At 55.8% G+C, this 138,349-nt stretch overlaps 24 non-coding genes across 24 annotated transcripts; all 24 read right to left on the bottom strand.

The window, feature by feature from the left end:
* Positions 1 to 4,317: 4,317 nt before the first annotated feature.
* On the bottom strand, positions 4,318 to 4,436 carry LOC148757454 (5S ribosomal RNA). The gene has a single exon (XR_016022282.1). It is a non-coding gene; the product is annotated as a 5S ribosomal RNA (ribosomal RNA).
* A 5,638-nt stretch (positions 4,437 to 10,074) lies between these two features.
* On the bottom strand, positions 10,075 to 10,193 carry LOC148757453 (5S ribosomal RNA). Its single transcript, XR_016022281.1, has one exon. It is a non-coding gene; the product is annotated as a 5S ribosomal RNA (ribosomal RNA).
* A 5,644-nt stretch (positions 10,194 to 15,837) lies between these two features.
* LOC148757452 (5S ribosomal RNA) lies at positions 15,838 to 15,956 on the bottom strand. The gene has a single exon (XR_016022280.1). It is a non-coding gene; the product is annotated as a 5S ribosomal RNA (ribosomal RNA).
* Positions 15,957 to 21,594: 5,638 nt separating this feature from the next.
* LOC148757451 (5S ribosomal RNA) lies at positions 21,595 to 21,713 on the bottom strand. Its single transcript, XR_016022279.1, has one exon. It is a non-coding gene; the product is annotated as a 5S ribosomal RNA (ribosomal RNA).
* Positions 21,714 to 27,353: 5,640 nt separating this feature from the next.
* LOC148757450 (5S ribosomal RNA) lies at positions 27,354 to 27,472 on the bottom strand. Its single transcript, XR_016022278.1, has one exon. It is a non-coding gene; the product is annotated as a 5S ribosomal RNA (ribosomal RNA).
* Positions 27,473 to 33,112: 5,640 nt separating this feature from the next.
* LOC148757449 (5S ribosomal RNA) lies at positions 33,113 to 33,231 on the bottom strand. Its single transcript, XR_016022294.1, has one exon. It is a non-coding gene; the product is annotated as a 5S ribosomal RNA (ribosomal RNA).
* Positions 33,232 to 38,875: 5,644 nt separating this feature from the next.
* On the bottom strand, positions 38,876 to 38,994 carry LOC148757448 (5S ribosomal RNA). The gene has a single exon (XR_016022277.1). It is a non-coding gene; the product is annotated as a 5S ribosomal RNA (ribosomal RNA).
* Positions 38,995 to 44,646: 5,652 nt separating this feature from the next.
* LOC148757447 (5S ribosomal RNA) lies at positions 44,647 to 44,765 on the bottom strand. Its single transcript, XR_016022276.1, has one exon. It is a non-coding gene; the product is annotated as a 5S ribosomal RNA (ribosomal RNA).
* Positions 44,766 to 50,419: 5,654 nt separating this feature from the next.
* Positions 50,420 to 50,538, bottom strand: LOC148757446 (5S ribosomal RNA). Its single transcript, XR_016022275.1, has one exon. It is a non-coding gene; the product is annotated as a 5S ribosomal RNA (ribosomal RNA).
* A 5,652-nt stretch (positions 50,539 to 56,190) lies between these two features.
* On the bottom strand, positions 56,191 to 56,309 carry LOC148757445 (5S ribosomal RNA). The gene has a single exon (XR_016022274.1). It is a non-coding gene; the product is annotated as a 5S ribosomal RNA (ribosomal RNA).
* A 5,654-nt stretch (positions 56,310 to 61,963) lies between these two features.
* LOC148757444 (5S ribosomal RNA) lies at positions 61,964 to 62,082 on the bottom strand. The gene has a single exon (XR_016022273.1). It is a non-coding gene; the product is annotated as a 5S ribosomal RNA (ribosomal RNA).
* Positions 62,083 to 67,717: 5,635 nt separating this feature from the next.
* LOC148757443 (5S ribosomal RNA) lies at positions 67,718 to 67,836 on the bottom strand. The gene has a single exon (XR_016022272.1). It is a non-coding gene; the product is annotated as a 5S ribosomal RNA (ribosomal RNA).
* Positions 67,837 to 73,479: 5,643 nt separating this feature from the next.
* On the bottom strand, positions 73,480 to 73,598 carry LOC148757442 (5S ribosomal RNA). The gene has a single exon (XR_016022271.1). It is a non-coding gene; the product is annotated as a 5S ribosomal RNA (ribosomal RNA).
* Positions 73,599 to 79,249: 5,651 nt separating this feature from the next.
* Positions 79,250 to 79,368, bottom strand: LOC148757441 (5S ribosomal RNA). Its single transcript, XR_016022270.1, has one exon. It is a non-coding gene; the product is annotated as a 5S ribosomal RNA (ribosomal RNA).
* A 5,642-nt stretch (positions 79,369 to 85,010) lies between these two features.
* LOC148757440 (5S ribosomal RNA) lies at positions 85,011 to 85,129 on the bottom strand. The gene has a single exon (XR_016022269.1). It is a non-coding gene; the product is annotated as a 5S ribosomal RNA (ribosomal RNA).
* A 5,660-nt stretch (positions 85,130 to 90,789) lies between these two features.
* On the bottom strand, positions 90,790 to 90,908 carry LOC148757439 (5S ribosomal RNA). Its single transcript, XR_016022268.1, has one exon. It is a non-coding gene; the product is annotated as a 5S ribosomal RNA (ribosomal RNA).
* Positions 90,909 to 96,565: 5,657 nt separating this feature from the next.
* Positions 96,566 to 96,684, bottom strand: LOC148757438 (5S ribosomal RNA). Its single transcript, XR_016022267.1, has one exon. It is a non-coding gene; the product is annotated as a 5S ribosomal RNA (ribosomal RNA).
* Positions 96,685 to 102,345: 5,661 nt separating this feature from the next.
* Positions 102,346 to 102,464, bottom strand: LOC148757437 (5S ribosomal RNA). Its single transcript, XR_016022266.1, has one exon. It is a non-coding gene; the product is annotated as a 5S ribosomal RNA (ribosomal RNA).
* Positions 102,465 to 108,119: 5,655 nt separating this feature from the next.
* On the bottom strand, positions 108,120 to 108,238 carry LOC148757436 (5S ribosomal RNA). The gene has a single exon (XR_016022265.1). It is a non-coding gene; the product is annotated as a 5S ribosomal RNA (ribosomal RNA).
* A 5,656-nt stretch (positions 108,239 to 113,894) lies between these two features.
* Positions 113,895 to 114,013, bottom strand: LOC148757435 (5S ribosomal RNA). The gene has a single exon (XR_016022264.1). It is a non-coding gene; the product is annotated as a 5S ribosomal RNA (ribosomal RNA).
* Positions 114,014 to 119,671: 5,658 nt separating this feature from the next.
* LOC148757434 (5S ribosomal RNA) lies at positions 119,672 to 119,790 on the bottom strand. Its single transcript, XR_016022263.1, has one exon. It is a non-coding gene; the product is annotated as a 5S ribosomal RNA (ribosomal RNA).
* A 5,651-nt stretch (positions 119,791 to 125,441) lies between these two features.
* Positions 125,442 to 125,560, bottom strand: LOC148757433 (5S ribosomal RNA). The gene has a single exon (XR_016022262.1). It is a non-coding gene; the product is annotated as a 5S ribosomal RNA (ribosomal RNA).
* A 5,654-nt stretch (positions 125,561 to 131,214) lies between these two features.
* On the bottom strand, positions 131,215 to 131,333 carry LOC148757432 (5S ribosomal RNA). The gene has a single exon (XR_016022261.1). It is a non-coding gene; the product is annotated as a 5S ribosomal RNA (ribosomal RNA).
* Positions 131,334 to 136,969: 5,636 nt separating this feature from the next.
* LOC148757431 (5S ribosomal RNA) lies at positions 136,970 to 137,088 on the bottom strand. The gene has a single exon (XR_016022260.1). It is a non-coding gene; the product is annotated as a 5S ribosomal RNA (ribosomal RNA).
* Between the last annotated feature and the right edge of the window lie 1,261 nt (positions 137,089 to 138,349).

The following is a 138,349-nucleotide window of genomic DNA, read 5'->3' as shown; positions in this document are numbered from 1 at the left end:
GCATGTCGCAGAGCCAGACGGACAGGGGGTGGAGGTTGAGGGTGGGGGGGACGCACAGGCTGGGACACGGACTGGGACGGACGCACTGAGGCTGTGTTGCGGTGGCAGCTTCTCCACCGGTGTGTGGTGGAGCCCGGGGCTGGGCTCCGCTAAGGAGGCAGTGCCCGGGCTTTGGCAGTCACCCTCAAAGCCCCCGGGGCGGGCCGCCAGGGTCTCCGGAGTGCCGGTGGGCTCCGAGCCCCGCCCAGGGTCCCGCCCGCGGGCGGAGAGTGGCAGCCCCAGGCACCCTCGTTGTGAGGGTTGTGTGCCTGCGTGCCTGCTCTTCCCCTTGTGGTGGTGTGGGGAGCTGGAGCATCAAGGGTTAAGAAAATGTAACTACAAGCAGAGGTTGGGAGGATGGCTGAGGGGAACTCCGATAAGCATAAAGAACAAACAGAAACAGACACCTGCTGTTCTGGGAATGGGACAATCTCAAAAGGTCTAAAGACAGTCAGGGCCAAACTTTGGAGAAACATAACTAATCTGTACTTGCTGCCTCAGCCGCTTTATGTAACCTTCTTGTTTCTGTCTGTATAAAAGAATGCTGAAAAATCAAGCAGGCGCAGCAGTCCAGTCAGAACTGCTCGCCCTCCCGATCCCATCTTTGTCTCTTGTCCAATTTTTTCTCTCAATCCTCACTCCCCACTTCAGGAACCGTTCGTCTCGTCGGCAGGCTCCGACAAGTGGCGCCCGAACAGGGACCTGACTACTGGGGAATCAGTGAAGGACTCCGCTTGCAAACGAGACGCGTCGAATAAGGTTAGTGAAAGCGGTGAGATACCATAGTCGGGAGTAAAATAAAATGGGACAGGGTAACAGTAAAAGGCTGTTTACTCACATGTTAAGGAGCATGCTAAAAGCTAGAGGAGTTAAAACCAGTGAAGCACAGTTGCTTCGATTTTTAGAATTTGTAGTACAAATATGTCCCTGGTTCCCCGAAGAAGGGACTTTAAACTTAGAAACTTGGGAAAAGGTGAGAGAGCGTTTACAGGGATATTATGATGCTCGTGGACCCTCTGAAGTACCAGTAGATACTTTTTCCTTATGGAATTTGGTTAGGGATGTGATCGATCCTAGACACGAGGGAATCAGATACTCTGAGAATGATCAACCCAAACTGGATCCCCCTGGGAAGCAGAGGTGCAAAGATTACAAGCTGCACTCACTTCCCTCTCTGTTCAAATGCAATTAGTCCAGGCTCAACAGACTGGGCCTTTATTAGAATCTCAATCAGAATAGAAGCCTGGGTTACAATGAAGCTCTCCTCCAAGTGTAGTTGCAGGGCTAGATCCACTGCCCGAGGCCCCTATCAACCGAAAAAGATTCAAGCCGCCAAGCTGCTAGTACAGGAGCAACTTAAAAAGGGACACATTGCCCCCTCCAATTCTCCCGGGAATTCTCCCATTTTTGTTATTAAAAAAAAAAAAATAAAAAAAAAATCTGGTAGATAGAGATTATGACAAGATTTAGAAAAAGTTAATAAAACCATGAAATGAAGGGGAGCCTTACAGACAGGCTTGCCCTGTCCTGCAGCCACACCAAAACACACATGTAAAATTGTTTTGGACTTCAAAGATTGTTTTTATACTATACCTTTAAATCCTGATGACTGCCCTGGATTTGCTTTCAGTGTTCCTTCCGTTAATTTACAAGAACCTTTTAAGAGCTATCATTGGCTAGTGCTACCTCAGGGAATGGCTAGTAGCCCTACATTATGTCAAAAACTTGTATCAGCTGCAATAAAACCTACCCGAAGGACATTTCCAGATATTTACATCATCCACTACACGGATGACATACTTCTTGCCCACTCTTGTGAACCAAAGTTGCTTGCTGCTTTTGCTCATTTACAAGAAAAGCTCCACAATTATGGGCTAGTTATAGCCCCAGAAAAAATTCAGCAAGTGCCTCCTTACTCTTATCTGGGATATTGTTTAATGCCTCAGGCCATTGTGCCTCAAAAAAATACAAATCCGGCGAGATTGTTTAAAAACGTTAAATGATTTCCAAAAGCTACTGGGAGGCATTAACTGGATTAGACCTCAGTTGCGGTTGACAACCGGTGAATTACAACCTTTGTTTAAAATATTACGTGGGGAAGCTGATCCTACTTCTCCCCGCGAGATAACACGGGGAAGAGGCTTTGCTTGTATTTCTCCAGGTCCGGAAGAAAAACCTTTGTGAATTCCTGGTCGGTGTTAAACCATACCATGAGCGACAGCCCACAGAAGAGAAGACATCTGTAGATACCCATCCACGCCCCCTACTGTTCCATTCTTGTGTTTACACCTTATGTCTCTCTGTCTGGTCCCCCAAAGATGGTTTGCAGCCAAAGACGGGTAAGATATCTCACGGGAGATACAACCTAAGCCGGGCGGAACCGAGTGGGGACCCCCAATGAGCTGCCTTAGAAGATCCAAAAAGGAGCCTTTCCTCCCCTTCCCCCTGCCTGGCAAAAGCCATTGCTGTCTCTGGCTTTCCTCTCTCACCTGATTGTGAGAGAAGTCATGAGGGCAATGAAGATCAGTTCTCTCCACTTATCTCAACAGAACTGTTACAATATGGGTGACTTGACCCTGAGAAGGTAAGACATCATGGGACTTTATGCTTCGGCTGTTAACAGACAAAGGGTGATTGGAATAAACATTTTTCTGCTATGAGGTACGAGTCTCACAGACCGTGTAAGAAAAAAATGTTACTCTTGATCTTATCCAGTTTCATAAAGAGGTCTTGACACTGCAAGAGACCTCTCCTTTAAACACCGATATAGCTGATACTCTCAACAAACTTGTCTCTAGTTTTCACAATGTATTGCCATCATACTCTTCAATGCTTCAAATTATGCCCCCCTCCCCTTGTAATTCCGCCTGTTGTGATCCTCCTGATACTATGTTTCCTCCCCTGCATCACAGAAGCTGTGATGGGGATAGTCACAGATATTTATGGAGAAATTCACAAAATAAGGCTCCACATGGCTAATAAACCAAAAGCCACTGCCCCTGTCTAACCCCGAAGGAGATCGGTAGCCAATGACGGGTAATGATCAGTGGATGTCTTACAACCTAAGACAGGAGTCGATCGCTTTGATGAAGGATATCCAATGACGGGTAAGTGAGAATGTCTGTACTGACCACCTAAGCCAGGCACGATCTCAAAAAATAAAAAAGGGGGAATTGCGGGGAGCTGGAGCATCAAGCGTTAAGAAAATGTAACTACAAGCAGAGGTTGGGAGGATGGCTGAGGGGAACTCCGATAAGCATAAAGAACAAACAGAAACAGACACCTGCTGTTCTGGGAATGGGACAATCTCAAAAGGTCTAAAGACAGTCAGGGCCAAACTTTGGAAAAACATAACTAATCTGTACTTGCTGCCTCAGCCGCTTTATGTAACCTTCCTGTTTCTGTCTGTATAAAAGAATGCTGAAAAATCAAGCAGGCGCAGCAGTCTAGTCAGAACTGCTCGCCCTCCCGATCCCATCTTTGTCTCTTGTCTATTTTCTTCTCAATCCTCACTCCCCACTTCAGGAACCGTTCGTCTCGTCGGCAGGCTCCGACATGGTGGTCTCTCCTGGAGCCCGAGGGCGTGCGGGGTGTTGGGGTGCTGCTCTCTCCGTCCCCTGGTTTGTCCCGGCTCTTTTTCCCCTGTGTGTCGGGGCCACTGCGGCCGGCGGGAACCGAGGGCTCCTGGCTCTTGTGGGAGACGGGAGGGGGCGCGCGCGCGCGCGCGCGCGCGGGGGTGTGGGGCGAGGTGCCTGCCAGCAGAGACAGAGGCCCCCGGTGGGGCGGGGCGGGTGGGCATCCCGTTTGCCGGAGGACACGCCTATCCTGTGTCTCGGGGCCCAGGTGCAGGCACAGGGATGGTCGTCCCCTGGGCTCGGGCCGAGGTGCAAAGGACCGGCACGTCCTGGGATGGAGAAAGCCTGGTGGAGGCCTGCGCCGGCAGGCAGCCCTGGGCTTGGGCTTTGGGGGCGGCGGGGGCGGGGAGCGGGAGGGAGCGCGGCGATGGCAGCGGCGGCGACGGCGGCGACCGCGGCTCGGCGAAGGGCTGCGGGCTGTCGGCCTGCGGGAGCGAAGAGGACTGAGAAGAGGGTGTGGGGGGGAGCCGGGGCCGACGGGCCTGGCGTGCGGCCCGGGCTGCGAGCTTGTAGTGCCGGGCGGCTGACCCGCCGCTGGCCAGGGGTACCTTCGGCTGGCTGGGCGGCAGAAGAGGGGCAAGGGGCGCCAGGGGTTCGGAGGGAGCCACGCCGGGGCGGCGGCGCAAAAGGAGAGGCGAGCAAAAGCCTACAGCACCCGGTATTCCCAGGCGGTCTCCCATCCAAGTACTAACCAGGCCCGACCCTGCTTAGCTTCCGAGATCAGACGAGATCGGGCGCGTTCAGGGTGGTATGGCCGTAGACGCTGGGACCCGGCTGCCGGCGCCCCAAGAGCCTGCTCCCGGCCTGCCTCGTGAGCGTGCGCCGTGCTGCTGGGCCGCTCGGGTGGCGAGCATCTCCTCGCGGGCCGGCTCCGCCGGCGCCGCGCCTCCCGCCTGCTCCCCGCCTCCCCCGGACGCCGCCGGCGTGGGCGGCGGGCTACTCTTGGCCCGCAGCGAGGCCCCTCCGCGCCACCCGTGGCTCCACGGGCCTCTGTCACTTCCCTGACGGTGACAGAAGTCTCGGCGCCCTGGCATCCTGGGACTCCCCGGGCCCCGTACGGCTTACACCCCGCCCCCCCCAACCCCGCTCACCCCCACCCCCAGCCCCACCACCCCAGACCCGCCTGGCTGCTCTGCGGTCCCCCGCTCGTGGCAAGCGAGGGGGTCGCAGGGTCCTCTCAGGCCCCTCCGGCCCTAGGCACGCGCGGCCCTGGCCCTGGCACTGGCCGGCCCCACCGACTGGCCCAAAGCCACGGGGAGCCACCCGTGCCACCAGGGTGCAGCGGCTCCAGTCTGCCGTCACCCTTCGTCACACAGCCTTCCGTCCGGGCCCTCGCCCCTCCTCAGCGACCAGCGTCCCGCCCGATCTCCGGTCCCTTCACTGGCTACACGTCACCTCTCCTGACCCAGGGAGGTGAGAGAGAGGATGAGAGAAGGCCAGAGACGGAGCAAGAGAGAGGCGGAGAGAGACAGGCGGGGACTGTGGCGACAGAGTCCCAGAGAGCCGTTTCCAGGCTCTGGGCCTCGCGTGGAGGGGTGCTGCCTCGGGTGGTGCACGGTCATCAGCTGTGACCGCTTGGCCGTCAGCTGTTGCCAGTTGGCCATAGGCCACCGGTACAGCTGCGGTGGCCAAGCTAGGAAGCGCGGATGGTGGACTGCAAATTGCAGAGGGGCGCGGATTGCAGTTGGCCGGCTTGGCGTGTCGGTCGGTTGGTGGGTCGGTTGGTTGGCAGAGAAGCGGCCGGCAGGTTGGGGATCGTGCGGCTCCGGCTTGCTGTGTCTCCGAGCCAGCCGCCCGTGAGAAATGGTGCTATGAGACCCCTATCCATGGCTCCGTTGGTGTTCCTTCTTGGCCTCGCCATATCCTGCGTTCTTGTGCGGGCAGAGGGACTAGAGTCCCCGCAGGACAGGGACCGACAGACAGAACGGGGGGGGGGGAGGAGGAGGAGGAGGAGGGAGCGAGATGGAAATATACACGTATATGTGCATGTATGTATCTAGACGTACAGAGAGACATGGACAGAGACAGAGAAAGAGGGGGCTGGCACGCGGGGAGAGAGCTCCTGAGCGAGAGCCACAGCCCAACAGGCATGTCGCAGAGCCAGACGGACAGGGGGTGGAGGTTGAGGGTGGGGGGGACGCACAGGCTGGGACACGGACTGGGACGGACGCACTGAGGCTGTGTTGCGGTGGCAGCTTCTCCACCGGTGTGTGGTGGAGCCCGGGGCTGGGCTCCGCTAAGGAGGCAGTGCCCGGGCTTTGGCAGTCACCCTCAAAGCCCCCGGGGCGGGCCGCCAGGGTCTCCGGAGTGCCGGTGGGCTCCGAGCCCCGCCCAGGGTCCCGCCCGCGGGCGGAGAGTGGCAGCCCCAGGCACCCTCGTTGTGAGGGTTGTGTGCCTGCGTGCCTGCTCTTCCCCTTGTGGTGGTGTGGGGAGCTGGAGCATCAAGGGTTAAGAAAATGTAACTACAAGCAGAGGTTGGGAGGATGGCTGAGGGGAACTCCGATAAGCATAAAGAACAAACAGAAACAGACACCTGCTGTTCTGGGAATGGGACAATCTCAAAAGGTCTAAAGACAGTCAGGGCCAAACTTTGGAGAAACATAACTAATCTGTACTTGCTGCCTCAGCCGCTTTATGTAACCTTCTTGTTTCTGTCTGTATAAAAGAATGCTGAAAAATCAAGCAGGCGCAGCAGTCCAGTCAGAACTGCTCGCCCTCCCGATCCCATCTTTGTCTCTTGTCCAATTTTTTCTCTCAATCCTCACTCCCCACTTCAGGAACCGTTCGTCTCGTCGGCAGGCTCCGACAAGTGGCGCCCGAACAGGGACCTGACTACTGGGGAATCAGTGAAGGACTCCGCTTGCAAACGAGACGCGTCGAATAAGGTTAGTGAAAGCGGTGAGATACCATAGTCGGGAGTAAAATAAAATGGGACAGGGTAACAGTAAAAGGCTGTTTACTCACATGTTAAGGAGCATGCTAAAAGCTAGAGGAGTTAAAACCAGTGAAGCACAGTTGCTTCGATTTTTAGAATTTGTAGTACAAATATGTCCCTGGTTCCCCGAAGAAGGGACTTTAAACTTAGAAACTTGGGAAAAGGTGAGAGAGCGTTTACAGGGATATTATGATGCTCGTGGACCCTCTGAAGTACCAGTAGATACTTTTTCCTTATGGAATTTGGTTAGGGATGTGATCGATCCTAGACACGAGGGAATCAGATACTCTGAGAATGATCAACCCAAACTGGATCCCCCTGGGAAGCAGAGGTGCAAAGATTACAAGCTGCACTCACTTCCCTCTCTGTTCAAATGCAATTAGTCCAGGCTCAACAGACTGGGCCTTTATTAGAATCTCAATCAGAATAGAAGCCTGGGTTACAATGAAGCTCTCCTCCAAGTGTAGTTGCAGGGCTAGATCCACTGCCCGAGGCCCCTATCAACCGAAAAAGATTCAAGCCGCCAAGCTGCTAGTACAGGAGCAACTTAAAAAGGGACACATTGCCCCCTCCAATTCTCCCGGGAATTCTCCCATTTTTGTTATTAAAAAAAAAAAAATAAAAAAAAAATCTGGTAGATAGAGATTATGACAAGAGTTAGAAAAAGTTAATAAAACCATGAAATGAAGGGGAGCCTTACAGACAGGCTTGCCCTGTCCTGCAGCCACACCAAAACACACATGTAAAATTGTTTTGGACTTCAAAGATTGTTTTTATACTATACCTTTAAATCCTGATGACTGCCCTGGATTTGCTTTCAGTGTTCCTTCCGTTAATTTACAAGAACCTTTTAAGAGCTATCATTGGCTAGTGCTACCTCAGGGAATGGCTAGTAGCCCTACATTATGTCAAAAACTTGTATCAGCTGCAATAAAACCTACCCGAAGGACATTTCCAGATATTTACATCATCCACTACACGGATGACATACTTCTTGCCCACTCTTGTGAACCAAAGTTGCTTGCTGCTTTTGCTCATTTACAAGAAAAGCTCCACAATTATGGGCTAGTTATAGCCCCAGAAAAAATTCAGCAAGTGCCTCCTTACTCTTATCTGGGATATTGTTTAATGCCTCAGGCCATTGTGCCTCAAAAAAATACAAATCCGGCGAGATTGTTTAAAAACGTTAAATGATTTCCAAAAGCTACTGGGAGGCATTAACTGGATTAGACCTCAGTTGCGGTTGACAACCGGTGAATTACAACCTTTGTTTAAAATATTACGTGGGGAAGCTGATCCTACTTCTCCCCGCGAGATAACACGGGGAAGAGGCTTTGCTTGTATTTCTCCAGGTCCGGAAGAAAAACCTTTGTGAATTCCTGGTCGGTGTTAAACCATACCATGAGCGACAGCCCACAGAAGAGAAGACATCTGTAGATACCCATCCACGCCCCCTACTGTTCCATTCTTGTGTTTACACCTTATGTCTCTCTGTCTGGTCCCCCAAAGATGGTTTGCAGCCAAAGACGGGTAAGATATCTCACGGGAGATACAACCTAAGCCGGGCGGAACCGAGTGGGGACCCCCAATGAGCTGCCTTAGAAGATCCAAAAAGGAGCCTTTCCTCCCCTTCCCCCTGCCTGGCAAAAGCCATTGCTGTCTCTGGCTTTCCTCTCTCACCTGATTGTGAGAGAAGTCATGAGGGCAATGAAGATCAGTTCTCTCCACTTATCTCAACAGAACTGTTACAATATGGGTGACTTGACCCTGAGAAGGTAAGACATCATGGGACTTTATGCTTCGGCTGTTAACAGACAAAGGGTGATTGGAATAAACATTTTTCTGCTATGAGGTACGAGTCTCACAGACCGTGTAAGAAAAAAATGTTACTCTTGATCTTATCCAGTTTCATAAAGAGGTCTTGACACTGCAAGAGACCTCTCCTTTAAACACCGATATAGCTGATACTCTCAACAAACTTGTCTCTAGTTTTCACAATGTATTGCCATCATACTCTTCAATGCTTCAAATTATGCCCCCCTCCCCTTGTAATTCCGCCTGTTGTGATCCTCCTGATACTATGTTTCCTCCCCTGCATCACAGAAGCTGTGATGGGGATAGTCACAGATATTTATGGAGAAATTCACAAAATAAGGCTCCACATGGCTAATAAACCAAAAGCCACTGCCCCTGTCTAACCCCGAAGGAGATCGGTAGCCAATGACGGGTAATGATCAGTGGATGTCTTACAACCTAAGACAGGAGTCGATCGCTTTGATGAAGGATATCCAATGACGGGTAAGTGAGAATGTCTGTACTGACCACCTAAGCCAGGCACGATCTCAAAAAATAAAAAAGGGGGAATTGCGGGGAGCTGGAGCATCAAGCGTTAAGAAAATGTAACTACAAGCAGAGGTTGGGAGGATGGCTGAGGGGAACTCCGATAAGCATAAAGAACAAACAGAAACAGACACCTGCTGTTCTGGGAATGGGACAATCTCAAAAGGTCTAAAGACAGTCAGGGCCAAACTTTGGAAAAACATAACTAATCTGTACTTGCTGCCTCAGCCGCTTTATGTAACCTTCCTGTTTCTGTCTGTATAAAAGAATGCTGAAAAATCAAGCAGGCGCAGCAGTCTAGTCAGAACTGCTCGCCCTCCCGATCCCATCTTTGTCTCTTGTCTATTTTCTTCTCAATCCTCACTCCCCACTTCAGGAACCGTTCGTCTCGTCGGCAGGCTCCGACATGGTGGTCTCTCCTGGAGCCCGAGGGCGTGCGGGGTGTTGGGGTGCTGCTCTCTCCGTCCCCTGGTTTGTCCCGGCTCTTTTTCCCCTGTGTGTCGGGGCCACTGCGGCCGGCGGGAACCGAGGGCTCCTGGCTCTTGTGGGAGACGGGAGGGCGCGCGCGCGCGCGCGCGCAGGGGTGTGGGGCGAGGTGCCTGCCAGCAGAGACAGAGGCCCCCGGTGGGGCGGGGCGGGTGGGCATCCCGTTTGCCGGAGGACACGCCTATCCTGTGTCTCGGGGCCCAGGTGCAGGCACAGGGATGGTCGTCCCCTGGGCTCGGGCTGAGGTGCAAAGGACCGGCACGTCCTGGGATGGAGAAAGCCTGGTGGAGGCCTGCGCCGGCAGGCAGCCCTGGGCTTGGGCTTTGGGGGCGGCGGGGGCGGGGAGCGGGAGGGAGCGCGGCGATGGCAGCGGCGGCGACGGCGGCGACCGCGGCTCGGCGAAGGGCTGCGGGCTGTCGGCCTGCGGGAGCGAAGAGGACTGAGAAGAGGGTGTGGGGGGGAGCCGGGGCCGACGGGCCTGGCGTGCGGCCCGGGCTGCGAGCTTGTAGTGCCGGGCGGCTGACCCGCCGCTGGCCAGGGGTACCTTCGGCTGGCTGGGCGGCAGAAGAGGGGCAAGGGGCGCCAGGGGTTCGGAGGGAGCCACGCCGGGGCGGCGGCGCAAAAGGAGAGGCGAGCAAAAGCCTACAGCACCCGGTATTCCCAGGCGGTCTCCCATCCAAGTACTAACCAGGCCCGACCCTGCTTAGCTTCCGAGATCAGACGAGATCGGGCGCGTTCAGGGTGGTATGGCCGTAGACGCTGGGACCCGGCTGCCGGCGCCCCAAGAGCCTGCTCCCGGCCTGCCTCGTGAGCGTGCGCCGTGCTGCTGGGCCGCTCGGGTGGCGAGCATCTCCTCGCGGGCCGGCTCCGCCGGCGCCGCGCCTCCCGCCTGCTCCCCGCCTCCCCCGGACGCCGCCGGCGTGGGCGGCGGGCTACTCTTGGCCCGCAGCGAGGCCCCTCCGCGCCACCCGTGGCTCCACGGGCCTCTGTCACTTCCCTGACGGTGACAGAAGTCTCGGCGCCCTGGCATCCTGGGACTCCCCGGGCCCCGTACGGCTTACACCCCGCCCCCCCCAACCCCGCTCACCCCCACCCCCAGCCCCACCACCCCAGACCCGCCTGGCTGCTCTGCGGTCCCCCGCTCGTGGCAAGCGAGGGGGTCGCAGGGTCCTCTCAGGCCCCTCCGGCCCTAGGCACGCGCGGCCCTGGCCCTGGCACTGGCCGGCCCCACCGACTGGCCCAAAGCCACGGGGAGCCACCCGTGCCACCAGGGTGCAGCGGCTCCAGTCTGCCGTCACCCTTCGTCACACAGCCTTCCGTCCGGGCCCTCGCCCCTCCTCAGCGACCAGCGTCCCGCCCGATCTCCGGTCCCTTCACTGGCTACACGTCACCTCTCCTGACCCAGGGAGGTGAGAGAGAGGATGAGAGAAGGCCAGAGACGGAGCAAGAGAGAGGCGGAGAGAGACAGGCGGGGACTGTGGCGACAGAGTCCCAGAGAGCCGTTTCCAGGCTCTGGGCCTCGCGTGGAGGGGTGCTGCCTCGGGTGGTGCACGGTCATCAGCTGTGACCGCTTGGCCGTCAGCTGTTGCCAGTTGGCCATAGGCCACCGGTACAGCTGCGGTGGCCAAGCTAGGAAGCGCGGATGGTGGACTGCAAATTGCAGAGGGGCGCGGATTGCAGTTGGCCGGCTTGGCGTGTCGGTCGGTTGGTGGGTCGGTTGGTTGGCAGAGAAGCGGCCGGCAGGTTGGGGATCGTGCGGCTCCGGCTTGCTGTGTCTCCGAGCCAGCCGCCCGTGAGAAATGGTGCTATGAGACCCCTATCCATGGCTCCGTTGGTGTTCCTTCTTGGCCTCGCCATATCCTGCGTTCTTGTGCGGGCAGAGGGACTAGAGTCCCCGCAGGACAGGGACCGACAGACAGAACGGGGGGGGGGGGGAGGAGGAGGAGGAGGAGGGAGCGAGATGGAAATATACACGTATATGTGCATGTATGTATCTAGACGTACAGAGAGACATGGACAGAGACAGAGAAAGAGGGGGCTGGCACGCGGGGAGAGAGCTCCTGAGCGAGAGCCACAGCCCAACAGGCATGTCGCAGAGCCAGACGGACAGGGGGTGGAGGTTGAGGGTGGGGGGGACGCACAGGCTGGGACACGGACTGGGACGGACGCACTGAGGCTGTGTTGCGGTGGCAGCTTCTCCACCGGTGTGTGGTGGAGCCCGGGGCTGGGCTCCGCTAAGGAGGCAGTGCCCGGGCTTTGGCAGTCACCCTCAAAGCCCCCGGGGCGGGCCGCCAGGGTCTCCGGAGTGCCGGTGGGCTCCGAGCCCCGCCCAGGGTCCCGCCCGCGGGCGGAGAGTGGCAGCCCCAGGCACCCTCGTTGTGAGGGTTGTGTGCCTGCGTGCCTGCTCTTCCCCTTGTGGTGGTGTGGGGAGCTGGAGCATCAAGGGTTAAGAAAATGTAACTACAAGCAGAGGTTGGGAGGATGGCTGAGGGGAACTCCGATAAGCATAAAGAACAAACAGAAACAGACACCTGCTGTTCTGGGAATGGGACAATCTCAAAAGGTCTAAAGACAGTCAGGGCCAAACTTTGGAGAAACATAACTAATCTGTACTTGCTGCCTCAGCCGCTTTATGTAACCTTCTTGTTTCTGTCTGTATAAAAGAATGCTGAAAAATCAAGCAGGCGCAGCAGTCCAGTCAGAACTGCTCGCCCTCCCGATCCCATCTTTGTCTCTTGTCCAATTTTTTCTCTCAATCCTCACTCCCCACTTCAGGAACCGTTCGTCTCGTCGGCAGGCTCCGACAAGTGGCGCCCGAACAGGGACCTGACTACTGGGGAATCAGTGAAGGACTCCGCTTGCAAACGAGACGCGTCGAATAAGGTTAGTGAAAGCGGTGAGATACCATAGTCGGGAGTAAAATAAAATGGGACAGGGTAACAGTAAAAGGCTGTTTACTCACATGTTAAGGAGCATGCTAAAAGCTAGAGGAGTTAAAACCAGTGAAGCACAGTTGCTTCGATTTTTAGAATTTGTAGTACAAATATGTCCCTGGTTCCCCGAAGAAGGGACTTTAAACTTAGAAACTTGGGAAAAGGTGAGAGAGCGTTTACAGGGATATTATGATGCTCGTGGACCCTCTGAAGTACCAGTAGATACTTTTTCCTTATGGAATTTGGTTAGGGATGTGATCGATCCTAGACACGAGGGAATCAGATACTCTGAGAATGATCAACCCAAACTGGATCCCCCTGGGAAGCAGAGGTGCAAAGATTACAAGCTGCACTCACTTCCCTCTCTGTTCAAATGCAATTAGTCCAGGCTCAACAGACTGGGCCTTTATTAGAATCTCAATCAGAATAGAAGCCTGGGTTACAATGAAGCTCTCCTCCAAGTGTAGTTGCAGGGCTAGATCCACTGCCCGAGGCCCCTATCAACCGAAAAAGATTCAAGCCGCCAAGCTGCTAGTACAGGAGCAACTTAAAAAGGGACACATTGCCCCCTCCAATTCTCCCGGGAATTCTCCCATTTTTGTTATTAAAAAAAAAAAAATAAAAAAAAAATCTGGTAGATAGAGATTATGACAAGATTTAGAAAAAGTTAATAAAACCATGAAATGAAGGGGAGCCTTACAGACAGGCTTGCCCTGTCCTGCAGCCACACCAAAACACACATGTAAAATTGTTTTGGACTTCAAAGATTGTTTTTATACTATACCTTTAAATCCTGATGACTGCCCTGGATTTGCTTTCAGTGTTCCTTCCGTTAATTTACAAGAACCTTTTAAGAGCTATCATTGGCTAGTGCTACCTCAGGGAATGGCTAGTAGCCCTACATTATGTCAAAAACTTGTATCAGCTGCAATAAAACCTACCCGAAGGACATTTCCAGATATTTACATCATCCACTACACGGATGACATACTTCTTGCCCACTCTTGTGAACCAAAGTTGCTTGCTGCTTTTGCTCATTTACAAGAAAAGCTCCACAATTATGGGCTAGTTATAGCCCCAGAAAAAATTCAGCAAGTGCCTCCTTACTCTTATCTGGGATATTGTTTAATGCCTCAGGCCATTGTGCCTCAAAAAAATACAAATCCGGCGAGATTGTTTAAAAACGTTAAATGATTTCCAAAAGCTACTGGGAGGCATTAACTGGATTAGACCTCAGTTGCGGTTGACAACCGGTGAATTACAACCTTTGTTTAAAATATTACGTGGGGAAGCTGATCCTACTTCTCCCCGCGAGATAACACGGGGAAGAGGCTTTGCTTGTATTTCTCCAGGTCCGGAAGAAAAACCTTTGTGAATTCCTGGTCGGTGTTAAACCATACCATGAGCGACAGCCCACAGAAGAGAAGACATCTGTAGATACCCATCCACGCCCCCTACTGTTCCATTCTTGTGTTTACACCTTATGTCTCTCTGTCTGGTCCCCCAAAGATGGTTTGCAGCCAAAGACGGGTAAGATATCTCACGGGAGATACAACCTAAGCCGGGCGGAACCGAGTGGGGACCCCCAATGAGCTGCCTTAGAAGATCCAAAAAGGAGCCTTTCCTCCCCTTCCCCCTGCCTGGCAAAAGCCATTGCTGTCTCTGGCTTTCCTCTCTCACCTGATTGTGAGAGAAGTCATGAGGGCAATGAAGATCAGTTCTCTCCACTTATCTCAACAGAACTGTTACAATATGGGTGACTTGACCCTGAGAAGGTAAGACATCATGGGACTTTATGCTTCGGCTGTTAACAGACAAAGGGTGATTGGAATAAACATTTTTCTGCTATGAGGTACGAGTCTCACAGACCGTGTAAGAAAAAAATGTTACTCTTGATCTTATCCAGTTTCATAAAGAGGTCTTGACACTGCAAGAGACCTCTCCTTTAAACACCGATATAGCTGATACTCTCAACAAACTTGTCTCTAGTTTTCACAATGTATTGCCATCATACTCTTCAATGCTTCAAATTATGCCCCCCTCCCCTTGTAATTCCGCCTGTTGTGATCCTCCTGATACTATGTTTCCTCCCCTGCATCACAGAAGCTGTGATGGGGATAGTCACAGATATTTATGGAGAAATTCACAAAATAAGGCTCCACATGGCTAATAAACCAAAAGCCACTGCCCCTGTCTAACCCCGAAGGAGATCGGTAGCCAATGACGGGTAATGATCAGTGGATGTCTTACAACCTAAGACAGGAGTCGATCGCTTTGATGAAGGATATCCAATGACGGGTAAGTGAGAATGTCTGTACTGACCACCTAAGCCAGGCACGATCTCAAAAAATAAAAAAGGGGGAATTGCGGGGAGCTGGAGCATCAAGCGTTAAGAAAATGTAACTACAAGCAGAGGTTGGGAGGATGGCTGAGGGGAACTCCGATAAGCATAAAGAACAAACAGAAACAGACACCTGCTGTTCTGGGAATGGGACAATCTCAAAAGGTCTAAAGACAGTCAGGGCCAAACTTTGGAAAAACATAACTAATCTGTACTTGCTGCCTCAGCCGCTTTATGTAACCTTCCTGTTTCTGTCTGTATAAAAGAATGCTGAAAAATCAAGCAGGCGCAGCAGTCTAGTCAGAACTGCTCGCCCTCCCGATCCCATCTTTGTCTCTTGTCTATTTTCTTCTCAATCCTCACTCCCCACTTCAGGAACCGTTCGTCTCGTCGGCAGGCTCCGACATGGTGGTCTCTCCTGGAGCCCGAGGGCGTGCGGGGTGTTGGGGTGCTGCTCTCTCCGTCCCCTGGTTTGTCCCGGCTCTTTTTCCCCTGTGTGTCGGGGCCACTGCGGCCGGCGGGAACCGAGGGCTCCTGGCTCTTGTGGGAGACGGGAGGGGGCGCGCGCGCGCGCGCGCGCGCGGGGGTGTGGGGCGAGGTGCCTGCCAGCAGAGACAGAGGCCCCCGGTGGGGCGGGGCGGGTGGGCATCCCGTTTGCCGGAGGACACGCCTATCCTGTGTCTCGGGGCCCAGGTGCAGGCACAGGGATGGTCGTCCCCTGGGCTCGGGCCGAGGTGCAAAGGACCGGCACGTCCTGGGATGGAGAAAGCCTGGTGGAGGCCTGCGCCGGCAGGCAGCCCTGGGCTTGGGCTTTGGGGGCGGCGGGGGCGGGGAGCGGGAGGGAGCGCGGCGATGGCAGCGGCGGCGACGGCGGCGACCGCGGCTCGGCGAAGGGCTGCGGGCTGTCGGCCTGCGGGAGCGAAGAGGACTGAGAAGAGGGTGTGGGGGGGAGCCGGGGCCGACGGGCCTGGCGTGCGGCCCGGGCTGCGAGCTTGTAGTGCCGGGCGGCTGACCCGCCGCTGGCCAGGGGTACCTTCGGCTGGCTGGGCGGCAGAAGAGGGGCAAGGGGCGCCAGGGGTTCGGAGGGAGCCACGCCGGGGCGGCGGCGCAAAAGGAGAGGCGAGCAAAAGCCTACAGCACCCGGTATTCCCAGGCGGTCTCCCATCCAAGTACTAACCAGGCCCGACCCTGCTTAGCTTCCGAGATCAGACGAGATCGGGCGCGTTCAGGGTGGTATGGCCGTAGACGCTGGGACCCGGCTGCCGGCGCCCCAAGAGCCTGCTCCCGGCCTGCCTCGTGAGCGTGCGCCGTGCTGCTGGGCCGCTCGGGTGGCGAGCATCTCCTCGCGGGCCGGCTCCGCCGGCGCCGCGCCTCCCGCCTGCTCCCCGCCTCCCCCGGACGCCGCCGGCGTGGGCGGCGGGCTACTCTTGGCCCGCAGCGAGGCCCCTCCGCGCCACCCGTGGCTCCACGGGCCTCTGTCACTTCCCTGACGGTGACAGAAGTCTCGGCGCCCTGGCATCCTGGGACTCCCCGGGCCCCGTACGGCTTACACCCCGCCCCCCCCAACCCCGCTCACCCCCACCCCCAGCCCCACCACCCCAGACCCGCCTGGCTGCTCTGCGGTCCCCCGCTCGTGGCAAGCGAGGGGGTCGCAGGGTCCTCTCAGGCCCCTCCGGCCCTAGGCACGCGCGGCCCTGGCCCTGGCACTGGCCGGCCCCACCGACTGGCCCAAAGCCACGGGGAGCCACCCGTGCCACCAGGGTGCAGCGGCTCCAGTCTGCCGTCACCCTTCGTCACACAGCCTTCCGTCCGGGCCCTCGCCCCTCCTCAGCGACCAGCGTCCCGCCCGATCTCCGGTCCCTTCACTGGCTACACGTCACCTCTCCTGACCCAGGGAGGTGAGAGAGAGGATGAGAGAAGGCCAGAGACGGAGCAAGAGAGAGGCGGAGAGAGACAGGCGGGGACTGTGGCGACAGAGTCCCAGAGAGCCGTTTCCAGGCTCTGGGCCTCGCGTGGAGGGGTGCTGCCTCGGGTGGTGCACGGTCATCAGCTGTGACCGCTTGGCCGTCAGCTGTTGCCAGTTGGCCATAGGCCACCGGTACAGCTGCGGTGGCCAAGCTAGGAAGCGCGGATGGTGGACTGCAAATTGCAGAGGGGCGCGGATTGCAGTTGGCCGGCTTGGCGTGTCGGTCGGTTGGTGGGTCGGTTGGTTGGCAGAGAAGCGGCCGGCAGGTTGGGGATCGTGCGGCTCCGGCTTGCTGTGTCTCCGAGCCAGCCGCCCGTGAGAAATGGTGCTATGAGACCCCTATCCATGGCTCCGTTGGTGTTCCTTCTTGGCCTCGCCATATCCTGCGTTCTTGTGCGGGCAGAGGGACTAGAGTCCCCGCAGGACAGGGACCGACAGACAGAACGGGGGGGGGGGGGAGGAGGAGGAGGAGGAGGGAGCGAGATGGAAATATACACGTATATGTGCATGTATGTATCTAGACGTACAGAGAGACATGGACAGAGACAGAGAAAGAGGGGGCTGGCACGCGGGGAGAGAGCTCCTGAGCGAGAGCCACAGCCCAACAGGCATGTCGCAGAGCCAGACGGACAGGGGGTGGAGGTTGAGGGTGGGGGGGACGCACAGGCTGGGACACGGACTGGGACGGACGCACTGAGGCTGTGTTGCGGTGGCAGCTTCTCCACCGGTGTGTGGTGGAGCCCGGGGCTGGGCTCCGCTAAGGAGGCAGTGCCCGGGCTTTGGCAGTCACCCTCAAAGCCCCCGGGGCGGGCCGCCAGGGTCTCCGGAGTGCCGGTGGGCTCCGAGCCCCGCCCAGGGTCCCGCCCGCGGGCGGAGAGTGGCAGCCCCAGGCACCCTCGTTGTGAGGGTTGTGTGCCTGCGTGCCTGCTCTTCCCCTTGTGGTGGTGTGGGGAGCTGGAGCATCAAGGGTTAAGAAAATGTAACTACAAGCAGAGGTTGGGAGGATGGCTGAGGGGAACTCCGATAAGCATAAAGAACAAACAGAAACAGACACCTGCTGTTCTGGGAATGGGACAATCTCAAAAGGTCTAAAGACAGTCAGGGCCAAACTTTGGAGAAACATAACTAATCTGTACTTGCTGCCTCAGCCGCTTTATGTAACCTTCTTGTTTCTGTCTGTATAAAAGAATGCTGAAAAATCAAGCAGGCGCAGCAGTCCAGTCAGAACTGCTCGCCCTCCCGATCCCATCTTTGTCTCTTGTCCAATTTTTTCTCTCAATCCTCACTCCCCACTTCAGGAACCGTTCGTCTCGTCGGCAGGCTCCGACAAGTGGCGCCCGAACAGGGACCTGACTACTGGGGAATCAGTGAAGGACTCCGCTTGCAAACGAGACGCGTCGAATAAGGTTAGTGAAAGCGGTGAGATACCATAGTCGGGAGTAAAATAAAATGGGACAGGGTAACAGTAAAAGGCTGTTTACTCACATGTTAAGGAGCATGCTAAAAGCTAGAGGAGTTAAAACCAGTGAAGCACAGTTGCTTCGATTTTTAGAATTTGTAGTACAAATATGTCCCTGGTTCCCCGAAGAAGGGACTTTAAACTTAGAAACTTGGGAAAAGGTGAGAGAGCGTTTACAGGGATATTATGATGCTCGTGGACCCTCTGAAGTACCAGTAGATACTTTTTCCTTATGGAATTTGGTTAGGGATGTGATCGATCCTAGACACGAGGGAATCAGATACTCTGAGAATGATCAACCCAAACTGGATCCCCCTGGGAAGCAGAGGTGCAAAGATTACAAGCTGCACTCACTTCCCTCTCTGTTCAAATGCAATTAGTCCAGGCTCAACAGACTGGGCCTTTATTAGAATCTCAATCAGAATAGAAGCCTGGGTTACAATGAAGCTCTCCTCCAAGTGTAGTTGCAGGGCTAGATCCACTGCCCGAGGCCCCTATCAACCGAAAAAGATTCAAGCCGCCAAGCTGCTAGTACAGGAGCAACTTAAAAAGGGACACATTGCCCCCTCCAATTCTCCCGGGAATTCTCCCATTTTTGTTATTAAAAAAAAAAAAATAAAAAAAAAATCTGGTAGATAGAGATTATGACAAGAGTTAGAAAAAGTTAATAAAACCATGAAATGAAGGGGAGCCTTACAGACAGGCTTGCCCTGTCCTGCAGCCACACCAAAACACACATGTAAAATTGTTTTGGACTTCAAAGATTGTTTTTATACTATACCTTTAAATCCTGATGACTGCCCTGGATTTGCTTTCAGTGTTCCTTCCGTTAATTTACAAGAACCTTTTAAGAGCTATCATTGGCTAGTGCTACCTCAGGGAATGGCTAGTAGCCCTACATTATGTCAAAAACTTGTATCAGCTGCAATAAAACCTACCCGAAGGACATTTCCAGATATTTACATCATCCACTACACGGATGACATACTTCTTGCCCACTCTTGTGAACCAAAGTTGCTTGCTGCTTTTGCTCATTTACAAGAAAAGCTCCACAATTATGGGCTAGTTATAGCCCCAGAAAAAATTCAGCAAGTGCCTCCTTACTCTTATCTGGGATATTGTTTAATGCCTCAGGCCATTGTGCCTCAAAAAAATACAAATCCGGCGAGATTGTTTAAAAACGTTAAATGATTTCCAAAAGCTACTGGGAGGCATTAACTGGATTAGACCTCAGTTGCGGTTGACAACCGGTGAATTACAACCTTTGTTTAAAATATTACGTGGGGAAGCTGATCCTACTTCTCCCCGCGAGATAACACGGGGAAGAGGCTTTGCTTGTATTTCTCCAGGTCCGGAAGAAAAACCTTTGTGAATTCCTGGTCGGTGTTAAACCATACCATGAGCGACAGCCCACAGAAGAGAAGACATCTGTAGATACCCATCCACGCCCCCTACTGTTCCATTCTTGTGTTTACACCTTATGTCTCTCTGTCTGGTCCCCCAAAGATGGTTTGCAGCCAAAGACGGGTAAGATATCTCACGGGAGATACAACCTAAGCCGGGCGGAACCGAGTGGGGACCCCCAATGAGCTGCCTTAGAAGATCCAAAAAGGAGCCTTTCCTCCCCTTCCCCCTGCCTGGCAAAAGCCATTGCTGTCTCTGGCTTTCCTCTCTCACCTGATTGTGAGAGAAGTCATGAGGGCAATGAAGATCAGTTCTCTCCACTTATCTCAACAGAACTGTTACAATATGGGTGACTTGACCCTGAGAAGGTAAGACATCATGGGACTTTATGCTTCGGCTGTTAACAGACAAAGGGTGATTGGAATAAACATTTTTCTGCTATGAGGTACGAGTCTCACAGACCGTGTAAGAAAAAAATGTTACTCTTGATCTTATCCAGTTTCATAAAGAGGTCTTGACACTGCAAGAGACCTCTCCTTTAAACACCGATATAGCTGATACTCTCAACAAACTTGTCTCTAGTTTTCACAATGTATTGCCATCATACTCTTCAATGCTTCAAATTATGCCCCCCTCCCCTTGTAATTCCGCCTGTTGTGATCCTCCTGATACTATGTTTCCTCCCCTGCATCACAGAAGCTGTGATGGGGATAGTCACAGATATTTATGGAGAAATTCACAAAATAAGGCTCCACATGGCTAATAAACCAAAAGCCACTGCCCCTGTCTAACCCCGAAGGAGATCGGTAGCCAATGACGGGTAATGATCAGTGGATGTCTTACAACCTAAGACAGGAGTCGATCGCTTTGATGAAGGATATCCAATGACGGGTAAGTGAGAATGTCTGTACTGACCACCTAAGCCAGGCACGATCTCAAAAAATAAAAAAGGGGGAATTGCGGGGAGCTGGAGCATCAAGCGTTAAGAAAATGTAACTACAAGCAGAGGTTGGGAGGATGGCTGAGGGGAACTCCGATAAGCATAAAGAACAAACAGAAACAGACACCTGCTGTTCTGGGAATGGGACAATCTCAAAAGGTCTAAAGACAGTCAGGGCCAAACTTTGGAAAAACATAACTAATCTGTACTTGCTGCCTCAGCCGCTTTATGTAACCTTCCTGTTTCTGTCTGTATAAAAGAATGCTGAAAAATCAAGCAGGCGCAGCAGTCTAGTCAGAACTGCTCGCCCTCCCGATCCCATCTTTGTCTCTTGTCTATTTTCTTCTCAATCCTCACTCCCCACTTCAGGAACCGTTCGTCTCGTCGGCAGGCTCCGACATGGTGGTCTCTCCTGGAGCCCGAGGGCGTGCGGGGTGTTGGGGTGCTGCTCTCTCCGTCCCCTGGTTTGTCCCGGCTCTTTTTCCCCTGTGTGTCGGGGCCACTGCGGCCGGCGGGAACCGAGGGCTCCTGGCTCTTGTGGGAGACGGGAGGGGGCGCGCGCGCGCGCGCGGGGGTGTGGGGCGAGGTGCCTGCCAGCAGAGACAGAGGCCCCCGGTGGGGCGGGGCGGGTGGGCATCCCGTTTGCCGGAGGACACGCCTATCCTGTGTCTCGGGGCCCAGGTGCAGGCACAGGGATGGTCGTCCCCTGGGCTCGGGCCGAGGTGCAAAGGACCGGCACGTCCTGGGATGGAGAAAGCCTGGTGGAGGCCTGCGCCGGCAGGCAGCCCTGGGCTTGGGCTTTGGGGGCGGCGGGGGCGGGGAGCGGGAGGGAGCGCGGCGATGGCAGCGGCGGCGACGGCGGCGACCGCGGCTCGGCGAAGGGCTGCGGGCTGTCGGCCTGCGGGAGCGAAGAGGACTGAGAAGAGGGTGTGGGGGGGAGCCGGGGCCGACGGGCCTGGCGTGCGGCCCGGGCTGCGAGCTTGTAGTGCCGGGCGGCTGACCCGCCGCTGGCCAGGGGTACCTTCGGCTGGCTGGGCGGCAGAAGAGGGGCAAGGGGCGCCAGGGGTTCGGAGGGAGCCACGCCGGGGCGGCGGCGCAAAAGGAGAGGCGAGCAAAAGCCTACAGCACCCGGTATTCCCAGGCGGTCTCCCATCCAAGTACTAACCAGGCCCGACCCTGCTTAGCTTCCGAGATCAGACGAGATCGGGCGCGTTCAGGGTGGTATGGCCGTAGACGCTGGGACCCGGCTGCCGGCGCCCCAAGAGCCTGCTCCCGGCCTGCCTCGTGAGCGTGCGCCGTGCTGCTGGGCCGCTCGGGTGGCGAGCATCTCCTCGCGGGCCGGCTCCGCCGGCGCCGCGCCTCCCGCCTGCTCCCCGCCTCCCCCGGACGCCGCCGGCGTGGGCGGCGGGCTACTCTTGGCCCGCAGCGAGGCCCCTCCGCGCCACCCGTGGCTCCACGGGCCTCTGTCACTTCCCTGACGGTGACAGAAGTCTCGGCGCCCTGGCATCCTGGGACTCCCCGGGCCCCGTATGGCTTACACCCCGCCCCCCCCAACCCCGCTCACCCCCACCCCCAGCCCCACCACCCCAGACCCGCCTGGCTGCTCTGCGGTCCCCCGCTCGTGGCAAGCGAGGGGGTCGCAGGGTCCTCTCAGGCCCCTCCGGCCCTAGGCACGCGCGGCCCTGGCCCTGGCACTGGCCGGCCCCACCGACTGGCCCAAAGCCACGGGGAGCCACCCGTGCCACCAGGGTGCAGCGGCTCCAGTCTGCCGTCACCCTTCGTCACACAGCCTTCCGTCCGGGCCCTCGCCCCTCCTCAGCGACCAGCGTCCCGCCCGATCTCCGGTCCCTTCACTGGCTACACGTCACCTCTCCTGACCCAGGGAGGTGAGAGAGAGGATGAGAGAAGGCCAGAGACGGAGCAAGAGAGAGGCGGAGAGAGACAGGCGGGGACTGTGGCGACAGAGTCCCAGAGAGCCGTTTCCAGGCTCTGGGCCTCGCGTGGAGGGGTGCTGCCTCGGGTGGTGCACGGTCATCAGCTGTGACCGCTTGGCCGTCAGCTGTTGCCAGTTGGCCATAGGCCACCGGTACAGCTGCGGTGGCCAAGCTAGGAAGCGCGGATGGTGGACTGCAAATTGCAGAGGGGCGCGGATTGCAGTTGGCCGGCTTGGCGTGTCGGTCGGTTGGTGGGTCGGTTGGTTGGCAGAGAAGCGGCCGGCAGGTTGGGGATCGTGCGGCTCCGGCTTGCTGTGTCTCCGAGCCAGCCGCCCGTGAGAAATGGTGCTATGAGACCCCTATCCATGGCTCCGTTGGTGTTCCTTCTTGGCCTCGCCATATCCTGCGTTCTTGTGCGGGCAGAGGGACTAGAGTCCCCGCAGGACAGGGACCGACAGACAGAACGGGGGGGGGGGAGGAGGAGGAGGAGGAGGGAGCGAGATGGAAATATACACGTATATGTGCATGTATGTATCTAGACGTACAGAGAGACATGGACAGAGACAGAGAAAGAGGGGGCTGGCACGCGGGGAGAGAGCTCCTGAGCGAGAGCCACAGCCCAACAGGCATGTCGCAGAGCCAGACGGACAGGGGGTGGAGGTTGAGGGTGGGGGGGACGCACAGGCTGGGACACGGACTGGGACGGACGCACTGAGGCTGTGTTGCGGTGGCAGCTTCTCCACCGGTGTGTGGTGGAGCCCGGGGCTGGGCTCCGCTAAGGAGGCAGTGCCCGGGCTTTGGCAGTCACCCTCAAAGCCCCCGGGGCGGGCCGCCAGGGTCTCCGGAGTGCCGGTGGGCTCCGAGCCCCGCCCAGGGTCCCGCCCGCGGGCGGAGAGTGGCAGCCCCAGGCACCCTCGTTGTGAGGGTTGTGTGCCTGCGTGCCTGCTCTTCCCCTTGTGGTGGTGTGGGGAGCTGGAGCATCAAGGGTTAAGAAAATGTAACTACAAGCAGAGGTTGGGAGGATGGCTGAGGGGAACTCCGATAAGCATAAAGAACAAACAGAAACAGACACCTGCTGTTCTGGGAATGGGACAATCTCAAAAGGTCTAAAGACAGTCAGGGCCAAACTTTGGAGAAACATAACTAATCTGTACTTGCTGCCTCAGCCGCTTTATGTAACCTTCTTGTTTCTGTCTGTATAAAAGAATGCTGAAAAATCAAGCAGGCGCAGCAGTCCAGTCAGAACTGCTCGCCCTCCCGATCCCATCTTTGTCTCTTGTCCAATTTTTTCTCTCAATCCTCACTCCCCACTTCAGGAACCGTTCGTCTCGTCGGCAGGCTCCGACAAGTGGCGCCCGAACAGGGACCTGACTACTGGGGAATCAGTGAAGGACTCCGCTTGCAAACGAGAGGCGTCGAATAAGGTTAGTGAAAGCGGTGAGATACCATAGTCGGGAGTAAAATAAAATGGGACAGGGTAACAGTAAAAGGCTGTTTACTCACATGTTAAGGAGCATGCTAAAAGCTAGAGGAGTTAAAACCAGTGAAGCACAGTTGCTTCGATTTTTAGAATTTGTAGTACAAATATGTCCCTGGTTCCCCGAAGAAGGGACTTTAAACTTAGAAACTTGGGAAAAGGTGAGAGAGCGTTTACAGGGATATTATGATGCTCGTGGACCCTCTGAAGTACCAGTAGATACTTTTTCCTTATGGAATTTGGTTAGGGATGTGATCGATCCTAGACACGAGGGAATCAGATACTCTGAGAATGATCAACCCAAACTGGATCCCCCTGGGAAGCAGAGGTGCAAAGATTACAAGCTGCACTCACTTCCCTCTCTGTTCAAATGCAATTAGTCCAGGCTCAACAGACTGGGCCTTTATTAGAATCTCAATCAGAATAGAAGCCTGGGTTACAATGAAGCTCTCCTCCAAGTGTAGTTGCAGGGCTAGATCCACTGCCCGAGGCCCCTATCAACCGAAAAAGATTCAAGCCGCCAAGCTGCTAGTACAGGAGCAACTTAAAAAGGGACACATTGCCCCCTCCAATTCTCCCGGGAATTCTCCCATTTTTGTTATTAAAAAAAATAAAATAAAAAAAAAATCTGGTAGATAGAGATTATGACAAGATTTAGAAAAAGTTAATAAAACCATGAAATGAAGGGGAGCCTTACAGACAGGCTTGCCCTGTCCTGCAGCCACACCAAAACACACATGTAAAATTGTTTTGGACTTCAAAGATTGTTTTTATACTATACCTTTAAATCCTGATGACTGCCCTGGATTTGCTTTCAGTGTTCCTTCCGTTAATTTACAAGAACCTTTTAAGAGCTATCATTGGCTAGTGCTACCTCAGGGAATGGCTAGTAGCCCTACATTATGTCAAAAACTTGTATCAGCTGCAATAAAACCTACCCGAAGGACATTTCCAGATATTTACATCATCCACTACACGGATGACATACTTCTTGCCCACTCTTGTGAACCAAAGTTGCTTGCTGCTTTTGCTCATTTACAAGAAAAGCTCCACAATTATGGGCTAGTTATAGCCCCAGAAAAAATTCAGCAAGTGCCTCCTTACTCTTATCTGGGATATTGTTTAATGCCTCAGGCCATTGTGCCTCAAAAAAATACAAATCCGGCGAGATTGTTTAAAAACGTTAAATGATTTCCAAAAGCTACTGGGAGGCATTAACTGGATTAGACCTCAGTTGCGGTTGACAACCGGTGAATTACAACCTTTGTTTAAAATATTACGTGGGGAAGCTGATCCTACTTCTCCCCGCGAGATAACACGGGGAAGAGGCTTTGCTTGTATTTCTCCAGGTCCGGAAGAAAAACCTTTGTGAATTCCTGGTCGGTGTTAAACCATACCATGAGCGACAGCCCACAGAAGAGAAGACATCTGTAGATACCCATCCACGCCCCCTACTGTTCCATTCTTGTGTTTACACCTTATGTCTCTCTGTCTGGTCCCCCAAAGATGGTTTGCAGCCAAAGACGGGTAAGATATCTCACGGGAGATACAACCTAAGCCGGGCGGAACCGAGTGGGGACCCCCAATGAGCTGCCTTAGAAGATCCAAAAAGGAGCCTTTCCTCCCCTTCCCCCTGCCTGGCAAAAGCCATTGCTGTCTCTGGCTTTCCTCTCTCACCTGATTGTGAGAGAAGTCATGAGGGCAATGAAGATCAGTTCTCTCCACTTATCTCAACAGAACTGTTACAATATGGGTGACTTGACCCTGAGAAGGTAAGACATCATGGGACTTTATGCTTCGGCTGTTAACAGACAAAGGGTGATTGGAATAAACATTTTTCTGCTATGAGGTACGAGTCTCACAGACCGTGTAAGAAAAAAATGTTACTCTTGATCTTATCCAGTTTCATAAAGAGGTCTTGACACTGCAAGAGACCTCTCCTTTAAACACCGATATAGCTGATACTCTCAACAAACTTGTCTCTAGTTTTCACAATGTATTGCCATCATACTCTTCAATGCTTCAAATTATGCCCCCCTCCCCTTGTAATTCCGCCTGTTGTGATCCTCCTGATACTATGTTTCCTCCCCTGCATCACAGAAGCTGTGATGGGGATAGTCACAGATATTTATGGAGAAATTCACAAAATAAGGCTCCACATGGCTAATAAACCAAAAGCCACTGCCCCTGTCTAACCCCGAAGGAGATCGGTAGCCAATGACGGGTAATGATCAGTGGATGTCTTACAACCTAAGACAGGAGTCGATCGCTTTGATGAAGGATATCCAATGACGGGTAAGTGAGAATGTCAGTACTGACCACCTAAGCCAGGCACGATCTCAAAAAATAAAAAAGGGGGAATTGCGGGGAGCTGGAGCATCAAGCGTTAAGAAAATGTAACTACAAGCAGAGGTTGGGAGGATGGCTGAGGGGAACTCCGATAAGCATAAAGAACAAACAGAAACAGACACCTGCTGTTCTGGGAATGGGACAATCTCAAAAGGTCTAAAGACAGTCAGGGCCAAACTTTGGAAAAACATAACTAATCTGTACTTGCTGCCTCAGCCGCTTTATGTAACCTTCCTGTTTCTGTCTGTAGAAAAGAATGCTGAAAAATCAAGCAGGCGCAGCAGTCTAGTCAGAACTGCTCGCCCTCCCGATCCCATCTTTGTCTCTTGTCTATTTTCTTCTCAATCCTCACTCCCCACTTCAGGAACCGTTCGTCTCGTCGGCAGGCTCCGACATGGTGGTCTCTCCTGGAGCCCGAGGGCGTGCGGGGTGTTGGGGTGCTGCTCTCTCCGTCCCCTGGTTTGTCCCGGCTCTTTTTCCCCTGTGTGTCGGGGCCACTGCGGCCGGCGGGAACCGAGGGCTCCTGGCTCTTGTGGGAGACGGGAGGGCGCGCGCGCGCGCGCGCGCGCGGGGGTGTGGGGCGAGGTGCCTGCCAGCAGAGACAGAGGCCCCCGGTGGGGCGGGGCGGGTGGGCATCCCGTTTGCCGGAGGACACGCCTATCCTGTGTCTCGGGGCCCAGGTGCAGGCACAGGGATGGTCGTCCCCTGGGCTCGGGCCGAGGTGCAAAGGACCGGCACGTCCTGGGATGGAGAAAGCCTGGTGGAGGCCTGCGCCGGCAGGCAGCCCTGGGCTTGGGCTTTGGGGGCGGCGGGGGCGGGGAGCGGGAGGGAGCGCGGCGATGGCAGCGGCGGCGACGGCGGCGACCGCGGCTCGGCGAAGGGCTGCGGGCTGTCGGCCTGCGGGAGCGAAGAGGACTGAGAAGAGGGTGTGGGGGGGAGCCGGGGCCGACGGGCCTGGCGTGCGGCCCGGGCTGCGAGCTTGTAGTGCCGGGCGGCTGACCCGCCGCTGGCCAGGGGTACCTTCGGCTGGCTGGGCGGCAGAAGAGGGGCAAGGGGCGCCAGGGGTTCGGAGGGAGCCACGCCGGGGCGGCGGCGCAAAAGGAGAGGCGAGCAAAAGCCTACAGCACCCGGTATTCCCAGGCGGTCTCCCATCCAAGTACTAACCAGGCCCGACCCTGCTTAGCTTCCGAGATCAGACGAGATCGGGCGCGTTCAGGGTGGTATGGCCGTAGACGCTGGGACCCGGCTGCCGGCGCCCCAAGAGCCTGCTCCCGGCCTGCCTCGTGAGCGTGCGCCGTGCTGCTGGGCCGCTCGGGTGGCGAGCATCTCCTCGCGGGCCGGCTCCGCCGGCGCCGCGCCTCCCGCCTGCTCCCCGCCTCCCCCGGACGCCGCCGGCGTGGGCGGCGGGCTACTCTTGGCCCGCAGCGAGGCCCCTCCGCGCCACCCGTGGCTCCACGGGCCTCTGTCACTTCCCTGACGGTGACAGAAGTCTCGGCGCCCTGGCATCCTGGGACTCCCCGGGCCCCGTACGGCTTACACCCCGCCCCCCCCAACCCCGCTCACCCCCACCCCCAGCCCCACCACCCCAGACCCGCCTGGCTGCTCTGCGGTCCCCCGCTCGTGGCAAGCGAGGGGGTCGCAGGGTCCTCTCAGGCCCCTCCGGCCCTAGGCACGCGCGGCCCTGGCCCTGGCACTGGCCGGCCCCACCGACTGGCCCAAAGCCACGGGGAGCCACCCGTGCCACCAGGGTGCAGCGGCTCCAGTCTGCCGTCACCCTTCGTCACACAGCCTTCCGTCCGGGCCCTCGCCCCTCCTCAGCGACCAGCGTCCCGCCCGATCTCCGGTCCCTTCACTGGCTACACGTCACCTCTCCTGACCCAGGGAGGTGAGAGAGAGGATGAGAGAAGGCCAGAGACGGAGCAAGAGAGAGGCGGAGAGAGACAGGCGGGGACTGTGGCGACAGAGTCCCAGAGAGCCGTTTCCAGGCTCTGGGCCTCGCGTGGAGGGGTGCTGCCTCGGGTGGTGCACGGTCATCAGCTGTGACCGCTTGGCCGTCAGCTGTTGCCAGTTGGCCATAGGCCACCGGTACAGCTGCGGTGGCCAAGCTAGGAAGCGCGGATGGTGGACTGCAAATTGCAGAGGGGCGCGGATTGCAGTTGGCCGGCTTGGCGTGTCGGTCGGTTGGTGGGTCGGTTGGTTGGCAGAGAAGCGGCCGGCAGGTTGGGGATCGTGCGGCTCCGGCTTGCTGTGTCTCCGAGCCAGCCGCCCGTGAGAAATGGTGCTATGAGACCCCTATCCATGGCTCCGTTGGTGTTCCTTCTTGGCCTCGCCATATCCTGCGTTCTTGTGCGGGCAGAGGGACTAGAGTCCCCGCAGGACAGGGACCGACAGACAGAACGGGGGGGGGGGGGGAGGAGGAGGAGGAGGAGGGAGCGAGATGGAAATATACACGTATATGTGCATGTATGTATCTAGACGTACAGAGAGACATGGACAGAGACAGAGAAAGAGGGGGCTGGCACGCGGGGAGAGAGCTCCTGAGCGAGAGCCACAGCCCAACAGGCATGTCGCAGAGCCAGACGGACAGGGGGTGGAGGTTGAGGGTGGGGGGGACGCACAGGCTGGGACACGGACTGGGACGGACGCACTGAGGCTGTGTTGCGGTGGCAGCTTCTCCACCGGTGTGTGGTGGAGCCCGGGGCTGGGCTCCGCTAAGGAGGCAGTGCCCGGGCTTTGGCAGTCACCCTCAAAGCCCCCGGGGCGGGCCGCCAGGGTCTCCGGAGTGCCGGTGGGCTCCGAGCCCCGCCCAGGGTCCCGCCCGCGGGCGGAGAGTGGCAGCCCCAGGCACCCTCGTTGTGAGGGTTGTGTGCCTGCGTGCCTGCTCTTCCCCTTGTGGTGGTGTGGGGAGCTGGAGCATCAAGGGTTAAGAAAATGTAACTACAAGCAGAGGTTGGGAGGATGGCTGAGGGGAACTCCGATAAGCATAAAGAACAAACAGAAACAGACACCTGCTGTTCTGGGAATGGGACAATCTCAAAAGGTCTAAAGACAGTCAGGGCCAAACTTTGGAGAAACATAACTAATCTGTACTTGCTGCCTCAGCCGCTTTATGTAACCTTCTTGTTTCTGTCTGTATAAAAGAATGCTGAAAAATCAAGCAGGCGCAGCAGTCCAGTCAGAACTGCTCGCCCTCCCGATCCCATCTTTGTCTCTTGTCCAATTTTTTCTCTCAATCCTCACTCCCCACTTCAGGAACCGTTCGTCTCGTCGGCAGGCTCCGACAAGTGGCGCCCGAACAGGGACCTGACTACTGGGGAATCAGTGAAGGACTCCGCTTGCAAACGAGACGCGTCGAATAAGGTTAGTGAAAGCGGTGAGATACCATAGTCGGGAGTAAAATAAAATGGGACAGGGTAACAGTAAAAGGCTGTTTACTCACATGTTAAGGAGCATGCTAAAAGCTAGAGGAGTTAAAACCAGTGAAGCACAGTTGCTTCGATTTTTAGAATTTGTAGTACAAATATGTCCCTGGTTCCCCGAAGAAGGGACTTTAAACTTAGAAACTTGGGAAAAGGTGAGAGAGCGTTTACAGGGATATTATGATGCTCGTGGACCCTCTGAAGTACCAGTAGATACTTTTTCCTTATGGAATTTGGTTAGGGATGTGATCGATCCTAGACACGAGGGAATCAGATACTCTGAGAATGATCAACCCAAACTGGATCCCCCTGGGAAGCAGAGGTGCAAAGATTACAAGCTGCACTCACTTCCCTCTCTGTTCAAATGCAATTAGTCCAGGCTCAACAGACTGGGCCTTTATTAGAATCTCAATCAGAATAGAAGCCTGGGTTACAATGAAGCTCTCCTCCAAGTGTAGTTGCAGGGCTAGATCCACTGCCCGAGGCCCCTATCAACCGAAAAAGATTCAAGCCGCCAAGCTGCTAGTACAGGAGCAACTTAAAAAGGGACACATTGCCCCCTCCAATTCTCCCGGGAATTCTCCCATTTTTGTTATTAAAAAAAAAAAAAAAAAAAAAAAAATCTGGTAGATAGAGATTATGACAAGATTTAGAAAAAGTTAATAAAACCATGAAATGAAGGGGAGCCTTACAGACAGGCTTGCCCTGTCCTGCAGCCACACCAAAACACACATGTAAAATTGTTTTGGACTTAAAAGATTGTTTTTATACTATACCTTTAAATCCCGATGACTGCCCTGGATTTGCTTTCAGTGTTCCTTCCGTTAATTTACAAGAACCTTTTAAGAGCTATCATTGGCTAGTGCTACCTCAGGGAATGGCTAGTAGCCCTACATTATGTCAAAAACTTGTATCAGCTGCAATAAAACCTACCCGAAGGACATTTCCAGATATTTACATCATCCACTACACGGATGACATACTTCTTGCCCACTCTTGTGAACCAAAGTTGCTTGCTGCTTTTGCTCATTTACAAGAAAAGCTCCACAATTATGGGCTAGTTATAGCCCCAGAAAAAATTCAGCAAGTGCCTCCTTACTCTTATCTGGGATATTGTTTAATGCCTCAGGCCATTGTGCCTCAAAAAAATACAAATCCGGCGAGATTGTTTAAAAACGTTAAATGATTTCCAAAAGCTACTGGGAGGCATTAACTGGATTAGACCTCAGTTGCGGTTGACAACCGGTGAATTACAACCTTTGTTTAAAATATTACGTGGGGAAGCTGATCCTACTTCTCCCCGCGAGATAACACGGGGAAGAGGCTTTGCTTGTATTTCTCCAGGTCCGGAAGAAAAACCTTTGTGAATTCCTGGTCGGTGTTAAACCATACCATGAGCGACAGCCCACAGAAGAGAAGACATCTGTAGATACCCATCCACGCCCCCTACTGTTCCATTCTTGTGTTTACACCTTATGTCTCTCTGTCTGGTCCCCCAAAGATGGTTTGCAGCCAAAGACGGGTAAGATATCTCACGGGAGATACAACCTAAGCCGGGCGGAACCGAGTGGGGACCCCCAATGAGCTGCCTTAGAAGATCCAAAAAGGAGCCTTTCCTCCCCTTCCCCCTGCCTGGCAAAAGCCATTGCTGTCTCTGGCTTTCCTCTCTCACCTGATTGTGAGAGAAGTCATGAGGGCAATGAAGATCAGTTCTCTCCACTTATCTCAACAGAACTGTTACAATATGGGTGACTTGACCCTGAGAAGGTAAGACATCATGGGACTTTATGCTTCGGCTGTTAACAGACAAAGGGTGATTGGAATAAACATTTTTCTGCTATGAGGTACGAGTCTCACAGACCGTGTAAGAAAAAAATGTTACTCTTGATCTTATCCAGTTTCATAAAGAGGTCTTGACACTGCAAGAGACCTCTCCTTTAAACACCGATATAGCTGATACTCTCAACAAACTTGTCTCTAGTTTTCACAATGTATTGCCATCATACTCTTCAATGCTTCAAATTATGCCCCCCTCCCCTTGTAATTCCGCCTGTTGTGATCCTCCTGATACTATGTTTCCTCCCCTGCATCACAGAAGCTGTGATGGGGATAGTCACAGATATTTATGGAGAAATTCACAAAATAAGGCTCCACATGGCTAATAAACCAAAAGCCACTGCCCCTGTCTAACCCCGAAGGAGATCGGTAGCCAATGACGGGTAATGATCAGTGGATGTCTTACAACCTAAGACAGGAGTCGATCGCTTTGATGAAGGATATCCAATGACGGGTAAGTGAGAATGTCTGTACTGACCACCTAAGCCAGGCACGATCTCAAAAAATAAAAAAGGGGGAATTGCGGGGAGCTGGAGCATCAAGCGTTAAGAAAATGTAACTACAAGCAGAGGTTGGGAGGATGGCTGAGGGGAACTCCGATAAGCATAAAGAACAAACAGAAACAGACACCTGCTGTTCTGGGAATGGGACAATCTCAAAAGGTCTAAAGACAGTCAGGGCCAAACTTTGGAAAAACATAACTAATCTGTACTTGCTGCCTCAGCCGCTTTATGTAACCTTCCTGTTTCTGTCTGTATAAAAGAATGCTGAAAAATCAAGCAGGCGCAGCAGTCTAGTCAGAACTGCTCGCCCTCCCGATCCCATCTTTGTCTCTTGTCTATTTTCTTCTCAATCCTCACTCCCCACTTCAGGAACCGTTCGTCTCGTCGGCAGGCTCCGACATGGTGGTCTCTCCTGGAGCCCGAGGGCGTGCGGGGTGTTGGGGTGCTGCTCTCTCCGTCCCCTGGTTTGTCCCGGCTCTTTTTCCCCTGTGTGTCGGGGCCACTGCGGCCGGCGGGAACCGAGGGCTCCTGGCTCTTGTGGGAGACGGGAGGGGGCGCGCGCGCGCGCGCGGGGGTGTGGGGCGAGGTGCCTGCCAGCAGAGACAGAGGCCCCCGGTGGGGCGGGGCGGGTGGGCATCCCGTTTGCCGGAGGACACGCCTATCCTGTGTCTCGGGGCCCAGGTGCAGGCACAGGGATGGTCGTCCCCTGGGCTCGGGCCGAGGTGCAAAGGACCGGCACGTCCTGGGATGGAGAAAGCCTGGTGGAGGCCTGCGCCGGCAGGCAGCCCTGGGCTTGGGCTTTGGGGGCGGCGGGGGCGGGGAGCGGGAGGGAGCGCGGCGATGGCAGCGGCGGCGACGGCGGCGACCGCGGCTCGGCGAAGGGCTGCGGGCTGTCGGCCTGCGGGAGCGAAGAGGACTGAGAAGAGGGTGTGGGGGGGAGCCGGGGCCGACGGGCCTGGCGTGCGGCCCGGGCTGCGAGCTTGTAGTGCCGGGCGGCTGACCCGCCGCTGGCCAGGGGTACCTTCGGCTGGCTGGGCGGCAGAAGAGGGGCAAGGGGCGCCAGGGGTTCGGAGGGAGCCACGCCGGGGCGGCGGCGCAAAAGGAGAGGCGAGCAAAAGCCTACAGCACCCGGTATTCCCAGGCGGTCTCCCATCCAAGTACTAACCAGGCCCGACCCTGCTTAGCTTCCGAGATCAGACGAGATCAGGCGCGTTCAGGGTGGTATGGCCGTAGACGCTGGGACCCGGCTGCCGGCGCCCCAAGAGCCTGCTCCCGGCCTGCCTCGTGAGCGTGCGCCGTGCTGCTGGGCCGCTCGGGTGGCGAGCATCTCCTCGCCGGCCGGCTCCGCCGGCGCCGCGCCTCCCGCCTGCTCCCCGCCTCCCCCGGACGCCGCCGGCGTGGGCGGCGGGCTACTCTTGGCCCGCAGCGAGGCCCCTCCGCGCCACCCGTGGCTCCACGGGCCTCTGTCACTTCCCTGACGGTGACAGAAGTCTCGGCGCCCTGGCATCCTGGGACTCCCCGGGCCCCGTATGGCTTACACCCCGCCCCCCCCAACCCCGCTCACCCCCACCCCCAGCCCCACCACCCCAGACCCGCCTGGCTGCTCTGCGGTCCCCCGCTCGTGGCAAGCGAGGGGGTCGCAGGGTCCTCTCAGGCCCCTCCGGCCCTAGGCACGCGCGGCCCTGGCCCTGGCACTGGCCGGCCCCACCGACTGGCCCAAAGCCACGGGGAGCCACCCGTGCCACCAGGGTGCAGCGGCTCCAGTCTGCCGTCACCCTTCGTCACACAGCCTTCCGTCCGGGCCCTCGCCCCTCCTCAGCGACCAGCGTCCCGCCCGATCTCCGGTCCCTTCACTGGCTACACGTCACCTCTCCTGACCCAGGGAGGTGAGAGAGAGGATGAGAGAAGGCCAGAGACGGAGCAAGAGAGAGGCGGAGAGAGACAGGCGGGGACTGTGGCGACAGAGTCCCAGAGAGCCGTTTCCAGGCTCTGGGCCTCGCGTGGAGGGGTGCTGCCTCGGGTGGTGCACGGTCATCAGCTGTGACCGCTTGGCCGTCAGCTGTTGCCAGTTGGCCATAGGCCACCGGTACAGCTGCGGTGGCCAAGCTAGGAAGCGCGGATGGTGGACTGCAAATTGCAGAGGGGCGCGGATTGCAGTTGGCCGGCTTGGCGTGTCGGTCGGTTGGTGGGTCGGTTGGTTGGCAGAGAAGCGGCCGGCAGGTTGGGGATCGTGCGGCTCCGGCTTGCTGTGTCTCCGAGCCAGCCGCCCGTGAGAAATGGTGCTATGAGACCCCTATCCATGGCTCCGTTGGTGTTCCTTCTTGGCCTCGCCATATCCTGCGTTCTTGTGCGGGCAGAGGGACTAGAGTCCCCGCAGGACAGGGACCGACAGACAGAACGGGGGGGGGGGAGGAGGAGGAGGAGGAGGGAGCGAGATGGAAATATACACGTATATGTGCATGTATGTATCTAGACGTACAGAGAGACATGGACAGAGACAGAGAAAGAGGGGGCTGGCACGCGGGGAGAGAGCTCCTGAGCGAGAGCCACAGCCCAACAGGCATGTCGCAGAGCCAGACGGACAGGGGGTGGAGGTTGAGGGTGGGGGGGACGCACAGGCTGGGACACGGACTGGGACGGACGCACTGAGGCTGTGTTGCGGTGGCAGCTTCTCCACCGGTGTGTGGTGGAGCCCGGGGCTGGGCTCCGCTAAGGAGGCAGTGCCCGGGCTTTGGCAGTCACCCTCAAAGCCCCCGGGGCGGGCCGCCAGGGTCTCCGGAGTGCCGGTGGGCTCCGAGCCCCGCCCAGGGTCCCGCCCGCGGGCGGAGAGTGGCAGCCCCAGGCACCCTCGTTGTGAGGGTTGTGTGCCTGCGTGCCTGCTCTTCCCCTTGTGGTGGTGTGGGGAGCTGGAGCATCAAGGGTTAAGAAAATGTAACTACAAGCAGAGGTTGGGAGGATGGCTGAGGGGAACTCCGATAAGCATAAAGAACAAACAGAAACAGACACCTGCTGTTCTGGGAATGGGACAATCTCAAAAGGTCTAAAGACAGTCAGGGCCAAACTTTGGAGAAACATAACTAATCTGTACTTGCTGCCTCAGCCGCTTTATGTAACCTTCTTGTTTCTGTCTGTATAAAAGAATGCTGAAAAATCAAGCAGGCGCAGCAGTCCAGTCAGAACTGCTCGCCCTCCCGATCCCATCTTTGTCTCTTGTCCAATTTTTTCTCTCAATCCTCACTCCCCACTTCAGGAACCGTTCGTCTCGTCGGCAGGCTCCGACAAGTGGCGCCCGAACAGGGACCTGACTACTGGGGAATCAGTGAAGGACTCCGCTTGCAAACGAGACGCGTCGAATAAGGTTAGTGAAAGCGGTGAGATACCATAGTCGGGAGTAAAATAAAATGGGACAGGGTAACAGTAAAAGGCTGTTTACTCACATGTTAAGGAGCATGCTAAAAGCTAGAGGAGTTAAAACCAGTGAAGCACAGTTGCTTCGATTTTTAGAATTTGTAGTACAAATATGTCCCTGGTTCCCCGAAGAAGGGACTTTAAACTTAGAAACTTGGGAAAAGGTGAGAGAGCGTTTACAGGGATATTATGATGCTCGTGGACCCTCTGAAGTACCAGTAGATACTTTTTCCTTATGGAATTTGGTTAGGGATGTGATCGATCCTAGACACGAGGGAATCAGATACTCTGAGAATGATCAACCCAAACTGGATCCCCCTGGGAAGCAGAGGTGCAAAGATTACAAGCTGCACTCACTTCCCTCTCTGTTCAAATGCAATTAGTCCAGGCTCAACAGACTGGGCCTTTATTAGAATCTCAATCAGAATAGAAGCCTGGGTTACAATGAAGCTCTCCTCCAAGTGTAGTTGCAGGGCTAGATCCACTGCCCGAGGCCCCTATCAACCGAAAAAGATTCAAGCCGCCAAGCTGCTAGTACAGGAGCAACTTAAAAAGGGACACATTGCCCCCTCCAATTCTCCCGGGAATTCTCCCATTTTTGTTATTAAAAAAAAAAAAATAAAAAAAAAATCTGGTAGATAGAGATTATGACAAGATTTAGAAAAAGTTAATAAAACCATGAAATGAAGGGGAGCCTTACAGACAGGCTTGCCCTGTCCTGCAGCCACACCAAAACACACATGTAAAATTGTTTTGGACTTCAAAGATTGTTTTTATACTATACCTTTAAATCCTGATGACTGCCCTGGATTTGCTTTCAGTGTTCCTTCCGTTAATTTACAAGAACCTTTTAAGAGCTATCATTGGCTAGTGCTACCTCAGGGAATGGCTAGTAGCCCTACATTATGTCAAAAACTTGTATCAGCTGCAATAAAACCTACCCGAAGGACATTTCCAGATATTTACATCATCCACTACACGGATGACATACTTCTTGCCCACTCTTGTGAACCAAAGTTGCTTGCTGCTTTTGCTCATTTACAAGAAAAGCTCCACAATTATGGGCTAGTTATAGCCCCAGAAAAAATTCAGCAAGTGCCTCCTTACTCTTATCTGGGATATTGTTTAATGCCTCAGGCCATTGTGCCTCAAAAAAATACAAATCCGGCGAGATTGTTTAAAAACGTTAAATGATTTCCAAAAGCTACTGGGAGGCATTAACTGGATTAGACCTCAGTTGCGGTTGACAACCGGTGAATTACAACCTTTGTTTAAAATATTACGTGGGGAAGCTGATCCTACTTCTCCCCGCGAGATAACACGGGGAAGAGGCTTTGCTTGTATTTCTCCAGGTCCGGAAGAAAAACCTTTGTGAATTCCTGGTCGGTGTTAAACCATACCATGAGCGACAGCCCACAGAAGAGAAGACATCTGTAGATACCCATCCACGCCCCCTACTGTTCCATTCTTGTGTTTACACCTTATGTCTCTCTGTCTGGTCCCCCAAAGATGGTTTGCAGCCAAAGACGGGTAAGATATCTCACGGGAGATACAACCTAAGCCGGGCGGAACCGAGTGGGGACCCCCAATGAGCTGCCTTAGAAGATCCAAAAAGGAGCCTTTCCTCCCCTTCCCCCTGCCTGGCAAAAGCCATTGCTGTCTCTGGCTTTCCTCTCTCACCTGATTGTGAGAGAAATCATGAGGGCAATGAAGATCAGTTCTCTCCACTTATCTCAACAGAACTGTTACAATATGGGTGACTTGACCCTGAGAAGGTAAGACATCATGGGACTTTATGCTTCGGCTGTTAACAGACAAAGGGTGATTGGAATAAACATTTTTCTGCTATGAGGTACGAGTCTCACAGACCGTGTAAGAAAAAAATGTTACTCTTGATCTTATCCAGTTTCATAAAGAGGTCTTGACACTGCAAGAGACCTCTCCTTTAAACACCGATATAGCTGATACTCTCAACAAACTTGTCTCTAGTTTTCACAATGTATTGCCATCATACTCTTCAATGCTTCAAATTATGCCCCCCTCCCCTTGTAATTCCGCCTGTTGTGATCCTCCTGATACTATGTTTCCTCCCCTGCATCACAGAAGCTGTGATGGGGATAGTCACAGATATTTATGGAGAAATTCACAAAATAAGGCTCCACATGGCTAATAAACCAAAAGCCACTGCCCCTGTCTAACCCCGAAGGAGATCGGTAGCCAATGACGGGTAATGATCAGTGGATGTCTTACAACCTAAGACAGGAGTCGATCGCTTTGATGAAGGATATCCAATGACGGGTAAGTGAGAATGTCTGTACTGACCACCTAAGCCAGGCACGATCTCAAAAAATAAAAAAGGGGGAATTGCGGGGAGCTGGAGCATCAAGCGTTAAGAAAATGTAACTACAAGCAGAGGTTGGGAGGATGGCTGAGGGGAACTCCGATAAGCATAAAGAACAAACAGAAACAGACACCTGCTGTTCTGGGAATGGGACAATCTCAAAAGGTCTAAAGACAGTCAGGGCCAAACTTTGGAAAAACATAACTAATCTGTACTTGCTGCCTCAGCCGCTTTATGTAACCTTCCTGTTTCTGTCTGTATAAAAGAATGCTGAAAAATCAAGCAGGCGCAGCAGTCTAGTCAGAACTGCTCGCCCTCCCGATCCCATCTTTGTCTCTTGTCTATTTTCTTCTCAATCCTCACTCCCCACTTCAGGAACCGTTCGTCTCGTCGGCAGGCTCCGACATGGTGGTCTCTCCTGGAGCCCGAGGGCGTGCGGGGTGTTGGGGTGCTGCTCTCTCCGTCCCCTGGTTTGTCCCGGCTCTTTTTCCCCTGTGTGTCGGGGCCACTGCGGCCGGCGGGAACCGAGGGCTCCTGGCTCTTGTGGGAGACGGGAGGGGGCGCGCGCGCGCGCGCGCGCGCGCGGGGGTGTGGGGCGAGGTGCCTGCCAGCAGAGACAGAGGCCCCCGGTGGGGCGGGGCGGGTGGGCATCCCGTTTGCCGGAGGACACGCCTATCCTGTGTCTCGGGGCCCAGGTGCAGGCACAGGGATGGTCGTCCCCTGGGCTCGGGCCGAGGTGCAAAGGACCGGCACGTCCTGGGATGGAGAAAGCCTGGTGGAGGCCTGCGCCGGCAGGCAGCCCTGGGCTTGGGCTTTGGGGGCGGCGGGGGCGGGGAGCGGGAGGGAGCGCGGCGATGGCAGCGGCGGCGACGGCGGCGACCGCGGCTCGGCGAAGGGCTGCGGGCTGTCGGCCTGCGGGAGCGAAGAGGACTGAGAAGAGGGTGTGGGGGGGAGCCGGGGCCGACGGGCCTGGCGTGCGGCCCGGGCTGCGAGCTTGTAGTGCCGGGCGGCTGACCCGCCGCTGGCCAGGGGTACCTTCGGCTGGCTGGGCGGCAGAAGAGGGGCAAGGGGCGCCAGGGGTTCGGAGGGAGCCACGCCGGGGCGGCGGCGCAAAAGGAGAGGCGAGCAAAAGCCTACAGCACCCGGTATTCCCAGGCGGTCTCCCATCCAAGTACTAACCAGGCCCGACCCTGCTTAGCTTCCGAGATCAGACGAGATCGGGCGCGTTCAGGGTGGTATGGCCGTAGACGCTGGGACCCGGCTGCCGGCGCCCCAAGAGCCTGCTCCCGGCCTGCCTCGTGAGCGTGCGCCGTGCTGCTGGGCCGCTCGGGTGGCGAGCATCTCCTCGCGGGCCGGCTCCGCCGGCGCCGCGCCTCCCGCCTGCTCCCCGCCTCCCCCGGACGCCGCCGGCGTGGGCGGCGGGCTACTCTTGGCCCGCAGCGAGGCCCCTCCGCGCCACCCGTGGCTCCACGGGCCTCTGTCACTTCCCTGACGGTGACAGAAGTCTCGGCGCCCTGGCATCCTGGGACTCCCCGGGCCCCGTACGGCTTACACCCCGCCCCCCCCAACCCCGCTCACCCCCACCCCCAGCCCCACCACCCCAGACCCGCCTGGCTGCTCTGCGGTCCCCCGCTCGTGGCAAGCGAGGGGGTCGCAGGGTCCTCTCAGGCCCCTCCGGCCCTAGGCACGCGCGGCCCTGGCCCTGGCACTGGCCGGCCCCACCGACTGGCCCAAAGCCACGGGGAGCCACCCGTGCCACCAGGGTGCAGCGGCTCCAGTCTGCCGTCACCCTTCGTCACACAGCCTTCTGTCCGGGCCCTCGCCCCTCCTCAGCGACCAGCGTCCCGCCCGATCTCCGGTCCCTTCACTGGCTACACGTCACCTCTCCTGACCCAGGGAGGTGAGAGAGAGGATGAGAGAAGGCCAGAGACGGAGCAAGAGAGAGGCGGAGAGAGACAGGCGGGGACTGTGGCGACAGAGTCCCAGAGAGCCGTTTCCAGGCTCTGGGCCTCGCGTGGAGGGGTGCTGCCTCGGGTGGTGCACGGTCATCAGCTGTGACCGCTTGGCCGTCAGCTGTTGCCAGTTGGCCATAGGCCACCGGTACAGCTGCGGTGGCCAAGCTAGGAAGCGCGGATGGTGGACTGCAAATTGCAGAGGGGCGCGGATTGCAGTTGGCCGGCTTGGCGTGTCGGTCGGTTGGTGGGTCGGTTGGTTGGCAGAGAAGCGGCCGGCAGGTTGGGGATCGTGCGGCTCCGGCTTGCTGTGTCTCCGAGCCAGCCGCCCGTGAGAAATGGTGCTATGAGACCCCTATCCATGGCTCCGTTGGTGTTCCTTCTTGGCCTCGCCATATCCTGCGTTCTTGTGCGGGCAGAGGGACTAGAGTCCCCGCAGGACAGGGACCGACAGACAGAACGGGGGGGGGGGAGGAGGAGGAGGAGGAGGGAGCGAGATGGAAATATACACGTATATGTGCATGTATGTATCTAGACGTACAGAGAGACATGGACAGAGACAGAGAAAGAGGGGGCTGGCACGCGGGGAGAGAGCTCCTGAGCGAGAGCCACAGCCCAACAGGCATGTCGCAGAGCCAGACGGACAGGGGGTGGAGGTTGAGGGTGGGGGGGACGCACAGGCTGGGACACGGACTGGGACGGACGCACTGAGGCTGTGTTGCGGTGGCAGCTTCTCCACCGGTGTGTGGTGGAGCCCGGGGCTGGGCTCCGCTAAGGAGGCAGTGCCCGGGCTTTGGCAGTCACCCTCAAAGCCCCCGGGGCGGGCCGCCAGGGTCTCCGGAGTGCCGGTGGGCTCCGAGCCCCGCCCAGGGTCCCGCCCGCGGGCGGAGAGTGGCAGCCCCAGGCACCCTCGTTGTGAGGGTTGTGTGCCTGCGTGCCTGCTCTTCCCCTTGTGGTGGTGTGGGGAGCTGGAGCATCAAGGGTTAAGAAAATGTAACTACAAGCAGAGGTTGGGAGGATGGCTGAGGGGAACTCCGATAAGCATAAAGAACAAACAGAAACAGACACCTGCTGTTCTGGGAATGGGACAATCTCAAAAGGTCTAAAGACAGTCAGGGCCAAACTTTGGAGAAACATAACTAATCTGTACTTGCTGCCTCAGCCGCTTTATGTAACCTTCTTGTTTCTGTCTGTATAAAAGAATGCTGAAAAATCAAGCAGGCGCAGCAGTCCAGTCAGAACTGCTCGCCCTCCCGATCCCATCTTTGTCTCTTGTCCAATTTTTTCTCTCAATCCTCACTCCCCACTTCAGGAACCGTTCGTCTCGTCGGCAGGCTCCGACAAGTGGCGCCCGAACAGGGACCTGACTACTGGGGAATCAGTGAAGGACTCCGCTTGCAAACGAGAGGCGTCGAATAAGGTTAGTGAAAGCGGTGAGATACCATAGTCGGGAGTAAAATAAAATGGGACAGGGTAACAGTAAAAGGCTGTTTACTCACATGTTAAGGAGCATGCTAAAAGCTAGAGGAGTTAAAACCAGTGAAGCACAGTTGCTTCGATTTTTAGAATTTGTAGTACAAATATGTCCCTGGTTCCCCGAAGAAGGGACTTTAAACTTAGAAACTTGGGAAAAGGTGAGAGAGCGTTTACAGGGATATTATGATGCTCGTGGACCCTCTGAAGTACCAGTAGATACTTTTTCCTTATGGAATTTGGTTAGGGATGTGATCGATCCTAGACACGAGGGAATCAGATACTCTGAGAATGATCAACCCAAACTGGATCCCCCTGGGAAGCAGAGGTGCAAAGATTACAAGCTGCACTCACTTCCCTCTCTGTTCAAATGCAATTAGTCCAGGCTCAACAGACTGGGCCTTTATTAGAATCTCAATCAGAATAGAAGCCTGGGTTACAATGAAGCTCTCCTCCAAGTGTAGTTGCAGGGCTAGATCCACTGCCCGAGGCCCCTATCAACCGAAAAAGATTCAAGCCGCCAAGCTGCTAGTACAGGAGCAACTTAAAAAGGGACACATTGCCCCCTCCAATTCTCCCGGGAATTCTCCCATTTTTGTTATTAAAAAAAAAAAAAAAAAAAAAAAAAAAAAAAAAATCTGGTAGATAGAGATTATGACAAGATTTAGAAAAAGTTAATAAAACCATGAAATGAAGGGGAGCCTTACAGACAGGCTTGCCCTGTCCTGCAGCCACACCAAAACACACATGTAAAATTGTTTTGGACTTCAAAGATTGTTTTTATACTATACCTTTAAATCCTGATGACTGCCCTGGATTTGCTTTCAGTGTTCCTTCCGTTAATTTACAAGAACCTTTTAAGAGCTATCATTGGCTAGTGCTACCTCAGGGAATGGCTAGTAGCCCTACATTATGTCAAAAACTTGTATCAGCTGCAATAAAACCTACCCGAAGGACATTTCCAGATATTTACATCATCCACTACACGGATGACATACTTCTTGCCCACTCTTGTGAACCAAAGTTGCTTGCTGCTTTTGCTCATTTACAAGAAAAGCTCCACAATTATGGGCTAGTTATAGCCCCAGAAAAAATTCAGCAAGTGCCTCCTTACTCTTATCTGGGATATTGTTTAATGCCTCAGGCCATTGTGCCTCAAAAAAATACAAATCCGGCGAGATTGTTTAAAAACGTTAAATGATTTCCAAAAGCTACTGGGAGGCATTAACTGGATTAGACCTCAGTTGCGGTTGACAACCGGTGAATTACAACCTTTGTTTAAAATATTACGTGGGGAAGCTGATCCTACTTCTCCCCGCGAGATAACACGGGGAAGAGGCTTTGCTTGTATTTCTCCAGGTCCGGAAGAAAAACCTTTGTGAATTCCTGGTCGGTGTTAAACCATACCATGAGCGACAGCCCACAGAAGAGAAGACATCTGTAGATACCCATCCACGCCCCCTACTGTTCCATTCTTGTGTTTACACCTTATGTCTCTCTGTCTGGTCCCCCAAAGATGGTTTGCAGCCAAAGACGGGTAAGATATCTCACGGGAGATACAACCTAAGCCGGGCGGAACCGAGTGGGGACCCCCAATGAGCTGCCTTAGAAGATCCAAAAAGGAGCCTTTCCTCCCCTTCCCCCTGCCTGGCAAAAGCCATTGCTGTCTCTGGCTTTCCTCTCTCACCTGATTGTGAGAGAAGTCATGAGGGCAATGAAGATCAGTTCTCTCCACTTATCTCAACAGAACTGTTACAATATGGGTGACTTGACCCTGAGAAGGTAAGACATCATGGGACTTTATGCTTCGGCTGTTAACAGACAAAGGGTGATTGGAATAAACATTTTTCTGCTATGAGGTACGAGTCTCACAGACCGTGTAAGAAAAAAATGTTACTCTTGATCTTATCCAGTTTCATAAAGAGGTCTTGACACTGCAAGAGACCTCTCCTTTAAACACCGATATAGCTGATACTCTCAACAAACTTGTCTCTAGTTTTCACAATGTATTGCCATCATACTCTTCAATGCTTCAAATTATGCCCCCCTCCCCTTGTAATTCCGCCTGTTGTGATCCTCCTGATACTATGTTTCCTCCCCTGCATCACAGAAGCTGTGATGGGGATAGTCACAGATATTTATGGAGAAATTCACAAAATAAGGCTCCACATGGCTAATAAACCAAAAGCCACTGCCCCTGTCTAACCCCGAAGGAGATCGGTAGCCAATGACGGGTAATGATCAGTGGATGTCTTACAACCTAAGACAGGAGTCGATCGCTTTGATGAAGGATATCCAATGACGGGTAAGTGAGAATGTCTGTACTGACCACCTAAGCCAGGCACGATCTCAAAAAATAAAAAAGGGGGAATTGCGGGGAGCTGGAGCATCAAGCGTTAAGAAAATGTAACTACAAGCAGAGGTTGGGAGGATGGCTGAGGGGAACTCCGATAAGCATAAAGAACAAACAGAAACAGACACCTGCTGTTCTGGGAATGGGACAATCTCAAAAGGTCTAAAGACAGTCAGGGCCAAACTTTGGAAAAACATAACTAATCTGTACTTGCTGCCTCAGCCGCTTTATGTAACCTTCCTGTTTCTGTCTGTATAAAAGAATGCTGAAAAATCAAGCAGGCGCAGCAGTCTAGTCAGAACTGCTCGCCCTCCCGATCCCATCTTTGTCTCTTGTCTATTTTCTTCTCAATCCTCACTCCCCACTTCAGGAACCGTTCGTCTCGTCGGCAGGCTCCGACATGGTGGTCTCTCCTGGAGCCCGAGGGCGTGCGGGGTGTTGGGGTGCTGCTCTCTCCGTCCCCTGGTTTGTCCCGGCTCTTTTTCCCCTGTGTGTCGGGGCCACTGCGGCCGGCGGGAACCGAGGGCTCCTGGCTCTTGTGGGAGACGGGAGGGGGCGCGCGCGCGCACGCGCGCGCGGGGGTGTGGGGCGAGGTGCCTGCCAGCAGAGACAGAGGCCCCCGGTGGGGCGGGGCGGGTGGGCATCCCGTTTGCCGGAGGACACGCCTATCCTGTGTCTCGGGGCCCAGGTGCAGGCACAGGGATGGTCGTCCCCTGGGCTCGGGCCGAGGTGCAAAGGACCGGCACGTCCTGGGATGGAGAAAGCCTGGTGGAGGCCTGCGCCGGCAGGCAGCCCTGGGCTTGGGCTTTGGGGGCGGCGGGGGCGGGGAGCGGGAGGGAGCGCGGCGATGGCAGCGGCGGCGACGGCGGCGACCGCGGCTCGGCGAAGGGCTGCGGGCTGTCGGCCTGCGGGAGCGAAGAGGACTGAGAAGAGGGTGTGGGGGGGAGCCGGGGCCGACGGGCCTGGCGTGCGGCCCGGGCTGCGAGCTTGTAGTGCCGGGCGGCTGACCCGCCGCTGGCCAGGGGTACCTTCGGCTGGCTGGGCGGCAGAAGAGGGGCAAGGGGCGCCAGGGGTTCGGAGGGAGCCACGCCGGGGCGGCGGCGCAAAAGGAGAGGCGAGCAAAAGCCTACAGCACCCGGTATTCCCAGGCGGTCTCCCATCCAAGTACTAACCAGGCCCGACCCTGCTTAGCTTCCGAGATCAGACGAGATCGGGCGCGTTCAGGGTGGTATGGCCGTAGACGCTGGGACCCGGCTGCCGGCGCCCCAAGAGCCTGCTCCCGGCCTGCCTCGTGAGCGTGCGCCGTGCTGCTGGGCCGCTCGGGTGGCGAGCATCTCCTCGCGGGCCGGCTCCGCCGGCGCCGCGCCTCCCGCCTGCTCCCCGCCTCCCCCGGACGCCGCCGGCGTGGGCGGCGGGCTACTCTTGGCCCGCAGCGAGGCCCCTCCGCGCCACCCGTGGCTCCACGGGCCTCTGTCACTTCCCTGACGGTGACAGAAGTCTCGGCGCCCTGGCATCCTGGGACTCCCCGGGCCCCGTACGGCTTACACCCCGCCCCCCCCAACCCCGCTCACCCCCACCCCCAGCCCCACCACCCCAGACCCGCCTGGCTGCTCTGCGGTCCCCCGCTCGTGGCAAGCGAGGGGGTCGCAGGGTCCTCTCAGGCCCCTCCGGCCCTAGGCACGCGCGGCCCTGGCCCTGGCACTGGCCGGCCCCACCGACTGGCCCAAAGCCACGGGGAGCCACCCGTGCCACCAGGGTGCAGCGGCTCCAGTCTGCCGTCACCCTTCGTCACACAGCCTTCCGTCCGGGCCCTCGCCCCTCCTCAGCGACCAGCGTCCCGCCCGATCTCCGGTCCCTTCACTGGCTACACGTCACCTCTCCTGACCCAGGGAGGTGAGAGAGAGGATGAGAGAAGGCCAGAGACGGAGCAAGAGAGAGGCGGAGAGAGACAGGTGGGGACTGTGGCGACAGAGTCCCAGAGAGCCGTTTCCAGGCTCTGGGCCTCGCGTGGAGGGGTGCTGCCTCGGGTGGTGCACGGTCATCAGCTGTGACCGCTTGGCCGTCAGCTGTTGCCAGTTGGCCATAGGCCACCGGTACAGCTGCGGTGGCCAAGCTAGGAAGCGCGGATGGTGGACTGCAAATTGCAGAGGGGCGCGGATTGCAGTTGGCCGGCTTGGCGTGTCGGTCGGTTGGTGGGTCGGTTGGTTGGCAGAGAAGCGGCCGGCAGGTTGGGGATCGTGCGGCTCCGGCTTGCTGTGTCTCCGAGCCAGCCGCCCGTGAGAAATGGTGCTATGAGACCCCTATCCATGGCTCCGTTGGTGTTCCTTCTTGGCCTCGCCATATCCTGCGTTCTTGTGCGGGCAGAGGGACTAGAGTCCCCGCAGGACAGGGACCGACAGACAGAACGGGGGGGGGGGGAGGAGGAGGAGGAGGAGGAGGGAGCGAGATGGAAATATACACGTATATGTGCATGTATGTATCTAGACGTACAGAGAGACATGGACAGAGACAGAGAAAGAGGGGGCTGGCACGCGGGGAGAGAGCTCCTGAGCGAGAGCCACAGCCCAACAGGCATGTCGCAGAGCCAGACGGACAGGGGGTGGAGGTTGAGGGTGGGGGGGACGCACAGGCTGGGACACGGACTGGGACGGACGCACTGAGGCTGTGTTGCGGTGGCAGCTTCTCCACCGGTGTGTGGTGGAGCCCGGGGCTGGGCTCCGCTAAGGAGGCAGTGCCCGGGCTTTGGCAGTCACCCTCAAAGCCCCCGGGGCGGGCCGCCAGGGTCTCCGGAGTGCCGGTGGGCTCCGAGCCCCGCCCAGGGTCCCGCCCGCGGGCGGAGAGTGGCAGCCCCAGGCACCCTCGTTGTGAGGGTTGTGTGCCTGCGTGCCTGCTCTTCCCCTTGTGGTGGTGTGGGGAGCTGGAGCATCAAGGGTTAAGAAAATGTAACTACAAGCAGAGGTTGGGAGGATGGCTGAGGGGAACTCCGATAAGCATAAAGAACAAACAGAAACAGACACCTGCTGTTCTGGGAATGGGACAATCTCAAAAGGTCTAAAGACAGTCAGGGCCAAACTTTGGAGAAACATAACTAATCTGTACTTGCTGCCTCAGCCGCTTTATGTAACCTTCTTGTTTCTGTCTGTATAAAAGAATGCTGAAAAATCAAGCAGGCGCAGCAGTCCAGTCAGAACTGCTCGCCCTCCCGATCCCATCTTTGTCTCTTGTCCAATTTTTTCTCTCAATCCTCACTCCCCACTTCAGGAACCGTTCGTCTCGTCGGCAGGCTCCGACAAGTGGCGCCCGAACAGGGACCTGACTACTGGGGAATCAGTGAAGGACTCCGCTTGCAAACGAGACGCGTCGAATAAGGTTAGTGAAAGCGGTGAGATACCATAGTCGGGAGTAAAATAAAATGGGACAGGGTAACAGTAAAAGGCTGTTTACTCACATGTTAAGGAGCATGCTAAAAGCTAGAGGAGTTAAAACCAGTGAAGCACAGTTGCTTCGATTTTTAGAATTTGTAGTACAAATATGTCCCTGGTTCCCCGAAGAAGGGACTTTAAACTTAGAAACTTGGGAAAAGGTGAGAGAGCGTTTACAGGGATATTATGATGCTCGTGGACCCTCTGAAGTACCAGTAGATACTTTTTCCTTATGGAATTTGGTTAGGGATGTGATCGATCCTAGACACGAGGGAATCAGATACTCTGAGAATGATCAACCCAAACTGGATCCCCCTGGGAAGCAGAGGTGCAAAGATTACAAGCTGCACTCACTTCCCTCTCTGTTCAAATGCAATTAGTCCAGGCTCAACAGACTGGGCCTTTATTAGAATCTCAATCAGAATAGAAGCCTGGGTTACAATGAAGCTCTCCTCCAAGTGTAGTTGCAGGGCTAGATCCACTGCCCGAGGCCCCTATCAACCGAAAAAGATTCAAGCCGCCAAGCTGCTAGTACAGGGGCAACTTAAAAAGGGACACATTGCCCCCTCCAATTCTCCCGGGAATTCTCCCATTTTTGTTATTAAAAAAAAAAAAAAAAAAAAAAAAAAAAAAAATCTGGTAGATAGAGATTATGACAAGATTTAGAAAAAGTTAATAAAACCATGAAATGAAGGGGAGCCTTACAGACAGGCTTGCCCTGTCCTGCAGCCACACCAAAACACACATGTAAAATTGTTTTGGACTTCAAAGATTGTTTTTATACTATACCTTTAAATCCTGATGACTGCCCTGGATTTGCTTTCAGTGTTCCTTCCGTTAATTTACAAGAACCTTTTAAGAGCTATCATTGGCTAGTGCTACCTCAGGGAATGGCTAGTAGCCCTACATTATGTCAAAAACTTGTATCAGCTGCAATAAAACCTACCCGAAGGACATTTCCAGATATTTACATCATCCACTACACGGATGACATACTTCTTGCCCACTCTTGTGAACCAAAGTTGCTTGCTGCTTTTGCTCATTTACAAGAAAAGCTCCACAATTATGGGCTAGTTATAGCCCCAGAAAAAATTCAGCAAGTGCCTCCTTACTCTTATCTGGGATATTGTTTAATGCCTCAGGCCATTGTGCCTCAAAAAAATACAAATCCGGCGAGATTGTTTAAAAACGTTAAATGATTTCCAAAAGCTACTGGGAGGCATTAACTGGATTAGACCTCAGTTGCGGTTGACAACCGGTGAATTACAACCTTTGTTTAAAATATTACGTGGGGAAGCTGATCCTACTTCTCCCCGCGAGATAACACGGGGAAGAGGCTTTGCTTGTATTTCTCCAGGTCCGGAAGAAAAACCTTTGTGAATTCCTGGTCGGTGTTAAACCATACCATGAGCGACAGCCCACAGAAGAGAAGACATCTGTAGATACCCATCCACGCCCCCTACTGTTCCATTCTTGTGTTTACACCTTATGTCTCTCTGTCTGGTCCCCCAAAGATGGTTTGCAGCCAAAGACGGGTAAGATATCTCACGGGAGATACAACCTAAGCCGGGCGGAACCGAGTGGGGACCCCCAATGAGCTGCCTTAGAAGATCCAAAAAGGAGCCTTTCCTCCCCTTCCCCCTGCCTGGCAAAAGCCATTGCTGTCTCTGGCTTTCCTCTCTCACCTGATTGTGAGAGAAGTCATGAGGGCAATGAAGATCAGTTCTCTCCACTTATCTCAACAGAACTGTTACAATATGGGTGACTTGACCCTGAGAAGGTAAGACATCATGGGACTTTATGCTTCGGCTGTTAACAGACAAAGGGTGATTGGAATAAACATTTTTCTGCTATGAGGTACGAGTCTCACAGACCGTGTAAGAAAAAAATGTTACTCTTGATCTTATCCAGTTTCATAAAGAGGTCTTGACACTGCAAGAGACCTCTCCTTTAAACACCGATATAGCTGATACTCTCAACAAACTTGTCTCTAGTTTTCACAATGTATTGCCATCATACTCTTCAATGCTTCAAATTATGCCCCCCTCCCCTTGTAATTCCGCCTGTTGTGATCCTCCTGATACTATGTTTCCTCCCCTGCATCACAGAAGCTGTGATGGGGATAGTCACAGATATTTATGGAGAAATTCACAAAATAAGGCTCCACATGGCTAATAAACCAAAAGCCACTGCCCCTGTCTAACCCCGAAGGAGATCGGTAGCCAATGACGGGTAATGATCAGTGGATGTCTTACAACCTAAGACAGGAGTCGATCGCTTTGATGAAGGATATCCAATGACGGGTAAGTGAGAATGTCTGTACTGACCACCTAAGCCAGGCACGATCTCAAAAAATAAAAAAGGGGGAATTGCGGGGAGCTGGAGCATCAAGCGTTAAGAAAATGTAACTACAAGCAGAGGTTGGGAGGATGGCTGAGGGGAACTCCGATAAGCATAAAGAACAAACAGAAACAGACACCTGCTGTTCTGGGAATGGGACAATCTCAAAAGGTCTAAAGACAGTCAGGGCCAAACTTTGGAAAAACATAACTAATCTGTACTTGCTGCCTCAGCCGCTTTATGTAACCTTCCTGTTTCTGTCTGTATAAAAGAATGCTGAAAAATCAAGCAGGCGCAGCAGTCTAGTCAGAACTGCTCGCCCTCCCGATCCCATCTTTGTCTCTTGTCTATTTTCTTCTCAATCCTCACTCCCCACTTCAGGAACCGTTCGTCTCGTCGGCAGGCTCCGACATGGTGGTCTCTCCTGGAGCCCGAGGGCGTGCGGGGTGTTGGGGTGCTGCTCTCTCCGTCCCCTGGTTTGTCCCGGCTCTTTTTCCCCTGTGTGTCGGGGCCACTGCGGCCGGCGGGAACCGAGGGCTCCTGGCTCTTGTGGGAGACGGGAGGGGGCGCGCGCGCGCGCGCGCGCGCGGGGGTGTGGGGCGAGGTGCCTGCCAGCAGAGACAGAGGCCCCCGGTGGGGCGGGGCGGGTGGGCATCCCGTTTGCCGGAGGACACGCCTATCCTGTGTCTCGGGGCCCAGGTGCAGGCACAGGGATGGTCGTCCCCTGGGCTCGGGCCGAGGTGCAAAGGACCGGCACGTCCTGGGATGGAGAAAGCCTGGTGGAGGCCTGCGCCGGCAGGCAGCCCTGGGCTTGGGCTTTGGGGGCGGCGGGGGCGGGGAGCGGGAGGGAGCGCGGCGATGGCAGCGGCGGCGACGGCGGCGACCGCGGCTCGGCGAAGGGCTGCGGGCTGTCGGCCTGCGGGAGCGAAGAGGACTGAGAAGAGGGTGTGGGGGGGAGCCGGGGCCGACGGGCCTGGCGTGCGGCCCGGGCTGCGAGCTTGTAGTGCCGGGCGGCTGACCCGCCGCTGGCCAGGGGTACCTTCGGCTGGCTGGGCGGCAGAAGAGGGGCAAGGGGCGCCAGGGGTTCGGAGGGAGCCACGCCGGGGCGGCGGCGCAAAAGGAGAGGCGAGCAAAAGCCTACAGCACCCGGTATTCCCAGGCGGTCTCCCATCCAAGTACTAACCAGGCCCGACCCTGCTTAGCTTCCGAGATCAGACGAGATCGGGCGCGTTCAGGGTGGTATGGCCGTAGACGCTGGGACCCGGCTGCCGGCGCCCCAAGAGCCTGCTCCCGGCCTGCCTCGTGAGCGTGCGCCGTGCTGCTGGGCCGCTCGGGTGGCGAGCATCTCCTCGCGGGCCGGCTCCGCCGGCGCCGCGCCTCCCGCCTGCTCCCCGCCTCCCCCGGACGCCGCCGGCGTGGGCGGCGGGCTACTCTTGGCCCGCAGCGAGGCCCCTCCGCGCCACCCGTGGCTCCACGGGCCTCTGTCACTTCCCTGACGGTGACAGAAGTCTCGGCGCCCTGGCATCCTGGGACTCCCCGGGCCCCGTACGGCTTACACCCCGCCCCCCCCAACCCCGCTCACCCCCACCCCCAGCCCCACCACCCCAGACCCGCCTGGCTGCTCTGCGGTCCCCCGCTCGTGGCAAGCGAGGGGGTCGCAGGGTCCTCTCAGGCCCCTCCGGCCCTAGGCACGCGCGGCCCTGGCCCTGGCACTGGCCGGCCCCACCGACTGGCCCAAAGCCACGGGGAGCCACCCGTGCCACCAGGGTGCAGCGGCTCCAGTCTGCCGTCACCCTTCGTCACACAGCCTTCCGTCCGGGCCCTCGCCCCTCCTCAGCGACCAGCGTCCCGCCCGATCTCCGGTCCCTTCACTGGCTACACGTCACCTCTCCTGACCCAGGGAGGTGAGAGAGAGGATGAGAGAAGGCCAGAGACGGAGCAAGAGAGAGGCGGAGAGAGACAGGCGGGGACTGTGGCGACAGAGTCCCAGAGAGCCGTTTCCAGGCTCTGGGCCTCGCGTGGAGGGGTGCTGCCTCGGGTGGTGCACGGTCATCAGCTGTGACCGCTTGGCCGTCAGCTGTTGCCAGTTGGCCATAGGCCACCGGTACAGCTGCGGTGGCCAAGCTAGGAAGCGCGGATGGTGGACTGCAAATTGCAGAGGGGCGCGGATTGCAGTTGGCCGGCTTGGCGTGTCGGTCGGTTGGTGGGTCGGTTGGTTGGCAGAGAAGCGGCCGGCAGGTTGGGGATCGTGCGGCTCCGGCTTGCTGTGTCTCCGAGCCAGCCGCCCGTGAGAAATGGTGCTATGAGACCCCTATCCATGGCTCCGTTGGTGTTCCTTCTTGGCCTCGCCATATCCTGCGTTCTTGTGCGGGCAGAGGGACTAGAGTCCCCGCAGGACAGGGACCGACAGACAGAACGGGGGGGGGGGAGGAGGAGGAGGAGGAGGAGGGAGCGAGATGGAAATATACACGTATATGTGCATGTATGTATCTAGACGTACAGAGAGACATGGACAGAGACAGAGAAAGAGGGGGCTGGCACGCGGGGAGAGAGCTCCTGAGCGAGAGCCACAGCCCAACAGGCATGTCGCAGAGCCAGACGGACAGGGGGTGGAGGTTGAGGGTGGGGGGGACGCACAGGCTGGGACACGGACTGGGACGGACGCACTGAGGCTGTGTTGCGGTGGCAGCTTCTCCACCGGTGTGTGGTGGAGCCCGGGGCTGGGCTCCGCTAAGGAGGCAGTGCCCGGGCTTTGGCAGTCACCCTCAAAGCCCCCGGGGCGGGCCGCCAGGGTCTCCGGAGTGCCGGTGGGCTCCGAGCCCCGCCCAGGGTCCCGCCCGCGGGCGGAGAGTGGCAGCCCCAGGCACCCTCGTTGTGAGGGTTGTGTGCCTGCGTGCCTGCTCTTCCCCTTGTGGTGGTGTGGGGAGCTGGAGCATCAAGGGTTAAGAAAATGTAACTACAAGCAGAGGTTGGGAGGATGGCTGAGGGGAACTCCGATAAGCATAAAGAACAAACAGAAACAGACACCTGCTGTTCTGGGAATGGGACAATCTCAAAAGGTCTAAAGACAGTCAGGGCCAAACTTTGGAGAAACATAACTAATCTGTACTTGCTGCCTCAGCCGCTTTATGTAACCTTCTTGTTTCTGTCTGTATAAAAGAATGCTGAAAAATCAAGCAGGCGCAGCAGTCCAGTCAGAACTGCTCGCCCTCCCGATCCCATCTTTGTCTCTTGTCCAATTTTTTCTCTCAATCCTCACTCCCCACTTCAGGAACCGTTCGTCTCGTCGGCAGGCTCCGACAAGTGGCGCCCGAACAGGGACCTGACTACTGGGGAATCAGTGAAGGACTCCGCTTGCAAACGAGACGCGTCGAATAAGGTTAGTGAAAGCGGTGAGATACCATAGTCGGGAGTAAAATAAAATGGGACAGGGTAACAGTAAAAGGCTGTTTACTCACATGTTAAGGAGCATGCTAAAAGCTAGAGGAGTTAAAACCAGTGAAGCACAGTTGCTTCGATTTTTAGAATTTGTAGTACAAATATGTCCCTGGTTCCCCGAAGAAGGGACTTTAAACTTAGAAACTTGGGAAAAGGTGAGAGAGCGTTTACAGGGATATTATGATGCTCGTGGACCCTCTGAAGTACCAGTAGATACTTTTTCCTTATGGAATTTGGTTAGGGATGTGATCGATCCTAAACACGAGGGAATCAGATACTCTGAGAATGATCAACCCAAACTGGATCCCCCTGGGAAGCAGAGGTGCAAAGATTACAAGCTGCACTCACTTCCCTCTCTGTTCAAATGCAATTAGTCCAGGCTCAACAGACTGGGCCTTTATTAGAATCTCAATCAGAATAGAAGCCTGGGTTACAATGAAGCTCTCCTCCAAGTGTAGTTGCAGGGCTAGATCCACTGCCCGAGGCCCCTATCAACCGAAAAAGATTCAAGCCGCCAAGCTGCTAGTACAGGGGCAACTTAAAAAGGGACACATTGCCCCCTCCAATTCTCCCGGGAATTCTCCCATTTTTGTTATTAAAAAAAAAAAAAAAAAAAAAAAAAAAAAAATCTGGTAGATAGAGATTATGACAAGATTTAGAAAAAGTTAATAAAACCATGAAATGAAGGGGAGCCTTACAGACAGGCTTGCCCTGTCCTGCAGCCACACCAAAACACACATGTAAAATTGTTTTGGACTTCAAAGATTGTTTTTATACTATACCTTTAAATCCTGATGACTGCCCTGGATTTGCTTTCAGTGTTCCTTCCGTTAATTTACAAGAACCTTTTAAGAGCTATCATTGGCTAGTGCTACCTCAGGGAATGGCTAGTAGCCCTACATTATGTCAAAAACTTGTATCAGCTGCAATAAAACCTACCCGAAGGACATTTCCAGATATTTACATCATCCACTACACGGATGACATACTTCTTGCCCACTCTTGTGAACCAAAGTTGCTTGCTGCTTTTGCTCATTTACAAGAAAAGCTCCACAATTATGGGCTAGTTATAGCCCCAGAAAAAATTCAGCAAGTGCCTCCTTACTCTTATCTGGGATATTGTTTAATGCCTCAGGCCATTGTGCCTCAAAAAAATACAAATCCGGCGAGATTGTTTAAAAACGTTAAATGATTTCCAAAAGCTACTGGGAGGCATTAACTGGATTAGACCTCAGTTGCGGTTGACAACCGGTGAATTACAACCTTTGTTTAAAATATTACGTGGGGAAGCTGATCCTACTTCTCCCCGCGAGATAACACGGGGAAGAGGCTTTGCTTGTATTTCTCCAGGTCCGGAAGAAAAACCTTTGTGAATTCCTGGTCGGTGTTAAACCATACCATGAGCGACAGCCCACAGAAGAGAAGACATCTGTAGATACCCATCCACGCCCCCTACTGTTCCATTCTTGTGTTTACACCTTATGTCTCTCTGTCTGGTCCCCCAAAGATGGTTTGCAGCCAAAGACGGGTAAGATATCTCACGGGAGATACAACCTAAGCCGGGCGGAACCGAGTGGGGACCCCCAATGAGCTGCCTTAGAAGATCCAAAAAGGAGCCTTTCCTCCCCTTCCCCCTGCCTGGCAAAAGCCATTGCTGTCTCTGGCTTTCCTCTCTCACCTGATTGTGAGAGAAGTCATGAGGGCAATGAAGATCAGTTCTCTCCACTTATCTCAACAGAAGTGTTACAATATGGGTGACTTGACCCTGAGAAGGTAAGACATCATGGGACTTTATGCTTCGGCTGTTAACAGACAAAGGGTGATTGGAATAAACATTTTTCTGCTATGAGGTACGAGTCTCACAGACCGTGTAAGAAAAAAATGTTACTCTTGATCTTATCCAGTTTCATAAAGAGGTCTTGACACTGCAAGAGACCTCTCCTTTAAACACCGATATAGCTGATACTCTCAACAAACTTGTCTCTAGTTTTCACAATGTATTGCCATCATACTCTTCAATGCTTCAAATTATGCCCCCCTCCCCTTGTAATTCCGCCTGTTGTGATCCTCCTGATACTATGTTTCCTCCCCTGCATCACAGAAGCTGTGATGGGGATAGTCACAGATATTTATGGAGAAATTCACAAAATAAGGCTCCACATGGCTAATAAACCAAAAGCCACTGCCCCTGTCTAACCCCGAAGGAGATCGGTAGCCAATGACGGGTAATGATCAGTGGATGTCTTACAACCTAAGACAGGAGTCGATCGCTTTGATGAAGGATATCCAATGACGGGTAAGTGAGAATGTCTGTACTGACCACCTAAGCCAGGCACGATCTCAAAAAATAAAAAAGGGGGAATTGCGGGGAGCTGGAGCATCAAGCGTTAAGAAAATGTAACTACAAGCAGAGGTTGGGAGGATGGCTGAGGGGAACTCCGATAAGCATAAAGAACAAACAGAAACAGACACCTGCTGTTCTGGGAATGGGACAATCTCAAAAGGTCTAAAGACAGTCAGGGCCAAACTTTGGAAAAACATAACTAATCTGTACTTGCTGCCTCAGCCGCTTTATGTAACCTTCCTGTTTCTGTCTGTATAAAAGAATGCTGAAAAATCAAGCAGGCGCAGCAGTCTAGTCAGAACTGCTCGCCCTCCCGATCCCATCTTTGTCTCTTGTCTATTTTCTTCTCAATCCTCACTCCCCACTTCAGGAACCGTTCGTCTCGTCGGCAGGCTCCGACATGGTGGTCTCTCCTGGAGCCCGAGGGCGTGCGGGGTGTTGGGGTGCTGCTCTCTCCGTCCCCTGGTTTGTCCCGGCTCTTTTTCCCCTGTGTGTCGGGGCCACTGCGGCCGGCGGGAACCGAGGGCTCCTGGCTCTTGTGGGAGACGGGAGGGGGCGCGCGCGCGCGCGCGCGCGCGGGGGTGTGGGGCGAGGTGCCTGCCAGCAGAGACAGAGGCCCCCGGTGGGGCGGGGCGGGTGGGCATCCCGTTTGCCGGAGGACACGCCTATCCTGTGTCTCGGGGCCCAGGTGCAGGCACAGGGATGGTCGTCCCCTGGGCTCGGGCCGAGGTGCAAAGGACCGGCACGTCCTGGGATGGAGAAAGCCTGGTGGAGGCCTGCGCCGGCAGGCAGCCCTGGGCTTGGGCTTTGGGGGCGGCGGGGGCGGGGAGCGGGAGGGAGCGCGGCGATGGCAGCGGCGGCGACGGCGGCGACCGCGGCTCGGCGAAGGGCTGCGGGCTGTCGGCCTGCGGGAGCGAAGAGGACTGAGAAGAGGGTGTGGGGGGGAGCCGGGGCCGACGGGCCTGGCGTGCGGCCCGGGCTGCGAGCTTGTAGTGCCGGGCGGCTGACCCGCCGCTGGCCAGGGGTACCTTCGGCTGGCTGGGCGGCAGAAGAGGGGCAAGGGGCGCCAGGGGTTCGGAGGGAGCCACGCCGGGGCGGCGGCGCAAAAGGAGAGGCGAGCAAAAGCCTACAGCACCCGGTATTCCCAGGCGGTCTCCCATCCAAGTACTAACCAGGCCCGACCCTGCTTAGCTTCCGAGATCAGACGAGATCGGGCGCGTTCAGGGTGGTATGGCCGTAGACGCTGGGACCCGGCTGCCGGCGCCCCAAGAGCCTGCTCCCGGCCTGCCTCGTGAGCGTGCGCCGTGCTGCTGGGCCGCTCGGGTGGCGAGCATCTCCTCGCGGGCCGGCTCCGCCGGCGCCGCGCCTCCCGCCTGCTCCCCGCCTCCCCCGGACGCCGCCGGCGTGGGCGGCGGGCTACTCTTGGCCCGCAGCGAGGCCCCTCCGCGCCACCCGTGGCTCCACGGGCCTCTGTCACTTCCCTGACGGTGACAGAAGTCTCGGCGCCCTGGCATCCTGGGACTCCCCGGGCCCCGTACGGCTTACACCCCGCCCCCCCCAACCCCGCTCACCCCCACCCCCAGCCCCACCACCCCAGACCCGCCTGGCTGCTCTGCGGTCCCCCGCTCGTGGCAAGCGAGGGGGTCGCAGGGTCCTCTCAGGCCCCTCCGGCCCTAGGCACGCGCGGCCCTGGCCCTGGCACTGGCCGGCCCCACCGACTGGCCCAAAGCCACGGGGAGCCACCCGTGCCACCAGGGTGCAGCGGCTCCAGTCTGCCGTCACCCTTCGTCACACAGCCTTCCGTCCGGGCCCTCGCCCCTCCTCAGCGACCAGCGTCCCGCCCGATCTCCGGTCCCTTCACTGGCTACACGTCACCTCTCCTGACCCAGGGAGGTGAGAGAGAGGATGAGAGAAGGCCAGAGACGGAGCAAGAGAGAGGCGGAGAGAGACAGGTGGGGACTGTGGCGACAGAGTCCCAGAGAGCCGTTTCCAGGCTCTGGGCCTCGCGTGGAGGGGTGCTGCCTCGGGTGGTGCACGGTCATCAGCTGTGACCGCTTGGCCGTCAGCTGTTGCCAGTTGGCCATAGGCCACCGGTACAGCTGCGGTGGCCAAGCTAGGAAGCGCGGATGGTGGACTGCAAATTGCAGAGGGGCGCGGATTGCAGTTGGCCGGCTTGGCGTGTCGGTCGGTTGGTGGGTCGGTTGGTTGGCAGAGAAGCGGCCGGCAGGTTGGGGATCGTGCGGCTCCGGCTTGCTGTGTCTCCGAGCCAGCCGCCCGTGAGAAATGGTGCTATGAGACCCCTATCCATGGCTCCGTTGGTGTTCCTTCTTGGCCTCGCCATATCCTGCGTTCTTGTGCGGGCAGAGGGACTAGAGTCCCCGCAGGACAGGGACCGACAGACAGAACGGGGGGGGGGGAGGAGGAGGAGGAGGAGGAGGGAGCGAGATGGAAATATACACGTATATGTGCATGTATGTATCTAGACGTACAGAGAGACATGGACAGAGACAGAGAAAGAGGGGGCTGGCACGCGGGGAGAGAGCTCCTGAGCGAGAGCCACAGCCCAACAGGCATGTCGCAGAGCCAGACGGACAGGGGGTGGAGGTTGAGGGTGGGGGGGACGCACAGGCTGGGACACGGACTGGGACGGACGCACTGAGGCTGTGTTGCGGTGGCAGCTTCTCCACCGGTGTGTGGTGGAGCCCGGGGCTGGGCTCCGCTAAGGAGGCAGTGCCCGGGCTTTGGCAGTCACCCTCAAAGCCCCCGGGGCGGGCCGCCAGGGTCTCCGGAGTGCCGGTGGGCTCCGAGCCCCGCCCAGGGTCCCGCCCGCGGGCGGAGAGTGGCAGCCCCAGGCACCCTCGTTGTGAGGGTTGTGTGCCTGCGTGCCTGCTCTTCCCCTTGTGGTGGTGTGGGGAGCTGGAGCATCAAGGGTTAAGAAAATGTAACTACAAGCAGAGGTTGGGAGGATGGCTGAGGGGAACTCCGATAAGCATAAAGAACAAACAGAAACAGACACCTGCTGTTCTGGGAATGGGACAATCTCAAAAGGTCTAAAGACAGTCAGGGCCAAACTTTGGAGAAACATAACTAATCTGTACTTGCTGCCTCAGCCGCTTTATGTAACCTTCTTGTTTCTGTCTGTATAAAAGAATGCTGAAAAATCAAGCAGGCGCAGCAGTCCAGTCAGAACTGCTCGCCCTCCCGATCCCATCTTTGTCTCTTGTCCAATTTTTTCTCTCAATCCTCACTCCCCACTTCAGGAACCGTTCGTCTCGTCGGCAGGCTCCGACAAGTGGCGCCCGAACAGGGACCTGACTACTGGGGAATCAGTGAAGGACTCCGCTTGCAAACGAGACGCGTCGAATAAGGTTAGTGAAAGCGGTGAGATACCATAGTCGGGAGTAAAATAAAATGGGACAGGGTAACAGTAAAAGGCTGTTTACTCACATGTTAAGGAGCATGCTAAAAGCTAGAGGAGTTAAAACCAGTGAAGCACAGTTGCTTCGATTTTTAGAATTTGTAGTACAAATATGTCCCTGGTTCCCCGAAGAAGGGACTTTAAACTTAGAAACTTGGGAAAAGGTGAGAGAGCGTTTACAGGGATATTATGATGCTCGTGGACCCTCTGAAGTACCAGTAGATACTTTTTCCTTATGGAATTTGGTTAGGGATGTGATCGATCCTAGACACGAGGGAATCAGATACTCTGAGAATGATCAACCCAAACTGGATCCCCCTGGGAAGCAGAGGTGCAAAGATTACAAGCTGCACTCACTTCCCTCTCTGTTCAAATGCAATTAGTCCAGGCTCAACAGACTGGGCCTTTATTAGAATCTCAATCAGAATAGAAGCCTGGGTTACAATGAAGCTCTCCTCCAAGTGTAGTTGCAGGGCTAGATCCACTGCCCGAGGCCCCTATCAACCGAAAAAGATTCAAGCCGCCAAGCTGCTAGTACAGGGGCAACTTAAAAAGGGACACATTGCCCCCTCCAATTCTCCCGGGAATTCTCCCATTTTTGTTATTAAAAAAAAAAAAAAAAAAAAAAAAAAAAAAAAATCTGGTAGATAGAGATTATGACAAGATTTAGAAAAAGTTAATAAAACCATGAAATGAAGGGGAGCCTTACAGACAGGCTTGCCCTGTCCTGCAGCCACACCAAAACACACATGTAAAATTGTTTTGGACTTCAAAGATTGTTTTTATACTATACCTTTAAATCCTGATGACTGCCCTGGATTTGCTTTCAGTGTTCCTTCCGTTAATTTACAAGAACCTTTTAAGAGCTATCATTGGCTAGTGCTACCTCAGGGAATGGCTAGTAGCCCTACATTATGTCAAAAACTTGTATCAGCTGCAATAAAACCTACCCGAAGGACATTTCCAGATATTTACATCATCCACTACACGGATGACATACTTCTTGCCCACTCTTGTGAACCAAAGTTGCTTGCTGCTTTTGCTCATTTACAAGAAAAGCTCCACAATTATGGGCTAGTTATAGCCCCAGAAAAAATTCAGCAAGTGCCTCCTTACTCTTATCTGGGATATTGTTTAATGCCTCAGGCCATTGTGCCTCAAAAAAATACAAATCCGGCGAGATTGTTTAAAAACGTTAAATGATTTCCAAAAGCTACTGGGAGGCATTAACTGGATTAGACCTCAGTTGCGGTTGACAACCGGTGAATTACAACCTTTGTTTAAAATATTACGTGGGGAAGCTGATCCTACTTCTCCCCGCGAGATAACACGGGGAAGAGGCTTTGCTTGTATTTCTCCAGGTCCGGAAGAAAAACCTTTGTGAATTCCTGGTCGGTGTTAAACCATACCATGAGCGACAGCCCACAGAAGAGAAGACATCTGTAGATACCCATCCACGCCCCCTACTGTTCCATTCTTGTGTTTACACCTTATGTCTCTCTGTCTGGTCCCCCAAAGATGGTTTGCAGCCAAAGACGGGTAAGATATCTCACGGGAGATACAACCTAAGCCGGGCGGAACCGAGTGGGGACCCCCAATGAGCTGCCTTAGAAGATCCAAAAAGGAGCCTTTCCTCCCCTTCCCCCTGCCTGGCAAAAGCCATTGCTGTCTCTGGCTTTCCTCTCTCACCTGATTGTGAGAGAAGTCATGAGGGCAATGAAGATCAGTTCTCTCCACTTATCTCAACAGAACTGTTACAATATGGGTGACTTGACCCTGAGAAGGTAAGACATCATGGGACTTTATGCTTCGGCTGTTAACAGACAAAGGGTGATTGGAATAAACATTTTTCTGCTATGAGGTACGAGTCTCACAGACCGTGTAAGAAAAAAATGTTACTCTTGATCTTATCCAGTTTCATAAAGAGGTCTTGACACTGCAAGAGACCTCTCCTTTAAACACCGATATAGCTGATACTCTCAACAAACTTGTCTCTAGTTTTCACAATGTATTGCCATCATACTCTTCAATGCTTCAAATTATGCCCCCCTCCCCTTGTAATTCCGCCTGTTGTGATCCTCCTGATACTATGTTTCCTCCCCTGCATCACAGAAGCTGTGATGGGGATAGTCACAGATATTTATGGAGAAATTCACAAAATAAGGCTCCACATGGCTAATAAACCAAAAGCCACTGCCCCTGTCTAACCCCGAAGGAGATCGGTAGCCAATGACGGGTAATGATCAGTGGATGTCTTACAACCTAAGACAGGAGTCGATCGCTTTGATGAAGGATATCCAATGACGGGTAAGTGAGAATGTCTGTACTGACCACCTAAGCCAGGCACGATCTCAAAAAATAAAAAAGGGGGAATTGCGGGGAGCTGGAGCATCAAGCGTTAAGAAAATGTAACTACAAGCAGAGGTTGGGAGGATGGCTGAGGGGAACTCCGATAAGCATAAAGAACAAACAGAAACAGACACCTGCTGTTCTGGGAATGGGACAATCTCAAAAGGTCTAAAGACAGTCAGGGCCAAACTTTGGAAAAACATAACTAATCTGTACTTGCTGCCTCAGCCGCTTTATGTAACCTTCCTGTTTCTGTCTGTATAAAAGAATGCTGAAAAATCAAGCAGGCGCAGCAGTCTAGTCAGAACTGCTCGCCCTCCCGATCCCATCTTTGTCTCTTGTCTATTTTCTTCTCAATCCTCACTCCCCACTTCAGGAACCGTTCGTCTCGTCGGCAGGCTCCGACATGGTGGTCTCTCCTGGAGCCCGAGGGCGTGCGGGGTGTTGGGGTGCTGCTCTCTCCGTCCCCTGGTTTGTCCCGGCTCTTTTTCCCCTGTGTGTCGGGGCCACTGCGGCCGGCGGGAACCGAGGGCTCCTGGCTCTTGTGGGAGACGGGAGGGGGCGCGCGCGCGCGCGCGCGCGCGGGGGTGTGGGGCGAGGTGCCTGCCAGCAGAGACAGAGGCCCCCGGTGGGGCGGGGCGGGTGGGCATCCCGTTTGCCGGAGGACACGCCTATCCTGTGTCTCGGGGCCCAGGTGCAGGCACAGGGATGGTCGTCCCCTGGGCTCGGGCCGAGGTGCAAAGGACCGGCACGTCCTGGGATGGAGAAAGCCTGGTGGAGGCCTGCGCCGGCAGGCAGCCCTGGGCTTGGGCTTTGGGGGCGGCGGGGGCGGGGAGCGGGAGGGAGCGCGGCGATGGCAGCGGCGGCGACGGCGGCGACCGCGGCTCGGCGAAGGGCTGCGGGCTGTCGGCCTGCGGGAGCGAAGAGGACTGAGAAGAGGGTGTGGGGGGGAGCCGGGGCCGACGGGCCTGGCGTGCGGCCCGGGCTGCGAGCTTGTAGTGCCGGGCGGCTGACCCGCCGCTGGCCAGGGGTACCTTCGGCTGGCTGGGCGGCAGAAGAGGGGCAAGGGGCGCCAGGGGTTCGGAGGGAGCCACGCCGGGGCGGCGGCGCAAAAGGAGAGGCGAGCAAAAGCCTACAGCACCCGGTATTCCCAGGCGGTCTCCCATCCAAGTACTAACCAGGCCCGACCCTGCTTAGCTTCCGAGATCAGACGAGATCGGGCGCGTTCAGGGTGGTATGGCCGTAGACGCTGGGACCCGGCTGCCGGCGCCCCAAGAGCCTGCTCCCGGCCTGCCTCGTGAGCGTGCGCCGTGCTGCTGGGCCGCTCGGGTGGCGAGCATCTCCTCGCGGGCCGGCTCCGCCGGCGCCGCGCCTCCCGCCTGCTCCCCGCCTCCCCCGGACGCCGCCGGCGTGGGCGGCGGGCTACTCTTGGCCCGCAGCGAGGCCCCTCCGCGCCACCCGTGGCTCCACGGGCCTCTGTCACTTCCCTGACGGTGACAGAAGTCTCGGCGCCCTGGCATCCTGGGACTCCCCGGGCCCCGTACGGCTTACACCCCGCCCCCCCCAACCCCGCTCACCCCCACCCCCAGCCCCACCACCCCAGACCCGCCTGGCTGCTCTGCGGTCCCCCGCTCGTGGCAAGCGAGGGGGTCGCAGGGTCCTCTCAGGCCCCTCCGGCCCTAGGCACGCGCGGCCCTGGCCCTGGCACTGGCCGGCCCCACCGACTGGCCCAAAGCCACGGGGAGCCACCCGTGCCACCAGGGTGCAGCGGCTCCAGTCTGCCGTCACCCTTCGTCACACAGCCTTCCGTCCGGGCCCTCGCCCCTCCTCAGCGACCAGCGTCCCGCCCGATCTCCGGTCCCTTCACTGGCTACACGTCACCTCTCCTGACCCAGGGAGGTGAGAGAGAGGATGAGAGAAGGCCAGAGACGGAGCAAGAGAGAGGCGGAGAGAGACAGGCGGGGACTGTGGCGACAGAGTCCCAGAGAGCCGTTTCCAGGCTCTGGGCCTCGCGTGGAGGGGTGCTGCCTCGGGTGGTGCACGGTCATCAGCTGTGACCGCTTGGCCGTCAGCTGTTGCCAGTTGGCCATAGGCCACCGGTACAGCTGCGGTGGCCAAGCTAGGAAGCGCGGATGGTGGACTGCAAATTGCAGAGGGGCGCGGATTGCAGTTGGCCGGCTTGGCGTGTCGGTCGGTTGGTGGGTCGGTTGGTTGGCAGAGAAGCGGCCGGCAGGTTGGGGATCGTGCGGCTCCGGCTTGCTGTGTCTCCGAGCCAGCCGCCCGTGAGAAATGGTGCTATGAGACCCCTATCCATGGCTCCGTTGGTGTTCCTTCTTGGCCTCGCCATATCCTGCGTTCTTGTGCGGGCAGAGGGACTAGAGTCCCCGCAGGACAGGGACCGACAGACAGAACGGGGGGGGGGGAGGAGGAGGAGGAGGAGGAGGGAGCGAGATGGAAATATACACGTATATGTGCATGTATGTATCTAGACGTACAGAGAGACATGGACAGAGACAGAGAAAGAGGGGGCTGGCACGCGGGGAGAGAGCTCCTGAGCGAGAGCCACAGCCCAACAGGCATGTCGCAGAGCCAGACGGACAGGGGGTGGAGGTTGAGGGTGGGGGGGACGCACAGGCTGGGACACGGACTGGGACGGACGCACTGAGGCTGTGTTGCGGTGGCAGCTTCTCCACCGGTGTGTGGTGGAGCCCGGGGCTGGGCTCCGCTAAGGAGGCAGTGCCCGGGCTTTGGCAGTCACCCTCAAAGCCCCCGGGGCGGGCCGCCAGGGTCTCCGGAGTGCCGGTGGGCTCCGAGCCCCGCCCAGGGTCCCGCCCGCGGGCGGAGAGTGGCAGCCCCAGGCACCCTCGTTGTGAGGGTTGTGTGCCTGCGTGCCTGCTCTTCCCCTTGTGGTGGTGTGGGGAGCTGGAGCATCAAGGGTTAAGAAAATGTAACTACAAGCAGAGGTTGGGAGGATGGCTGAGGGGAACTCCGATAAGCATAAAGAACAAACAGAAACAGACACCTGCTGTTCTGGGAATGGGACAATCTCAAAAGGTCTAAAGACAGTCAGGGCCAAACTTTGGAGAAACATAACTAATCTGTACTTGCTGCCTCAGCCGCTTTATGTAACCTTCTTGTTTCTGTCTGTATAAAAGAATGCTGAAAAATCAAGCAGGCGCAGCAGTCCAGTCAGAACTGCTCGCCCTCCCGATCCCATCTTTGTCTCTTGTCCAATTTTTTCTCTCAATCCTCACTCCCCACTTCAGGAACCGTTCGTCTCGTCGGCAGGCTCCGACAAGTGGCGCCCGAACAGGGACCTGACTACTGGGGAATCAGTGAAGGACTCCGCTTGCAAACGAGACGCGTCGAATAAGGTTAGTGAAAGCGGTGAGATACCATAGTCGGGAGTAAAATAAAATGGGACAGGGTAACAGTAAAAGGCTGTTTACTCACATGTTAAGGAGCATGCTAAAAGCTAGAGGAGTTAAAACCAGTGAAGCACAGTTGCTTCGATTTTTAGAATTTGTAGTACAAATATGTCCCTGGTTCCCCGAAGAAGGGACTTTAAACTTAGAAACTTGGGAAAAGGTGAGAGAGCGTTTACAGGGATATTATGATGCTCGTGGACCCTCTGAAGTACCAGTAGATACTTTTTCCTTATGGAATTTGGTTAGGGATGTGATCGATCCTAAACACGAGGGAATCAGATACTCTGAGAATGATCAACCCAAACTGGATCCCCCTGGGAAGCAGAGGTGCAAAGATTACAAGCTGCACTCACTTCCCTCTCTGTTCAAATGCAATTAGTCCAGGCTCAACAGACTGGGCCTTTATTAGAATCTCAATCAGAATAGAAGCCTGGGTTACAATGAAGCTCTCCTCCAAGTGTAGTTGCAGGGCTAGATCCACTGCCCGAGGCCCCTATCAACCGAAAAAGATTCAAGCCGCCAAGCTGCTAGTACAGGGGCAACTTAAAAAGGGACACATTGCCCCCTCCAATTCTCCCGGGAATTCTCCCATTTTTGTTATTAAAAAAAAAAAAAAAAAAAATCTGGTAGATAGAGATTATGACAAGATTTAGAAAAAGTTAATAAAACCATGAAATGAAGGGGAGCCTTACAGACAGGCTTGCCCTGTCCTGCAGCCACACCAAAACACACATGTAAAATTGTTTTGGACTTCAAAGATTGTTTTTATACTATACCTTTAAATCCTGATGACTGCCCTGGATTTGCTTTCAGTGTTCCTTCCGTTAATTTACAAGAACCTTTTAAGAGCTATCATTGGCTAGTGCTACCTCAGGGAATGGCTAGTAGCCCTACATTATGTCAAAAACTTGTATCAGCTGCAATAAAACCTACCCGAAGGACATTTCCAGATATTTACATCATCCACTACACGGATGACATACTTCTTGCCCACTCTTGTGAACCAAAGTTGCTTGCTGCTTTTGCTCATTTACAAGAAAAGCTCCACAATTATGGGCTAGTTATAGCCCCAGAAAAAATTCAGCAAGTGCCTCCTTACTCTTATCTGGGATATTGTTTAATGCCTCAGGCCATTGTGCCTCAAAAAAATACAAATCCGGCGAGATTGTTTAAAAACGTTAAATGATTTCCAAAAGCTACTGGGAGGCATTAACTGGATTAGACCTCAGTTGCGGTTGACAACCGGTGAATTACAACCTTTGTTTAAAATATTACGTGGGGAAGCTGATCCTACTTCTCCCCGCGAGATAACACGGGGAAGAGGCTTTGCTTGTATTTCTCCAGGTCCGGAAGAAAAACCTTTGTGAATTCCTGGTCGGTGTTAAACCATACCATGAGCGACAGCCCACAGAAGAGAAGACATCTGTAGATACCCATCCACGCCCCCTACTGTTCCATTCTTGTGTTTACACCTTATGTCTCTCTGTCTGGTCCCCCAAAGATGGTTTGCAGCCAAAGACGGGTAAGATATCTCACGGGAGATACAACCTAAGCCGGGCGGAACCGAGTGGGGACCCCCAATGAGCTGCCTTAGAAGATCCAAAAAGGAGCCTTTCCTCCCCTTCCCCCTGCCTGGCAAAAGCCATTGCTGTCTCTGGCTTTCCTCTCTCACCTGATTGTGAGAGAAGTCATGAGGGCAATGAAGATCAGTTCTCTCCACTTATCTCAACAGAACTGTTACAATATGGGTGACTTGACCCTGAGAAGGTAAGACATCATGGGACTTTATGCTTCGGCTGTTAACAGACAAAGGGTGATTGGAATAAACATTTTTCTGCTATGAGGTACGAGTCTCACAGACCGTGTAAGAAAAAAATGTTACTCTTGATCTTATCCAGTTTCATAAAGAGGTCTTGACACTGCAAGAGACCTCTCCTTTAAACACCGATATAGCTGATACTCTCAACAAACTTGTCTCTAGTTTTCACAATGTATTGCCATCATACTCTTCAATGCTTCAAATTATGCCCCCCTCCCCTTGTAATTCCGCCTGTTGTGATCCTCCTGATACTATGTTTCCTCCCCTGCATCACAGAAGCTGTGATGGGGATAGTCACAGATATTTATGGAGAAATTCACAAAATAAGGCTCCACATGGCTAATAAACCAAAAGCCACTGCCCCTGTCTAACCCCGAAGGAGATCGGTAGCCAATGACGGGTAATGATCAGTGGATGTCTTACAACCTAAGACAGGAGTCGATCGCTTTGATGAAGGATATCCAATGACGGGTAAGTGAGAATGTCTGTACTGACCACCTAAGCCAGGCACGATCTCAAAAAATAAAAAAGGGGGAATTGCGGGGAGCTGGAGCATCAAGCGTTAAGAAAATGTAACTACAAGCAGAGGTTGGGAGGATGGCTGAGGGGAACTCCGATAAGCATAAAGAACAAACAGAAACAGACACCTGCTGTTCTGGGAATGGGACAATCTCAAAAGGTCTAAAGACAGTCAGGGCCAAACTTTGGAAAAACATAACTAATCTGTACTTGCTGCCTCAGCCGCTTTATGTAACCTTCCTGTTTCTGTCTGTATAAAAGAATGCTGAAAAATCAAGCAGGCGCAGCAGTCTAGTCAGAACTGCTCGCCCTCCCGATCCCATCTTTGTCTCTTGTCTATTTTCTTCTCAATCCTCACTCCCCACTTCAGGAACCGTTCGTCTCGTCGGCAGGCTCCGACATGGTGGTCTCTCCTGGAGCCCGAGGGCGTGCGGGGTGTTGGGGTGCTGCTCTCTCCGTCCCCTGGTTTGTCCCGGCTCTTTTTCCCCTGTGTGTCGGGGCCACTGCGGCCGGCGGGAACCGAGGGCTCCTGGCTCTTGTGGGAGACGGGAGGGGGCGCGCGCGCGCGCGCGGGGGTGTGGGGCGAGGTGCCTGCCAGCAGAGACAGAGGCCCCCGGTGGGGCGGGGCGGGTGGGCATCCCGTTTGCCGGAGGACACGCCTATCCTGTGTCTCGGGGCCCAGGTGCAGGCACAGGGATGGTCGTCCCCTGGGCTCGGGCCGAGGTGCAAAGGACCGGCACGTCCTGGGATGGAGAAAGCCTGGTGGAGGCCTGCGCCGGCAGGCAGCCCTGGGCTTGGGCTTTGGGGGCGGCGGGGGCGGGGAGCGGGAGGGAGCGCGGCGATGGCAGCGGCGGCGACGGCGGCGACCGCGGCTCGGCGAAGGGCTGCGGGCTGTCGGCCTGCGGGAGCGAAGAGGACTGAGAAGAGGGTGTGGGGGGGAGCCGGGGCCGACGGGCCTGGCGTGCGGCCCGGGCTGCGAGCTTGTAGTGCCGGGCGGCTGACCCGCCGCTGGCCAGGGGTACCTTCGGCTGGCTGGGCGGCAGAAGAGGGGCAAGGGGCGCCAGGGGTTCGGAGGGAGCCACGCCGGGGCGGCGGCGCAAAAGGAGAGGCGAGCAAAAGCCTACAGCACCCGGTATTCCCAGGCGGTCTCCCATCCAAGTACTAACCAGGCCCGACCCTGCTTAGCTTCCGAGATCAGACGAGATCGGGCGCGTTCAGGGTGGTATGGCCGTAGACGCTGGGACCCGGCTGCCGGCGCCCCAAGAGCCTGCTCCCGGCCTGCCTCGTGAGCGTGCGCCGTGCTGCTGGGCCGCTCGGGTGGCGAGCATCTCCTCGCGGGCCGGCTCCGCCGGCGCCGCGCCTCCCGCCTGCTCCCCGCCTCCCCCGGACGCCGCCGGCGTGGGCGGCGGGCTACTCTTGGCCCGCAGCGAGGCCCCTCCGCGCCACCCGTGGCTCCACGGGCCTCTGTCACTTCCCTGACGGTGACAGAAGTCTCGGCGCCCTGGCATCCTGGGACTCCCCGGGCCCCGTACGGCTTACACCCCGCCCCCCCAACCCCGCTCACCCCCACCCCCAGCCCCACCACCCCAGACCCGCCTGGCTGCTCTGCGGTCCCCCGCTCGTGGCAAGCGAGGGGGTCGCAGGGTCCTCTCAGGCCCCTCCGGCCCTAGGCACGCGCGGCCCTGGCCCTGGCACTGGCCGGCCCCACCGACTGGCCCAAAGCCACGGGGAGCCACCCGTGCCACCAGGGTGCAGCGGCTCCAGTCTGCCGTCACCCTTCGTCACACAGCCTTCCGTCCGGGCCCTCGCCCCTCCTCAGCGACCAGCGTCCCGCCCGATCTCCGGTCCCTTCACTGGCTACACGTCACCTCTCCTGACCCAGGGAGGTGAGAGAGAGGATGAGAGAAGGCCAGAGACGGAGCAAGAGAGAGGCGGAGAGAGACAGGCGGGGACTGTGGCGACAGAGTCCCAGAGAGCCGTTTCCAGGCTCTGGGCCTCGCGTGGAGGGGTGCTGCCTCGGGTGGTGCACGGTCATCAGCTGTGACCGCTTGGCCGTCAGCTGTTGCCAGTTGGCCATAGGCCACCGGTACAGCTGCGGTGGCCAAGCTAGGAAGCGCGGATGGTGGACTGCAAATTGCAGAGGGGCGCGGATTGCAGTTGGCCGGCTTGGCGTGTCGGTCGGTTGGTGGGTCGGTTGGTTGGCAGAGAAGCGGCCGGCAGGTTGGGGATCGTGCGGCTCCGGCTTGCTGTGTCTCCGAGCCAGCCGCCCGTGAGAAATGGTGCTATGAGACCCCTATCCATGGCTCCGTTGGTGTTCCTTCTTGGCCTCGCCATATCCTGCGTTCTTGTGCGGGCAGAGGGACTAGAGTCCCCGCAGGACAGGGACCGACAGACAGAACGGGGGGGGGGGGAGGAGGAGGAGGAGGAGGAGGGAGCGAGATGGAAATATACACGTATATGTGCATGTATGTATCTAGACGTACAGAGAGACATGGACAGAGACAGAGAAAGAGGGGGCTGGCACGCGGGGAGAGAGCTCCTGAGCGAGAGCCACAGCCCAACAGGCATGTCGCAGAGCCAGACGGACAGGGGGTGGAGGTTGAGGGTGGGGGGGACGCACAGGCTGGGACACGGACTGGGACGGACGCACTGAGGCTGTGTTGCGGTGGCAGCTTCTCCACCGGTGTGTGGTCGAGCCCGGGGCTGGGCTCCGCTAAGGAGGCAGTGCCCGGGCTTTGGCAGTCACCCTCAAAGCCCCCGGGGCGGGCCGCCAGGGTCTCCGGAGTGCCGGTGGGCTCCGAGCCCCGCCCAGGGTCCCGCCCGCGGGCGGAGAGTGGCAGCCCCAGGCACCCTCGTTGTGAGGGTTGTGTGCCTGCGTGCCTGCTCTTCCCCTTGTGGTGGTGTGGGGAGCTGGAGCATCAAGGGTTAAGAAAATGTAACTACAAGCAGAGGTTGGGAGGATGGCTGAGGGGAACTCCGATAAGCATAAAGAACAAACAGAAACAGACACCTGCTGTTCTGGGAATGGGACAATCTCAAAAGGTCTAAAGACAGTCAGGGCCAAACTTTGGAGAAACATAACTAATCTGTACTTGCTGCCTCAGCCGCTTTATGTAACCTTCTTGTTTCTGTCTGTATAAAAGAATGCTGAAAAATCAAGCAGGCGCAGCAGTCCAGTCAGAACTGCTCGCCCTCCCGATCCCATCTTTGTCTCTTGTCCAATTTTTTCTCTCAATCCTCACTCCCCACTTCAGGAACCGTTCGTCTCGTCGGCAGGCTCCGACAAGTGGCGCCCGAACAGGGACCTGACTACTGGGGAATCAGTGAAGGACTCCGCTTGCAAACGAGACGCGTCGAATAAGGTTAGTGAAAGCGGTGAGATACCATAGTCGGGAGTAAAATAAAATGGGACAGGGTAACAGTAAAAGGCTGTTTACTCACATGTTAAGGAGCATGCTAAAAGCTAGAGGAGTTAAAACCAGTGAAGCACAGTTGCTTCGATTTTTAGAATTTGTAGTACAAATATGTCCCTGGTTCCCCGAAGAAGGCACTTTAAACTTAGAAACTTGGGAAAAGGTGAGAGAGCGTTTACAGGGATATTATGATGCTCGTGGACCCTCTGAAGTACCAGTAGATACTTTTTCCTTATGGAATTTGGTTAGGGATGTGATCGATCCTAAACACGAGGGAATCAGATACTCTGAGAATGATCAACCCAAACTGGATCCCCCTGGGAAGCAGAGGTGCAAAGATTACAAGCTGCACTCACTTCCCTCTCTGTTCAAATGCAATTAGTCCAGGCTCAACAGACTGGGCCTTTATTAGAATCTCAATCAGAATAGAAGCCTGGGTTACAATGAAGCTCTCCTCCAAGTGTAGTTGCAGGGCTAGATCCACTGCCCGAGGCCCCTTTCAACCGAAAAAGATTCAAGCCGCCAAGCTGCTAGTACAGGAGCAACTTAAAAAGGGACACATTGCCCCCTCCAATTCTCCCGGGAATTCTCCCATTTTTGTTATTAAAAAAAAAAAAAAAAAAAAAATCTGGTAGATAGAGATTATGACAAGATTTAGAAAAAGTTAATAAAACCATGAAATGAAGGGGAGCCTTACAGACAGGCTTGCCCTGTCCTGCAGCCACACCAAAACACACATGTAAAATTGTTTTGGACTTCAAAGATTGTTTTTATACTATACCTTTAAATCCTGATGACTGCCCTGGATTTGCTTTCAGTGTTCCTTCCGTTAATTTACAAGAACCTTTTAAGAGCTATCATTGGCTAGTGCTACCTCAGGGAATGGCTAGTAGCCCTACATTATGTCAAAAACTTGTATCAGCTGCAATAAAACCTACCCGAAGGACATTTCCAGATATTTACATCATCCACTACACGGATGACATACTTCTTGCCCACTCTTGTGAACCAAAGTTGCTTGCTGCTTTTGCTCATTTACAAGAAAAGCTCCACAATTATGGGCTAGTTATAGCCCCAGAAAAAATTCAGCAAGTGCCTCCTTACTCTTATCTGGGATATTGTTTAATGCCTCAGGCCATTGTGCCTCAAAAAAATACAAATCCGGCGAGATTGTTTAAAAACGTTAAATGATTTCCAAAAGCTACTGGGAGGCATTAACTGGATTAGACCTCAGTTGCGGTTGACAACCGGTGAATTACAACCTTTGTTTAAAATATTACGTGGGGAAGCTGATCCTACTTCTCCCCGCGAGATAACACGGGGAAGAGGCTTTGCTTGTATTTCTCCAGGTCCGGAAGAAAAACCTTTGTGAATTCCTGGTCGGTGTTAAACCATACCATGAGCGACAGCCCACAGAAGAGAAGACATCTGTAGATACCCATCCACGCCCCCTACTGTTCCATTCTTGTGTTTACACCTTATGTCTCTCTGTCTGGTCCCCCAAAGATGGTTTGCAGCCAAAGACGGGTAAGATATCTCACGGGAGATACAACCTAAGCCGGGCGGAACCGAGTGGGGACCCCCAATGAGCTGCCTTAGAAGATCCAAAAAGGAGCCTTTCCTCCCCTTCCCCCTGCCTGGCAAAAGCCATTGCTGTCTCTGGCTTTCCTCTCTCACCTGATTGTGAGAGAAGTCATGAGGGCAATGAAGATCAGTTCTCTCCACTTATCTCAACAGAACTGTTACAATATGGGTGACTTGACCCTGAGAAGGTAAGACATCATGGGACTTTATGCTTCGGCTGTTAACAGACAAAGGGTGATTGGAATAAACATTTTTCTGCTATGAGGTACGAGTCTCACAGACCGTGTAAGAAAAAAATGTTACTCTTGATCTTATCCAGTTTCATAAAGAGGTCTTGACACTGCAAGAGACCTCTCCTTTAAACACCGATATAGCTGATACTCTCAACAAACTTGTCTCTAGTTTTCACAATGTATTGCCATCATACTCTTCAATGCTTCAAATTATGCCCCCCTCCCCTTGTAATTCCGCCTGTTGTGATCCTCCTGATACTATGTTTCCTCCCCTGCATCACAGAAGCTGTGATGGGGATAGTCACAGATATTTATGGAGAAATTCACAAAATAAGGCTCCACATGGCTAATAAACCAAAAGCCACTGCCCCTGTCTAACCCCGAAGGAGATCGGTAGCCAATGACGGGTAATGATCAGTGGATGTCTTACAACCTAAGACAGGAGTCGATCGCTTTGATGAAGGATATCCAATGACGGGTAAGTGAGAATGTCTGTACTGACCACCTAAGCCAGGCACGATCTCAAAAAATAAAAAAGGGGGAATTGCGGGGAGCTGGAGCATCAAGCGTTAAGAAAATGTAACTACAAGCAGAGGTTGGGAGGATGGCTGAGGGGAACTCCGATAAGCATAAAGAACAAACAGAAACAGACACCTGCTGTTCTGGGAATGGGACAATCTCAAAAGGTCTAAAGACAGTCAGGGCCAAACTTTGGAAAAACATAACTAATCTGTACTTGCTGCCTCAGCCGCTTTATGTAACCTTCCTGTTTCTGTCTGTATAAAAGAATGCTGAAAAATCAAGCAGGCGCAGCAGTCTAGTCAGAACTGCTCGCCCTCCCGATCCCATCTTTGTCTCTTGTCTATTTTCTTCTCAATCCTCACTCCCCACTTCAGGAACCGTTCGTCTCGTCGGCAGGCTCCGACATGGTGGTCTCTCCTGGAGCCCGAGGGCGTGCGGGGTGTTGGGGTGCTGCTCTCTCCGTCCCCTGGTTTGTCCCGGCTCTTTTTCCCCTGTGTGTCGGGGCCACTGCGGCCGGCGGGAACCGAGGGCTCCTGGCTCTTGTGGGAGACGGGAGGGGGCGCGCGCGCGCGCGCGCGCGCGGGGGTGTGGGGCGAGGTGCCTGCCAGCAGAGACAGAGGCCCCCGGTGGGGCGGGGCGGGTGGGCATCCCGTTTGCCGGAGGACACGCCTATCCTGTGTCTCGGGGCCCAGGTGCAGGCACAGGGATGGTCGTCCCCTGGGCTCGGGCCGAGGTGCAAAGGACCGGCACGTCCTGGGATGGAGAAAGCCTGGTGGAGGCCTGCGCCGGCAGGCAGCCCTGGGCTTGGGCTTTGGGGGCGGCGGGGGCGGGGAGCGGGAGGGAGCGCGGCGATGGCAGCGGCGGCGACGGCGGCGACCGCGGCTCGGCGAAGGGCTGCGGGCTGTCGGCCTGCGGGAGCGAAGAGGACTGAGAAGAGGGTGTGGGGGGGAGCCGGGGCCGACGGGCCTGGCGTGCGGCCCGGGCTGCGAGCTTGTAGTGCCGGGCGGCTGACCCGCCGCTGGCCAGGGGTACCTTCGGCTGGCTGGGCGGCAGAAGAGGGGCAAGGGGCGCCAGGGGTTCGGAGGGAGCCACGCCGGGGCGGCGGCGCAAAAGGAGAGGCGAGCAAAAGCCTACAGCACCCGGTATTCCCAGGCGGTCTCCCATCCAAGTACTAACCAGGCCCGACCCTGCTTAGCTTCCGAGATCAGACGAGATCGGGCGCGTTCAGGGTGGTATGGCCGTAGACGCTGGGACCCGGCTGCCGGCGCCCCAAGAGCCTGCTCCCGGCCTGCCTCGTGAGCGTGCGCCGTGCTGCTGGGCCGCTCGGGTGGCGAGCATCTCCTCGCGGGCCGGCTCCGCCGGCGCCGCGCCTCCCGCCTGCTCCCCGCCTCCCCCGGACGCCGCCGGCGTGGGCGGCGGGCTACTCTTGGCCCGCAGCGAGGCCCCTCCGCGCCACCCGTGGCTCCACGGGCCTCTGTCACTTCCCTGACGGTGACAGAAGTCTCGGCGCCCTGGCATCCTGGGACTCCCCGGGCCCCGTACGGCTTACACCCCGCCCCCCCCAACCCCGCTCACCCCCACCCCCAGCCCCACCACCCCAGACCCGCCTGGCTGCTCTGCGGTCCCCCGCTCGTGGCAAGCGAGGGGGTCGCAGGGTCCTCTCAGGCCCCTCCGGCCCTAGGCACGCGCGGCCCTGGCCCTGGCACTGGCCGGCCCCACCGACTGGCCCAAAGCCACGGGGAGCCACCCGTGCCACCAGGGTGCAGCGGCTCCAGTCTGCCGTCACCCTTCGTCACACAGCCTTCCGTCCGGGCCCTCGCCCCTCCTCAGCGACCAGCGTCCCGCCCGATCTCCGGTCCCTTCACTGGCTACACGTCACCTCTCCTGACCCAGGGAGGTGAGAGAGAGGATGAGAGAAGGCCAGAGACGGAGCAAGAGAGAGGCGGAGAGAGACAGGCGGGGACTGTGGCGACAGAGTCCCAGAGAGCCGTTTCCAGGCTCTGGGCCTCGCGTGGAGGGGTGCTGCCTCGGGTGGTGCACGGTCATCAGCTGTGACCGCTTGGCCGTCAGCTGTTGCCAGTTGGCCATAGGCCACCGGTACAGCTGCGGTGGCCAAGCTAGGAAGCGCGGATGGTGGACTGCAAATTGCAGAGGGGCGCGGATTGCAGTTGGCCGGCTTGGCGTGTCGGTCGGTTGGTGGGTCGGTTGGTTGGCAGAGAAGCGGCCGGCAGGTTGGGGATCGTGCGGCTCCGGCTTGCTGTGTCTCCGAGCCAGCCGCCCGTGAGAAATGGTGCTATGAGACCCCTATCCATGGCTCCGTTGGTGTTCCTTCTTGGCCTCGCCATATCCTGCGTTCTTGTGCGGGCAGAGGGACTAGAGTCCCCGCAGGACAGGGACCGACAGACAGAACGGGGGGGGGGAGGAGGAGGAGGAGGAGGAGGGAGCGAGATGGAAATATACACGTATATGTGCATGTATGTATCTAGACGTACAGAGAGACATGGACAGAGACAGAGAAAGAGGGGGCTGGCACGCGGGGAGAGAGCTCCTGAGCGAGAGCCACAGCCCAACAGGCATGTCGCAGAGCCAGACGGACAGGGGGTGGAGGTTGAGGGTGGGGGGGACGCACAGGCTGGGACACGGACTGGGACGGACGCACTGAGGCTGTGTTGCGGTGGCAGCTTCTCCACCGGTGTGTGGTGGAGCCCGGGGCTGGGCTCCGCTAAGGAGGCAGTGCCCGGGCTTTGGCAGTCACCCTCAAAGCCCCCGGGGCGGGCCGCCAGGGTCTCCGGAGTGCCGGTGGGCTCCGAGCCCCGCCCAGGGTCCCGCCCGCGGGCGGAGAGTGGCAGCCCCAGGCACCCTCGTTGTGAGGGTTGTGTGCCTGCGTGCCTGCTCTTCCCCTTGTGGTGGTGTGGGGAGCTGGAGCATCAAGGGTTAAGAAAATGTAACTACAAGCAGAGGTTGGGAGGATGGCTGAGGGGAACTCCGATAAGCATAAAGAACAAACAGAAACAGACACCTGCTGTTCTGGGAATGGGACAATCTCAAAAGGTCTAAAGACAGTCAGGGCCAAACTTTGGAGAAACATAACTAATCTGTACTTGCTGCCTCAGCCGCTTTATGTAACCTTCTTGTTTCTGTCTGTATAAAAGAATGCTGAAAAATCAAGCAGGCGCAGCAGTCCAGTCAGAACTGCTCGCCCTCCCGATCCCATCTTTGTCTCTTGTCCAATTTTTTCTCTCAATCCTCACTCCCCACTTCAGGAACCGTTCGTCTCGTCGGCAGGCTCCGACAAGTGGCGCCCGAACAGGGACCTGACTACTGGGGAATCAGTGAAGGACTCCGCTTGCAAACGAGACGCGTCGAATAAGGTTAGTGAAAGCGGTGAGATACCATAGTCGGGAGTAAAATAAAATGGGACAGGGTAACAGTAAAAGGCTGTTTACTCACATGTTAAGGAGCATGCTAAAAGCTAGAGGAGTTAAAACCAGTGAAGCACAGTTGCTTCGATTTTTAGAATTTGTAGTACAAATATGTCCCTGGTTCCCCGAAGAAGGGACTTTAAACTTAGAAACTTGGGAAAAGGTGAGAGAGCGTTTACAGGGATATTATGATGCTCGTGGACCCTCTGAAGTACCAGTAGATACTTTTTCCTTATGGAATTTGGTTAGGGATGTGATCGATCCTAAACACGAGGGAATCAGATACTCTGAGAATGATCAACCCAAACTGGATCCCCCTGGGAAGCAGAGGTGCAAAGATTACAAGCTGCACTCACTTCCCTCTCTGTTCAAATGCAATTAGTCCAGGCTCAACAGACTGGGCCTTTATTAGAATCTCAATCAGAATAGAAGCCTGGGTTACAATGAAGCTCTCCTCCAAGTGTAGTTGCAGGGCTAGATCCACTGCCCGAGGCCCCTATCAACCGAAAAAGATTCAAGCCGCCAAGCTGCTAGTACAGGGGCAACTTAAAAAGGGACACATTGCCCCCTCCAATTCTCCCGGGAATTCTCCCATTTTTGTTATTAAAAAAAAAAAAAAAAAAAAAAAAAAAAAAATCTGGTAGATAGAGATTATGACAAGATTTAGAAAAAGTTAATAAAACCATGAAATGAAGGGGAGCCTTACAGACAGGCTTGCCCTGTCCTGCAGCCACACCAAAACACACATGTAAAATTGTTTTGGACTTCAAAGATTGTTTTTATACTATACCTTTAAATCCTGATGACTGCCCTGGATTTGCTTTCAGTGTTCCTTCCGTTAATTTACAAGAACCTTTTAAGAGCTATCATTGGCTAGTGCTACCTCAGGGAATGGCTAGTAGCCCTACATTATGTCAAAAACTTGTATCAGCTGCAATAAAACCTACCCGAAGGACATTTCCAGATATTTACATCATCCACTACACGGATGACATACTTCTTGCCCACTCTTGTGAACCAAAGTTGCTTGCTGCTTTTGCTCATTTACAAGAAAAGCTCCACAATTATGGGCTAGTTATAGCCCCAGAAAAAATTCAGCAAGTGCCTCCTTACTCTTATCTGGGATATTGTTTAATGCCTCAGGCCATTGTGCCTCAAAAAAATACAAATCCGGCGAGATTGTTTAAAAACGTTAAATGATTTCCAAAAGCTACTGGGAGGCATTAACTGGATTAGACCTCAGTTGCGGTTGACAACCGGTGAATTACAACCTTTGTTTAAAATATTACGTGGGGAAGCTGATCCTACTTCTCCCCGCGAGATAACACGGGGAAGAGGCTTTGCTTGTATTTCTCCAGGTCCGGAAGAAAAACCTTTGTGAATTCCTGGTCGGTGTTAAACCATACCATGAGCGACAGCCCACAGAAGAGAAGACATCTGTAGATACCCATCCACGCCCCCTACTGTTCCATTCTTGTGTTTACACCTTATGTCTCTCTGTCTGGTCCCCCAAAGATGGTTTGCAGCCAAAGACGGGTAAGATATCTCACGGGAGATACAACCTAAGCCGGGCGGAACCGAGTGGGGACCCCCAATGAGCTGCCTTAGAAGATCCAAAAAGGAGCCTTTCCTCCCCTTCCCCCTGCCTGGCAAAAGCCATTGCTGTCTCTGGCTTTCCTCTCTCACCTGATTGTGAGAGAAGTCATGAGGGCAATGAAGATCAGTTCTCTCCACTTATCTCAACAGAACTGTTACAATATGGGTGACTTGACCCTGAGAAGGTAAGACATCATGGGACTTTATGCTTCGGCTGTTAACAGACAAAGGGTGATTGGAATAAACATTTTTCTGCTATGAGGTACGAGTCTCACAGACCGTGTAAGAAAAAAATGTTACTCTTGATCTTATCCAGTTTCATAAAGAGGTCTTGACACTGCAAGAGACCTCTCCTTTAAACACCGATATAGCTGATACTCTCAACAAACTTGTCTCTAGTTTTCACAATGTATTGCCATCATACTCTTCAATGCTTCAAATTATGCCCCCCTCCCCTTGTAATTCCGCCTGTTGTGATCCTCCTGATACTATGTTTCCTCCCCTGCATCACAGAAGCTGTGATGGGGATAGTCACAGATATTTATGGAGAAATTCACAAAATAAGGCTCCACATGGCTAATAAACCAAAAGCCACTGCCCCTGTCTAACCCCGAAGGAGATCGGTAGCCAATGACGGGTAATGATCAGTGGATGTCTTACAACCTAAGACAGGAGTCGATCGCTTTGATGAAGGATATCCAATGACGGGTAAGTGAGAATGTCTGTACTGACCACCTAAGCCAGGCACGATCTCAAAAAATAAAAAAGGGGGAATTGCGGGGAGCTGGAGCATCAAGCGTTAAGAAAATGTAACTACAAGCAGAGGTTGGGAGGATGGCTGAGGGGAACTCCGATAAGCATAAAGAACAAACAGAAACAGACACCTGCTGTTCTGGGAATGGGACAATCTCAAAAGGTCTAAAGACAGTCAGGGCCAAACTTTGGAAAAACATAACTAATCTGTACTTGCTGCCTCAGCCGCTTTATGTAACCTTCCTGTTTCTGTCTGTATAAAAGAATGCTGAAAAATCAAGCAGGCGCAGCAGTCTAGTCAGAACTGCTCGCCCTCCCGATCCCATCTTTGTCTCTTGTCTATTTTCTTCTCAATCCTCACTCCCCACTTCAGGAACCGTTCGTCTCGTCGGCAGGCTCCGACATGGTGGTCTCTCCTGGAGCCCGAGGGCGTGCGGGGTGTTGGGGTGCTGCTCTCTCCGTCCCCTGGTTTGTCCCGGCTCTTTTTCCCCTGTGTGTCGGGGCCACTGCGGCCGGCGGGAACCGAGGGCTCCTGGCTCTTGTGGGAGACGGGAGGGGGCGCGCGCGCGCGCGCGCGCGCGGGGGTGTGGGGCGAGGTGCCTGCCAGCAGAGACAGAGGCCCCCGGTGGGGCGGGGCGGGTGGGCATCCCGTTTGCCGGAGGACACGCCTATCCTGTGTCTCGGGGCCCAGGTGCAGGCACAGGGATGGTCGTCCCCTGGGCTCGGGCCGAGGTGCAAAGGACCGGCACGTCCTGGGATGGAGAAAGCCTGGTGGAGGCCTGCGCCGGCAGGCAGCCCTGGGCTTGGGCTTTGGGGGCGGCGGGGGCGGGGAGCGGGAGGGAGCGCGGCGATGGCAGCGGCGGCGACGGCGGCGACCGCGGCTCGGCGAAGGGCTGCGGGCTGTCGGCCTGCGGGAGCGAAGAGGACTGAGAAGAGGGTGTGGGGGGGAGCCGGGGCCGACGGGCCTGGCGTGCGGCCCGGGCTGCGAGCTTGTAGTGCCGGGCGGCTGACCCGCCGCTGGCCAGGGGTACCTTCGGCTGGCTGGGCGGCAGAAGAGGGGCAAGGGGCGCCAGGGGTTCGGAGGGAGCCACGCCGGGGCGGCGGCGCAAAAGGAGAGGCGAGCAAAAGCCTACAGCACCCGGTATTCCCAGGCGGTCTCCCATCCAAGTACTAACCAGGCCCGACCCTGCTTAGCTTCCGAGATCAGACGAGATCGGGCGCGTTCAGGGTGGTATGGCCGTAGACGCTGGGACCCGGCTGCCGGCGCCCCAAGAGCCTGCTCCCGGCCTGCCTCGTGAGCGTGCGCCGTGCTGCTGGGCCGCTCGGGTGGCGAGCATCTCCTCGCGGGCCGGCTCCGCCGGCGCCGCGCCTCCCGCCTGCTCCCCGCCTCCCCCGGACGCCGCCGGCGTGGGCGGCGGGCTACTCTTGGCCCGCAGCGAGGCCCCTCCGCGCCACCCGTGGCTCCACGGGCCTCTGTCACTTCCCTGACGGTGACAGAAGTCTCGGCGCCCTGGCATCCTGGGACTCCCCGGGCCCCGTACGGCTTACACCCCGCCCCCCCCAACCCCGCTCACCCCCACCCCCAGCCCCACCACCCCAGACCCGCCTGGCTGCTCTGCGGTCCCCCGCTCGTGGCAAGCGAGGGGGTCGCAGGGTCCTCTCAGGCCCCTCCGGCCCTAGGCACGCGCGGCCCTGGCCCTGGCACTGGCCGGCCCCACCGACTGGCCCAAAGCCACGGGGAGCCACCCGTGCCACCAGGGTGCAGCGGCTCCAGTCTGCCGTCACCCTTCGTCACACAGCCTTCCGTCCGGGCCCTCGCCCCTCCTCAGCGACCAGCGTCCCGCCCGATCTCCGGTCCCTTCACTGGCTACACGTCACCTCTCCTGACCCAGGGAGGTGAGAGAGAGGATGAGAGAAGGCCAGAGACGGAGCAAGAGAGAGGCGGAGAGAGACAGGCGGGGACTGTGGCGACAGAGTCCCAGAGAGCCGTTTCCAGGCTCTGGGCCTCGCGTGGAGGGGTGCTGCCTCGGGTGGTGCACGGTCATCAGCTGTGACCGCTTGGCCGTCAGCTGTTGCCAGTTGGCCATAGGCCACCGGTACAGCTGCGGTGGCCAAGCTAGGAAGCGCGGATGGTGGACTGCAAATTGCAGAGGGGCGCGGATTGCAGTTGGCCGGCTTGGCGTGTCGGTCGGTTGGTGGGTCGGTTGGTTGGCAGAGAAGCGGCCGGCAGGTTGGGGATCGTGCGGCTCCGGCTTGCTGTGTCTCCGAGCCAGCCGCCCGTGAGAAATGGTGCTATGAGACCCCTATCCATGGCTCCGTTGGTGTTCCTTCTTGGCCTCGCCATATCCTGCGTTCTTGTGCGGGCAGAGGGACTAGAGTCCCCGCAGGACAGGGACCGACAGACAGAACGGGGGGGGGGAGGAGGAGGAGGAGGAGGAGGGAGCGAGATGGAAATATACACGTATATGTGCATGTATGTATCTAGACGTACAGAGAGACATGGACAGAGACAGAGAAAGAGGGGGCTGGCACGCGGGGAGAGAGCTCCTGAGCGAGAGCCACAGCCCAACAGGCATGTCGCAGAGCCAGACGGACAGGGGGTGGAGGTTGAGGGTGGGGGGGACGCACAGGCTGGGACACGGACTGGGACGGACGCACTGAGGCTGTGTTGCGGTGGCAGCTTCTCCACCGGTGTGTGGTGGAGCCCGGGGCTGGGCTCCGCTAAGGAGGCAGTGCCCGGGCTTTGGCAGTCACCCTCAAAGCCCCCGGGGCGGGCCGCCAGGGTCTCCGGAGTGCCGGTGGGCTCCGAGCCCCGCCCAGGGTCCCGCCCGCGGGCGGAGAGTGGCAGCCCCAGGCACCCTCGTTGTGAGGGTTGTGTGCCTGCGTGCCTGCTCTTCCCCTTGTGGTGGTGTGGGGAGCTGGAGCATCAAGGGTTAAGAAAATGTAACTACAAGCAGAGGTTGGGAGGATGGCTGAGGGGAACTCCGATAAGCATAAAGAACAAACAGAAACAGACACCTGCTGTTCTGGGAATGGGACAATCTCAAAAGGTCTAAAGACAGTCAGGGCCAAACTTTGGAGAAACATAACTAATCTGTACTTGCTGCCTCAGCCGCTTTATGTAACCTTCTTGTTTCTGTCTGTATAAAAGAATGCTGAAAAATCAAGCAGGCGCAGCAGTCCAGTCAGAACTGCTCGCCCTCCCGATCCCATCTTTGTCTCTTGTCCAATTTTTTCTCTCAATCCTCACTCCCCACTTCAGGAACCGTTCGTCTCGTCGGCAGGCTCCGACAAGTGGCGCCCGAACAGGGACCTGACTACTGGGGAATCAGTGAAGGACTCCGCTTGCAAACGAGACGCGTCGAATAAGGTTAGTGAAAGCGGTGAGATACCATAGTCGGGAGTAAAATAAAATGGGACAGGGTAACAGTAAAAGGCTGTTTACTCACATGTTAAGGAGCATGCTAAAAGCTAGAGGAGTTAAAACCAGTGAAGCACAGTTGCTTCGATTTTTAGAATTTGTAGTACAAATATGTCCCTGGTTCCCCGAAGAAGGCACTTTAAACTTAGAAACTTGGGAAAAGGTGAGAGAGCGTTTACAGGGATATTATGATGCTCGTGGACCCTCTGAAGTACCAGTAGATACTTTTTCCTTATGGAATTTGGTTAGGGATGTGATCGATCCTAAACACGAGGGAATCAGATACTCTGAGAATGATCAACCCAAACTGGATCCCCCTGGGAAGCAGAGGTGCAAAGATTACAAGCTGCACTCACTTCCCTCTCTGTTCAAATGCAATTAGTCCAGGCTCAACAGACTGGGCCTTTATTAGAATCTCAATCAGAATAGAAGCCTGGGTTACAATGAAGCTCTCCTCCAAGTGTAGTTGCAGGGCTAGATCCACTGCCCGAGGCCCCTTTCAACCGAAAAAGATTCAAGCCGCCAAGCTGCTAGTACAGGAGCAACTTAAAAAGGGACACATTGCCCCCTCCAATTCTCCCGGGAATTCTCCCATTTTTGTTATTAAAAAAAAAAAAAAAAAAAAAATCTGGTAGATAGAGATTATGACAAGATTTAGAAAAAGTTAATAAAACCATGAAATGAAGGGGAGCCTTACAGACAGGCTTGCCCTGTCCTGCAGCCACACCAAAACACACATGTAAAATTGTTTTGGACTTCAAAGATTGTTTTTATACTATACCTTTAAATCCTGATGACTGCCCTGGATTTGCTTTCAGTGTTCCTTCCGTTAATTTACAAGAACCTTTTAAGAGCTATCATTGGCTAGTGCTACCTCAGGGAATGGCTAGTAGCCCTACATTATGTCAAAAACTTGTATCAGCTGCAATAAAACCTACCCGAAGGACATTTCCAGATATTTACATCATCCACTACACGGATGACATACTTCTTGCCCACTCTTGTGAACCAAAGTTGCTTGCTGCTTTTGCTCATTTACAAGAAAAGCTCCACAATTATGGGCTAGTTATAGCCCCAGAAAAAATTCAGCAAGTGCCTCCTTACTCTTATCTGGGATATTGTTTAATGCCTCAGGCCATTGTGCCTCAAAAAAATACAAATCCGGCGAGATTGTTTAAAAACGTTAAATGATTTCCAAAAGCTACTGGGAGGCATTAACTGGATTAGACCTCAGTTGCGGTTGACAACCGGTGAATTACAACCTTTGTTTAAAATATTACGTGGGGAAGCTGATCCTACTTCTCCCCGCGAGATAACACGGGGAAGAGGCTTTGCTTGTATTTCTCCAGGTCCGGAAGAAAAACCTTTGTGAATTCCTGGTCGGTGTTAAACCATACCATGAGCGACAGCCCACAGAAGAGAAGACATCTGTAGATACCCATCCACGCCCCCTACTGTTCCATTCTTGTGTTTACACCTTATGTCTCTCTGTCTGGTCCCCCAAAGATGGTTTGCAGCCAAAGACGGGTAAGATATCTCACGGGAGATACAACCTAAGCCGGGCGGAACCGAGTGGGGACCCCCAATGAGCTGCCTTAGAAGATCCAAAAAGGAGCCTTTCCTCCCCTTCCCCCTGCCTGGCAAAAGCCATTGCTGTCTCTGGCTTTCCTCTCTCACCTGATTGTGAGAGAAGTCATGAGGGCAATGAAGATCAGTTCTCTCCACTTATCTCAACAGAACTGTTACAATATGGGTGACTTGACCCTGAGAAGGTAAGACATCATGGGACTTTATGCTTCGGCTGTTAACAGACAAAGGGTGATTGGAATAAACATTTTTCTGCTATGAGGTACGAGTCTCACAGACCGTGTAAGAAAAAAATGTTACTCTTGATCTTATCCAGTTTCATAAAGAGGTCTTGACACTGCAAGAGACCTCTCCTTTAAACACCGATATAGCTGATACTCTCAACAAACTTGTCTCTAGTTTTCACAATGTATTGCCATCATACTCTTCAATGCTTCAAATTATGCCCCCCTCCCCTTGTAATTCCGCCTGTTGTGATCCTCCTGATACTATGTTTCCTCCCCTGCATCACAGAAGCTGTGATGGGGATAGTCACAGATATTTATGGAGAAATTCACAAAATAAGGCTCCACATGGCTAATAAACCAAAAGCCACTGCCCCTGTCTAACCCCGAAGGAGATCGGTAGCCAATGACGGGTAATGATCAGTGGATGTCTTACAACCTAAGACAGGAGTCGATCGCTTTGATGAAGGATATCCAATGACGGGTAAGTGAGAATGTCTGTACTGACCACCTAAGCCAGGCACGATCTCAAAAAATAAAAAAGGGGGAATTGCGGGGAGCTGGAGCATCAAGCGTTAAGAAAATGTAACTACAAGCAGAGGTTGGGAGGATGGCTGAGGGGAACTCCGATAAGCATAAAGAACAAACAGAAACAGACACCTGCTGTTCTGGGAATGGGACAATCTCAAAAGGTCTAAAGACAGTCAGGGCCAAACTTTGGAAAAACATAACTAATCTGTACTTGCTGCCTCAGCCGCTTTATGTAACCTTCCTGTTTCTGTCTGTATAAAAGAATGCTGAAAAATCAAGCAGGCGCAGCAGTCTAGTCAGAACTGCTCGCCCTCCCGATCCCATCTTTGTCTCTTGTCTATTTTCTTCTCAATCCTCACTCCCCACTTCAGGAACCGTTCGTCTCGTCGGCAGGCTCCGACATGGTGGTCTCTCCTGGAGCCCGAGGGCGTGCGGGGTGTTGGGGTGCTGCTCTCTCCGTCCCCTGGTTTGTCCCGGCTCTTTTTCCCCTGTGTGTCGGGGCCACTGCGGCCGGCGGGAACCGAGGGCTCCTGGCTCTTGTGGGAGACGGGAGGGGGCGCGCGCGCGCGCGCGCGCGCGGGGGTGTGGGGCGAGGTGCCTGCCAGCAGAGACAGAGGCCCCCGGTGGGGCGGGGCGGGTGGGCATCCCGTTTGCCGGAGGACACGCCTATCCTGTGTCTCGGGGCCCAGGTGCAGGCACAGGGATGGTCGTCCCCTGGGCTCGGGCCGAGGTGCAAAGGACCGGCACGTCCTGGGATGGAGAAAGCCTGGTGGAGGCCTGCGCCGGCAGGCAGCCCTGGGCTTGGGCTTTGGGGGCGGCGGGGGCGGGGAGCGGGAGGGAGCGCGGCGATGGCAGCGGCGGCGACGGCGGCGACCGCGGCTCGGCGAAGGGCTGCGGGCTGTCGGCCTGCGGGAGCGAAGAGGACTGAGAAGAGGGTGTGGGGGGGAGCCGGGGCCGACGGGCCTGGCGTGCGGCCCGGGCTGCGAGCTTGTAGTGCCGGGCGGCTGACCCGCCGCTGGCCAGGGGTACCTTCGGCTGGCTGGGCGGCAGAAGAGGGGCAAGGGGCGCCAGGGGTTCGGAGGGAGCCACGCCGGGGCGGCGGCGCAAAAGGAGAGGCGAGCAAAAGCCTACAGCACCCGGTATTCCCAGGCGGTCTCCCATCCAAGTACTAACCAGGCCCGACCCTGCTTAGCTTCCGAGATCAGACGAGATCGGGCGCGTTCAGGGTGGTATGGCCGTAGACGCTGGGACCCGGCTGCCGGCGCCCCAAGAGCCTGCTCCCGGCCTGCCTCGTGAGCGTGCGCCGTGCTGCTGGGCCGCTCGGGTGGCGAGCATCTCCTCGCGGGCCGGCTCCGCCGGCGCCGCGCCTCCCGCCTGCTCCCCGCCTCCCCCGGACGCCGCCGGCGTGGGCGGCGGGCTACTCTTGGCCCGCAGCGAGGCCCCTCCGCGCCACCCGTGGCTCCACGGGCCTCTGTCACTTCCCTGACGGTGACAGAAGTCTCGGCGCCCTGGCATCCTGGGACTCCCCGGGCCCCGTACGGCTTACACCCCGCCCCCCCCAACCCCGCTCACCCCCACCCCCAGCCCCACCACCCCAGACCCGCCTGGCTGCTCTGCGGTCCCCCGCTCGTGGCAAGCGAGGGGGTCGCAGGGTCCTCTCAGGCCCCTCCGGCCCTAGGCACGCGCGGCCCTGGCCCTGGCACTGGCCGGCCCCACCGACTGGCCCAAAGCCACGGGGAGCCACCCGTGCCACCAGGGTGCAGCGGCTCCAGTCTGCCGTCACCCTTCGTCACACAGCCTTCCGTCCGGGCCCTCGCCCCTCCTCAGCGACCAGCGTCCCGCCCGATCTCCGGTCCCTTCACTGGCTACACGTCACCTCTCCTGACCCAGGGAGGTGAGAGAGAGGATGAGAGAAGGCCAGAGACGGAGCAAGAGAGAGGCGGAGAGAGACAGGCGGGGACTGTGGCGACAGAGTCCCAGAGAGCCGTTTCCAGGCTCTGGGCCTCGCGTGGAGGGGTGCTGCCTCGGGTGGTGCACGGTCATCAGCTGTGACCGCTTGGCCGTCAGCTGTTGCCAGTTGGCCATAGGCCACCGGTACAGCTGCGGTGGCCAAGCTAGGAAGCGCGGATGGTGGACTGCAAATTGCAGAGGGGCGCGGATTGCAGTTGGCCGGCTTGGCGTGTCGGTCGGTTGGTGGGTCGGTTGGTTGGCAGAGAAGCGGCCGGCAGGTTGGGGATCGTGCGGCTCCGGCTTGCTGTGTCTCCGAGCCAGCCGCCCGTGAGAAATGGTGCTATGAGACCCCTATCCATGGCTCCGTTGGTGTTCCTTCTTGGCCTCGCCATATCCTGCGTTCTTGTGCGGGCAGAGGGACTAGAGTCCCCGCAGGACAGGGACCGACAGACAGAACGGGGGGGGGGGGGGAGGAGGAGGAGGAGGAGGAGGGAGCGAGATGGAAATATACACGTATATGTGCATGTATGTATCTAGACGTACAGAGAGACATGGACAGAGACAGAGAAAGAGGGGGCTGGCACGCGGGGAGAGAGCTCCTGAGCGAGAGCCACAGCCCAACAGGCATGTCGCAGAGCCAGACGGACAGGGGGTGGAGGTTGAGGGTGGGGGGGACGCACAGGCTGGGACACGGACTGGGACGGACGCACTGAGGCTGTGTTGCGGTGGCAGCTTCTCCACCGGTGTGTGGTGGAGCCCGGGGCTGGGCTCCGCTAAGGAGGCAGTGCCCGGGCTTTGGCAGTCACCCTCAAAGCCCCCGGGGCGGGCCGCCAGGGTCTCCGGAGTGCCGGTGGGCTCCGAGCCCCGCCCAGGGTCCCGCCCGCGGGCGGAGAGTGGCAGCCCCAGGCACCCTCGTTGTGAGGGTTGTGTGCCTGCGTGCCTGCTCTTCCCCTTGTGGTGGTGTGGGGAGCTGGAGCATCAAGGGTTAAGAAAATGTAACTACAAGCAGAGGTTGGGAGGATGGCTGAGGGGAACTCCGATAAGCATAAAGAACAAACAGAAACAGACACCTGCTGTTCTGGGAATGGGACAATCTCAAAAGGTCTAAAGACAGTCAGGGCCAAACTTTGGAGAAACATAACTAATCTGTACTTGCTGCCTCAGCCGCTTTATGTAACCTTCTTGTTTCTGTCTGTATAAAAGAATGCTGAAAAATCAAGCAGGCGCAGCAGTCCAGTCAGAACTGCTCGCCCTCCCGATCCCATCTTTGTCTCTTGTCCAATTTTTTCTCTCAATCCTCACTCCCCACTTCAGGAACCGTTCGTCTCGTCGGCAGGCTCCGACAAGTGGCGCCCGAACAGGGACCTGACTACTGGGGAATCAGTGAAGGACTCCGCTTGCAAACGAGACGCGTCGAATAAGGTTAGTGAAAGCGGTGAGATACCATAGTCGGGAGTAAAATAAAATGGGACAGGGTAACAGTAAAAGGCTGTTTACTCACATGTTAAGGAGCATGCTAAAAGCTAGAGGAGTTAAAACCAGTGAAGCACAGTTGCTTCGATTTTTAGAATTTGTAGTACAAATATGTCCCTGGTTCCCCGAAGAAGGGACTTTAAACTTAGAAACTTGGGAAAAGGTGAGAGAGCGTTTACAGGGATATTATGATGCTCGTGGACCCTCTGAAGTACCAGTAGATACTTTTTCCTTATGGAATTTGGTTAGGGATGTGATCGATCCTAAACACGAGGGAATCAGATACTCTGAGAATGATCAACCCAAACTGGATCCCCCTGGGAAGCAGAGGTGCAAAGATTACAAGCTGCACTCACTTCCCTCTCTGTTCAAATGCAATTAGTCCAGGCTCAACAGACTGGGCCTTTATTAGAATCTCAATCAGAATAGAAGCCTGGGTTACAATGAAGCTCTCCTCCAAGTGTAGTTGCAGGGCTAGATCCACTGCCCGAGGCCCCTATCAACCGAAAAAGATTCAAGCCGCCAAGCTGCTAGTACAGGGGCAACTTAAAAAGGGACACATTGCCCCCTCCAATTCTCCCGGGAATTCTCCCATTTTTGTTATTAAAAAAAAAAAAAAAAAAAAAAAAAAAAAAAAAAAATCTGGTAGATAGAGATTATGACAAGATTTAGAAAAAGTTAATAAAACCATGAAACGAAGGGGAGCCTTACAGACAGGCTTGCCCTGTCCTGCAGCCACACCAAAACACACATGTAAAATTGTTTTGGACTTCAAAGATTGTTTTTATACTATACCTTTAAATCCTGATGACTGCCCTGGATTTGCTTTCAGTGTTCCTTCCGTTAATTTACAAGAACCTTTTAAGAGCTATCATTGGCTAGTGCTACCTCAGGGAATGGCTAGTAGCCCTACATTATGTCAAAAACTTGTATCAGCTGCAATAAAACCTACCCGAAGGACATTTCCAGATATTTACATCATCCACTACACGGATGACATACTTCTTGCCCACTCTTGTGAACCAAAGTTGCTTGCTGCTTTTGCTCATTTACAAGAAAAGCTCCACAATTATGGGCTAGTTATAGCCCCAGAAAAAATTCAGCAAGTGCCTCCTTACTCTTATCTGGGATATTGTTTAATGCCTCAGGCCATTGTGCCTCAAAAAAATACAAATCCGGCGAGATTGTTTAAAAACGTTAAATGATTTCCAAAAGCTACTGGGAGGCATTAACTGGATTAGACCTCAGTTGCGGTTGACAACCGGTGAATTACAACCTTTGTTTAAAATATTACGTGGGGAAGCTGATCCTACTTCTCCCCGCGAGATAACACGGGGAAGAGGCTTTGCTTGTATTTCTCCAGGTCCGGAAGAAAAACCTTTGTGAATTCCTGGTCGGTGTTAAACCATACCATGAGCGACAGCCCACAGAAGAGAAGACATCTGTAGATACCCATCCACGCCCCCTACTGTTCCATTCTTGTGTTTACACCTTATGTCTCTCTGTCTGGTCCCCCAAAGATGGTTTGCAGCCAAAGACGGGTAAGATATCTCACGGGAGATACAACCTAAGCCGGGCGGAACCGAGTGGGGACCCCCAATGAGCTGCCTTAGAAGATCCAAAAAGGAGCCTTTCCTCCCCTTCCCCCTGCCTGGCAAAAGCCATTGCTGTCTCTGGCTTTCCTCTCTCACCTGATTGTGAGAGAAGTCATGAGGGCAATGAAGATCAGTTCTCTCCACTTATCTCAACAGAACTGTTACAATATGGGTGACTTGACCCTGAGAAGGTAAGACATCATGGGACTTTATGCTTCGGCTGTTAACAGACAAAGGGTGATTGGAATAAACATTTTTCTGCTATGAGGTACGAGTCTCACAGACCGTGTAAGAAAAAAATGTTACTCTTGATCTTATCCAGTTTCATAAAGAGGTCTTGACACTGCAAGAGACCTCTCCTTTAAACACCGATATAGCTGATACTCTCAACAAACTTGTCTCTAGTTTTCACAATGTATTGCCATCATACTCTTCAATGCTTCAAATTATGCCCCCCTCCCCTTGTAATTCCGCCTGTTGTGATCCTCCTGATACTATGTTTCCTCCCCTGCATCACAGAAGCTGTGATGGGGATAGTCACAGATATTTATGGAGAAATTCACAAAATAAGGCTCCACATGGCTAATAAACCAAAAGCCACTGCCCCTGTCTAACCCCGAAGGAGATCGGTAGCCAATGACGGGTAATGATCAGTGGATGTCTTACAACCTAAGACAGGAGTCGATCGCTTTGATGAAGGATATCCAATGACGGGTAAGTGAGAATGTCTGTACTGACCACCTAAGCCAGGCACGATCTCAAAAAATAAAAAAGGGGGAATTGCGGGGAGCTGGAGCATCAAGCGTTAAGAAAATGTAACTACAAGCAGAGGTTGGGAGGATGGCTGAGGGGAACTCCGATAAGCATAAAGAACAAACAGAAACAGACACCTGCTGTTCTGGGAATGGGACAATCTCAAAAGGTCTAAAGACAGTCAGGGCCAAACTTTGGAAAAACATAACTAATCTGTACTTGCTGCCTCAGCCGCTTTATGTAACCTTCCTGTTTCTGTCTGTATAAAAGAATGCTGAAAAATCAAGCAGGCGCAGCAGTCTAGTCAGAACTGCTCGCCCTCCCGATCCCATCTTTGTCTCTTGTCTATTTTCTTCTCAATCCTCACTCCCCACTTCAGGAACCGTTCGTCTCGTCGGCAGGCTCCGACATGGTGGTCTCTCCTGGAGCCCGAGGGCGTGCGGGGTGTTGGGGTGCTGCTCTCTCCGTCCCCTGGTTTGTCCCGGCTCTTTTTCCCCTGTGTGTCGGGGCCACTGCGGCCGGCGGGAACCGAGGGCTCCTGGCTCTTGTGGGAGACGGGAGGGGGCGCGCGCGCGCGCGCGCGCGCGGGGGTGTGGGGCGAGGTGCCTGCCAGCAGAGACAGAGGCCCCCGGTGGGGCGGGGCGGGTGGGCATCCCGTTTGCCGGAGGACACGCCTATCCTGTGTCTCGGGGCCCAGGTGCAGGCACAGGGATGGTCGTCCCCTGGGCTCGGGCCGAGGTGCAAAGGACCGGCACGTCCTGGGATGGAGAAAGCCTGGTGGAGGCCTGCGCCGGCAGGCAGCCCTGGGCTTGGGCTTTGGGGGCGGCGGGGGCGGGGAGCGGGAGGGAGCGCGGCGATGGCAGCGGCGGCGACGGCGGCGACCGCGGCTCGGCGAAGGGCTGCGGGCTGTCGGCCTGCGGGAGCGAAGAGGACTGAGAAGAGGGTGTGGGGGGGAGCCGGGGCCGACGGGCCTGGCGTGCGGCCCGGGCTGCGAGCTTGTAGTGCCGGGCGGCTGACCCGCCGCTGGCCAGGGGTACCTTCGGCTGGCTGGGCGGCAGAAGAGGGGCAAGGGGCGCCAGGGGTTCGGAGGGAGCCACGCCGGGGCGGCGGCGCAAAAGGAGAGGCGAGCAAAAGCCTACAGCACCCGGTATTCCCAGGCGGTCTCCCATCCAAGTACTAACCAGGCCCGACCCTGCTTAGCTTCCGAGATCAGACGAGATCGGGCGCGTTCAGGGTGGTATGGCCGTAGACGCTGGGACCCGGCTGCCGGCGCCCCAAGAGCCTGCTCCCGGCCTGCCTCGTGAGCGTGCGCCGTGCTGCTGGGCCGCTCGGGTGGCGAGCATCTCCTCGCGGGCCGGCTCCGCCGGCGCCGCGCCTCCCGCCTGCTCCCCGCCTCCCCCGGACGCCGCCGGCGTGGGCGGCGGGCTACTCTTGGCCCGCAGCGAGGCCCCTCCGCGCCACCCGTGGCTCCACGGGCCTCTGTCACTTCCCTGACGGTGACAGAAGTCTCGGCGCCCTGGCATCCTGGGACTCCCCGGGCCCCGTACGGCTTACACCCCGCCCCCCCCAACCCCGCTCACCCCCACCCCCAGCCCCACCACCCCAGACCCGCCTGGCTGCTCTGCGGTCCCCCGCTCGTGGCAAGCGAGGGGGTCGCAGGGTCCTCTCAGGCCCCTCCGGCCCTAGGCACGCGCGGCCCTGGCCCTGGCACTGGCCGGCCCCACCGACTGGCCCAAAGCCACGGGGAGCCACCCGTGCCACCAGGGTGCAGCGGCTCCAGTCTGCCGTCACCCTTCGTCACACAGCCTTCCGTCCGGGCCCTCGCCCCTCCTCAGCGACCAGCGTCCCGCCCGATCTCCGGTCCCTTCACTGGCTACACGTCACCTCTCCTGACCCAGGGAGGTGAGAGAGAGGATGAGAGAAGGCCAGAGACGGAGCAAGAGAGAGGCGGAGAGAGACAGGCGGGGACTGTGGCGACAGAGTCCCAGAGAGCCGTTTCCAGGCTCTGGGCCTCGCGTGGAGGGGTGCTGCCTCGGGTGGTGCACGGTCATCAGCTGTGACCGCTTGGCCGTCAGCTGTTGCCAGTTGGCCATAGGCCACCGGTACAGCTGCGGTGGCCAAGCTAGGAAGCGCGGATGGTGGACTGCAAATTGCAGAGGGGCGCGGATTGCAGTTGGCCGGCTTGGCGTGTCGGTCGGTTGGTGGGTCGGTTGGTTGGCAGAGAAGCGGCCGGCAGGTTGGGGATCGTGCGGCTCCGGCTTGCTGTGTCTCCGAGCCAGCCGCCCGTGAGAAATGGTGCTATGAGACCCCTATCCATGGCTCCGTTGGTGTTCCTTCTTGGCCTCGCCATATCCTGCGTTCTTGTGCGGGCAGAGGGACTAGAGTCCCCGCAGGACAGGGACCGACAGACAGAACGGGGGGGGGGGGAGGAGGAGGAGGAGGAGGAGGGAGCGAGATGGAAATATACACGTATATGTGCATGTATGTATCTAGACGTACAGAGAGACATGGACAGAGACAGAGAAAGAGGGGGCTGGCACGCGGGGAGAGAGCTCCTGAGCGAGAGCCACAGCCCAACAGGCATGTCGCAGAGCCAGACGGACAGGGGGTGGAGGTTGAGGGTGGGGGGGACGCACAGGCTGGGACACGGACTGGGACGGACGCACTGAGGCTGTGTTGCGGTGGCAGCTTCTCCACCGGTGTGTGGTCGAGCCCGGGGCTGGGCTCCGCTAAGGAGGCAGTGCCCGGGCTTTGGCAGTCACCCTCAAAGCCCCCGGGGCGGGCCGCCAGGGTCTCCGGAGTGCCGGTGGGCTCCGAGCCCCGCCCAGGGTCCCGCCCGCGGGCGGAGAGTGGCAGCCCCAGGCACCCTCGTTGTGAGGGTTGTGTGCCTGCGTGCCTGCTCTTCCCCTTGTGGTGGTGTGGGGAGCTGGAGCATCAAGGGTTAAGAAAATGTAACTACAAGCAGAGGTTGGGAGGATGGCTGAGGGGAACTCCGATAAGCATAAAGAACAAACAGAAACAGACACCTGCTGTTCTGGGAATGGGACAATCTCAAAAGGTCTAAAGACAGTCAGGGCCAAACTTTGGAGAAACATAACTAATCTGTACTTGCTGCCTCAGCCGCTTTATGTAACCTTCTTGTTTCTGTCTGTATAAAAGAATGCTGAAAAATCAAGCAGGCGCAGCAGTCCAGTCAGAACTGCTCGCCCTCCCGATCCCATCTTTGTCTCTTGTCCAATTTTTTCTCTCAATCCTCACTCCCCACTTCAGGAACCGTTCGTCTCGTCGGCAGGCTCCGACAAGTGGCGCCCGAACAGGGACCTGACTACTGGGGAATCAGTGAAGGACTCCGCTTGCAAACGAGACGCGTCGAATAAGGTTAGTGAAAGCGGTGAGATACCATAGTCGGGAGTAAAATAAAATGGGACAGGGTAACAGTAAAAGGCTGTTTACTCACATGTTAAGGAGCATGCTAAAAGCTAGAGGAGTTAAAACCAGTGAAGCACAGTTGCTTCGATTTTTAGAATTTGTAGTACAAATATGTCCCTGGTTCCCCGAAGAAGGGACTTTAAACTTAGAAACTTGGGAAAAGGTGAGAGAGCGTTTACAGGGATATTATGATGCTCGTGGACCCTCTGAAGTACCAGTAGATACTTTTTCCTTATGGAATTTGGTTAGGGATGTGATCGATCCTAGACACGAGGGAATCAGATACTCTGAGAATGATCAACCCAAACTGGATCCCCCTGGGAAGCAGAGGTGCAAAGATTACAAGCTGCACTCACTTCCCTCTCTGTTCAAATGCAATTAGTCCAGGCTCAACAGACTGGGCCTTTATTAGAATCTCAATCAGAATAGAAGCCTGGGTTACAATGAAGCTCTCCTCCAAGTGTAGTTGCAGGGCTAGATCCACTGCCCGAGGCCCCTATCAACCGAAAAAGATTCAAGCCGCCAAGCTGCTAGTACAGGGGCAACTTAAAAAGGGACACATTGCCCCCTCCAATTCTCCCGGGAATTCTCCCATTTTTGTTATTAAAAAAAAAAAAAAAAAAAAAAAAAAAAAAAAAAATCTGGTAGATAGAGATTATGACAAGATTTAGAAAAAGTTAATAAAACCATGAAACGAAGGGGAGCCTTACAGACAGGCTTGCCCTGTCCTGCAGCCACACCAAAACACACATGTAAAATTGTTTTGGACTTCAAAGATTGTTTTTATACTATACCTTTAAATCCTGATGACTGCCCTGGATTTGCTTTCAGTGTTCCTTCCGTTAATTTACAAGAACCTTTTAAGAGCTATCATTGGCTAGTGCTACCTCAGGGAATGGCTAGTAGCCCTACATTATGTCAAAAACTTGTATCAGCTGCAATAAAACCTACCCGAAGGACATTTCCAGATATTTACATCATCCACTACACGGATGACATACTTCTTGCCCACTCTTGTGAACCAAAGTTGCTTGCTGCTTTTGCTCATTTACAAGAAAAGCTCCACAATTATGGGCTAGTTATAGCCCCAGAAAAAATTCAGCAAGTGCCTCCTTACTCTTATCTGGGATATTGTTTAATGCCTCAGGCCATTGTGCCTCAAAAAAATACAAATCCGGCGAGATTGTTTAAAAACGTTAAATGATTTCCAAAAGCTACTGGGAGGCATTAACTGGATTAGACCTCAGTTGCGGTTGACAACCGGTGAATTACAACCTTTGTTTAAAATATTACGTGGGGAAGCTGATCCTACTTCTCCCCGCGAGATAACACGGGGAAGAGGCTTTGCTTGTATTTCTCCAGGTCCGGAAGAAAAACCTTTGTGAATTCCTGGTCGGTGTTAAACCATACCATGAGCGACAGCCCACAGAAGAGAAGACATCTGTAGATACCCATCCACGCCCCCTACTGTTCCATTCTTGTGTTTACACCTTATGTCTCTCTGTCTGGTCCCCCAAAGATGGTTTGCAGCCAAAGACGGGTAAGATATCTCACGGGAGATACAACCTAAGCCGGGCGGAACCGAGTGGGGACCCCCAATGAGCTGCCTTAGAAGATCCAAAAAGGAGCCTTTCCTCCCCTTCCCCCTGCCTGGCAAAAGCCATTGCTGTCTCTGGCTTTCCTCTCTCACCTGATTGTGAGAGAAGTCATGAGGGCAATGAAGATCAGTTCTCTCCACTTATCTCAACAGAACTGTTACAATATGGGTGACTTGACCCTGAGAAGGTAAGACATCATGGGACTTTATGCTTCGGCTGTTAACAGACAAAGGGTGATTGGAATAAACATTTTTCTGCTATGAGGTACGAGTCTCACAGACCGTGTAAGAAAAAAATGTTACTCTTGATCTTATCCAGTTTCATAAAGAGGTCTTGACACTGCAAGAGACCTCTCCTTTAAACACCGATATAGCTGATACTCTCAACAAACTTGTCTCTAGTTTTCACAATGTATTGCCATCATACTCTTCAATGCTTCAAATTATGCCCCCCTCCCCTTGTAATTCCGCCTGTTGTGATCCTCCTGATACTATGTTTCCTCCCCTGCATCACAGAAGCTGTGATGGGGATAGTCACAGATATTTATGGAGAAATTCACAAAATAAGGCTCCACATGGCTAATAAACCAAAAGCCACTGCCCCTGTCTAACCCCGAAGGAGATCGGTAGCCAATGACGGGTAATGATCAGTGGATGTCTTACAACCTAAGACAGGAGTCGATCGCTTTGATGAAGGATATCCAATGACGGGTAAGTGAGAATGTCTGTACTGACCACCTAAGCCAGGCACGATCTCAAAAAATAAAAAAGGGGGAATTGCGGGGAGCTGGAGCATCAAGCGTTAAGAAAATGTAACTACAAGCAGAGGTTGGGAGGATGGCTGAGGGGAACTCCGATAAGCATAAAGAACAAACAGAAACAGACACCTGCTGTTCTGGGAATGGGACAATCTCAAAAGGTCTAAAGACAGTCAGGGCCAAACTTTGGAAAAACATAACTAATCTGTACTTGCTGCCTCAGCCGCTTTATGTAACCTTCCTGTTTCTGTCTGTATAAAAGAATGCTGAAAAATCAAGCAGGCGCAGCAGTCTAGTCAGAACTGCTCGCCCTCCCGATCCCATCTTTGTCTCTTGTCTATTTTCTTCTCAATCCTCACTCCCCACTTCAGGAACCGTTCGTCTCGTCGGCAGGCTCCGACATGGTGGTCTCTCCTGGAGCCCGAGGGCGTGCGGGGTGTTGGGGTGCTGCTCTCTCCGTCCCCTGGTTTGTCCCGGCTCTTTTTCCCCTGTGTGTCGGGGCCACTGCGGCCGGCGGGAACCGAGGGCTCCTGGCTCTTGTGGGAGACGGGAGGGGGCGCGCGCGCGCGCGCGCGCGCGGGGGTGTGGGGCGAGGTGCCTGCCAGCAGAGACAGAGGCCCCCGGTGGGGCGGGGCGGGTGGGCATCCCGTTTGCCGGAGGACACGCCTATCCTGTGTCTCGGGGCCCAGGTGCAGGCACAGGGATGGTCGTCCCCTGGGCTCGGGCCGAGGTGCAAAGGACCGGCACGTCCTGGGATGGAGAAAGCCTGGTGGAGGCCTGCGCCGGCAGGCAGCCCTGGGCTTGGGCTTTGGGGGCGGCGGGGGCGGGGAGCGGGAGGGAGCGCGGCGATGGCAGCGGCGGCGACGGCGGCGACCGCGGCTCGGCGAAGGGCTGCGGGCTGTCGGCCTGCGGGAGCGAAGAGGACTGAGAAGAGGGTGTGGGGGGGAGCCGGGGCCGACGGGCCTGGCGTGCGGCCCGGGCTGCGAGCTTGTAGTGCCGGGCGGCTGACCCGCCGCTGGCCAGGGGTACCTTCGGCTGGCTGGGCGGCAGAAGAGGGGCAAGGGGCGCCAGGGGTTCGGAGGGAGCCACGCCGGGGCGGCGGCGCAAAAGGAGAGGCGAGCAAAAGCCTACAGCACCCGGTATTCCCAGGCGGTCTCCCATCCAAGTACTAACCAGGCCCGACCCTGCTTAGCTTCCGAGATCAGACGAGATCGGGCGCGTTCAGGGTGGTATGGCCGTAGACGCTGGGACCCGGCTGCCGGCGCCCCAAGAGCCTGCTCCCGGCCTGCCTCGTGAGCGTGCGCCGTGCTGCTGGGCCGCTCGGGTGGCGAGCATCTCCTCGCGGGCCGGCTCCGCCGGCGCCGCGCCTCCCGCCTGCTCCCCGCCTCCCCCGGACGCCGCCGGCGTGGGCGGCGGGCTACTCTTGGCCCGCAGCGAGGCCCCTCCGCGCCACCCGTGGCTCCACGGGCCTCTGTCACTTCCCTGACGGTGACAGAAGTCTCGGCGCCCTGGCATCCTGGGACTCCCCGGGCCCCGTACGGCTTACACCCCGCCCCCCCCAACCCCGCTCACCCCCACCCCCAGCCCCACCACCCCAGACCCGCCTGGCTGCTCTGCGGTCCCCCGCTCGTGGCAAGCGAGGGGGTCGCAGGGTCCTCTCAGGCCCCTCCGGCCCTAGGCACGCGCGGCCCTGGCCCTGGCACTGGCCGGCCCCACCGACTGGCCCAAAGCCACGGGGAGCCACCCGTGCCACCAGGGTGCAGCGGCTCCAGTCTGCCGTCACCCTTCGTCACACAGCCTTCCGTCCGGGCCCTCGCCCCTCCTCAGCGACCAGCGTCCCGCCCGATCTCCGGTCCCTTCACTGGCTACACGTCACCTCTCCTGACCCAGGGAGGTGAGAGAGAGGATGAGAGAAGGCCAGAGACGGAGCAAGAGAGAGGCGGAGAGAGACAGGCGGGGACTGTGGCGACAGAGTCCCAGAGAGCCGTTTCCAGGCTCTGGGCCTCGCGTGGAGGGGTGCTGCCTCGGGTGGTGCACGGTCATCAGCTGTGACCGCTTGGCCGTCAGCTGTTGCCAGTTGGCCATAGGCCACCGGTACAGCTGCGGTGGCCAAGCTAGGAAGCGCGGATGGTGGACTGCAAATTGCAGAGGGGCGCGGATTGCAGTTGGCCGGCTTGGCGTGTCGGTCGGTTGGTGGGTCGGTTGGTTGGCAGAGAAGCGGCCGGCAGGTTGGGGATCGTGCGGCTCCGGCTTGCTGTGTCTCCGAGCCAGCCGCCCGTGAGAAATGGTGCTATGAGACCCCTATCCATGGCTCCGTTGGTGTTCCTTCTTGGCCTCGCCATATCCTGCGTTCTTGTGCGGGCAGAGGGACTAGAGTCCCCGCAGGACAGGGACCGACAGACAGAACGGGGGGGGGGGAGGAGGAGGAGGAGGAGGAGGGAGCGAGATGGAAATATACACGTATATGTGCATGTATGTATCTAGACGTACAGAGAGACATGGACAGAGACAGAGAAAGAGGGGGCTGGCACGCGGGGAGAGAGCTCCTGAGCGAGAGCCACAGCCCAACAGGCATGTCGCAGAGCCAGACGGACAGGGGGTGGAGGTTGAGGGTGGGGGGGACGCACAGGCTGGGACACGGACTGGGACGGACGCACTGAGGCTGTGTTGCGGTGGCAGCTTCTCCACCGGTGTGTGGTGGAGCCCGGGGCTGGGCTCCGCTAAGGAGGCAGTGCCCGGGCTTTGGCAGTCACCCTCAAAGCCCCCGGGGCGGGCCGCCAGGGTCTCCGGAGTGCCGGTGGGCTCCGAGCCCCGCCCAGGGTCCCGCCCGCGGGCGGAGAGTGGCAGCCCCAGGCACCCTCGTTGTGAGGGTTGTGTGCCTGCGTGCCTGCTCTTCCCCTTGTGGTGGTGTGGGGAGCTGGAGCATCAAGGGTTAAGAAAATGTAACTACAAGCAGAGGTTGGGAGGATGGCTGAGGGGAACTCCGATAAGCATAAAGAACAAACAGAAACAGACACCTGCTGTTCTGGGAATGGGACAATCTCAAAAGGTCTAAAGACAGTCAGGGCCAAACTTTGGAGAAACATAACTAATCTGTACTTGCTGCCTCAGCCGCTTTATGTAACCTTCTTGTTTCTGTCTGTATAAAAGAATGCTGAAAAATCAAGCAGGCGCAGCAGTCCAGTCAGAACTGCTCGCCCTCCCGATCCCATCTTTGTCTCTTGTCCAATTTTTTCTCTCAATCCTCACTCCCCACTTCAGGAACCGTTCGTCTCGTCGGCAGGCTCCGACAAGTGGCGCCCGAACAGGGACCTGACTACTGGGGAATCAGTGAAGGACTCCGCTTGCAAACGAGACGCGTCGAATAAGGTTAGTGAAAGCGGTGAGATACCATAGTCGGGAGTAAAATAAAATGGGACAGGGTAACAGTAAAAGGCTGTTTACTCACATGTTAAGGAGCATGCTAAAAGCTAGAGGAGTTAAAACCAGTGAAGCACAGTTGCTTCGATTTTTAGAATTTGTAGTACAAATATGTCCCTGGTTCCCCGAAGAAGGGACTTTAAACTTAGAAACTTGGGAAAAGGTGAGAGAGCGTTTACAGGGATATTATGATGCTCGTGGACCCTCTGAAGTACCAGTAGATACTTTTTCCTTATGGAATTTGGTTAGGGATGTGATCGATCCTAAACACGAGGGAATCAGATACTCTGAGAATGATCAACCCAAACTGGATCCCCCTGGGAAGCAGAGGTGCAAAGATTACAAGCTGCACTCACTTCCCTCTCTGTTCAAATGCAATTAGTCCAGGCTCAACAGACTGGGCCTTTATTAGAATCTCAATCAGAATAGAAGCCTGGGTTACAATGAAGCTCTCCTCCAAGTGTAGTTGCAGGGCTAGATCCACTGCCCGAGGCCCCTATCAACCGAAAAAGATTCAAGCCGCCAAGCTGCTAGTACAGGGGCAACTTAAAAAGGGACACATTGCCCCCTCCAATTCTCCCGGGAATTCTCCCATTTTTGTTATTAAAAAAAAAAAAAAAAAAAAAAAAAAAAAAAAAAAAAAAATCTGGTAGATAGAGATTATGACAAGATTTAGAAAAAGTTAATAAAACCATGAAATGAAGGGGAGCCTTACAGACAGGCTTGCCCTGTCCTGCAGCCACACCAAAACACACATGTAAAATTGTTTTGGACTTCAAAGATTGTTTTTATACTATACCTTTAAATCCTGATGACTGCCCTGGATTTGCTTTCAGTGTTCCTTCCGTTAATTTACAAGAACCTTTTAAGAGCTATCATTGGCTAGTGCTACCTCAGGGAATGGCTAGTAGCCCTACATTATGTCAAAAACTTGTATCAGCTGCAATAAAACCTACCCGAAGGACATTTCCAGATATTTACATCATCCACTACACGGATGACATACTTCTTGCCCACTCTTGTGAACCAAAGTTGCTTGCTGCTTTTGCTCATTTACAAGAAAAGCTCCACAATTATGGGCTAGTTATAGCCCCAGAAAAAATTCAGCAAGTGCCTCCTTACTCTTATCTGGGATATTGTTTAATGCCTCAGGCCATTGTGCCTCAAAAAAATACAAATCCGGCGAGATTGTTTAAAAACGTTAAATGATTTCCAAAAGCTACTGGGAGGCATTAACTGGATTAGACCTCAGTTGCGGTTGACAACCGGTGAATTACAACCTTTGTTTAAAATATTACGTGGGGAAGCTGATCCTACTTCTCCCCGCGAGATAACACGGGGAAGAGGCTTTGCTTGTATTTCTCCAGGTCCGGAAGAAAAACCTTTGTGAATTCCTGGTCGGTGTTAAACCATACCATGAGCGACAGCCCACAGAAGAGAAGACATCTGTAGATACCCATCCACGCCCCCTACTGTTCCATTCTTGTGTTTACACCTTATGTCTCTCTGTCTGGTCCCCCAAAGATGGTTTGCAGCCAAAGACGGGTAAGATATCTCACGGGAGATACAACCTAAGCCGGGCGGAACCGAGTGGGGACCCCCAATGAGCTGCCTTAGAAGATCCAAAAAGGAGCCTTTCCTCCCCTTCCCCCTGCCTGGCAAAAGCCATTGCTGTCTCTGGCTTTCCTCTCTCACCTGATTGTGAGAGAAGTCATGAGGGCAATGAAGATCAGTTCTCTCCACTTATCTCAACAGAAGTGTTACAATATGGGTGACTTGACCCTGAGAAGGTAAGACATCATGGGACTTTATGCTTCGGCTGTTAACAGACAAAGGGTGATTGGAATAAACATTTTTCTGCTATGAGGTACGAGTCTCACAGACCGTGTAAGAAAAAAATGTTACTCTTGATCTTATCCAGTTTCATAAAGAGGTCTTGACACTGCAAGAGACCTCTCCTTTAAACACCGATATAGCTGATACTCTCAACAAACTTGTCTCTAGTTTTCACAATGTATTGCCATCATACTCTTCAATGCTTCAAATTATGCCCCCCTCCCCTTGTAATTCCGCCTGTTGTGATCCTCCTGATACTATGTTTCCTCCCCTGCATCACAGAAGCTGTGATGGGGATAGTCACAGATATTTATGGAGAAATTCACAAAATAAGGCTCCACATGGCTAATAAACCAAAAGCCACTGCCCCTGTCTAACCCCGAAGGAGATCGGTAGCCAATGACGGGTAATGATCAGTGGATGTCTTACAACCTAAGACAGGAGTCGATCGCTTTGATGAAGGATATCCAATGACGGGTAAGTGAGAATGTCTGTACTGACCACCTAAGCCAGGCACGATCTCAAAAAATAAAAAAGGGGGAATTGCGGGGAGCTGGAGCATCAAGCGTTAAGAAAATGTAACTACAAGCAGAGGTTGGGAGGATGGCTGAGGGGAACTCCGATAAGCATAAAGAACAAACAGAAACAGACACCTGCTGTTCTGGGAATGGGACAATCTCAAAAGGTCTAAAGACAGTCAGGGCCAAACTTTGGAAAAACATAACTAATCTGTACTTGCTGCCTCAGCCGCTTTATGTAACCTTCCTGTTTCTGTCTGTATAAAAGAATGCTGAAAAATCAAGCAGGCGCAGCAGTCTAGTCAGAACTGCTCGCCCTCCCGATCCCATCTTTGTCTCTTGTCTATTTTCTTCTCAATCCTCACTCCCCACTTCAGGAACCGTTCGTCTCGTCGGCAGGCTCCGACATGGTGGTCTCTCCTGGAGCCCGAGGGCGTGCGGGGTGTTGGGGTGCTGCTCTCTCCGTCCCCTGGTTTGTCCCGGCTCTTTTTCCCCTGTGTGTCGGGGCCACTGCGGCCGGCGGGAACCGAGGGCTCCTGGCTCTTGTGGGAGACGGGAGGGGGCGCGCGCGCGCGCGCGCGCGCGGGGGTGTGGGGCGAGGTGCCTGCCAGCAGAGACAGAGGCCCCCGGTGGGGCGGGGCGGGTGGGCATCCCGTTTGCCGGAGGACACGCCTATCCTGTGTCTCGGGGCCCAGGTGCAGGCACAGGGATGGTCGTCCCCTGGGCTCGGGCCGAGGTGCAAAGGACCGGCACGTCCTGGGATGGAGAAAGCCTGGTGGAGGCCTGCGCCGGCAGGCAGCCCTGGGCTTGGGCTTTGGGGGCGGCGGGGGCGGGGAGCGGGAGGGAGCGCGGCGATGGCAGCGGCGGCGACGGCGGCGACCGCGGCTCGGCGAAGGGCTGCGGGCTGTCGGCCTGCGGGAGCGAAGAGGACTGAGAAGAGGGTGTGGGGGGGAGCCGGGGCCGACGGGCCTGGCGTGCGGCCCGGGCTGCGAGCTTGTAGTGCCGGGCGGCTGACCCGCCGCTGGCCAGGGGTACCTTCGGCTGGCTGGGCGGCAGAAGAGGGGCAAGGGGCGCCAGGGGTTCGGAGGGAGCCACGCCGGGGCGGCGGCGCAAAAGGAGAGGCGAGCAAAAGCCTACAGCACCCGGTATTCCCAGGCGGTCTCCCATCCAAGTACTAACCAGGCCCGACCCTGCTTAGCTTCCGAGATCAGACGAGATCGGGCGCGTTCAGGGTGGTATGGCCGTAGACGCTGGGACCCGGCTGCCGGCGCCCCAAGAGCCTGCTCCCGGCCTGCCTCGTGAGCGTGCGCCGTGCTGCTGGGCCGCTCGGGTGGCGAGCATCTCCTCGCGGGCCGGCTCCGCCGGCGCCGCGCCTCCCGCCTGCTCCCCGCCTCCCCCGGACGCCGCCGGCGTGGGCGGCGGGCTACTCTTGGCCCGCAGCGAGGCCCCTCCGCGCCACCCGTGGCTCCACGGGCCTCTGTCACTTCCCTGACGGTGACAGAAGTCTCGGCGCCCTGGCATCCTGGGACTCCCCGGGCCCCGTACGGCTTACACCCCGCCCCCCCCAACCCCGCTCACCCCCACCCCCAGCCCCACCACCCCAGACCCGCCTGGCTGCTCTGCGGTCCCCCGCTCGTGGCAAGCGAGGGGGTCGCAGGGTCCTCTCAGGCCCCTCCGGCCCTAGGCACGCGCGGCCCTGGCCCTGGCACTGGCCGGCCCCACCGACTGGCCCAAAGCCACGGGGAGCCACCCGTGCCACCAGGGTGCAGCGGCTCCAGTCTGCCGTCACCCTTCGTCACACAGCCTTCCGTCCGGGCCCTCGCCCCTCCTCAGCGACCAGCGTCCCGCCCGATCTCCGGTCCCTTCACTGGCTACACGTCACCTCTCCTGACCCAGGGAGGTGAGAGAGAGGATGAGAGAAGGCCAGAGACGGAGCAAGAGAGAGGCGGAGAGAGACAGGCGGGGACTGTGGCGACAGAGTCCCAGAGAGCCGTTTCCAGGCTCTGGGCCTCGCGTGGAGGGGTGCTGCCTCGGGTGGTGCACGGTCATCAGCTGTGACCGCTTGGCCGTCAGCTGTTGCCAGTTGGCCATAGGCCACCGGTACAGCTGCGGTGGCCAAGCTAGGAAGCGCGGATGGTGGACTGCAAATTGCAGAGGGGCGCGGATTGCAGTTGGCCGGCTTGGCGTGTCGGTCGGTTGGTGGGTCGGTTGGTTGGCAGAGAAGCGGCCGGCAGGTTGGGGATCGTGCGGCTCCGGCTTGCTGTGTCTCCGAGCCAGCCGCCCGTGAGAAATGGTGCTATGAGACCCCTATCCATGGCTCCGTTGGTGTTCCTTCTTGGCCTCGCCATATCCTGCGTTCTTGTGCGGGCAGAGGGACTAGAGTCCCCGCAGGACAGGGACCGACAGACAGAACGGGGGGGGGGGGAGGAGGAGGAGGAGGAGGAGGGAGCGAGATGGAAATATACACGTATATGTGCATGTATGTATCTAGACGTACAGAGAGACATGGACAGAGACAGAGAAAGAGGGGGCTGGCACGCGGGGAGAGAGCTCCTGAGCGAGAGCCACAGCCCAACAGGCATGTCGCAGAGCCAGACGGACAGGGGGTGGAGGTTGAGGGTGGGGGGGACGCACAGGCTGGGACACGGACTGGGACGGACGCACTGAGGCTGTGTTGCGGTGGCAGCTTCTCCACCGGTGTGTGGTGGAGCCCGGGGCTGGGCTCCGCTAAGGAGGCAGTGCCCGGGCTTTGGCAGTCACCCTCAAAGCCCCCGGGGCGGGCCGCCAGGGTCTCCGGAGTGCCGGTGGGCTCCGAGCCCCGCCCAGGGTCCCGCCCGCGGGCGGAGAGTGGCAGCCCCAGGCACCCTCGTTGTGAGGGTTGTGTGCCTGCGTGCCTGCTCTTCCCCTTGTGGTGGTGTGGGGAGCTGGAGCATCAAGGGTTAAGAAAATGTAACTACAAGCAGAGGTTGGGAGGATGGCTGAGGGGAACTCCGATAAGCATAAAGAACAAACAGAAACAGACACCTGCTGTTCTGGGAATGGGACAATCTCAAAAGGTCTAAAGACAGTCAGGGCCAAACTTTGGAGAAACATAACTAATCTGTACTTGCTGCCTCAGCCGCTTTATGTAACCTTCTTGTTTCTGTCTGTATAAAAGAATGCTGAAAAATCAAGCAGGCGCAGCAGTCCAGTCAGAACTGCTCGCCCTCCCGATCCCATCTTTGTCTCTTGTCCAATTTTTTCTCTCAATCCTCACTCCCCACTTCAGGAACCGTTCGTCTCGTCGGCAGGCTCCGACAAGTGGCGCCCGAACAGGGACCTGACTACTGGGGAATCAGTGAAGGACTCCGCTTGCAAACGAGACGCGTCGAATAAGGTTAGTGAAAGCGGTGAGATACCATAGTCGGGAGTAAAATAAAATGGGACAGGGTAACAGTAAAAGGCTGTTTACTCACATGTTAAGGAGCATGCTAAAAGCTAGAGGAGTTAAAACCAGTGAAGCACAGTTGCTTCGATTTTTAGAATTTGTAGTACAAATATGTCCCTGGTTCCCCGAAGAAGGGACTTTAAACTTAGAAACTTGGGAAAAGGTGAGAGAGCGTTTACAGGGATATTATGATGCTCGTGGACCCTCTGAAGTACCAGTAGATACTTTTTCCTTATGGAATTTGGTTAGGGATGTGATCGATCCTAGACACGAGGGAATCAGATACTCTGAGAATGATCAACCCAAACTGGATCCCCCTGGGAAGCAGAGGTGCAAAGATTACAAGCTGCACTCACTTCCCTCTCTGTTCAAATGCAATTAGTCCAGGCTCAACAGACTGGGCCTTTATTAGAATCTCAATCAGAATAGAAGCCTGGGTTACAATGAAGCTCTCCTCCAAGTGTAGTTGCAGGGCTAGATCCACTGCCCGAGGCCCCTATCAACCGAAAAAGATTCAAGCCGCCAAGCTGCTAGTACAGGGGCAACTTAAAAAGGGACACATTGCCCCCTCCAATTCTCCCGGGAATTCTCCCATTTTTGTTATTAAAAAAAAAAAAAAAAAAAAAAAAAAAAAAAAATCTGGTAGATAGAGATTATGACAAGATTTAGAAAAAGTTAATAAAACCATGAAACGAAGGGGAGCCTTACAGACAGGCTTGCCCTGTCCTGCAGCCACACCAAAACACACATGTAAAATTGTTTTGGACTTCAAAGATTGTTTTTATACTATACCTTTAAATCCTGATGACTGCCCTGGATTTGCTTTCAGTGTTCCTTCCGTTAATTTACAAGAACCTTTTAAGAGCTATCATTGGCTAGTGCTACCTCAGGGAATGGCTAGTAGCCCTACATTATGTCAAAAACTTGTATCAGCTGCAATAAAACCTACCCGAAGGACATTTCCAGATATTTACATCATCCACTACACGGATGACATACTTCTTGCCCACTCTTGTGAACCAAAGTTGCTTGCTGCTTTTGCTCATTTACAAGAAAAGCTCCACAATTATGGGCTAGTTATAGCCCCAGAAAAAATTCAGCAAGTGCCTCCTTACTCTTATCTGGGATATTGTTTAATGCCTCAGGCCATTGTGCCTCAAAAAAATACAAATCCGGCGAGATTGTTTAAAAACGTTAAATGATTTCCAAAAGCTACTGGGAGGCATTAACTGGATTAGACCTCAGTTGCGGTTGACAACCGGTGAATTACAACCTTTGTTTAAAATATTACGTGGGGAAGCTGATCCTACTTCTCCCCGCGAGATAACACGGGGAAGAGGCTTTGCTTGTATTTCTCCAGGTCCGGAAGAAAAACCTTTGTGAATTCCTGGTCGGTGTTAAACCATACCATGAGCGACAGCCCACAGAAGAGAAGACATCTGTAGATACCCATCCACGCCCCCTACTGTTCCATTCTTGTGTTTACACCTTATGTCTCTCTGTCTGGTCCCCCAAAGATGGTTTGCAGCCAAAGACGGGTAAGATATCTCACGGGAGATACAACCTAAGCCGGGCGGAACCGAGTGGGGACCCCCAATGAGCTGCCTTAGAAGATCCAAAAAGGAGCCTTTCCTCCCCTTCCCCCTGCCTGGCAAAAGCCATTGCTGTCTCTGGCTTTCCTCTCTCACCTGATTGTGAGAGAAGTCATGAGGGCAATGAAGATCAGTTCTCTCCACTTATCTCAACAGAAGTGTTACAATATGGGTGACTTGACCCTGAGAAGGTAAGACATCATGGGACTTTATGCTTCGGCTGTTAACAGACAAAGGGTGATTGGAATAAACATTTTTCTGCTATGAGGTACGAGTCTCACAGACCGTGTAAGAAAAAAATGTTACTCTTGATCTTATCCAGTTTCATAAAGAGGTCTTGACACTGCAAGAGACCTCTCCTTTAAACACCGATATAGCTGATACTCTCAACAAACTTGTCTCTAGTTTTCACAATGTATTGCCATCATACTCTTCAATGCTTCAAATTATGCCCCCCTCCCCTTGTAATTCCGCCTGTTGTGATCCTCCTGATACTATGTTTCCTCCCCTGCATCACAGAAGCTGTGATGGGGATAGTCACAGATATTTATGGAGAAATTCACAAAATAAGGCTCCACATGGCTAATAAACCAAAAGCCACTGCCCCTGTCTAACCCCGAAGGAGATCGGTAGCCAATGACGGGTAATGATCAGTGGATGTCTTACAACCTAAGACAGGAGTCGATCGCTTTGATGAAGGATATCCAATGACGGGTAAGTGAGAATGTCTGTACTGACCACCTAAGCCAGGCACGATCTCAAAAAATAAAAAAGGGGGAATTGCGGGGAGCTGGAGCATCAAGCGTTAAGAAAATGTAACTACAAGCAGAGGTTGGGAGGATGGCTGAGGGGAACTCCGATAAGCATAAAGAACAAACAGAAACAGACACCTGCTGTTCTGGGAATGGGACAATCTCAAAAGGTCTAAAGACAGTCAGGGCCAAACTTTGGAAAAACATAACTAATCTGTACTTGCTGCCTCAGCCGCTTTATGTAACCTTCCTGTTTCTGTCTGTATAAAAGAATGCTGAAAAATCAAGCAGGCGCAGCAGTCTAGTCAGAACTGCTCGCCCTCCCGATCCCATCTTTGTCTCTTGTCTATTTTCTTCTCAATCCTCACTCCCCACTTCAGGAACCGTTCGTCTCGTCGGCAGGCTCCGACATGGTGGTCTCTCCTGGAGCCCGAGGGCGTGCGGGGTGTTGGGGTGCTGCTCTCTCCGTCCCCTGGTTTGTCCCGGCTCTTTTTCCCCTGTGTGTCGGGGCCACTGCGGCCGGCGGGAACCGAGGGCTCCTGGCTCTTGTGGGAGACGGGAGGGGGCGCGCGCGCGCGCGCGCGCGCGGGGGTGTGGGGCGAGGTGCCTGCCAGCAGAGACAGAGGCCCCCGGTGGGGCGGGGCGGGTGGGCATCCCGTTTGCCGGAGGACACGCCTATCCTGTGTCTCGGGGCCCAGGTGCAGGCACAGGGATGGTCGTCCCCTGGGCTCGGGCCGAGGTGCAAAGGACCGGCACGTCCTGGGATGGAGAAAGCCTGGTGGAGGCCTGCGCCGGCAGGCAGCCCTGGGCTTGGGCTTTGGGGGCGGCGGGGGCGGGGAGCGGGAGGGAGCGCGGCGATGGCAGCGGCGGCGACGGCGGCGACCGCGGCTCGGCGAAGGGCTGCGGGCTGTCGGCCTGCGGGAGCGAAGAGGACTGAGAAGAGGGTGTGGGGGGGAGCCGGGGCCGACGGGCCTGGCGTGCGGCCCGGGCTGCGAGCTTGTAGTGCCGGGCGGCTGACCCGCCGCTGGCCAGGGGTACCTTCGGCTGGCTGGGCGGCAGAAGAGGGGCAAGGGGCGCCAGGGGTTCGGAGGGAGCCACGCCGGGGCGGCGGCGCAAAAGGAGAGGCGAGCAAAAGCCTACAGCACCCGGTATTCCCAGGCGGTCTCCCATCCAAGTACTAACCAGGCCCGACCCTGCTTAGCTTCCGAGATCAGACGAGATCGGGCGCGTTCAGGGTGGTATGGCCGTAGACGCTGGGACCCGGCTGCCGGCGCCCCAAGAGCCTGCTCCCGGCCTGCCTCGTGAGCGTGCGCCGTGCTGCTGGGCCGCTCGGGTGGCGAGCATCTCCTCGCGGGCCGGCTCCGCCGGCGCCGCGCCTCCCGCCTGCTCCCCGCCTCCCCCGGACGCCGCCGGCGTGGGCGGCGGGCTACTCTTGGCCCGCAGCGAGGCCCCTCCGCGCCACCCGTGGCTCCACGGGCCTCTGTCACTTCCCTGACGGTGACAGAAGTCTCGGCGCCCTGGCATCCTGGGACTCCCCGGGCCCCGTACGGCTTACACCCCGCCCCCCCCAACCCCGCTCACCCCCACCCCCAGCCCCACCACCCCAGACCCGCCTGGCTGCTCTGCGGTCCCCCGCTCGTGGCAAGCGAGGGGGTCGCAGGGTCCTCTCAGGCCCCTCCGGCCCTAGGCACGCGCGGCCCTGGCCCTGGCACTGGCCGGCCCCACCGACTGGCCCAAAGCCACGGGGAGCCACCCGTGCCACCAGGGTGCAGCGGCTCCAGTCTGCCGTCACCCTTCGTCACACAGCCTTCCGTCCGGGCCCTCGCCCCTCCTCAGCGACCAGCGTCCCGCCCGATCTCCGGTCCCTTCACTGGCTACACGTCACCTCTCCTGACCCAGGGAGGTGAGAGAGAGGATGAGAGAAGGCCAGAGACGGAGCAAGAGAGAGGCGGAGAGAGACAGGCGGGGACTGTGGCGACAGAGTCCCAGAGAGCCGTTTCCAGGCTCTGGGCCTCGCGTGGAGGGGTGCTGCCTCGGGTGGTGCACGGTCATCAGCTGTGACCGCTTGGCCGTCAGCTGTTGCCAGTTGGCCATAGGCCACCGGTACAGCTGCGGTGGCCAAGCTAGGAAGCGCGGATGGTGGACTGCAAATTGCAGAGGGGCGCGGATTGCAGTTGGCCGGCTTGGCGTGTCGGTCGGTTGGTGGGTCGGTTGGTTGGCAGAGAAGCGGCCGGCAGGTTGGGGATCGTGCGGCTCCGGCTTGCTGTGTCTCCGAGCCAGCCGCCCGTGAGAAATGGTGCTATGAGACCCCTATCCATGGCTCCGTTGGTGTTCCTTCTTGGCCTCGCCATATCCTGCGTTCTTGTGCGGGCAGAGGGACTAGAGTCCCCGCAGGACAGGGACCGACAGACAGAACGGGGGGGGGGGAGGAGGAGGAGGAGGAGGAGGGAGCGAGATGGAAATATACACGTATATGTGCATGTATGTATCTAGACGTACAGAGAGACATGGACAGAGACAGAGAAAGAGGGGGCTGGCACGCGGGGAGAGAGCTCCTGAGCGAGAGCCACAGCCCAACAGGCATGTCGCAGAGCCAGACGGACAGGGGGTGGAGGTTGAGGGTGGGGGGGACGCACAGGCTGGGACACGGACTGGGACGGACGCACTGAGGCTGTGTTGCGGTGGCAGCTTCTCCACCGGTGTGTGGTGGAGCCCGGGGCTGGGCTCCGCTAAGGAGGCAGTGCCCGGGCTTTGGCAGTCACCCTCAAAGCCCCCGGGGCGGGCCGCCAGGGTCTCCGGAGTGCCAGTGGGCTCCGAGCCCCGCCCAGGGTCCCGCCCGCGGGCGGAGAGTGGCAGCCCCAGGCACCCTCGTTGTGAGGGTTGTGTGCCTGCGTGCCTGCTCTTCCCCTTGTGGTGGTGTGGGGAGCTGGAGCATCAAGGGTTAAGAAAATGTAACTACAAGCAGAGGTTGGGAGGATGGCTGAGGGGAACTCCGATAAGCATAAAGAACAAACAGAAACAGACACCTGCTGTTCTGGGAATGGGACAATCTCAAAAGGTCTAAAGACAGTCAGGGCCAAACTTTGGAGAAACATAACTAATCTGTACTTGCTGCCTCAGCCGCTTTATGTAACCTTCTTGTTTCTGTCTGTATAAAAGAATGCTGAAAAATCAAGCAGGCGCAGCAGTCCAGTCAGAACTGCTCGCCCTCCCGATCCCATCTTTGTCTCTTGTCCAATTTTTTCTCTCAATCCTCACTCCCCACTTCAGGAACCGTTCGTCTCGTCGGCAGGCTCCGACAAGTGGCGCCCGAACAGGGACCTGACTACTGGGGAATCAGTGAAGGACTCCGCTTGCAAACGAGACGCGTCGAATAAGGTTAGTGAAAGCGGTGAGATACCATAGTCGGGAGTAAAATAAAATGGGACAGGGTAACAGTAAAAGGCTGTTTACTCACATGTTAAGGAGCATGCTAAAAGCTAGAGGAGTTAAAACCAGTGAAGCACAGTTGCTTCGATTTTTAGAATTTGTAGTACAAATATGTCCCTGGTTCCCCGAAGAAGGGACTTTAAACTTAGAAACTTGGGAAAAGGTGAGAGAGCGTTTACAGGGATATTATGATGCTCGTGGACCCTCTGAAGTACCAGTAGATACTTTTTCCTTATGGAATTTGGTTAGGGATGTGATCGATCCTAGACACGAGGGAATCAGATACTCTGAGAATGATCAACCCAAACTGGATCCCCCTGGGAAGCAGAGGTGCAAAGATTACAAGCTGCACTCACTTCCCTCTCTGTTCAAATGCAATTAGTCCAGGCTCAACAGACTGGGCCTTTATTAGAATCTCAATCAGAATAGAAGCCTGGGTTACAATGAAGCTCTCCTCCAAGTGTAGTTGCAGGGCTAGATCCACTGCCCGAGGCCCCTATCAACCGAAAAAGATTCAAGCCGCCAAGCTGCTAGTACAGGGGCAACTTAAAAAGGGACACATTGCCCCCTCCAATTCTCCCGGGAATTCTCCCATTTTTGTTATTAAAAAAAAAAAAAAAAAAAAAAAAAAAAAAAAAAATCTGGTAGATAGAGATTATGACAAGATTTAGAAAAAGTTAATAAAACCATGAAACGAAGGGGAGCCTTACAGACAGGCTTGCCCTGTCCTGCAGCCACACCAAAACACACATGTAAAATTGTTTTGGACTTCAAAGATTGTTTTTATACTATACCTTTAAATCCTGATGACTGCCCTGGATTTGCTTTCAGTGTTCCTTCCGTTAATTTACAAGAACCTTTTAAGAGCTATCATTGGCTAGTGCTACCTCAGGGAATGGCTAGTAGCCCTACATTATGTCAAAAACTTGTATCAGCTGCAATAAAACCTACCCGAAGGACATTTCCAGATATTTACATCATCCACTACACGGATGACATACTTCTTGCCCACTCTTGTGAACCAAAGTTGCTTGCTGCTTTTGCTCATTTACAAGAAAAGCTCCACAATTATGGGCTAGTTATAGCCCCAGAAAAAATTCAGCAAGTGCCTCCTTACTCTTATCTGGGATATTGTTTAATGCCTCAGGCCATTGTGCCTCAAAAAAATACAAATCCGGCGAGATTGTTTAAAAACGTTAAATGATTTCCAAAAGCTACTGGGAGGCATTAACTGGATTAGACCTCAGTTGCGGTTGACAACCGGTGAATTACAACCTTTGTTTAAAATATTACGTGGGGAAGCTGATCCTACTTCTCCCCGCGAGATAACACGGGGAAGAGGCTTTGCTTGTATTTCTCCAGGTCCGGAAGAAAAACCTTTGTGAATTCCTGGTCGGTGTTAAACCATACCATGAGCGACAGCCCACAGAAGAGAAGACATCTGTAGATACCCATCCACGCCCCCTACTGTTCCATTCTTGTGTTTACACCTTATGTCTCTCTGTCTGGTCCCCCAAAGATGGTTTGCAGCCAAAGACGGGTAAGATATCTCACGGGAGATACAACCTAAGCCGGGCGGAACCGAGTGGGGACCCCCAATGAGCTGCCTTAGAAGATCCAAAAAGGAGCCTTTCCTCCCCTTCCCCCTGCCTGGCAAAAGCCATTGCTGTCTCTGGCTTTCCTCTCTCACCTGATTGTGAGAGAAGTCATGAGGGCAATGAAGATCAGTTCTCTCCACTTATCTCAACAGAACTGTTACAATATGGGTGACTTGACCCTGAGAAGGTAAGACATCATGGGACTTTATGCTTCGGCTGTTAACAGACAAAGGGTGATTGGAATAAACATTTTTCTGCTATGAGGTACGAGTCTCACAGACCGTGTAAGAAAAAAATGTTACTCTTGATCTTATCCAGTTTCATAAAGAGGTCTTGACACTGCAAGAGACCTCTCCTTTAAACACCGATATAGCTGATACTCTCAACAAACTTGTCTCTAGTTTTCACAATGTATTGCCATCATACTCTTCAATGCTTCAAATTATGCCCCCCTCCCCTTGTAATTCCGCCTGTTGTGATCCTCCTGATACTATGTTTCCTCCCCTGCATCACAGAAGCTGTGATGGGGATAGTCACAGATATTTATGGAGAAATTCACAAAATAAGGCTCCACATGGCTAATAAACCAAAAGCCACTGCCCCTGTCTAACCCCGAAGGAGATCGGTAGCCAATGACGGGTAATGATCAGTGGATGTCTTACAACCTAAGACAGGAGTCGATCGCTTTGATGAAGGATATCCAATGACGGGTAAGTGAGAATGTCTGTACTGACCACCTAAGCCAGGCACGATCTCAAAAAATAAAAAAGGGGGAATTGCGGGGAGCTGGAGCATCAAGCGTTAAGAAAATGTAACTACAAGCAGAGGTTGGGAGGATGGCTGAGGGGAACTCCGATAAGCATAAAGAACAAACAGAAACAGACACCTGCTGTTCTGGGAATGGGACAATCTCAAAAGGTCTAAAGACAGTCAGGGCCAAACTTTGGAAAAACATAACTAATCTGTACTTGCTGCCTCAGCCGCTTTATGTAACCTTCCTGTTTCTGTCTGTATAAAAGAATGCTGAAAAATCAAGCAGGCGCAGCAGTCTAGTCAGAACTGCTCGCCCTCCCGATCCCATCTTTGTCTCTTGTCTATTTTCTTCTCAATCCTCACTCCCCACTTCAGGAACCGTTCGTCTCGTCGGCAGGCTCCGACATGGTGGTCTCTCCTGGAGCCCGAGGGCGTGCGGGGTGTTGGGGTGCTGCTCTCTCCGTCCCCTGGTTTGTCCCGGCTCTTTTTCCCCTGTGTGTCGGGGCCACTGCGGCCGGCGGGAACCGAGGGCTCCTGGCTCTTGTGGGAGACGGGAGGGGGCGCGCGCGCGCGCGCGCGCGCGGGGGTGTGGGGCGAGGTGCCTGCCAGCAGAGACAGAGGCCCCCGGTGGGGCGGGGCGGGTGGGCATCCCGTTTGCCGGAGGACACGCCTATCCTGTGTCTCGGGGCCCAGGTGCAGGCACAGGGATGGTCGTCCCCTGGGCTCGGGCCGAGGTGCAAAGGACCGGCACGTCCTGGGATGGAGAAAGCCTGGTGGAGGCCTGCGCCGGCAGGCAGCCCTGGGCTTGGGCTTTGGGGGCGGCGGGGGCGGGGAGCGGGAGGGAGCGCGGCGATGGCAGCGGCGGCGACGGCGGCGACCGCGGCTCGGCGAAGGGCTGCGGGCTGTCGGCCTGCGGGAGCGAAGAGGACTGAGAAGAGGGTGTGGGGGGGAGCCGGGGCCGACGGGCCTGGCGTGCGGCCCGGGCTGCGAGCTTGTAGTGCCGGGCGGCTGACCCGCCGCTGGCCAGGGGTACCTTCGGCTGGCTGGGCGGCAGAAGAGGGGCAAGGGGCGCCAGGGGTTCGGAGGGAGCCACGCCGGGGCGGCGGCGCAAAAGGAGAGGCGAGCAAAAGCCTACAGCACCCGGTATTCCCAGGCGGTCTCCCATCCAAGTACTAACCAGGCCCGACCCTGCTTAGCTTCCGAGATCAGACGAGATCGGGCGCGTTCAGGGTGGTATGGCCGTAGACGCTGGGACCCGGCTGCCGGCGCCCCAAGAGCCTGCTCCCGGCCTGCCTCGTGAGCGTGCGCCGTGCTGCTGGGCCGCTCGGGTGGCGAGCATCTCCTCGCGGGCCGGCTCCGCCGGCGCCGCGCCTCCCGCCTGCTCCCCGCCTCCCCCGGACGCCGCCGGCGTGGGCGGCGGGCTACTCTTGGCCCGCAGCGAGGCCCCTCCGCGCCACCCGTGGCTCCACGGGCCTCTGTCACTTCCCTGACGGTGACAGAAGTCTCGGCGCCCTGGCATCCTGGGACTCCCCGGGCCCCGTACGGCTTACACCCCGCCCCCCCCAACCCCGCTCACCCCCACCCCCAGCCCCACCACCCCAGACCCGCCTGGCTGCTCTGCGGTCCCCCGCTCGTGGCAAGCGAGGGGGTCGCAGGGTCCTCTCAGGCCCCTCCGGCCCTAGGCACGCGCGGCCCTGGCCCTGGCACTGGCCGGCCCCACCGACTGGCCCAAAGCCACGGGGAGCCACCCGTGCCACCAGGGTGCAGCGGCTCCAGTCTGCCGTCACCCTTCGTCACACAGCCTTCCGTCCGGGCCCTCGCCCCTCCTCAGCGACCAGCGTCCCGCCCGATCTCCGGTCCCTTCACTGGCTACACGTCACCTCTCCTGACCCAGGGAGGTGAGAGAGAGGATGAGAGAAGGCCAGAGACGGAGCAAGAGAGAGGCGGAGAGAGACAGGTGGGGACTGTGGCGACAGAGTCCCAGAGAGCCGTTTCCAGGCTCTGGGCCTCGCGTGGAGGGGTGCTGCCTCGGGTGGTGCACGGTCATCAGCTGTGACCGCTTGGCCGTCAGCTGTTGCCAGTTGGCCATAGGCCACCGGTACAGCTGCGGTGGCCAAGCTAGGAAGCGCGGATGGTGGACTGCAAATTGCAGAGGGGCGCGGATTGCAGTTGGCCGGCTTGGCGTGTCGGTCGGTTGGTGGGTCGGTTGGTTGGCAGAGAAGCGGCCGGCAGGTTGGGGATCGTGCGGCTCCGGCTTGCTGTGTCTCCGAGCCAGCCGCCCGTGAGAAATGGTGCTATGAGACCCCTATCCATGGCTCCGTTGGTGTTCCTTCTTGGCCTCGCCATATCCTGCGTTCTTGTGCGGGCAGAGGGACTAGAGTCCCCGCAGGACAGGGACCGACAGACAGAACGGGGGGGGGGGAGGAGGAGGAGGAGGAGGAGGGAGCGAGATGGAAATATACACGTATATGTGCATGTATGTATCTAGACGTACAGAGAGACATGGACAGAGACAGAGAAAGAGGGGGCTGGCACGCGGGGAGAGAGCTCCTGAGCGAGAGCCACAGCCCAACAGGCATGTCGCAGAGCCAGACGGACAGGGGGTGGAGGTTGAGGGTGGGGGGGACGCACAGGCTGGGACACGGACTGGGACGGACGCACTGAGGCTGTGTTGCGGTGGCAGCTTCTCCACCGGTGTGTGGTGGAGCCCGGGGCTGGGCTCCGCTAAGGAGGCAGTGCCCGGGCTTTGGCAGTCACCCTCAAAGCCCCCGGGGCGGGCCGCCAGGGTCTCCGGAGTGCCGGTGGGCTCCGAGCCCCGCCCAGGGTCCCGCCCGCGGGCGGAGAGTGGCAGCCCCAGGCACCCTCGTTGTGAGGGTTGTGTGCCTGCGTGCCTGCTCTTCCCCTTGTGGTGGTGTGGGGAGCTGGAGCATCAAGGGTTAAGAAAATGTAACTACAAGCAGAGGTTGGGAGGATGGCTGAGGGGAACTCCGATAAGCATAAAGAACAAACAGAAACAGACACCTGCTGTTCTGGGAATGGGACAATCTCAAAAGGTCTAAAGACAGTCAGGGCCAAACTTTGGAGAAACATAACTAATCTGTACTTGCTGCCTCAGCCGCTTTATGTAACCTTCTTGTTTCTGTCTGTATAAAAGAATGCTGAAAAATCAAGCAGGCGCAGCAGTCCAGTCAGAACTGCTCGCCCTCCCGATCCCATCTTTGTCTCTTGTCCAATTTTTTCTCTCAATCCTCACTCCCCACTTCAGGAACCGTTCGTCTCGTCGGCAGGCTCCGACAAGTGGCGCCCGAACAGGGACCTGACTACTGGGGAATCAGTGAAGGACTCCGCTTGCAAACGAGACGCGTCGAATAAGGTTAGTGAAAGCGGTGAGATACCATAGTCGGGAGTAAAATAAAATGGGACAGGGTAACAGTAAAAGGCTGTTTACTCACATGTTAAGGAGCATGCTAAAAGCTAGAGGAGTTAAAACCAGTGAAGCACAGTTGCTTCGATTTTTAGAATTTGTAGTACAAATATGTCCCTGGTTCCCCGAAGAAGGGACTTTAAACTTAGAAACTTGGGAAAAGGTGAGAGAGCGTTTACAGGGATATTATGATGCTCGTGGACCCTCTGAAGTACCAGTAGATACTTTTTCCTTATGGAATTTGGTTAGGGATGTGATCGATCCTAGACACGAGGGAATCAGATACTCTGAGAATGATCAACCCAAACTGGATCCCCCTGGGAAGCAGAGGTGCAAAGATTACAAGCTGCACTCACTTCCCTCTCTGTTCAAATGCAATTAGTCCAGGCTCAACAGACTGGGCCTTTATTAGAATCTCAATCAGAATAGAAGCCTGGGTTACAATGAAGCTCTCCTCCAAGTGTAGTTGCAGGGCTAGATCCACTGCCCGAGGCCCCTATCAACCGAAAAAGATTCAAGCCGCCAAGCTGCTAGTACAGGGGCAACTTAAAAAGGGACACATTGCCCCCTCCAATTCTCCCGGGAATTCTCCCATTTTTGTTATTAAAAAAAAAAAAAAAAAAAAAAAAAAAAAAAAAAAAATCTGGTAGATAGAGATTATGACAAGATTTAGAAAAAGTTAATAAAACCATGAAATGAAGGGGAGCCTTACAGACAGGCTTGCCCTGTCCTGCAGCCACACCAAAACACACATGTAAAATTGTTTTGGACTTCAAAGATTGTTTTTATACTATACCTTTAAATCCTGATGACTGCCCTGGATTTGCTTTCAGTGTTCCTTCCGTTAATTTACAAGAACCTTTTAAGAGCTATCATTGGCTAGTGCTACCTCAGGGAATGGCTAGTAGCCCTACATTATGTCAAAAACTTGTATCAGCTGCAATAAAACCTACCCGAAGGACATTTCCAGATATTTACATCATCCACTACACGGATGACATACTTCTTGCCCACTCTTGTGAACCAAAGTTGCTTGCTGCTTTTGCTCATTTACAAGAAAAGCTCCACAATTATGGGCTAGTTATAGCCCCAGAAAAAATTCAGCAAGTGCCTCCTTACTCTTATCTGGGATATTGTTTAATGCCTCAGGCCATTGTGCCTCAAAAAAATACAAATCCGGCGAGATTGTTTAAAAACGTTAAATGATTTCCAAAAGCTACTGGGAGGCATTAACTGGATTAGACCTCAGTTGCGGTTGACAACCGGTGAATTACAACCTTTGTTTAAAATATTACGTGGGGAAGCTGATCCTACTTCTCCCCGCGAGATAACACGGGGAAGAGGCTTTGCTTGTATTTCTCCAGGTCCGGAAGAAAAACCTTTGTGAATTCCTGGTCGGTGTTAAACCATACCATGAGCGACAGCCCACAGAAGAGAAGACATCTGTAGATACCCATCCACGCCCCCTACTGTTCCATTCTTGTGTTTACACCTTATGTCTCTCTGTCTGGTCCCCCAAAGATGGTTTGCAGCCAAAGACGGGTAAGATATCTCACGGGAGATACAACCTAAGCCGGGCGGAACCGAGTGGGGACCCCCAATGAGCTGCCTTAGAAGATCCAAAAAGGAGCCTTTCCTCCCCTTCCCCCTGCCTGGCAAAAGCCATTGCTGTCTCTGGCTTTCCTCTCTCACCTGATTGTGAGAGAAGTCATGAGGGCAATGAAGATCAGTTCTCTCCACTTATCTCAACAGAACTGTTACAATATGGGTGACTTGACCCTGAGAAGGTAAGACATCATGGGACTTTATGCTTCGGCTGTTAACAGACAAAGGGTGATTGGAATAAACATTTTTCTGCTATGAGGTACGAGTCTCACAGACCGTGTAAGAAAAAAATGTTACTCTTGATCTTATCCAGTTTCATAAAGAGGTCTTGACACTGCAAGAGACCTCTCCTTTAAACACCGATATAGCTGATACTCTCAACAAACTTGTCTCTAGTTTTCACAATGTATTGCCATCATACTCTTCAATGCTTCAAATTATGCCCCCCTCCCCTTGTAATTCCGCCTGTTGTGATCCTCCTGATACTATGTTTCCTCCCCTGCATCACAGAAGCTGTGATGGGGATAGTCACAGATATTTATGGAGAAATTCACAAAATAAGGCTCCACATGGCTAATAAACCAAAAGCCACTGCCCCTGTCTAACCCCGAAGGAGATCGGTAGCCAATGACGGGTAATGATCAGTGGATGTCTTACAACCTAAGACAGGAGTCGATCGCTTTGATGAAGGATATCCAATGACGGGTAAGTGAGAATGTCTGTACTGACCACCTAAGCCAGGCACGATCTCAAAAAATAAAAAAGGGGGAATTGCGGGGAGCTGGAGCATCAAGCGTTAAGAAAATGTAACTACAAGCAGAGGTTGGGAGGATGGCTGAGGGGAACTCCGATAAGCATAAAGAACAAACAGAAACAGACACCTGCTGTTCTGGGAATGGGACAATCTCAAAAGGTCTAAAGACAGTCAGGGCCAAACTTTGGAAAAACATAACTAATCTGTACTTGCTGCCTCAGCCGCTTTATGTAACCTTCCTGTTTCTGTCTGTATAAAAGAATGCTGAAAAATCAAGCAGGCGCAGCAGTCTAGTCAGAACTGCTCGCCCTCCCGATCCCATCTTTGTCTCTTGTCTATTTTCTTCTCAATCCTCACTCCCCACTTCAGGAACCGTTCGTCTCGTCGGCAGGCTCCGACATGGTGGTCTCTCCTGGAGCCCGAGGGCGTGCGGGGTGTTGGGGTGCTGCTCTCTCCGTCCCCTGGTTTGTCCCGGCTCTTTTTCCCCTGTGTGTCGGGGCCACTGCGGCCGGCGGGAACCGAGGGCTCCTGGCTCTTGTGGGAGACGGGAGGGGGCGCGCGCGCGCGCGCGCGCGCGGGGGTGTGGGGCGAGGTGCCTGCCAGCAGAGACAGAGGCCCCCGGTGGGGCGGGGCGGGTGGGCATCCCGTTTGCCGGAGGACACGCCTATCCTGTGTCTCGGGGCCCAGGTGCAGGCACAGGGATGGTCGTCCCCTGGGCTCGGGCCGAGGTGCAAAGGACCGGCACGTCCTGGGATGGAGAAAGCCTGGTGGAGGCCTGCGCCGGCAGGCAGCCCTGGGCTTGGGCTTTGGGGGCGGCGGGGGCGGGGAGCGGGAGGGAGCGCGGCGATGGCAGCGGCGGCGACGGCGGCGACCGCGGCTCGGCGAAGGGCTGCGGGCTGTCGGCCTGCGGGAGCGAAGAGGACTGAGAAGAGGGTGTGGGGGGGAGCCGGGGCCGACGGGCCTGGCGTGCGGCCCGGGCTGCGAGCTTGTAGTGCCGGGCGGCTGACCCGCCGCTGGCCAGGGGTACCTTCGGCTGGCTGGGCGGCAGAAGAGGGGCAAGGGGCGCCAGGGGTTCGGAGGGAGCCACGCCGGGGCGGCGGCGCAAAAGGAGAGGCGAGCAAAAGCCTACAGCACCCGGTATTCCCAGGCGGTCTCCCATCCAAGTACTAACCAGGCCCGACCCTGCTTAGCTTCCGAGATCAGACGAGATCGGGCGCGTTCAGGGTGGTATGGCCGTAGACGCTGGGACCCGGCTGCCGGCGCCCCAAGAGCCTGCTCCCGGCCTGCCTCGTGAGCGTGCGCCGTGCTGCTGGGCCGCTCGGGTGGCGAGCATCTCCTCGCGGGCCGGCTCCGCCGGCGCCGCGCCTCCCGCCTGCTCCCCGCCTCCCCCGGACGCCGCCGGCGTGGGCGGCGGGCTACTCTTGGCCCGCAGCGAGGCCCCTCCGCGCCACCCGTGGCTCCACGGGCCTCTGTCACTTCCCTGACGGTGACAGAAGTCTCGGCGCCCTGGCATCCTGGGACTCCCCGGGCCCCGTACGGCTTACACCCCGCCCCCCCCAACCCCGCTCACCCCCACCCCCAGCCCCACCACCCCAGACCCGCCTGGCTGCTCTGCGGTCCCCCGCTCGTGGCAAGCGAGGGGGTCGCAGGGTCCTCTCAGGCCCCTCCGGCCCTAGGCACGCGCGGCCCTGGCCCTGGCACTGGCCGGCCCCACCGACTGGCCCAAAGCCACGGGGAGCCACCCGTGCCACCAGGGTGCAGCGGCTCCAGTCTGCCGTCACCCTTCGTCACACAGCCTTCCGTCCGGGCCCTCGCCCCTCCTCAGCGACCAGCGTCCCGCCCGATCTCCGGTCCCTTCACTGGCTACACGTCACCTCTCCTGACCCAGGGAGGTGAGAGAGAGGATGAGAGAAGGCCAGAGACGGAGCAAGAGAGAGGCGGAGAGAGACAGGCGGGGACTGTGGCGACAGAGTCCCAGAGAGCCGTTTCCAGGCTCTGGGCCTCGCGTGGAGGGGTGCTGCCTCGGGTGGTGCACGGTCATCAGCTGTGACCGCTTGGCCGTCAGCTGTTGCCAGTTGGCCATAGGCCACCGGTACAGCTGCGGTGGCCAAGCTAGGAAGCGCGGATGGTGGACTGCAAATTGCAGAGGGGCGCGGATTGCAGTTGGCCGGCTTGGCGTGTCGGTCGGTTGGTGGGTCGGTTGGTTGGCAGAGAAGCGGCCGGCAGGTTGGGGATCGTGCGGCTCCGGCTTGCTGTGTCTCCGAGCCAGCCGCCCGTGAGAAATGGTGCTATGAGACCCCTATCCATGGCTCCGTTGGTGTTCCTTCTTGGCCTCGCCATATCCTGCGTTCTTGTGCGGGCAGAGGGACTAGAGTCCCCGCAGGACAGGGACCGACAGACAGAACGGGGGGGGGGGAGGAGGAGGAGGAGGAGGAGGGAGCGAGATGGAAATATACACGTATATGTGCATGTATGTATCTAGACGTACAGAGAGACATGGACAGAGACAGAGAAAGAGGGGGCTGGCACGCGGGGAGAGAGCTCCTGAGCGAGAGCCACAGCCCAACAGGCATGTCGCAGAGCCAGACGGACAGGGGGTGGAGGTTGAGGGTGGGGGGGACGCACAGGCTGGGACACGGACTGGGACGGACGCACTGAGGCTGTGTTGCGGTGGCAGCTTCTCCACCGGTGTGTGGTGGAGCCCGGGGCTGGGCTCCGCTAAGGAGGCAGTGCCCGGGCTTTGGCAGTCACCCTCAAAGCCCCCGGGGCGGGCCGCCAGGGTCTCCGGAGTGCCGGTGGGCTCCGAGCCCCGCCCAGGGTCCCGCCCGCGGGCGGAGAGTGGCAGCCCCAGGCACCCTCGTTGTGAGGGTTGTGTGCCTGCGTGCCTGCTCTTCCCCTTGTGGTGGTGTGGGGAGCTGGAGCATCAAGGGTTAAGAAAATGTAACTACAAGCAGAGGTTGGGAGGATGGCTGAGGGGAACTCCGATAAGCATAAAGAACAAACAGAAACAGACACCTGCTGTTCTGGGAATGGGACAATCTCAAAAGGTCTAAAGACAGTCAGGGCCAAACTTTGGAGAAACATAACTAATCTGTACTTGCTGCCTCAGCCGCTTTATGTAACCTTCTTGTTTCTGTCTGTATAAAAGAATGCTGAAAAATCAAGCAGGCGCAGCAGTCCAGTCAGAACTGCTCGCCCTCCCGATCCCATCTTTGTCTCTTGTCCAATTTTTTCTCTCAATCCTCACTCCCCACTTCAGGAACCGTTCGTCTCGTCGGCAGGCTCCGACAAGTGGCGCCCGAACAGGGACCTGACTACTGGGGAATCAGTGAAGGACTCCGCTTGCAAACGAGACGCGTCGAATAAGGTTAGTGAAAGCGGTGAGATACCATAGTCGGGAGTAAAATAAAATGGGACAGGGTAACAGTAAAAGGCTGTTTACTCACATGTTAAGGAGCATGCTAAAAGCTAGAGGAGTTAAAACCAGTGAAGCACAGTTGCTTCGATTTTTAGAATTTGTAGTACAAATATGTCCCTGGTTCCCCGAAGAAGGGACTTTAAACTTAGAAACTTGGGAAAAGGTGAGAGAGCGTTTACAGGGATATTATGATGCTCGTGGACCCTCTGAAGTACCAGTAGATACTTTTTCCTTATGGAATTTGGTTAGGGATGTGATCGATCCTAAACACGAGGGAATCAGATACTCTGAGAATGATCAACCCAAACTGGATCCCCCTGGGAAGCAGAGGTGCAAAGATTACAAGCTGCACTCACTTCCCTCTCTGTTCAAATGCAATTAGTCCAGGCTCAACAGACTGGGCCTTTATTAGAATCTCAATCAGAATAGAAGCCTGGGTTACAATGAAGCTCTCCTCCAAGTGTAGTTGCAGGGCTAGATCCACTGCCCGAGGCCCCTATCAACCGAAAAAGATTCAAGCCGCCAAGCTGCTAGTACAGGGGCAACTTAAAAAGGGACACATTGCCCCCTCCAATTCTCCCGGGAATTCTCCCATTTTTGTTATTAAAAAAAAAAAAAAAAAAAAAAAAAAAAAATCTGGTAGATAGAGATTATGACAAGATTTAGAAAAAGTTAATAAAACCATGAAATGAAGGGGAGCCTTACAGACAGGCTTGCCCTGTCCTGCAGCCACACCAAAACACACATGTAAAATTGTTTTGGACTTCAAAGATTGTTTTTATACTATACCTTTAAATCCTGATGACTGCCCTGGATTTGCTTTCAGTGTTCCTTCCGTTAATTTACAAGAACCTTTTAAGAGCTATCATTGGCTAGTGCTACCTCAGGGAATGGCTAGTAGCCCTACATTATGTCAAAAACTTGTATCAGCTGCAATAAAACCTACCCGAAGGACATTTCCAGATATTTACATCATCCACTACACGGATGACATACTTCTTGCCCACTCTTGTGAACCAAAGTTGCTTGCTGCTTTTGCTCATTTACAAGAAAAGCTCCACAATTATGGGCTAGTTATAGCCCCAGAAAAAATTCAGCAAGTGCCTCCTTACTCTTATCTGGGATATTGTTTAATGCCTCAGGCCATTGTGCCTCAAAAAAATACAAATCCGGCGAGATTGTTTAAAAACGTTAAATGATTTCCAAAAGCTACTGGGAGGCATTAACTGGATTAGACCTCAGTTGCGGTTGACAACCGGTGAATTACAACCTTTGTTTAAAATATTACGTGGGGAAGCTGATCCTACTTCTCCCCGCGAGATAACACGGGGAAGAGGCTTTGCTTGTATTTCTCCAGGTCCGGAAGAAAAACCTTTGTGAATTCCTGGTCGGTGTTAAACCATACCATGAGCGACAGCCCACAGAAGAGAAGACATCTGTAGATACCCATCCACGCCCCCTACTGTTCCATTCTTGTGTTTACACCTTATGTCTCTCTGTCTGGTCCCCCAAAGATGGTTTGCAGCCAAAGACGGGTAAGATATCTCACGGGAGATACAACCTAAGCCGGGCGGAACCGAGTGGGGACCCCCAATGAGCTGCCTTAGAAGATCCAAAAAGGAGCCTTTCCTCCCCTTCCCCCTGCCTGGCAAAAGCCATTGCTGTCTCTGGCTTTCCTCTCTCACCTGATTGTGAGAGAAGTCATGAGGGCAATGAAGATCAGTTCTCTCCACTTATCTCAACAGAACTGTTACAATATGGGTGACTTGACCCTGAGAAGGTAAGACATCATGGGACTTTATGCTTCGGCTGTTAACAGACAAAGGGTGATTGGAATAAACATTTTTCTGCTATGAGGTACGAGTCTCACAGACCGTGTAAGAAAAAAATGTTACTCTTGATCTTATCCAGTTTCATAAAGAGGTCTTGACACTGCAAGAGACCTCTCCTTTAAACACCGATATAGCTGATACTCTCAACAAACTTGTCTCTAGTTTTCACAATGTATTGCCATCATACTCTTCAATGCTTCAAATTATGCCCCCCTCCCCTTGTAATTCCGCCTGTTGTGATCCTCCTGATACTATGTTTCCTCCCCTGCATCACAGAAGCTGTGATGGGGATAGTCACAGATATTTATGGAGAAATTCACAAAATAAGGCTCCACATGGCTAATAAACCAAAAGCCACTGCCCCTGTCTAACCCCGAAGGAGATCGGTAGCCAATGACGGGTAATGATCAGTGGATGTCTTACAACCTAAGACAGGAGTCGATCGCTTTGATGAAGGATATCCAATGACGGGTAAGTGAGAATGTCTGTACTGACCACCTAAGCCAGGCACGATCTCAAAAAATAAAAAAGGGGGAATTGCGGGGAGCTGGAGCATCAAGCGTTAAGAAAATGTAACTACAAGCAGAGGTTGGGAGGATGGCTGAGGGGAACTCCGATAAGCATAAAGAACAAACAGAAACAGACACCTGCTGTTCTGGGAATGGGACAATCTCAAAAGGTCTAAAGACAGTCAGGGCCAAACTTTGGAAAAACATAACTAATCTGTACTTGCTGCCTCAGCCGCTTTATGTAACCTTCCTGTTTCTGTCTGTATAAAAGAATGCTGAAAAATCAAGCAGGCGCAGCAGTCTAGTCAGAACTGCTCGCCCTCCCGATCCCATCTTTGTCTCTTGTCTATTTTCTTCTCAATCCTCACTCCCCACTTCAGGAACCGTTCGTCTCGTCGGCAGGCTCCGACATGGTGGTCTCTCCTGGAGCCCGAGGGCGTGCGGGGTGTTGGGGTGCTGCTCTCTCCGTCCCCTGGTTTGTCCCGGCTCTTTTTCCCCTGTGTGTCGGGGCCACTGCGGCCGGCGGGAACCGAGGGCTCCTGGCTCTTGTGGGAGACGGGAGGGGGCGCGCGCGCGCGCGCGCGCGCGGGGGTGTGGGGCGAGGTGCCTGCCAGCAGAGACAGAGGCCCCCGGTGGGGCGGGGCGGGTGGGCATCCCGTTTGCCGGAGGACACGCCTATCCTGTGTCTCGGGGCCCAGGTGCAGGCACAGGGATGGTCGTCCCCTGGGCTCGGGCCGAGGTGCAAAGGACCGGCACGTCCTGGGATGGAGAAAGCCTGGTGGAGGCCTGCGCCGGCAGGCAGCCCTGGGCTTGGGCTTTGGGGGCGGCGGGGGCGGGGAGCGGGAGGGAGCGCGGCGATGGCAGCGGCGGCGACGGCGGCGACCGCGGCTCGGCGAAGGGCTGCGGGCTGTCGGCCTGCGGGAGCGAAGAGGACTGAGAAGAGGGTGTGGGGGGGAGCCGGGGCCGACGGGCCTGGCGTGCGGCCCGGGCTGCGAGCTTGTAGTGCCGGGCGGCTGACCCGCCGCTGGCCAGGGGTACCTTCGGCTGGCTGGGCGGCAGAAGAGGGGCAAGGGGCGCCAGGGGTTCGGAGGGAGCCACGCCGGGGCGGCGGCGCAAAAGGAGAGGCGAGCAAAAGCCTACAGCACCCGGTATTCCCAGGCGGTCTCCCATCCAAGTACTAACCAGGCCCGACCCTGCTTAGCTTCCGAGATCAGACGAGATCGGGCGCGTTCAGGGTGGTATGGCCGTAGACGCTGGGACCCGGCTGCCGGCGCCCCAAGAGCCTGCTCCCGGCCTGCCTCGTGAGCGTGCGCCGTGCTGCTGGGCCGCTCGGGTGGCGAGCATCTCCTCGCGGGCCGGCTCCGCCGGCGCCGCGCCTCCCGCCTGCTCCCCGCCTCCCCCGGACGCCGCCGGCGTGGGCGGCGGGCTACTCTTGGCCCGCAGCGAGGCCCCTCCGCGCCACCCGTGGCTCCACGGGCCTCTGTCACTTCCCTGACGGTGACAGAAGTCTCGGCGCCCTGGCATCCTGGGACTCCCCGGGCCCCGTACGGCTTACACCCCGCCCCCCCCAACCCCGCTCACCCCCACCCCCAGCCCCACCACCCCAGACCCGCCTGGCTGCTCTGCGGTCCCCCGCTCGTGGCAAGCGAGGGGGTCGCAGGGTCCTCTCAGGCCCCTCCGGCCCTAGGCACGCGCGGCCCTGGCCCTGGCACTGGCCGGCCCCACCGACTGGCCCAAAGCCACGGGGAGCCACCCGTGCCACCAGGGTGCAGCGGCTCCAGTCTGCCGTCACCCTTCGTCACACAGCCTTCCGTCCGGGCCCTCGCCCCTCCTCAGCGACCAGCGTCCCGCCCGATCTCCGGTCCCTTCACTGGCTACACGTCACCTCTCCTGACCCAGGGAGGTGAGAGAGAGGATGAGAGAAGGCCAGAGACGGAGCAAGAGAGAGGCGGAGAGAGACAGGTGGGGACTGTGGCGACAGAGTCCCAGAGAGCCGTTTCCAGGCTCTGGGCCTCGCGTGGAGGGGTGCTGCCTCGGGTGGTGCACGGTCATCAGCTGTGACCGCTTGGCCGTCAGCTGTTGCCAGTTGGCCATAGGCCACCGGTACAGCTGCGGTGGCCAAGCTAGGAAGCGCGGATGGTGGACTGCAAATTGCAGAGGGGCGCGGATTGCAGTTGGCCGGCTTGGCGTGTCGGTCGGTTGGTGGGTCGGTTGGTTGGCAGAGAAGCGGCCGGCAGGTTGGGGATCGTGCGGCTCCGGCTTGCTGTGTCTCCGAGCCAGCCGCCCGTGAGAAATGGTGCTATGAGACCCCTATCCATGGCTCCGTTGGTGTTCCTTCTTGGCCTCGCCATATCCTGCGTTCTTGTGCGGGCAGAGGGACTAGAGTCCCCGCAGGACAGGGACCGACAGACAGAACGGGGGGGGGGGAGGAGGAGGAGGAGGAGGAGGGAGCGAGATGGAAATATACACGTATATGTGCATGTATGTATCTAGACGTACAGAGAGACATGGACAGAGACAGAGAAAGAGGGGGCTGGCACGCGGGGAGAGAGCTCCTGAGCGAGAGCCACAGCCCAACAGGCATGTCGCAGAGCCAGACGGACAGGGGGTGGAGGTTGAGGGTGGGGGGGACGCACAGGCTGGGACACGGACTGGGACGGACGCACTGAGGCTGTGTTGCGGTGGCAGCTTCTCCACCGGTGTGTGGTGGAGCCCGGGGCTGGGCTCCGCTAAGGAGGCAGTGCCCGGGCTTTGGCAGTCACCCTCAAAGCCCCCGGGGCGGGCCGCCAGGGTCTCCGGAGTGCCGGTGGGCTCCGAGCCCCGCCCAGGGTCCCGCCCGCGGGCGGAGAGTGGCAGCCCCAGGCACCCTCGTTGTGAGGGTTGTGTGCCTGCGTGCCTGCTCTTCCCCTTGTGGTGGTGTGGGGAGCTGGAGCATCAAGGGTTAAGAAAATGTAACTACAAGCAGAGGTTGGGAGGATGGCTGAGGGGAACTCCGATAAGCATAAAGAACAAACAGAAACAGACACCTGCTGTTCTGGGAATGGGACAATCTCAAAAGGTCTAAAGACAGTCAGGGCCAAACTTTGGAGAAACATAACTAATCTGTACTTGCTGCCTCAGCCGCTTTATGTAACCTTCTTGTTTCTGTCTGTATAAAAGAATGCTGAAAAATCAAGCAGGCGCAGCAGTCCAGTCAGAACTGCTCGCCCTCCCGATCCCATCTTTGTCTCTTGTCCAATTTTTTCTCTCAATCCTCACTCCCCACTTCAGGAACCGTTCGTCTCGTCGGCAGGCTCCGACAAGTGGCGCCCGAACAGGGACCTGACTACTGGGGAATCAGTGAAGGACTCCGCTTGCAAACGAGACGCGTCGAATAAGGTTAGTGAAAGCGGTGAGATACCATAGTCGGGAGTAAAATAAAATGGGACAGGGTAACAGTAAAAGGCTGTTTACTCACATGTTAAGGAGCATGCTAAAAGCTAGAGGAGTTAAAACCAGTGAAGCACAGTTGCTTCGATTTTTAGAATTTGTAGTACAAATATGTCCCTGGTTCCCCGAAGAAGGGACTTTAAACTTAGAAACTTGGGAAAAGGTGAGAGAGCGTTTACAGGGATATTATGATGCTCGTGGACCCTCTGAAGTACCAGTAGATACTTTTTCCTTATGGAATTTGGTTAGGGATGTGATCGATCCTAGACACGAGGGAATCAGATACTCTGAGAATGATCAACCCAAACTGGATCCCCCTGGGAAGCAGAGGTGCAAAGATTACAAGCTGCACTCACTTCCCTCTCTGTTCAAATGCAATTAGTCCAGGCTCAACAGACTGGGCCTTTATTAGAATCTCAATCAGAATAGAAGCCTGGGTTACAATGAAGCTCTCCTCCAAGTGTAGTTGCAGGGCTAGATCCACTGCCCGAGGCCCCTATCAACCGAAAAAGATTCAAGCCGCCAAGCTGCTAGTACAGGGGCAACTTAAAAAGGGACACATTGCCCCCTCCAATTCTCCCGGGAATTCTCCCATTTTTGTTATTAAAAAAAAAAAAAAAAAAAAAAAAAAAAAAAAATCTGGTAGATAGAGATTATGACAAGATTTAGAAAAAGTTAATAAAACCATGAAATGAAGGGGAGCCTTACAGACAGGCTTGCCCTGTCCTGCAGCCACACCAAAACACACATGTAAAATTGTTTTGGACTTCAAAGATTGTTTTTATACTATACCTTTAAATCCTGATGACTGCCCTGGATTTGCTTTCAGTGTTCCTTCCGTTAATTTACAAGAACCTTTTAAGAGCTATCATTGGCTAGTGCTACCTCAGGGAATGGCTAGTAGCCCTACATTATGTCAAAAACTTGTATCAGCTGCAATAAAACCTACCCGAAGGACATTTCCAGATATTTACATCATCCACTACACGGATGACATACTTCTTGCCCACTCTTGTGAACCAAAGTTGCTTGCTGCTTTTGCTCATTTACAAGAAAAGCTCCACAATTATGGGCTAGTTATAGCCCCAGAAAAAATTCAGCAAGTGCCTCCTTACTCTTATCTGGGATATTGTTTAATGCCTCAGGCCATTGTGCCTCAAAAAAATACAAATCCGGCGAGATTGTTTAAAAACGTTAAATGATTTCCAAAAGCTACTGGGAGGCATTAACTGGATTAGACCTCAGTTGCGGTTGACAACCGGTGAATTACAACCTTTGTTTAAAATATTACGTGGGGAAGCTGATCCTACTTCTCCCCGCGAGATAACACGGGGAAGAGGCTTTGCTTGTATTTCTCCAGGTCCGGAAGAAAAACCTTTGTGAATTCCTGGTCGGTGTTAAACCATACCATGAGCGACAGCCCACAGAAGAGAAGACATCTGTAGATACCCATCCACGCCCCCTACTGTTCCATTCTTGTGTTTACACCTTATGTCTCTCTGTCTGGTCCCCCAAAGATGGTTTGCAGCCAAAGACGGGTAAGATATCTCACGGGAGATACAACCTAAGCCGGGCGGAACCGAGTGGGGACCCCCAATGAGCTGCCTTAGAAGATCCAAAAAGGAGCCTTTCCTCCCCTTCCCCCTGCCTGGCAAAAGCCATTGCTGTCTCTGGCTTTCCTCTCTCACCTGATTGTGAGAGAAGTCATGAGGGCAATGAAGATCAGTTCTCTCCACTTATCTCAACAGAACTGTTACAATATGGGTGACTTGACCCTGAGAAGGTAAGACATCATGGGACTTTATGCTTCGGCTGTTAACAGACAAAGGGTGATTGGAATAAACATTTTTCTGCTATGAGGTACGAGTCTCACAGACCGTGTAAGAAAAAAATGTTACTCTTGATCTTATCCAGTTTCATAAAGAGGTCTTGACACTGCAAGAGACCTCTCCTTTAAACACCGATATAGCTGATACTCTCAACAAACTTGTCTCTAGTTTTCACAATGTATTGCCATCATACTCTTCAATGCTTCAAATTATGCCCCCCTCCCCTTGTAATTCCGCCTGTTGTGATCCTCCTGATACTATGTTTCCTCCCCTGCATCACAGAAGCTGTGATGGGGATAGTCACAGATATTTATGGAGAAATTCACAAAATAAGGCTCCACATGGCTAATAAACCAAAAGCCACTGCCCCTGTCTAACCCCGAAGGAGATCGGTAGCCAATGACGGGTAATGATCAGTGGATGTCTTACAACCTAAGACAGGAGTCGATCGCTTTGATGAAGGATATCCAATGACGGGTAAGTGAGAATGTCTGTACTGACCACCTAAGCCAGGCACGATCTCAAAAAATAAAAAAGGGGGAATTGCGGGGAGCTGGAGCATCAAGCGTTAAGAAAATGTAACTACAAGCAGAGGTTGGGAGGATGGCTGAGGGGAACTCCGATAAGCATAAAGAACAAACAGAAACAGACACCTGCTGTTCTGGGAATGGGACAATCTCAAAAGGTCTAAAGACAGTCAGGGCCAAACTTTGGAAAAACATAACTAATCTGTACTTGCTGCCTCAGCCGCTTTATGTAACCTTCCTGTTTCTGTCTGTATAAAAGAATGCTGAAAAATCAAGCAGGCGCAGCAGTCTAGTCAGAACTGCTCGCCCTCCCGATCCCATCTTTGTCTCTTGTCTATTTTCTTCTCAATCCTCACTCCCCACTTCAGGAACCGTTCGTCTCGTCGGCAGGCTCCGACATGGTGGTCTCTCCTGGAGCCCGAGGGCGTGCGGGGTGTTGGGGTGCTGCTCTCTCCGTCCCCTGGTTTGTCCCGGCTCTTTTTCCCCTGTGTGTCGGGGCCACTGCGGCCGGCGGGAACCGAGGGCTCCTGGCTCTTGTGGGAGACGGGAGGGGGCGCGCGCGCGCGCGCGCGCGCGGGGGTGTGGGGCGAGGTGCCTGCCAGCAGAGACAGAGGCCCCCGGTGGGGCGGGGCGGGTGGGCATCCCGTTTGCCGGAGGACACGCCTATCCTGTGTCTCGGGGCCCAGGTGCAGGCACAGGGATGGTCGTCCCCTGGGCTCGGGCCGAGGTGCAAAGGACCGGCACGTCCTGGGATGGAGAAAGCCTGGTGGAGGCCTGCGCCGGCAGGCAGCCCTGGGCTTGGGCTTTGGGGGCGGCGGGGGCGGGGAGCGGGAGGGAGCGCGGCGATGGCAGCGGCGGCGACGGCGGCGACCGCGGCTCGGCGAAGGGCTGCGGGCTGTCGGCCTGCGGGAGCGAAGAGGACTGAGAAGAGGGTGTGGGGGGGAGCCGGGGCCGACGGGCCTGGCGTGCGGCCCGGGCTGCGAGCTTGTAGTGCCGGGCGGCTGACCCGCCGCTGGCCAGGGGTACCTTCGGCTGGCTGGGCGGCAGAAGAGGGGCAAGGGGCGCCAGGGGTTCGGAGGGAGCCACGCCGGGGCGGCGGCGCAAAAGGAGAGGCGAGCAAAAGCCTACAGCACCCGGTATTCCCAGGCGGTCTCCCATCCAAGTACTAACCAGGCCCGACCCTGCTTAGCTTCCGAGATCAGACGAGATCGGGCGCGTTCAGGGTGGTATGGCCGTAGACGCTGGGACCCGGCTGCCGGCGCCCCAAGAGCCTGCTCCCGGCCTGCCTCGTGAGCGTGCGCCGTGCTGCTGGGCCGCTCGGGTGGCGAGCATCTCCTCGCGGGCCGGCTCCGCCGGCGCCGCGCCTCCCGCCTGCTCCCCGCCTCCCCCGGACGCCGCCGGCGTGGGCGGCGGGCTACTCTTGGCCCGCAGCGAGGCCCCTCCGCGCCACCCGTGGCTCCACGGGCCTCTGTCACTTCCCTGACGGTGACAGAAGTCTCGGCGCCCTGGCATCCTGGGACTCCCCGGGCCCCGTACGGCTTACACCCCGCCCCCCCCAACCCCGCTCACCCCCACCCCCAGCCCCACCACCCCAGACCCGCCTGGCTGCTCTGCGGTCCCCCGCTCGTGGCAAGCGAGGGGGTCGCAGGGTCCTCTCAGGCCCCTCCGGCCCTAGGCACGCGCGGCCCTGGCCCTGGCACTGGCCGGCCCCACCGACTGGCCCAAAGCCACGGGGAGCCACCCGTGCCACCAGGGTGCAGCGGCTCCAGTCTGCCGTCACCCTTCGTCACACAGCCTTCCGTCCGGGCCCTCGCCCCTCCTCAGCGACCAGCGTCCCGCCCGATCTCCGGTCCCTTCACTGGCTACACGTCACCTCTCCTGACCCAGGGAGGTGAGAGAGAGGATGAGAGAAGGCCAGAGACGGAGCAAGAGAGAGGCGGAGAGAGACAGGCGGGGACTGTGGCGACAGAGTCCCAGAGAGCCGTTTCCAGGCTCTGGGCCTCGCGTGGAGGGGTGCTGCCTCGGGTGGTGCACGGTCATCAGCTGTGACCGCTTGGCCGTCAGCTGTTGCCAGTTGGCCATAGGCCACCGGTACAGCTGCGGTGGCCAAGCTAGGAAGCGCGGATGGTGGACTGCAAATTGCAGAGGGGCGCGGATTGCAGTTGGCCGGCTTGGCGTGTCGGTCGGTTGGTGGGTCGGTTGGTTGGCAGAGAAGCGGCCGGCAGGTTGGGGATCGTGCGGCTCCGGCTTGCTGTGTCTCCGAGCCAGCCGCCCGTGAGAAATGGTGCTATGAGACCCCTATCCATGGCTCCGTTGGTGTTCCTTCTTGGCCTCGCCATATCCTGCGTTCTTGTGCGGGCAGAGGGACTAGAGTCCCCGCAGGACAGGGACCGACAGACAGAACGGGGGGGGGGGAGGAGGAGGAGGAGGAGGAGGGAGCGAGATGGAAATATACACGTATATGTGCATGTATGTATCTAGACGTACAGAGAGACATGGACAGAGACAGAGAAAGAGGGGGCTGGCACGCGGGGAGAGAGCTCCTGAGCGAGAGCCACAGCCCAACAGGCATGTCGCAGAGCCAGACGGACAGGGGGTGGAGGTTGAGGGTGGGGGGGACGCACAGGCTGGGACACGGACTGGGACGGACGCACTGAGGCTGTGTTGCGGTGGCAGCTTCTCCACCGGTGTGTGGTGGAGCCCGGGGCTGGGCTCCGCTAAGGAGGCAGTGCCCGGGCTTTGGCAGTCACCCTCAAAGCCCCCGGGGCGGGCCGCCAGGGTCTCCGGAGTGCCGGTGGGCTCCGAGCCCCGCCCAGGGTCCCGCCCGCGGGCGGAGAGTGGCAGCCCCAGGCACCCTCGTTGTGAGGGTTGTGTGCCTGCGTGCCTGCTCTTCCCCTTGTGGTGGTGTGGGGAGCTGGAGCATCAAGGGTTAAGAAAATGTAACTACAAGCAGAGGTTGGGAGGATGGCTGAGGGGAACTCCGATAAGCATAAAGAACAAACAGAAACAGACACCTGCTGTTCTGGGAATGGGACAATCTCAAAAGGTCTAAAGACAGTCAGGGCCAAACTTTGGAGAAACATAACTAATCTGTACTTGCTGCCTCAGCCGCTTTATGTAACCTTCTTGTTTCTGTCTGTATAAAAGAATGCTGAAAAATCAAGCAGGCGCAGCAGTCCAGTCAGAACTGCTCGCCCTCCCGATCCCATCTTTGTCTCTTGTCCAATTTTTTCTCTCAATCCTCACTCCCCACTTCAGGAACCGTTCGTCTCGTCGGCAGGCTCCGACAAGTGGCGCCCGAACAGGGACCTGACTACTGGGGAATCAGTGAAGGACTCCGCTTGCAAACGAGACGCGTCGAATAAGGTTAGTGAAAGCGGTGAGATACCATAGTCGGGAGTAAAATAAAATGGGACAGGGTAACAGTAAAAGGCTGTTTACTCACATGTTAAGGAGCATGCTAAAAGCTAGAGGAGTTAAAACCAGTGAAGCACAGTTGCTTCGATTTTTAGAATTTGTAGTACAAATATGTCCCTGGTTCCCCGAAGAAGGGACTTTAAACTTAGAAACTTGGGAAAAGGTGAGAGAGCGTTTACAGGGATATTATGATGCTCGTGGACCCTCTGAAGTACCAGTAGATACTTTTTCCTTATGGAATTTGGTTAGGGATGTGATCGATCCTAAACACGAGGGAATCAGATACTCTGAGAATGATCAACCCAAACTGGATCCCCCTGGGAAGCAGAGGTGCAAAGATTACAAGCTGCACTCACTTCCCTCTCTGTTCAAATGCAATTAGTCCAGGCTCAACAGACTGGGCCTTTATTAGAATCTCAATCAGAATAGAAGCCTGGGTTACAATGAAGCTCTCCTCCAAGTGTAGTTGCAGGGCTAGATCCACTGCCCGAGGCCCCTATCAACCGAAAAAGATTCAAGCCGCCAAGCTGCTAGTACAGGGGCAACTTAAAAAGGGACACATTGCCCCCTCCAATTCTCCCGGGAATTCTCCCATTTTTGTTATTAAAAAAAAAAAAAAAAAAAAATCTGGTAGATAGAGATTATGACAAGATTTAGAAAAAGTTAATAAAACCATGAAATGAAGGGGAGCCTTACAGACAGGCTTGCCCTGTCCTGCAGCCACACCAAAACACACATGTAAAATTGTTTTGGACTTCAAAGATTGTTTTTATACTATACCTTTAAATCCTGATGACTGCCCTGGATTTGCTTTCAGTGTTCCTTCCGTTAATTTACAAGAACCTTTTAAGAGCTATCATTGGCTAGTGCTACCTCAGGGAATGGCTAGTAGCCCTACATTATGTCAAAAACTTGTATCAGCTGCAATAAAACCTACCCGAAGGACATTTCCAGATATTTACATCATCCACTACACGGATGACATACTTCTTGCCCACTCTTGTGAACCAAAGTTGCTTGCTGCTTTTGCTCATTTACAAGAAAAGCTCCACAATTATGGGCTAGTTATAGCCCCAGAAAAAATTCAGCAAGTGCCTCCTTACTCTTATCTGGGATATTGTTTAATGCCTCAGGCCATTGTGCCTCAAAAAAATACAAATCCGGCGAGATTGTTTAAAAACGTTAAATGATTTCCAAAAGCTACTGGGAGGCATTAACTGGATTAGACCTCAGTTGCGGTTGACAACCGGTGAATTACAACCTTTGTTTAAAATATTACGTGGGGAAGCTGATCCTACTTCTCCCCGCGAGATAACACGGGGAAGAGGCTTTGCTTGTATTTCTCCAGGTCCGGAAGAAAAACCTTTGTGAATTCCTGGTCGGTGTTAAACCATACCATGAGCGACAGCCCACAGAAGAGAAGACATCTGTAGATACCCATCCACGCCCCCTACTGTTCCATTCTTGTGTTTACACCTTATGTCTCTCTGTCTGGTCCCCCAAAGATGGTTTGCAGCCAAAGACGGGTAAGATATCTCACGGGAGATACAACCTAAGCCGGGCGGAACCGAGTGGGGACCCCCAATGAGCTGCCTTAGAAGATCCAAAAAGGAGCCTTTCCTCCCCTTCCCCCTGCCTGGCAAAAGCCATTGCTGTCTCTGGCTTTCCTCTCTCACCTGATTGTGAGAGAAGTCATGAGGGCAATGAAGATCAGTTCTCTCCACTTATCTCAACAGAACTGTTACAATATGGGTGACTTGACCCTGAGAAGGTAAGACATCATGGGACTTTATGCTTCGGCTGTTAACAGACAAAGGGTGATTGGAATAAACATTTTTCTGCTATGAGGTACGAGTCTCACAGACCGTGTAAGAAAAAAATGTTACTCTTGATCTTATCCAGTTTCATAAAGAGGTCTTGACACTGCAAGAGACCTCTCCTTTAAACACCGATATAGCTGATACTCTCAACAAACTTGTCTCTAGTTTTCACAATGTATTGCCATCATACTCTTCAATGCTTCAAATTATGCCCCCCTCCCCTTGTAATTCCGCCTGTTGTGATCCTCCTGATACTATGTTTCCTCCCCTGCATCACAGAAGCTGTGATGGGGATAGTCACAGATATTTATGGAGAAATTCACAAAATAAGGCTCCACATGGCTAATAAACCAAAAGCCACTGCCCCTGTCTAACCCCGAAGGAGATCGGTAGCCAATGACGGGTAATGATCAGTGGATGTCTTACAACCTAAGACAGGAGTCGATCGCTTTGATGAAGGATATCCAATGACGGGTAAGTGAGAATGTCTGTACTGACCACCTAAGCCAGGCACGATCTCAAAAAATAAAAAAGGGGGAATTGCGGGGAGCTGGAGCATCAAGCGTTAAGAAAATGTAACTACAAGCAGAGGTTGGGAGGATGGCTGAGGGGAACTCCGATAAGCATAAAGAACAAACAGAAACAGACACCTGCTGTTCTGGGAATGGGACAATCTCAAAAGGTCTAAAGACAGTCAGGGCCAAACTTTGGAAAAACATAACTAATCTGTACTTGCTGCCTCAGCCGCTTTATGTAACCTTCCTGTTTCTGTCTGTATAAAAGAATGCTGAAAAATCAAGCAGGCGCAGCAGTCTAGTCAGAACTGCTCGCCCTCCCGATCCCATCTTTGTCTCTTGTCTATTTTCTTCTCAATCCTCACTCCCCACTTCAGGAACCGTTCGTCTCGTCGGCAGGCTCCGACATGGTGGTCTCTCCTGGAGCCCGAGGGCGTGCGGGGTGTTGGGGTGCTGCTCTCTCCGTCCCCTGGTTTGTCCCGGCTCTTTTTCCCCTGTGTGTCGGGGCCACTGCGGCCGGCGGGAACCGAGGGCTCCTGGCTCTTGTGGGAGACGGGAGGGGGCGCGCGCGCGCGCGCGGGGGTGTGGGGCGAGGTGCCTGCCAGCAGAGACAGAGGCCCCCGGTGGGGCGGGGCGGGTGGGCATCCCGTTTGCCGGAGGACACGCCTATCCTGTGTCTCGGGGCCCAGGTGCAGGCACAGGGATGGTCGTCCCCTGGGCTCGGGCCGAGGTGCAAAGGACCGGCACGTCCTGGGATGGAGAAAGCCTGGTGGAGGCCTGCGCCGGCAGGCAGCCCTGGGCTTGGGCTTTGGGGGCGGCGGGGGCGGGGAGCGGGAGGGAGCGCGGCGATGGCAGCGGCGGCGACGGCGGCGACCGCGGCTCGGCGAAGGGCTGCGGGCTGTCGGCCTGCGGGAGCGAAGAGGACTGAGAAGAGGGTGTGGGGGGGAGCCGGGGCCGACGGGCCTGGCGTGCGGCCCGGGCTGCGAGCTTGTAGTGCCGGGCGGCTGACCCGCCGCTGGCCAGGGGTACCTTCGGCTGGCTGGGCGGCAGAAGAGGGGCAAGGGGCGCCAGGGGTTCGGAGGGAGCCACGCCGGGGCGGCGGCGCAAAAGGAGAGGCGAGCAAAAGCCTACAGCACCCGGTATTCCCAGGCGGTCTCCCATCCAAGTACTAACCAGGCCCGACCCTGCTTAGCTTCCGAGATCAGACGAGATCGGGCGCGTTCAGGGTGGTATGGCCGTAGACGCTGGGACCCGGCTGCCGGCGCCCCAAGAGCCTGCTCCCGGCCTGCCTCGTGAGCGTGCGCCGTGCTGCTGGGCCGCTCGGGTGGCGAGCATCTCCTCGCGGGCCGGCTCCGCCGGCGCCGCGCCTCCCGCCTGCTCCCCGCCTCCCCCGGACGCCGCCGGCGTGGGCGGCGGGCTACTCTTGGCCCGCAGCGAGGCCCCTCCGCGCCACCCGTGGCTCCACGGGCCTCTGTCACTTCCCTGACGGTGACAGAAGTCTCGGCGCCCTGGCATCCTGGGACTCCCCGGGCCCCGTACGGCTTACACCCCGCCCCCCCAACCCCGCTCACCCCCACCCCCAGCCCCACCACCCCAGACCCGCCTGGCTGCTCTGCGGTCCCCCGCTCGTGGCAAGCGAGGGGGTCGCAGGGTCCTCTCAGGCCCCTCCGGCCCTAGGCACGCGCGGCCCTGGCCCTGGCACTGGCCGGCCCCACCGACTGGCCCAAAGCCACGGGGAGCCACCCGTGCCACCAGGGTGCAGCGGCTCCAGTCTGCCGTCACCCTTCGTCACACAGCCTTCCGTCCGGGCCCTCGCCCCTCCTCAGCGACCAGCGTCCCGCCCGATCTCCGGTCCCTTCACTGGCTACACGTCACCTCTCCTGACCCAGGGAGGTGAGAGAGAGGATGAGAGAAGGCCAGAGACGGAGCAAGAGAGAGGCGGAGAGAGACAGGCGGGGACTGTGGCGACAGAGTCCCAGAGAGCCGTTTCCAGGCTCTGGGCCTCGCGTGGAGGGGTGCTGCCTCGGGTGGTGCACGGTCATCAGCTGTGACCGCTTGGCCGTCAGCTGTTGCCAGTTGGCCATAGGCCACCGGTACAGCTGCGGTGGCCAAGCTAGGAAGCGCGGATGGTGGACTGCAAATTGCAGAGGGGCGCGGATTGCAGTTGGCCGGCTTGGCGTGTCGGTCGGTTGGTGGGTCGGTTGGTTGGCAGAGAAGCGGCCGGCAGGTTGGGGATCGTGCGGCTCCGGCTTGCTGTGTCTCCGAGCCAGCCGCCCGTGAGAAATGGTGCTATGAGACCCCTATCCATGGCTCCGTTGGTGTTCCTTCTTGGCCTCGCCATATCCTGCGTTCTTGTGCGGGCAGAGGGACTAGAGTCCCCGCAGGACAGGGACCGACAGACAGAACGGGGGGGGGGGAGGAGGAGGAGGAGGAGGAGGGAGCGAGATGGAAATATACACGTATATGTGCATGTATGTATCTAGACGTACAGAGAGACATGGACA

Source organism: Rhinolophus sinicus, chromosome 8 (assembly GCF_057876585.1).
Source record: "Rhinolophus sinicus isolate RSI-liver-muscle chromosome 8, RSI-T2T, whole genome shotgun sequence".
NCBI lineage: Eukaryota > Metazoa > Chordata > Mammalia > Chiroptera > Rhinolophidae > Rhinolophus > Rhinolophus sinicus.
This window is presented reverse-complemented; position numbering and strand designations above follow the sequence as displayed.